A 115,391-nucleotide genomic window follows, 5' to 3' on the forward strand; every position below is an offset into this window, starting at 1 on the left:
TTTGCCTCCCATTCCCTTTCTCTACTCTAGTGATATCCATTTGGTTTTCATGAGATCCCCCCACCACACATATCTTTCTTTTCCTTTTTACTCTCTAGCTTCCACATATGAGAGAAAACACATGATCCTTGACTTTTTGAGATTGGTTTATTTCACTTAACATAATCTTCACAGTTCCATCCATTTTCATGCAAATGACTTAATTTCATTTTTTGTTTATTGCTGAATAAAACTCCATTGTGTATATGTATCACATTTTCTTTACCCATTCATCCACCTAGGCTGATTCCACAGTCTGGCTATTGTGAAATGTGCTGCTATTGACATGGGTATGAATTATCAGTGTAGTATGATGACTTTAATTCTTCAGGATAAATATTGAGGTGTGGTGTAGCTGGGTTGTATGGTGGTTCCATTCCTAGTCTTTTTAGGAACCTCCATACTGTTTTCCATAGTGGTTTTAGTACTTTATAACCTACCATAGTGTAAAGCTATTCCTTTTCTCCACATTCTTTCCAGCATTTATTATTGTTTGTATTCTTTTTTTTTTAATTTTTTATTGTTGGCTGTTCAAAACATTACATAGTTCTTGATATATCATATTTCACACTTTGATTCAAGTGGGTTATGAGCTCCCATTTTTACCCCATATACAGATTGCAGAATCACATCAGTTACACATCCACTGATTTACATATTGCCATACTCGTGTCTGTTGTGTTCTGCTGCCTTTCCTATCCTCTACTATCCCCCCTCCCCTCCCCTCCCCTCTCTCTGCCCCCTCTACTGACATTCATTTGTCCCCCTTGTATTTATTGTTTGTATTCTTGATGACCACCATTCTAACTGGAGTGATATGAAATCTCAGTGTAGTTTTGATTTGTATTTTCCTAATTGCTAAGGATGTTGAACATTTTTCATGTATTTGCTGAATACATGTATTTCATGTATTTTTTCTTCTTTCTTTCTTTTTTTTTTTGGGGGGGATGAGTGGGTACAGGGGATTGAACTCAGGGGCACTCAACCACTGGGCAACATCCCCAGCCCTAAGTTGTATTTTATTAGAAACAGGGTCTCACTGAGTTGCTTAGTGCCTTGCTATTGTTGAGGCTGGCTTTAAACTTGTAATCCTCCTGACTCAGCCTCCCAAGCCATTGGGATTCCACATGTGTGCCACAGAGCCTGGTGTATATATTTTTCTTTTGACTAGTATGTGTTTAATTCATTTGCTCATTTATTAATTAGGTTATTTGTTTTTCCGGTGTGAGGTATTTTTTTTTTGGTCACTTCTTTATGTATTTTGGATATTACTCTTCTGCCAGAAGAGTAGCTAGCAAAGATTTTCTCTCATTTTATAGGTTCTTTTTTTCACACTCTTAATTGCTACCTTTGCTGTGCAGAAGCTTTTTAAATTGATGTCATCCCATTTATTATGTCCTGAGCATTATGTCCTGAGCTTTAGGGGTGCTATTGAGAAAGCTGTTGCCTGTGCCTATATGCTAGAATGTATAGATTTCTTTAAAAATATATCCTGTAAACCAAAAAAGCTATTAATTAACTGGATTTATGGTACTCTAACATTTAGTGGACCTTTTAAAGAAATCTATACACTGAAGTGTATACATTTTCTTCTAGGAGTTGCATAGTTTCTGGTCTAAGGTCTTTGATCCATTTAAGTTGATTTTTTGTTCAGGGTAGGAGGTAAAGGTCTAGTTTCATTTTTTTCCATATGGATAATCAGTCTTCATAGTACCATTTATTTAAAAGACTGTCTTTTCTTCCATGTACGTTTTTGGTACCTTTGTCAAAGATTGAATGACTATGTCTATGTGGGTTTGTCTCTGTGTCTTCTATTCTGTTCCATTGGCTTATGTGTCTGTTTTTATGTCAGTATCATGCAATTTTGTTGCTATAGCTCTGTAATATAATTTGAATTCTGATATTATGATACCTCCATCTTTTTTTTTTCATCTTAGAATTGTTTTGGGATCTTGACTTGTTATATTTGAATATGCAGTGAAGATTGTTTTATTGTCTTATGTTCAGTTGGCATCACACTGTTGTTTGGTAACAATTATTTTAAGCAGAAAAAATTTACAAAAATTGCAGTAAACTGAATTATATGTGAAAGAACTCAAGCCAAAAACTAATGATATTCTGTGTCAGTGGATGATGCCTGAGGAGGTCTCTTGAAGGGAGAAAGTTCTTCAACTCGGCCTGGCAGATTTTTGACTTACACCATGGAAATAAATTTTAAGCTGCATCAAAAGAGACACAAGTGGAGACTTGTTGAGTAAAGCCAGGTTCATTCAGAAAAGCAAACAATAGCACAGGATACCGACTCAAAGGGAGGAGTAGTGTGGATACTGAAGAGGGAGACATGTTTTGGGGGTCTCAGGCTTCTTCTTTTGAAGGAAACCTTGCAAATGGTGACCATGACAATCATAAGGGGATGGCATCAGCCTGATGAGCTCAATTCCTTTGATTGTGCTGCACAGAGTAGGTCATGGTGGTCTGGTTCTTCGTAAAGTCTTCTGGTTAATGTTACTAGTTACTATATAGCACTTAGACTGTGCCTACATCATGGGTCTTTAACAATCTCTCTCTCTTTCTCTCTCAGCTTCTTTTAATCAGTCTAAAAATACATTCTTTAAACCCAAAAAAGCTACTAATTAGCTGGATTTATGGTACTCTAACATATTTGATCTTCTGGGGGTGAAGCCTAGGGCATTAATGGAGTTTTAGATTTAAAGTTACAATCCCACTTTCCTTCCCTGTTAGTCTCCTTTTAACCTATCCTTTTTTCCCCCCTGTACTACCTCATTATGTAAATTAGTTCATCTTATCAGAGAGACATGGGGAAGTTCAGTCTGATTTATTAACCTGAAAAAGGATAGTAGAATTCTAGAAATCTCGACTACTTACTAACATCTCTGATATCAGTTTCCTCATCTTTAAGATGAATAAGTAGCTTTAATAGTCTAACATCTATGATTTACCATTGTTAATAAATAACAAATGTTTATTGTTGTATTAGAAGTATTAAATCTAAAACGTGTTGGAAAAACCAGTGTTATTTCTAGAGTAAAAAAGTTGTGATGACAGAAGAACATGTCTGATGAGCTTACTAAGTGAGGTTGTGGGCCTTACTGATACTTCTCTACTAGAGTGGCAAGAGCTCAAGAGTTTTAGGTGGAGGCTTCGGGCTTCAGATTAGTAGAAGACCAGGGCCCTGAAGATGTGGCTCTTGAGCTATTTCTGGGACATTGTTCTCTGAAGCCACTTCACTTCACAGGATGGCTCAGTTGTATATAATCTGGATGCAACAGACTCTCCTGAGGAGTTTTGCTATGACACACATGTCTGGCCCTGCCTTTCCTACTACAGCAGTACCTGCACAGCCACCCACCCCCATGAGGAACTCAGCAGGGCTGGATTTGGCCATTTCCAAGGTCTTTTCACTTCTGAAATCTTTAGACTTATGGTTTAGCAACTATTGTATCTGTCCCTGCACAGGATCCCCCGACATATACTTTGTTATTTCCATATGTCATCTTCATTCTAACCTTTATCAGTAATAGGAAAGTATTTACCAGTACTACGAAAGTGTTTTTAAACTCTTTTATTGAAGGGCTTTGTAACAAAAAGGACAGTGCAGTGAATTACCATAAAATGAAGACACGTGTGCAACCACCAGTGCAGGTCAAGAAGGAGAACACAGCCAGCACCTGGAGTCAGGCAGAAGCAGTGATGGGGGAGGTTGAGTGCAGGGCTCCTGTGTGCTGGTCACATTCTACTTTTTTTGCAGAGGGAACTACTGGGGATTCAATTTAGGGACACACAACCACTGAGCCATATCCCCAGCCCTTTTTTTGGTATTTTATTTAGAGATGGGCTCTCCCTGAGTTGCTTATGCCTCGCTGTTGCTGAGGCTGGCTTTGAACTGGAGACCCTCCTGTCTCAGCCTCCGGGGCTTCTGGGATTACAGGTGTGTGTCACCACACCCGAACACATTCTACTTCTTGACCTGGACTGGTGGTTGCACACGTGTCTCACTCCATAGGTTGTTTTTGAAATGACACTGTACTTTCCTCTCTGTTGCTTTATCAGAGCATCAGTGCAGCTCAGATTTGTGTTCTAGTTGCACATATAGAGACTTAACCTTCTTCCCACTTTTTTTTTTTAGCTCTATGTACATCTTTATTAGAAAAGAAATTAACCATTACCATTAGTTACCACAGAATGAAATTAACAATCTTGCAATTCTAGAGACAAACTTCACAGTAAGGGAGTCTTATATTTCCAACTTCTGTGTGTGTGTGTGTTATTTAGGACAGTGTTTCTCAAAATTTGGCTCCTTTCAGACATACTCTTGGGATTTGTTGGGACATATAAGTTTTCTACGCTAATGTTTTAATCTTATATTTTAATTTTGCTGGAATCTAAATCCAATGATACACAGTTGTTCAGAGTGATCTGGAACCATCTTATCTAAGTGTTGCCACATGTTTGCCTCTTGCCCTGCTGCCTCTAGCCACATGACCCTGGTAACCACATGACCAACCCTGTGCTCAACTTTTCCTCACAGGTTCTCAAATTGGGTCCTCATGCCCTTTCAGAATTGTGGAATGTTTCCAATGAGATGTGTGAGATGGCAAGGTGAGAACAATGGCTCCACACAGTGACCCTGAAGGTTAGATGGGGTGGGTTAGGTTTGAAAAAACACACTCAAAATATCCGGGGATTTCATGATACAAATTGCATAAAGTCATATTCAGCAAAATAATTTCAGCTGATGGGAAATGGCAGGAAACCAATTGTAGATTCATCCTTGGAGCATCTGGATAAATATGGTTGAGAAACACTGGCTAGGAGGTAGAGGCAATGCTGGCACATACTCCTCACACTTCAGATAGAGCCCTAATATCCAGAGTATACAAAGAACTCAAAAAATTAGACAATAAGAGAACAAACAACCCAATCAACAAATGGGCCAAGGACCTGAACAGACACTTCTCAGAGGAGGACATACAGTCAATCAACAAGTACATGAAAAAATGCTCACCATCTCTAGCAGTCAGAGAAATGCAAATCAAAACCACCCTAAGATACCATCTCACTCCAGTAAGATTGGCAGCCATTATGAAGTCAAACAACAACAAGTGCTGGCGAGGATGTGGGGAAAAGGGTACACTTGTACATTGCTGGTGGGACTGCAAATTGGTGCAGCCAATTTGGAAAGCAGTATGGAGATTTCTTGGAAAGCTGGGAATGGAGCCACCATTTGACCCAGCTATTCCCCTTCTTGGTCTATTCCCTAAAGACCTAAAAAGAGCATGCTACAGGGATACTGCTACATCGATGTTCATAGCAGCACAATTCACAATAGCAAGACTGTGGAACCAACCTAGATGCCCTTCAATAGACGAATGGATAAAAAAAATGTGGCATTTATACACAATGGAGTATTACTCTGCATTAAAAAATGACAAAATCATAGAATTTGCAGGGAAATGGATGGCATTAGAGCAGATTATGCTAAGTGAAGCTAGCCAATCCCTAAAAAACAAATGCCAAATGTCTTCTTTGATATAAGGAGAGTAACTAAGATCAGAGTAGGGACAAAGAGCAGGAGAAGAAGATTAACATTAAACAGGGATGAGAGGTGGGAGGGAAAGGGAGAGAGAAGGGAAATTGCATGGAAATGGAAGGAGACCCTCAGGGTTATACAAAAGTACATACAAGAGGAAGTGAGGGGAAAGGGAAAAATAATACAAGGGGGAGAAATGAATGACAGTAGAGGGGGTAGAGAGAGAAGAGGGGAGGGGAGGGGAGGGGAGGGGGGATAGTAGAGGATAGGAAAGGCAGCAGAACACAACAGACACTAGTATGGCAATATGTAAATCAATGGATGTGTAACTGATGTGATTCTGCAATCTGTATTTGGGGTAAAAATGGGAGTTCATAACCCACTTGAATCAAAGTGTGAAATATGATATATCAAGAAATTTGTAATGTTTTGAACAACCAACAATAAAAAATTAAAAAAAAAAAAAAAGAAACACAAGCTAAAGAGAAAAAAAATTTTTTTGGATCAGTGAATACTAAACCAGAACTTGTCATGGTTTTCTGGAACCCAAAGGACCAATCTAGAAGAAAATCAGGATGTTCCATCAACCTTCTTGGCCCTGTGGTTAGGGACAAGTTGGTCCACTTTTTAATATGGAGGCAAATGAAGAAAAAGCCGTTTGTGCTAAAAAATCCCATCCACCAGGAAATGCTGTCCATCTTCGGTGCTGCCATCCAGCTCTATAGGAGGATATTGGTGTGGACATCTGCTCCACTGTAAATACTTCAGAGCTCCGATCTGCTTCAGCCGCGTCAGATTCCCCGCTCTCTTGCATAGTTATTAGATCACTGCATCCACCTATACAATCTTTACCAATAAAAACTCGAGGTACCGTTCTCACACCTGTGAGCTGTTGCAAATAATTTTATATTTCATTTGTGTCACCGGTGGCTGTGATATCGACAAATTCCAGAAGCCCTTGTTTGAAGGGCAGTTGACTGAGGATCTCCTGGATCTTTCTGCAATAGGAGCAGGTGGGCTTGATGAACACAACGACCTTCCCTGGCTGGATTTTGCCGTTCTCAAACTCCTGAGCCATGTGGACAGGTTGTAGTCTCCTGGGAGGAATCCTCAGTCACAGGTATTGCTCGGATTGTTAAGCCGCCTTCTTCCCACTTTTAATAAATGCTTAACTGTGAAATAATTTTTGTTCTACAAAAAGTTGCAAAGTATAGGAAAAAAGTTGCAACAGTATAGAAAATTTCTGTGTGATGGTTTCAGGTTCCAGTTCAGGAGATTATATTACATCTAGCTACCCTTCTTGAAGCAAATGCTTGCAGGAATAAGTGAGCTGGAATAAGTGGGATAGGAACCACTTAAGGCTGTGGTAATCTTGGCACATCATTTAGCACATCAGTGGTGTCCTTCCATATTGCTGCAATGAGTTTGGGGACAAAGCTTGATATTTTTATGTTTGAACTTTAAGGAACATATTTTTGTTTTTATGATATTTGATTAATGCATCATCTCACAGTGTAATATGTTTTCCTATTTATTATATGAATGTCTAGGTGAATAATTTTTTTCTGTTTTTGGTACAATCCAGTTTTTTATGTAATCATACCTTACTCACAGTACCCTGTATACATGATTCCTTATTACACAGGGAAAAAATATACATTTATACTTGATGCACAAAATATACCCACCAGAACAAAGAACACAAAGTTACTAATGCTAACTTTTAAAATAAGAATTTAATAATAATAGTATATATTTACATATATACTATTTTATTTATCCCCTATTGCATTGTAATTGCCTTTTTATATATACATTTTTATTTTGGTAAGAAACATAACAAAATAGATCTCCTTTTTAAATTAAGGAAGTTTGTAAAAGTATGTGCTCATTTCCTAAAAAAGTAGAAAGCAAAATGTTAATTTATAAATATTTACTTAAGAACAGGTATATATTCTTTTCAGTTTTATTTTTATATTTTCTTGGATGTCAGAATGAATCATGGGAACAAGTCAGTTTGATTTAAAATAAAAGAAACCACAGGGCCAAGTGAATTCTAGTTGCCATTTATACTCTAGTTACTCTTATCAGGCTGTAAAGCAAGAATGCAAGAAGACTGCTGGCATGGAAGGCTTCCTGGGGAGTTGGGAAGGAAGGCAGAATTGGGAGCAAAAGCTAGTAGTTTGGAGAGAGATGTTCAAAACGAAGTGCACACCTACCTCTTTCCTTGTCTTTGAAGCCATACTCCATGATCTTTAGGTTTGAATTTTACTAACATGTAAAGCATTAATAGATATTTGAAAAGTAGCATCTCTCGCTCATAAGATGTCTTTGGCCTACTCCAGTGCTTGCTCAATGGGCTTTAGAACAGAATTGTCTAGGTGGCAGGGAGGAAGCGTTCATTGTGTTCTGTGACAGCTGGGGCTGTCACCAAAACTGATGTACTGAGGGCTATTGCTGGTGCTTGAGCTGTCAGCAGAGCTGATGCTGAACTCCCTCCATGGTCCTGCCCTTTCTGGAAACCAGACCAGCTAGAAACGTTGTGGCAAGATGACAATATTCAGTGACTGAATGATTGTCCCCAATGTCAGTGAGGATCAGTGTCTTGGACTATAGGTCCTAAAGATGGCATTAACTTTGCAGAAATGTTTTTGTATTATCTATGGCTATTTTTTTTTTTTGCCCTTTGATAGCCAAGTAGTTGTGACAAAGACCATTATCACTCACAAAGACTAAATTATCTACTATATGTCCCTTTATATTTAGTTTGTACACCCCTACATTAAACCAAGGAGTTCTGCTCCCAATAGTTGGAATATTTAGGCCCATGAACCAAGCAATAGTGGTGTCTCTCCATATCATTTACATTAACTCACTTGTAGAATTTATGTTCCCATCTCTGCAGCTTTTGGCCCAGTTGGATTAAAGATTCTGAATCCTAAAGAGTAGAGGGAGAGATGGACCTACAAATGTAGTAAGCGTTCCATAGAGTCACATTGTGTCTGCTACTTGGCCACTTAGGAACTTTCACACAGTGGAAGAGCAGTGAAGAAAGGAGTTAAGTACTGGCTTTTCCTGTCATCTTGAAGGTTCTGGTTACTGCTGCATAATGGGCGGCGAATTCACAGAGGCAACTTGGTGTTTCCTTCAGCCCTCAGGACTCCAGTTTGCTTAGTAGAGCTGAAGTATTGGCCAAGAATGAGGAAAAGATAGTAGAAAAGAGAGGTAATAAATAGTGACCACAGCCTGTGAGGGGCAGTAGCAAAAACCAGTTAGTTTTTTAAAAAAAAAATATTTTCTCAGTTGTTGATGGAGGTGATATGAGGTGCTGAGAATTGAACTGAGCACCTCACACATGCTAGGCAAGTACTCTACCACTGAGCCACAACCCCAGCCACAGAAACCAGTTAATTTTATGAACCCTCTGGTATTTTGTTTTCTAGAAAATATAAATGACTTCTCAGTCAAATAGTCTAGAGTGGAATTCAGGTGGATGTAAGTGGTGTGATGGATGGGCTGAAGTGGGTGCTGTTGGTGCAGTCATATCTCCTCTGTGCTCCTCCATGTTTGGTTGCAGCTGTGGTGGACAGTTCCATATGAGCTGAGATAATTCAGACAGCATCTGTCCTCCAGCTGCACCACACCTCTCTCTACTTCTCTGCTCTTAGACCTGCTCCTAATCTGGAAGACACTTAGCTTTTATGCAAGCATAGCTGGAAGGTGCAGGGGTTAACACCCCATGAGCACCCACAACCAACAGGTATCAGGCCAAGGAGAAATGCCCCAAACTTACTGTTTTTCAGTGATTATGGGGGCATTCCTTTCTACTGTCAGAGAGGAATTCAGCCCCTGCTGCCTACAGAGACCAAGTCAACAGCATACCTGTGTATAGGTTTTCCTGACTCACTATGTTTTTTACTCCAGTTTCCTAATAAACCTCCCAGATAAGCTACCTATAACAAGTTCTTGTCTCGGCTCTTCTTTCAAATTATTATGTTATGGTTAGATATTAGGTATCCCTTAAAAGTTCATGTGTGATACAATGCAAGGGGGTTTAGAGGTAAAATGATTGGGTTATGAGAGTCTTAACCTAATCAGTGAATTAATTCCCTAATAAGGATTAACTGGGTGGTAAACCTAGGAATGTAGGGTGTGGCTTCAGTAGGTGGGTTAGTGGGGACTGTGTCTTTAGGGTATATATTTGTCTTTGGTGGGAAGAGAACTTTCTCTGTGCTTCCTGGTGCCATGTTCCCAGATGCTTTCCTCTGCCACACACTTGAGCCACGATGTTCTGCTTCACCTCAGGCCTCAAGGAATGGAGTCAGCCATCTATGAACTGAGACCTCTGAGACTGTGAGCCCCAAATAAACTTTTCCTCCTTCAAATTGTCTTGTCAAGTCTTTTGTTAACAGCAGTGAAAAAAGGTGACTAAAATGGAAACAGGTCCCAAGAAGTGGGGTTATTATTGTGACTATGTGGTTTGGAAGCTTTTTGGAATTTGTGGGAGAAATTTTGAAAAGTTTAGAGATGCAAGATGGAAAAGCTTTAGAATTTTGTAAGCAGAACTTGATGGGCAATTCTGGTGGGGGCTCAAAAGGCCAGAATGCTGATAGGACTCCAGACAGTAAAGACTGGACTCATGAGGTTTTAGAGGAAAAAGGGGAGTGTATTCTGTCAGTGGCCAGGCTGACGAAATGAGCTGGGTTCAGAGGAGTTGGCTGTACCAATAACTATGAAAACGGCTAAGAAACCACACAAGCACGGAAATACCTTTTTCTCAGTTGCTAGGGTCGGGGACTACTCTGAGACCTCAGATATCAGCTCCCATGCTGGAGGGCAAGGGGAGCAAGGGAGGCAAGAGGAAAGAGAGCAAGCACACCCCAAACCCCTCTATTTATTGGGGGGAAGGACATTCGATAGAAAGTTCCACCTAAATAAGTCAAGGGATTGGGTTTTGAAGGGTGGAGTCTTGCTTGGTGATGTCTGTGGTCAGCAGATTGATTGACATCTTAGTAAATCACTCCCATCTCAGGTGCTGTGTGGGATTACAGGCAGAGCAAGAGAAAAGGCACACTTGTGTGGCACAGCCCATTCAGCGTGCAACACCAGACCAGTTCCCTCATACTCTCAAATGCACATAGCTTGCACACACCGCCCTTGGAGGGCTCACAACAGTATTGGAAATTGAACTAGAGGCCATTCCTGTTACATTATGGCTAAGACATTGTCTACATTTTCTGCATGTACTGAGACTTTGAGGCTCAATTTATTTATTTTTTTCAACCAAGAGATTTTATTGGGGAACTGCCTGAAGGAAAAGAGAGGCAGAAAGCAGAGAGAGGAGAGGAGGAGGGCACAGAGAAAGAGAAAGAGGAGAGAGAGAAGAGGAAGCAGGCAGAGAAAGAAGAGGAAGAGGTAGAGAGAAAGAAAGGAAGAGGGCAGGTTTTAGCCAAGTTTATTGCGATAATCAGGAGCAGACAGCAAAGCAGAAGGATTTGAAAAACTTGCAGTTTGACCAAAAACCTGTGGGTAAAACTTGGGCTAAGAAAGCTGTAGCTTTCAAAGACATTAGAGCCACTGAGGACGTGCTAACAGCATATTGAGAGACAATAAGAAATAAGAAAGATGGCCTGTCAAGGGTACGAAAGTAAAAATTCCTTTGAAAAGAGACAACGTGGGAGCACCCTATCTGTAAGAGGTGGTGGTGGGGATGGTGGCTAGGAAGTTGTTTCACCATGCTCAGCTGAGGGGCACTCAGAGGCTGGCTGCAGCCAAGGTCCCTCGAGGCTTGATCTGGTGACAGACCTTGAGATCAACCACAGGTGCTGGTTCTGCAGGATTGCAGGGTGCTGAGGATATGGAGTCAAGGAGGCTTCCACCAAGATTTCAAAGGAAGGCCTTGGAGGCCAGGTAAAGCACATCAGGGTTGAAGTCCCTGTGGGGAGTCCCTGAAGATGTGGGAAGGAAGCTGAAACTGCAGGGGAGACCTCCAAGATTAAGAGATGCCAGTAATGTGGCAGTAATGTGGAATGTCTGCCGGTGTAAGCTGCAGGAATCAATTCTGTGCTCAAGCACAGACAAACCAAGAGAGAGGCCATGTGGGCTGCAACTGAGAAACTGATGTGACTCCATTTTTGAGAACCCAGCCTCTACCTCAGAGCAAAGCCTGTCTAAGGAAGGGGGCAAGACCCTTGTCTTTGGAAAAACCCACAAAGCGCTCCTAGGCACATACCCACCCTGCTGAGTTGTTTGAAAATAACTGGAGAGATCTGAGGCGCCAGGTGTCCCTAACTCAGTCAGGCTAGGTGAGGACACATAGAAACCCCTAGCAACCACCAATCAACATGAGACAGGAAAAAATACCTGGGATGCCAGATGACCCCCCCCCCCCAGTAGTTTATGGTGGTTGATAACATGTTGGGAAACCATGTAGTTCAACACGTACACCCCTTGTGGCTTAAACCAATCAGTTCAAATGAATCCCCCTCTTGTACTAACCAATCACCCTTACCCAACTTGTTCCCGCCAGTGAATGTACTAATCAATGTTAAGAGTTGTTGTTTGATTTTCCAGTGGTGTGAAGTGATTTGCTGTGTGATGTTGTGACGCACAGAGTATCCCCCCAAAACCTATAAAATCTCACTAAACAGAGGACCAGGACTCACTCCCTGGGACTGCTGCATTGTGAACGGTTATGAGTCCAGGCTCGAGCTTGCAATAAAGACTCTTGTGTGATTGCATCGGATTTGGCTCTTGGAGGTCTATTGGGGTCCCACGAATCTGGCATAACACAACCAGCAAAGCCACAGGGGCAAAGCTACGCAAGCCCTTTGGAGAGAATATCAGGATGCCATGTGCTCCAGATGCCAGACATAGAACTATCAGACTTGTTTGCACAGCTGGATTTCAGTCTTAATTTGGTCGAATCCCTTCTTTCTATGCCTCTCTTTTCCCCTCATGGAATGGAAATTTATAAATTGGATATATGTCAATTGCTTTTGATTTTTACAAAGGCTCACAGTGAGAATTTGCCTTGAGTTTCAAGGGAGACTTTGGACTTAGACTTTTGGGCAATCTTGGAACTATTGAGATTATAGGGACTCCTGAAAATGGACTAAATGTATTTTGCATTGTGAGATGAGCATGAACTTTTGGGAAGCAGGGATAGAATGTTATGGTTTAGATATTAGGTGCCCCCAAAAACCTCATGTGTGAGACAATGCAAGAAGGTTCACAGGTAAAATGATTAGATTATGAGAGTCTTAATATAATCAGTACTGAATTCCCTAATATGGATTAACTGGGTAGTAATTGAAAGCAGGTGGGGTATGGCAGGGAGAGGTTCATCATTGGGGGAACATGCTTTGGGGGTATATATTTGTCCTCGTGAAAGGAGAATTCTTTCTGCTTCCGGGTGACCATGTCCAGAGCCACTTTCCTCCATGACACTCTTTCGACTTGATATCTTGCCTTATCTGGAGCCCTGAGGAATAGAGTCAGCCCTCTATGGACAGAGACATCTGAAACCTTGAGCCCCCAAATAGATATTTCCTTCTCTAATTGTTCTTATCACATCTTTTGGGCACAGCAGTGAAAAAGCTGACTAAAACAGAACACAAATTGAAACACACACACTCCCGTTAAGGACAGAAACAAGCATGTCTCCTGTGAATGCCATTCCCAACAAGACACTATCTTTATGTATAGGAGAGATGGACAGGGCCTGGCATGGTGGCACATGCCTGTAATCCCAGTGGTTCGGTGGCTGAGGCAGGAGGATTGTGAGTTCAAAGTCAGCCTCAGCAAAAGTGAGTGCTAAGCAACTCAGTGAGACCCTGTCTCTAAGTAAAATACAAAATAAGGCTGGGGATGTGGCTCAGTGGTCGAGTATCCCTGAGTTCAATCCCTTACCAAAAAAAAAAAAAAAAGAGAGAGAGAGAAGGACAGGATGTTCTATAGATAACACAAAGAATCATCACAAATACAGAGCTAGTAAAGAAGTTCAACAAATGTGCCGGATGTAAGATTTTTTAAAAAATTAGTTATTTTCCGTTATAATGGTCATATCAAACTGAAAATATAATAAAAGACAAAGCATTTTCATCATAGCAAAACCACCATAAAATAGTAGTAAAATCATAGTGGCAACAAACATTCATATTTCTTAATGCATAATATATTTAAAAATTTAAGAAACAAAGTATATAAGGAAGGATCTGGATGAATGGAATACTATCACGTTTCTGATGTTATAAAGATGACAACTCTCTTCAAACCAATAAATTCAACACAATTCCACTTAAATTTCTGTAGAATATCTTTTTTTCTTTTCTTTTTTTTTTTTACTCCCAGGAACCAATCATACTTCTTTGAACATTTGTGTGGGAAAATACAGTTTATAAAAATAACAATTGATTTGGCAAAACAAAAGCATAGAAAAAACAAAGAGAGATCACCTGACTATATATAAAGATATATCACTTCACTTTTATGGCTCTATATAGAATGAAAATTAGTTCAAAACCAGACATATGTACAAGTGAATTTGAAGCTAGGCATGGTGGTATTCACCTGTAATCCCAGCTACATCAGAGGCTGAGATAGGATAATTGCAATTCAAGGCCAGAGCAGTGTAGTAAGACCTTTTCTCAAGAAGAAAAAAAAATGTGAGCTATGGGGAATGTAACTCAGTGGTAGAGTGCTGGCCTAGTATGTTCAACTTTTGTGTTTGATCCCTAGTATCTTAAAAAACAAAATTAAAGCAAAACAAGAAAATCCAGTGAATATGAACTGTATCAGTGATACCATGAACTAGTAAAAAAATGACTTTTTAAATAGAGTGTTGACAAAACTGGCTCATTATATGAAGAAAAATACCTATGGATTATGTTATACAAAGTCACTATTAACATATAGTCTATGTGAAAGTTTAATAAAGAAGAACATCAGGACCTTATGAAGATCTCTTTAAAACTCCCTAAAACCCAATATAACCAAAAAAAAAAAAAAATTGAAGGATTTGACTGTATGAAAATGAAGGCAACATTGTCAAACTTACCAAATAGAGGACAGGTATTAACAGTATCCAGGACTGATAAGGGATTAATACTGAAAGGATTAATAATAAAGCCATACAAGAGATTTTTACAATCAACAAAAATGACCTTGACTCAACTGATAAACAGACGATGAACAAAAACATCCTTGTTTACCATTAAACCAAAATATATAAGCATGTGAGTAGGCAATTTATAAAAAGGGGAACAAGAGCTTAACAACTGTATGAGGGGATGATCAACCTTATTAGGAATCAGAAATGCAAAGTAAAATGAAGTCTTACTTTAAGACCATTCCTTTAAGAGATGAGGAAGCTGGATCATACCGATGCTGCTGAAGGTGTGGTTAAAACTGGTATCCTCAAGCTCCTATTGGAATTAAAGACTGGGAAGTCACTCTATGGGCAGCCTGACAGATCTGGGGAAAAGTATCTATACACTGGGGTTCCAGCACTCCAAACCCTATTATATACCCACAGAGAAACTTGTGAAAGTCAACAAGGGAATTGTGTATGTACAAAAATGTTTAAGTGGAGGCATTAGAAGCAACTGTTCACTGCAGGTCTGGGTGAATAAAATATGATGGTGGCTTGCTAGGAATTACAACACAATCATCAGAATAACTTGGTAGAACAATGTAATGCAAAATACACCTTAATAATATAAGGGAGACATTATCTATACTAAAAATCCACTTATTTAAACATATATCCCAAATTATCAGAATTGGCTGATATGAGGGAAAAGACAAGAAATGGGTATAGTCTGGAAATGAAGAAGAAAATATAATAGACATGAACTGAATAAGATATCTAGTATTGGAGTTGATGTGAAAAACATACGGCACAACATACTTCAAAAATATACATTGTGGCTGGGGATATAGTTCATTAGTGGAGCATTGAGCATTGTTTTTTAATCTGTCTTTGATTTTATGTGGACATTCACATTCAAGGGTGGGACCTGATGTCCCCTTCTAGTCATTCCTACTTGGTGCCTAGTTTTTGTTTCAAGGTATTCTCTCCCATTTTCTATGTGTTAAAGTATTTTTGAAGGTCGAGGGGGTCAGTTTTTGTGCAGAGGTTGTCACTTTGGTGTGTTGTTTCAGCTATGGAGTCTCTACTACATGATCTCATAATGTACCAGTTGCTTCCCAGCCCCTTCGGGAAAAGGGAAAGCAAGGCAATAACAACAATGGTGGTGATCAACATACAGCATTAGAATAAATGTTTGGTGTCTACTGTGGCATGTACACTAATAACTACCACATAAAGAGGACTGGCAGGGTCAGTCAGCATTTAGCAACAGCAATAACAATCAGTGAACACGAACTAGATATTGCATTAAAGTATACAGCAGATGTCAACTGTGCCCTCCCTAGTAGGAATAACCAAAGCAACATGAAAGATGGGGGCATGAATTATATAAATTAAATCATTCTTAAAGGTAAAATTATAGCTCATTAAGAGAGAAGAAAATGGGATAGGAAGGAAAAAGAAAGTTTAAAATATTCAAAAACTGCATGACCAATGTGATTCTGCAACCTGTACACTCAGAAAAATGAGAAATTATACCCTATCTGATTCAAATGTATGATATGTCAAGATCATTGTACTGTCATGTGTAACTAATTAAAACAAATAAAAAAGAAAAAATATTCAAAAGCCAAACAGTTAATCAGGAAAGAGGTAATTAGAGATGTCTATAAAGAAGCAGTAAGAAATAGCAAAAAGAAGTAAAATAAACAATGAGAGACAGAGACAAGAAGCATATTTGGTTATTGCAGGAGGAAGAGAGAAGGAAGAATAAGAGAAATAAAAACAAGAACCAAAACAAACAACAAAAAGATAAATCAGAGCATAACAGCAACAGTCAAAAGTCAAAGCAAGGTGAAATAAAAGGTTTAGCAAAGAAAAAGAAGGAAAAAGTGATAAAAATGAAGAGAAAAAGGTATACATGAATATCAGCAAGCCAATCAGCAAACCTTAACACACATACACACGCACACTAGTACTCATACTTGATAGAAAAAGAAGAAAAAAATATCTTAGGGGCAGAGAATAGAGGAGGAAGGAGAAGGGATGGGAAAGTGGAATGAAATTGACCAAATTATGCTGTGTACAAAATATGAATATATCACTGTGAATTGCATCTTTATCTATAAAGCACTAATTTTAAAAAGTATGAATAAATAAAAGCCAAACCAGTAGAATAGAGGAAGGGGAACAGGGTGAGGGAAAGGGGAATTACTGGGGACCAAAGTGGAGCAAACTATATTTCATGCATGTAAGATATGTCAAAATGGACCCCAATACTATGTAGAACTGTAATGCACCAATAAAAGCATAAAAATGAAGAGATTATCTCTGCTGAGGTGGTCAAAACTGTTGACAAGAATGGATGTTCACTGCTTATGTCTCACTGTCCTTTCTGTTTCTTCTTGGGCTGTGTACTCCTTTTGAAGAGTGAGGATTGCAGGTTGTTAAACCCTTTTTCTGTGAGTTGCTTACGAAGTTGTCATCTGGAGTGGTATGAAAACTACAGAACACTAAAGAAAAAAATGGAAAAAGACTTCAGAAGATGGAAAGATCTTCCATGCTCTTGGATAGGCAAAATTAATATTGTCAAAATGGCCATACCACCCAAAGCACTATACAGATTCAATGCAATTTCAATTAAAATCCCAACATCATTCCATTTAGAAATAGAAAAAGCAATCAGGAAATTCATTTGAAAAAATAAGACACCCAGAATAGCCAAAGCAATCCTCAGGAAGAAGAGTGAAGCAGGAGGCATCACTATACCAGATCTTAAACCATAGTACAAAGGTATAGTAACAAAAATGGAATGGTATTGGCACCTAAATAGACATGTAGACCAATGTAGAGAATAGAAGATACAGAGATAAACCCACATAAATACAGTTATCTTATATTAGACAAAAGTACCTAAAACATACATTGGAGAAAAGATAGCCTCTTCAACAAATGGTGCTAGGAGAACTGGAAATCCATATGCAGCAAAATGAAAATAAACCCCCATCTCTCACCATGCATAAAACTCAACTCAAAGTGGATCAAGGACCTGGGTACTAGACCAGAAACCCTGCGCCTAAAAGAGGAAAAAGTAGGGGGCTTAAGTTGTGGCTCAGTGGTAGAACACTTGCCTAGCACGTGTGAGGCACTGGGTTTGATTCTCAGCACCACATATAAATAAATAAATAAAGGTCCATCAGCAACTAATAAAAATTTAAAAAAAATTAAATAAAAGTGGGCCCAAATCTTCATCACATTGGATTAGGCCCTGATTTCCTTAACAAGACTCCTAAAATACAAGAAATACAATCAAGAATTGATGAATGGGATGGAATCAAACTAGAAAGCTTCCTCTCAGCAAAATAAACAATCAACGAGGTGAAAAGAACCTACATTTTGGGAGCAAATTTTTGCCACGTGCACATCAGATGGAGCACTAATCTCCAGGATATATAAAGAACCCAAAAAACTTAACACCAAAAATCCAAACAACCCAATGGATAAATGGGCTAAAGAGCTGAACAGACACTCCTTAGAAGATGATATACAATTGATCAACATTTTTAATTAGTAATTAGAGAAATGCAAATCAAAACTATCCTAAGATTTTATCTCAATGCCAGTCAGAATGGCAGTTATCAAGAAAACAGAGAACAATAAATGTTGACAAGGATGTGGGGGCAAAGGCACACTCATGTATTGCTGGTGGGACTGCAAATTGGTGCAACCAATCTGGAAAGCAGTATGGGGAGTCCTTAGAAAACTTAGAATGGAACCACCATTTGACCCAGCTATCCCACTCCTTGGTCTATACCCAAAGGACTTAAATTCAGCATACTATAGTAAAACAGCCACATCAATGTTTATAGCAGCTCAATTCACAATAGCTAAACTGTGGAGCCAATCTAGATGCCCTTCAATAGATAAATGGATAAAGAAACTGTAATGGAATATCACTCAGCATTAAAAGAGAATAAATTTAAGGCATTTGCAAGTAAATGGATGGATTTGGAGAATATCATGCTAACTGAAGTAAGCCAATCTCCAAAAAATCAAAGGCTGAATGTTCTCTCTGATAAGTGGATGCTGATCCATAATTGGGGGGTGGGGAGAGCATGGGGAAAACAGAGGAACTTTGATGGGGCAAAGGGGAGGGCAGGATAAGGAGGGTGCATGGGGGCAGGAAAGATGGTGGAACAAGATGGACATCATTACCATATGTACCTATATGACTGCACATATGGTGTGATGCTACATCATTTACAACCAGAGAAATGAAAAGTTGTGCTGCAATTGGGGACAATGAATCAAAATATATTCTGCTGTCAAAAAAAGTATATGAAATATTTAGAGAAGAAGTAAAAGTTAATAAAACAACAACAAACAAACAGCTGGACAGTGTGCCGTGTTGCACACCTGCAATCCCAGCAGCTCTGGAGGCAGGAGGATCGAAAGTTCAAAGCCAGCCTCAGCAACTCAGTGAGGCCCTAAACAATTCAGTAAGACTATGTATGTCTCAAAATAAAGTAGAAAAAAAGGCCTGGGGGTGTGGCAAAGTGATTAAGTGCTCCTGAGTTCAATCTGCAGTACAAAAAAAAAAAAAAAAAAAAAAGAAAAGAAAAAAGAAAGAAAAGACAGCTTGTTCTTGGCAAGATAAGTTTTGCAATAAATCAATCTTTCAAGCTCAAGCTGAGTAATGTGCTTGTCATGACACTTCATTAAGTGTTTTCTTATTGAATTCTCATATAGTCATTAGCCCATCAGGAGCCTTAGGAGGTCAATTTTATTCCAAAGGTATTGAGAGTATAGTCAAAAACCCATTCCAGAGCTCTCTGTCCACAAAGCCTGTGCCATCAGCCTTGAGTTTCCATGGCTGCCTTCCCTGGTAAGTGTCTGTACTCAGGGACTAAATGGTTGGAGATTCCCCCAGGGAATATTACAGCCAAAGGTAGACAAGTCTACCAAGTGCCTTCGTTTTCTCATATGAAATGGGTTTGATGCTATCTTGAGTTAAAAAAAAAAAAAAATATATATATATATATATATATATATATATATATATATATATATATATATATAAGTTGTAGGTGGATACAATACCTTCATTTTATTTATTTACTTTTATGCGATGCTGAGGATGGAACCCAGCGCCTCACACATGTGAGGCAAGTGCTCCACCACTGAGCTACAACACAGCCCTATCTTGAGGTGTTTTGAGAGTAATAAATGAGATAATATATGGGTGAACAGGTAATTTTTCTGGCACAGAGAAGTGGCACAGAGTAGTGGTTATGAGATGATGAAAGATTTTGGAAATGATACTAGAGATTAAAGGTGTGCTTATGCTTTGAAGAAGCTAGAAAAAGGGGCATGAGAGAGTATAATCACTTTCATAAATTGGATAAATATCTTTCATTATTATTCAGTGTTTGCCTCCTAATACTATGAATTTTCTATATTTGTTTCTAAATCTAGTACTAAGTAAAGTACACACAGGATGGCAGATGAAAGTAACTATGGTAATTCTGAAAGTAATAATGTGTCCTTAATTAATACCCAAGATATTGAGGGTACGAGTAACAAAGAAAAACCTCTGCAAATATGCACATGTACTAATAAAAACTTAAAAATCATAAATATACATTTGAGAAGGATGGGCTTTAAGCTAGACAGAAAACTGCCTCAATAGCTCACACCTTATTTATTTATTTATTTATTTTTTTGGTACCAGGGATTGAAACTTATTGGTGCTTAACCACTGAGCTACATCCCCAGCCTTTTTTTTTTTTTTTTTTTTTGAGACATAGTCTTGCAAAGCTGCTTAGGCCTTTGCTAAGTTGCTGAGGCTGGCTTTGAACTTGTGATCCTCTTGCCTCACCCCGCCCAACACCCCCATCCCCTGCCCCCTGCCAGCCACTGGAATTACAAGTGTGTACCTCCATGCCCAGAAATAGCTTGCACTTTCAATACTTTACTTTATGTGAGGGTTCTCTGGAAAAAAAAGAAATAGAACTACTGTGTGAGCCACCAATCTCATTAGGTTCATACATGAAGGTAGTGAAATCAGCATATTAAAGAGACCTCTGTGTTCTTATTCTTACTGCAGTGCTATTCAGAGTAGCAAAGGTATAGAACCAACCTAGGTATTCAGAACTGATATCATACAATGGGGCAAGCTCTACCAGTTGAGGACCAATTATTCTTTAACACAAGAATTTTTGGAGGATATTTAAGATCCAAATCATTGCAATAGGTAAAATGAAATCAAGGTTTGACTCTTGGTCATATTCATTCCTGCCTATGTGACCTGAGCAGTTGACTTAAACTTTATGAACTTCATTAGCTATCCCATGAGATTGTTGACATAAATAAAAATAACTCAAATTCATAGAGTGGGGGTGGTGGTGACACTTAACAACTGTCCAATAATGGTGTTACTTCCTCTCTAACTGGGTTGCTACAAAACATCTACTGAAAATTTGAGCACTTTAACAACTACTATCTTGTGGTGCAATCTAGTGATTATAGGTGTAATATGCTACAATTCCGATGTTATGATTAGCTGATAAAATTCTTCAAGGGGAAGGGATATATTTGATGTTTCTTTTGGATACAATGCTATATCTTATCAGGTTATTAAGACTTATCCAATTCTGTAACAATTTTCAGATATCATAAAATGCACATTGAATCCTGTATTAAATTATTTGGGGATTAAATACCATTTAGTTATCTATCATACACTCTTCCCTCATCTAACATGCAGATAATTAAAATTATTAAAGGAAAGAAGTTGATAATAGTGATCCCAACATGTGCATGTTTGGCAGTTCATCTCAAGCAAACAATTAATAATAAATATACACAATACACACAACTTGTGTAATGTATCAGGAAAAGTATGAATGATTTTCAGTACTCTTAGTTTGGTTCCCTGTTACCTTTATAATCCTTTTAAAATAGGACAAGAACAGTCTTCTCCAAATGTTACATGATCTATCATTTCTTAAACTATTGGACTTAAGTTAAAGGTTTAGAATTCTAACACATTCACATTCATGGAAGAAATACTGGAGATGAAGACGATCAGGAGGTGACATCTCCTTCCAAAAAAAAGAACTCATATTGTCCCTCAAGGAAGGCTGTCTTCTCACCTCTCACCAAGAGGTGGACACAAGTCTAATATACTTGGCAGAACATTGTGATTTCAGAGCCAATTGATGGGACAAAGCTGATGTGAAAGAGGGATGTTTGAACTCTCCCCAAACTATTTAAACAACTAAGTTGATCGCTTTCAGTTAACGTGAAACCAAAATGCACCTTGGATGGATTGATTAATATAAAACCTTCTGTTTTTGTTTTTCCTATTGTGCGTAAGAACCCATGTATTGACTTTCTGTTTTGAAATTTTCAGTATCTGTCATCACTTTCTGAAAAAGGGAAGCAACAGATTCCCTTGGGGGCAGCACCACCTACTGGAAGCAATGCCTTCCAGCTGGGAACCATATTTATTCGAATAGCCCTTTAACTGGCAAACGTGAACTTTCTCTCCTTTGACAGGACCTGGGTTGTCTCAGATGTCTCTGATTGACAGTTGTACATAACTCTAGGACTCAGCGCACCTTGAGTTTCCATAGAAAGTCTGGTGGCCCTTTTTCAGAATACAGTGTTCAGCCTTAATTGGATCCAATTATAGCAATTTTAATTATAACCCAACCCTTTGCCAATTAGCCAATCACATAGATTGCAACCAACCCCAAGCTCCTCCAATCAGGGTAAAGGGCAGTACTGCCTTGGGATATAAGCAGACACACTAGCTACCCAGGGTCTGTTGTTTTCCCTTCTGGCACAAATAAAAACTTTTGCCTTGCCACTCACTCTCTTCTAAGCATGTGTTTGATTTTTTTTTTTTTTTTTTTTGTGTGTGTATGTGGTTCTTCGTTATTTCTAATACAACGACCTCTAGTTTTGGAGTTAGGTGATTTGTGTCAGTTTCAGGTTTGCTCCAACCCCCAAAATCTGCCTAAGGTGTACATGAGTATAAGTATTGGTGCCTTGAGATCTTGGATAGCTACTGACTCTCCGGAGTTTAAATTCTTTTTATTTTTAATCTAGAAAATGAGCATATCTAAGGCTTGTATGAAGCCGAATTAAACAAATGTCTGGGAAGACAGTGCACACTGTAAAATGCCTGGAAACGTTACCGCTACATCAATTTTTAGTGGACCTGCGCGGTTTGTGCGCATGTCCTCTGTCTGTCCCTCTCCCTCCCCTTTTCTCCCTCTTAATGCTGCTTCTCTCTTTGTTAACCATCCATGCACCTTCTGTTCACTTTTTCTATCTGTAAAAAAACGGGAGTTTTTGATTGTGCCTGTGCACTCAGTGACCCGGGTTCTCAAGTCCTGGTGTTTATTTTGGCATTTAAGGTTCCCGCCCTCCTCCTTCCTTCCGCTTTGCTCTCCGCAGGGCAGGGCTGGCCGCGCTGGGGTGGTGGTGATTGTGTCCCAGCCAGGGAAAGGCCGCAAGGCACTCTGGTTCCCTCACCCTCAGTCTCGCGGTGAGTGCCCCCCTCTAGGGTAGCGGGCGTGGTGGGCTCTTTCTGGTCTTGGGAAGGGCTCTGCCACGGCTGCGGGCCGTGTCCAGGGTCCGCACACACAGCGTCTCCAGAGCCCTGGAGGAAAGGAGAGCCCCGCACGCTACCAGCCCCGCTCGCCACCACTGAGGTAGGCTTGATGCTTGTGACTTGTAAAATGGAAAGTGAATCGAGCGATTGCTGATTCACGTGGAGGCTGTATTGGGACCTCTCCTTAAGCAAGAAAGAAGGCGCAACTCTAAGAGTTATTATGCTGGCTCTTGGAATAAGGAAAGGGGCCAGTTTTTATCATGTGTAGGGGTTTGCAGGGATGGGCTTTGTGGAGTTTAGGAATTTTCACTGGTTTTGGGCACAGTTTCAAAGGGTATTCCTTTCCTGTGCAAACAGTGGGGCCTGGAGGTTTGGAGCCCAGGGGCATTTATGTTCCTCCAATCTGGACCACAGCCTGTATAAACCTTGTGGTATGTGTGAGTCCTGGAAGCTGTTAAGAGAATACGCAGATCAGGTAGAAGAGAGCACAAGTTATGCTGAGTAACACGTTAAAGGTGCTGAGAGTTTCTTTGCCTTTAGCCTTTTGTGGCTTAAGGTTTCAATTTTGAACCAACAGCGGCCAAAGTTTTCATTCTTTTGTGTTGTTTATGCTTGGAGATATGTTGGTGAAGGCATACTGGCTTTAGTGCATCTGGGAATTGTTGCAATGCTGGGGATGGAACCCCAGCATCTAGCAAGTGCTACACCCCAACCGTGGATCTAGCTTTTGTGGTCCATAAGACTGAAGAAGTAGTTAGGGAAGAACACACAAACACACACCATGCTTTTAATGGCTAACAGGCTATGAGTTAATTGTCCTAGAGTTTTTTTTTTTTTTGGTGGTGGTGGTGGTGTGTGGGGTTTGTGAGACTGTCTCATTTCCTCCCTCAGAGTTTCTACTCCTTTATCTCTTAAGATGCACTGTTTTTTCTGGGGATTGCTGATTGTCTCAGGGAGACTCATAAAGGAGGTAACCTGGAAAGGAGGCAGGGGTGTTGGGGGAAAGCTCTTCAGGAATTGCACAGAACAGATGCCTGACATTATTGTTGAGAGGAGGCTCCTTCTTGGGGCCTGTTTGGAAGGTCCACAAGATTCCTCTCAATGCTTATATCAAGGACTGTTAATGCTCTGCCTCTGTGCACACACATCCTGAAACTGGAGCTCAAACTGTGTGTGATTAGGCTGAGTGAGGAAATTTGTGTGGCAGGAAAAGTGGGTAGGTATTGTGTGCACTATTGTTAGAAAATAGCACAGATAGCAAGATTATCGGTGAAAAACAGGAAAGTAAGTTTAACTAATGTAACTATACTGGAGACACAGAAGACCAATGTTTCCAGCCCTGTCTTGGGTACTGACATGAGTTTCTAGATTATATAGACAAGGTGACCAGAAATACATGTCATCTTGTTCACACTGTGGTCTGGTTGATCATTATCTCAGGATTGGTCCAGTTGTTCAATCCTTACCTTGTCTTAGGTATGAAAGTTGCTGTTGCCTGCTGGGGGAGTGTAGGTTCTACTCATTGCAAGACATTTATTAGTTAAATGTCTTGTTCCCAGAATCCAAGGTCACTGATCCAAAGAAAAGGGCACAGATGCAAACTGGAGGAACAGAGGCCAAGATTTTTATCCCTGCTTTTAGTTGCGTATTGGACACTTAAAGGTGGGAAAAAAAGAGTCTAAGTCCTTGTTCATTGGAAGACCTGGTATCTTCATTTGAAAGTGAGTATGAAATACAAATTGACAGTTCAGAGTTGTTTTTCAGAAAATGATGTGGAGGTGCAACTGATTACCATTCTGGAAGTGTGTTATGAGTGGCTCAGTGAAGGTAAAAACCTTGCCTGTCTCCAAATGTGTGAAGGCAGAATGAATATGGGATGGATAAAATTTTCCCAAGCTTAGTTGTTACTCCAAGTGGAGGAGAAATTTTGTTTATATTTTAAAGGTATTGATGAATATATTCTGGTTATATTAATTTAGAATGGTATTGAAAACTGGATACTAAGTGTGTTGCTTGAAGTTACTTTTGAGGTTCCTTAGTTCTGGGGATTGAATCCAGGATCTCAGATATGCTGAGTGAGCACTCTATCCCTGTGCTATACTCAGAGCAAATGTGTCTCTCCTGAGGCTGGTATTGCCTTCCGTTTCATACTATTAGTATAATTATTACTAAAGAGAACCTAACTGTAGTTGCCAATTTAGTTTCCATCTTTTATGGAAAATAGTTGACATTGGCAGGATTTAGGTTTTTTTGTTTTCATATAAAATAGTACACATGAGGATGTATTTATTAGGCTCTGTAAGAAACCAGGAAAATTCTATTAGCTTAGTAGTTTAATTAAACTATATTCTGGCTAATAAATGAATGCATGTACTGGGAAGATATTCAGAGATCCTATCTTTGAGATGTTTGAAGTACCCTGTGAATTACAAGGTTTTCCCCCCTTACTGTCACTTGGGAGCAAGTCTTATTCTAAAAATAAAGGTTTTAGGAAATATTTTTGATCCCCATTATTTTTAAATTTAATATTATTATTATTATTTTTTGCTTTGTGTAAACTCAGAATAGCCCTTAATATTCAGAACATTTGGGATATTCTTCCTTTATTTTAGTTAAAATTTTACTCTCTGCTGATTAAATTCACAGTTGTAAATGGGTTCAGTTGAATTTCAAATCCATATTTATGTTAGTCATATTAGCAATAATTTTATCGCCAGGCAGTGCTATTAACATCCTGTGAAAGAGGTCAGAGTATACCCCTCACTGTTCCACAAATATTCAGAGTCAAATTGGTAGGGGATTAGGTTTCATTCAAAGCCAGTTTTGAAGGAAGTCACAAAAAGCTTTTAGTGTTTGTTTCAGATCATCTTTCATAGTCTCTAGGGTGAGGAAAGATTAAGAGAAGACCTGGCAAAATGAGAAAAAGGCAGGAGATATAAATATGCAGATTGAGTCAGTCTGTGCTAGACTGTCCTGGGCAGGGAGCAGTCTCCACACTCCACTTCCTTGGTGTCCCCCAGGCCATGGGTAGGGGCAGCCCCTCAGCTTTTAGTCTCAGCATGAGGAAATTATTCTCAATTTTAGAGGAGACCCCAATTTTAGACTTTTTCAGATGCCCCTGTGTAGTTCACCCCTCAGTTCTTGTGGGGATTTGGGATCCATGTCATCTGGCTGGCAGTCTAGTTTTGAGTCAGTGTGTAGAACTTGAACATTAGGCAAAACAGTTGCTTATTCCTTCAGGACTCAAATTCTGAACTGTTTAATAGTTGTATTTATGGGAAGGGCCTTAGCATTAGTCTTTGTAAGAACTCTTTTTCATAAGTCCTTGGCTATATGTTTTTAGTGATGTTTGACAAATGACTCCATGGATTTCCCCACCTCTGAATGATTTCCTCTGAAGTTACTACTGGTTATTTGCCAACATGGGGACCTTGTTCTGTTCTTTCATCTAAGAAGTCCCATGTAAGTTAATGACACAGTTGGAGTCAACATCAGAAGACCTCCTTTTAGTCAATTTTAAGCAACAAATGGTTTTGGGAAAGATCAGCTTCTAGGTCAGAAACACACACACACACACACACACACACACTATTAATAAGAGCAAAGAAATGGGGTCTGTACAATAGATTTGAATTAACAAATACAATACCATTAGTTCTATCACTTTCATCCAATCAAAGAAATCAACTTGTCTGTAAAAATAGTCCTGTCAGATCTGCACTAGATGGTGCTTATCTGCTAGAGTCCTTCTTATGGAAATCAAGGTTAATCACCATCTGGGTAGAAAGTTTAACTCACATTCCATAACACATTTAGAATTTAGGTACATTTTACAGTACTGTTAAAATTTTGAACATACCCTACATGAGTTAATGTCATGACACAAATTAAGAACACACACACACTCAGAGGTACTTTGTATAACCTCAAAATGAAAACTTTACAACTGAAAAGAAATTTTAAATTATTTAGTGTTAGTATCATATCTTATATCAAAATCTTTAATGTTAGATCTGTCTTGAGATGGGAGATGAATAGAATAGAATTGCTTCTTATTAACTAGACACAGAGCTCATAATATCTAACATAATTATAAACAATGTATAAGATAATATTAATTAGAGTACTTAGCAAGTTAGCAAGACAACTTAGTGATGTCTATAATACGTAGACAATCATGATTTAATGGTATAAAACAAGTCTTCATCAAGTTCACATTGCTTTGAAAAATAGCAGTTATTTAAATCTAATGCTCATTAAGTCTGCGATTTGATAGGAGAGACATAGGTCAAACCAAAAAAAATATTTTAAGGTAAAATTTTAACTTAAAAAAATCTCATTTTTGTCCTATGTAAGTCATTAAAAATGGAGAAAATAAAAGATATTTAAAATAATACAAATCTGTAAGAAATAAAATGATGATGACATATTAGAAAGGTAGATCTACATTTACTATCAAAAGTATTAATGCTTTTAGTGAAAAAGGTTCTATAATATTTTATTGAAGCAAACTAGACTTTTGACATCAAACATAGCATAAGATACATTTAACAGCTCTTCAGAACATCTTAAGTCAGTCAAGCATCTTGCATATTAGAATACCATATAAATTCATTTTAACAGCTCTCTTTAGATTACCCAAGGACATACAAAGCATTGAACATTATATCTTAAATATCTAGAGACAATTATCCCAATTGGTTAAAAAGAAATAATTAAGCCGGGCGTGGTGGTGCATGCCTGTAATCCCAGCAGATCAGGAATTTGAGGCAGGAGGATTGAGAGTTCAAAGCCAGCCTCAGCAACATCGAGGCCCACTCAGCAACTCAGTGAGACTCTCTCTCTAAATAAAATACAAAATAGGGCTGGTAATGTGGCTCAATGGTTGAGTGTACCTGAGTTCAATCCCTGGTATTCCCCCCCCCCCCCCAAAAAAAAGAATTACCAGATTTTAAAGATATCCTTATAATTAACAAATTCAAATTACTTGTTTTACATTTATTAAAGTCATGTGAATCAAAAGACAGCTGTGATAACTTAGCAGGTTTTAAGTTATGTCTTACTTATCTATAACTAAATTTAGTACCATGAAAAGAATGTATAATCATGTAACTACATAGGTGCATACAAGAAAATTTTAAATCGTACATTTATCATTTACTAGTTTTAAATGTGAGACTTTTGATCTGATATAGGAAATAGTTTATAAGTCATAAATTTGCATGTTTAAAGTCGAGGCCAATATAATTATTGAGACATTTTCATCTGAATTTCATCTTACTAACTAGTAAGTACTCCAGAAGCAAATGGCTTTGTCCAAGCCCTAAACTGCTCCCTGGAGTCTCAGAAAGCTCTCAAGCCCAAATGGTGAATAGAGAAATGTCCCATTTAGGTACAAAGCTACACATGATTGAGGTAAAATCCTTAGTGTGCACTCTTATGGGACAACCCATAGTATGGCTTATAAACCACGGCCAATAATCTCATTTTCCTTACCAATAAAGCAATTTAGGGTGAGTTGTGGTGGCACAGGCCTCTAATACCAGTGGTTCATGAGGTCGAGGCAGAAAGATTGCAAGTTCATAGCTAGCCTCAGCAACTTAGTGAGGCCCTAATCAACTCAGTGAGTGCCTGTTTTTAACAAAAATATAAAAAGGGCTGGAGATGTGGCTTAGTGGTAGAGTGGTTGCCTATCATGTGTGACGTATTGGGTTCAGTCCTCAGGTCTACGTGAAAAACAAAATGAATAAATAAAAAAAATTAAAAGTTATAAAAAAAGGGAGGACTGGGGATGTGGCTCAGTGGTTAAGTGTCCCTGGATTCAATCCCTTGTACAAAAACAACCAAACAAAAAACCCTGGCATTTCAGGTAGTCAAGGCTGAGATAGGAAGGAAAGGGATAATCCCAGGGTTTAAATTTCTCCAGCAGCTGTGGCAGTTTTCCCTGAGAACCTTGCCAGAGGTTCAGCTAGGTATGAGCATTTGAGCCACTCCCTTCTCAGAGATGCTGCCAGCTTGAGTTATGTTTCTCAAGTGCAGGATATTTCCTCCTGGAATGGCTTGCCAAAAACTGTTGGTGAGGAAGGCTTCTAAAAGAGAAGTGAGAAAAAATTATCTCACAATATACATAACCCATGCTAGACAGGCCTGGGCAGGGGTCAGTCTTCAATCTTAGCTTCTTTGGCTTCCCCTAGGCTGGGGCGGGGTCAGCATTTCAACCTTTACTCTCAGTATGAGTAAGTTGCTGTCAAGTTTAGAAGGGCCCCCAACTTCAGTCTTTTTCATTGTTAGTCCTACTAGCAATGGTATGGTCCTTTGTATATAACGAGACACCATTGGCTTGAGACAATATGCTCATGGATTAGAGGGTCTCTCTCAATAATTATGAGCCCTCTGTGGTTTTATAGAGCACATGCACACACACACTCTCACACACATTTTGTATACTGGATTATGATGGAAAAAATCTATTTCTTACTACAGGTCTCATCAGAATTTTTGAGAAGTTGTGCTACTATTCACTTATGATTTTCTGTTCACAATGTTAGTGTCTGTGATTATGATTATTGAACTATAAACTGGTAGGAAAGAGGATATTGACCTTAATGTGGTAGATGTACATTAGAAACATATTAGACCCAGTGCTGTGTGGCTTCCAGTAAATTCTTAGAGTTTCAGCTAGACATCTGCCTGTTCCTCTTATTTGTCCCTGGACTTCTGGATTGTAAAATTCTCAAATAACCCCTCTCTCCTGCTGTTCATCTTCCCATAGTGCCGGTTTGGTAGTGCTGGCCTTGTGATGGAGAGGAGAAAGAGTGGTGGCTCTCCTGGGCCTCTGCCCACCTTGCTGTGGAAATGAGGATCCTCCTCCTGCTAGAGTTCTATTCTTCTCTACCTCCACTCTCACCTTCTTGTGGGAACAGAGAGAGTTCTGCATCTCTGCATCCTCAGGGGTGTAGCTGGGAATCCTGGTGCTACTTCTATTTTTATAGTTCTTGAGTGTTTTGTGTCTGGTGCTACACTATAGGACAACAGATATAAATAAGATGTTCAGGAGCTTTCATATGCGACAGAGGAGGGGTTAAGTACAGTGTTGCCATCTTGCCTCTTGGATTATTACAGTAGTCTTTTATATGGTCTCCTTCCTTCATCCCCACCCCAACCTAAATTATTATGATCCTTATAAGTGTAATTACATCACTCAGAACTTTCTGGTGCCTCCCAGTCTTATTTGGAGTCAAAGCTGAAGTCATTAAGGTGGTCAGTTGTGGGCTCTGCCTTAGCTGCCCTTCCTCTGAACTTATCCCCTGTCCTCTTGATTTCCGTCACTCTTTGGGCCCTCTGATGAACCCCTTGGCTGGTCTTTAGACTAGCACTTGGACTTGCACTGCTACTCCAGATGGCTACCCTCAGGTGACTCCTCAAAAGCCTCACTTGACAACTCTTTCCTGACTACCTGTACTCTTGATTTTTTTCCCATTTTATCGGAGTGGGGACATTTTTCATAAGTAACCTTACGACATTGAAATTAAGGACAACTTCCTTATAAGTTTTTCTGCATCCTTTTTTTCATAGTGAGAATAAAGTTGAAGTGCTGCCTGCTCCACACGGGATGTGGGGAGTTGGGGGAGTGCAACTGAAGATAAGAATGGAGATTGTCCCCTTTCTAGACTGGTCTAGCCCAAGCTAACTGAATCTACATATGCATATTTCCCACTTTTTGTCTCGTTTTGCTGCTTTTTTCTTTTAAAATCATTCTTCATCGTAAAGCCTCTAAAGATGGAAATTTTAAAACAAAAAGTTTTTTTCTATCTGCTTTCAAAGCTGACTTAGAATAAAACCAATTTTCCTGCCAGTTTGACCTCACATATTCGTGGAGGGTTTTAAGTGGTGAAGCCTAACCTCTTCCCTGCATCTATAATATTAACACTCCATAATAACCTCATGGATTTCAGAGACAACCTCATGGATGTTGTGTTGTTCATTCCTGTCCCTCCAGTGCCTGCCATATGGTGCAAGCACAGGATATTCTAAATTGATTTTACAGGTGAGAAGTAGATTTGGAAGATTTAACTAGGTAGCTTTCTTACAAGTCACATGCCCAGTAAACTTAAAGGATATAAGAAACTCAAACTCCATCCCTGGATTAGGCAGCAAAATCCCTAGATTATGAGCAGTTCAGGAAAGGAGCACCTCAGTGTCCTCTGGAGAACTGCTGGCCAAGTTACAGATGAGATTAAGAAAATTTGAGATGCAACACACATATAAACTGTGCTTGGTTTCAGTCCTTTTAATTATAATTGGACTATGTATTTTCTGAAGTTTTGGCTTTCTATTACAGATTAATTTTGGGAAGATTCTTGCACATTTTGTGGGAAAATAAAAGGAAAATAGAATAGTCATGGAATTTTGTGCTCATTGGCATCTATTTAAAGAGAGGACTTATGTTAAGTTGAAAAAGGGACAGAAAAAAAAAATAAAAAAAGGGACAGAAAGGAGACCAGCCATTATCACAGACTATGGTAGAAAGAGGTTTTTTCTTTTTCCTTCACCTTCTTTTTTTTTGTTTGTTTGTTTTTCTTTCTTTTTTTTTAGTACATTTTTAAAATTTCAAGTAAGTTTATTTTTAATAGATCAAAACATAAACGTTATACATATTAATGGGCTACAAGATGAGATTTCAATACATGTACACATTGTGTAATGTTTAGATCAGGTTAAACATGTTCGTTTCCTCTAACATTTATAATTTTTTGTTGAAAACATTTAAAATTTTAACTTTTTGAAGTACACAGTACATACTTTTTATCTATGGTCCCTGTGCTGTACTTTAGCAGGGAAGTGGTTTTTCTTTGAGAGGTGATGGCAATGATCCTGATGGTCTCACTCACATGACTATTTTCAAAAGTTGGAAAACTACACTTAAAGAGGGTGAATTTTACTGTTTACCATACTTTTTTACTGTTGTTGTGTTTCCAATGAAAAAGACAAAAACAGCAAAGATTATGCTAAACTGTGAGTAGAGGGCATGAATGCCCTACAAAAACACACTTTTATCTTCTTTGGTAATAAGTCATCAATTTATTTGAGTCATTAATTTCCCAAAGATCCTCTGCTGGAAGGATCAGGATGTGAGGAGAAGGTAGGGACCCTTCTAAGAGGGCCAATGTCAAGACTTAGCTCCTGGGCAGGCATGCTGCTTTTGACAACCTTTGCTGATCTCTGTAACCTCACTTTCTTACTGCCTCTGAAAACGAAATTCCAACTGCATGCATTTCCCAATATCTCTTTCATTTTATGGACTTTGCATCATTTACTACGTCAGTCTTTTCTAGAAAGAGTCTTTTCTAAAAAGGAGAAACCTTTTTCTATTTACTTGATTTGTTTCCTCTAGAAACTGTAGACACTCCTGCTACCTAGGTTTTGTGTTCCACCAGGAACGGAGCTGTGTCTCCACTCGGTTATTAAATGAATGTGAGGTAGTAGGAATTGAGGTGGGTAGGGTATTCATGCTGGAAGTGATGCAGAACTTTAATTTGGTGATGACAGAAATAAAAACAAGTTAGCCTTCTACTTTGAGAAGGGACATACTGCACTGACCACAGTGTCAGACTGGCTCCTAGGACAAAGGGAAGGAGTTAATTTCATTCATGTGAATAAAAGGACCCTAGTTGGTCTTTTCTGGAACTGTCTTGGCACCCATCCCATTCAGGTGGGCTCTAATTATAAGTCAGTCCTATGTTAATGTGGGTACTATGGACAATGACCAAGCAAACTTCATCTTAGTGCACCTACAATACTACATAAATTTCCCTTTTGGTGTATATTTAGAAACTTATGGCCATAATTCCTAACTTTATAATAATCTCAGGGGTTAGCCCCATCCATCTTTCCTTCTTGACATATTTTTTAATTGGCTCCCTTTGTTCCCACCCATTTATTTTCAGGGTTAGTACATCTGTTGTTTTCCTATATATCACTCAATTATTCATTTTTTAAAAAAAATTTTTTTAGCTGTTGATGGACCTTTATTTCATTCATTTATTTATATGTGGTGATGAGAATCGAACCCCAGTGCTTCACACATGCTAAGCAAGTGCTCTACCACTGAGCTACAACCCTAGCCCTTATTCATGCGTTTTAAAGGCAATTTAAATAAACCCCATGACTCTGCTATATTGTTGGTTTGCATTCCACTGCCCATTATGAATTACTAACTAACAGCTTTTGTGATAGATAACACTTTTGAGGTGTGGTTTACTATGATAATTGTTGCCTAGGTTACTCTTCAAGCACCTAATGGACACTTTTGCTGAAAACATTGACTCTATACTTGGGCCTGCGGATGTTCAATAGGTGACAGAATGAAATGAAACTGCTTGTTGTGTCTCTTCTTTGTCTCCTTAACCATTGGGTCAGATTCTCCTCAGCCCTGTATATAGACATGTTGATCATTTGTGAAATGTTTCTCCCCTAACCATGATATAGGGACATTATAGTTCCCATGTCAGGAGCTTCCAGATAGGAACCGTGCACGCCCCTTAGCCTTGAGTGATGAGAATATGGAGATGTGTCAAGCCTGTCACGGGCTGTGTGTGTGTGTGAACTATGAGCACTGAACTCACTTTGCCCCTCTTTTTGGGCGGGCCTGGCTCTGGTCTTTTCACTTGTTTTGCCTATGACCCCCACACAGCTCATGAGATGGGCATGGCTTCCCTGGATGTCAGTCAATCTGCTCTGGAACTAAAAAGGTGACTTGTGAGCAAAGCTGCTTCTTCTCCATTCTTTGGCCACTGAATAAAGCCTTTCTTTCTCCCAAACATTCATCTTTAGTTTTTCTGGGGGATGTGCTTCCAAATCTAGATTCAGTAACCCTACCAGAATTGAACATCCCCAGAGGAGTTTTAAAAGTGTACTCCTTAACAGGATTGCTAGTGACTTTTCGCTAGTGATTATAACAACTGTGGATTATCATGATTTCATGTTTCTCTCTGTATGAATCATTAAGGATAAAGTATGAAGAGATCTGAAGGATTGAAAAATAGTGGACAATATAATATGAATACTTTTATGATAACTAACATCTGCTAGCACCTTCAGTTTTAAAATGCTGATATGATTTTTTGAAATTTCAGTTTCTCAGTAAAGTCTAAAGCTGATGCTTTTGTAAATATGGTTCTTTTATTTACTTGTAGGAGATAGCTGAGGGCAAAGAGCAAGAGAAGGTGAAAATTCCTGCTCTATGAGCTGGGCTTGTAGGACATTTTAATGCTAAATTGTTGAAGTAGTACTCCAGATATCCACATACCTGGCTAGGGATATTTGGTTGCTTTATAGGAAAGCCCTGGAGGATTTCTGGAAGGGTTTATATGGGTTTACATTATTATTGAAGTAGTTCCTGTTTTCATTGGCTTCCCAGTGCTATTGGAGATTTTGAACACAAATGTATGAAACTAACTTCATGAATGATAATTCTTTTTTGTAAGCTATATAAATTCTGTTCATAGATCTTGTTAAATTTTGGGGGATTTACCGCATTTATTTTGCTTGAGGAAGAAGATTGAGTTTAGCTAATAATGGACAGTTTTACAAAAATAGAAGCATTTTCTTTTAGACTTTGCCACACTTCCATTTTTTATAAGTTTGTTTTTCCTAAACTGAAGCATATGGTACTTTTGTTACTGAGCCTGCAGAATAAGAATCAAGCAGGAACACTATATTGCCGTAACAATAGAGTTTTATTTTTATTCTCTGAAACCAGGGAAGCAGCAGGTGAGGACAAAATTCCCAGGCAGATTCCCTAAGAGAAGTGCACAGCTTTTATAGCATCTCTAGGGCAGGCAGGGACTTTGTCTTCTTTGTGTCATTACATGTAGGTGTGAAGTCTTAGTTGCACCTGAGCTTACCTTCATCATGGGTCTTCATGAGATGCTTATATCATTATCACCTTAGGTTTCTGCACCAGGATGTGATTTTTTACTATGCTAATTAAGTAAAGGTTCTCATAGGTTATTATAGTGAGTACTTGGTGTATGCTTTCCCCCTTGTAATCAATACAGCCCCAGCATTGCATTAGAGGAAGATTCATAAGTCTTCCTGTGTTTGATGGATAATTAACTTAATGTCTGTTTTTCTTAATCTTTTCTGTCATGATATGTTTGAGCTCATTTTCTTGAGGACTGACCTAACAGAAATTTCTCACTTCCCTAGTTTTATTTTTTTTTAGCACTTTCTTATTTTTGAAAGAAAGATTATACTATCATAACATTGTACTCTTTTGAAACCTAGAAAAGAATTTGTTATAAGATATGCCAAATGTATGTATCTTTTATGGCTTTACAAAATTGCTTTATTTATAAATAAACTGATAATGGGAAATACAATTTAAAATCATCACCTGCATCACCAATATGGTAGCCCCAGACATACATGGAAGTTGAATTGAAATCAAGTAATGTTAAAAATTTAATTTGTCTGTCACATTACCATTTCATGTACTAAGTATCTACTGAATGTATTTAGATAGTGAACAGAATATACTTTCCCTTATTTTCTTTCCCTATGTGTTACTGATGAAAGTAGAAAGATGCAAAACATTATATGAGCTGCTTTGGGCAATCTTTTTTGTAGACTTCTTTTTATAAATGTAGAATAATATTATTATAAGTAATTTGTTGTGTACTTTGTGGATAAAAGGAAATTGATAATTTTAACTTTGCAAGTTCCATGCCTCTAGCTGGTCCTGCCTAATCTCTACAGTTTCAGACTTAGCTCACAGACTCATTCCTTGGCCTTTTTTGTCTGTAGTGCAGGAAGAACATTTGCTTTCCCCTCTTGAGTGTCTATAGGCACGTGAATTTAACTAACAAAAACCAGTTTGGTTCTATGTTGTGGATTCCTCAATTCTTGTCTTCCTGAAAGAAAGATTCCAGTCAGGATATACAGCAAGAATAAGCAAGTACAAAGGGCTTATTTAATGAAATGAAAGTATACTTCAGAGGATGTAGAGTGGGCCATGCCGGAGAAGGGGGTTTGGCCTTTTTTCTTTTGCACTGTGGGTTTTTATAGGCTGCCACCCCCATGAATCCTCCAACCCATGAATTTTTTCTTTGGGATGGTTACAGTCATTTCCTGCCTTGACTCAGTGGGCTTCCATCAACTCTGCCATGTCAGAAATTTTCCTATTAGTACTTAAGGGAAAGCCATGGGGAGGTCAAAATCACAATATGAATAATATCACAGTGAATCAGGGACATCCAAAGGACACAGCCTCAGTGTTCCGCACATTCTCACCAGTTGGAAAGTCCCTTAATATGGTTCCATCCAGTTCTTTTTAGTTTTAAGGAGGTGGCATCTGGCTGTGAAGGAAATGGTTTATGAATAGGGTTCTCTGTCACCCAATGTAAAGTTCTGTCACTTAAGATGTAGTGAGCCCTATGCTTGCTCCTCCAACTCCTTGCACGTGTCTGCCTAACTATCTACTTTAATATGATTAGGAAGAAAACTTAGCCATAGATAAAAAAAAGTGAGACTCAAAGTAGCGTCTAGCCCATGTCCTGTGCAGGAGGTGGAATTTGGGTTTCCTCTGCTGCATTATGGGCTGGCTGCGAAATAAAGCTAAGAAAGCAAAGAAACCACAGGACACAGGAAGTAATTTTAGAAGATGGGGATAGGACGGCTCTCTGATCTTAGGGATCAAGCTTCCCCACTGGAAAGAGAGAGCAAGAGCCCGAGTTCTCTTTATTTACGGGGAAGCATCAAAGATTTTCCATGGAATGTTCTTTTGTCAAATGAGGTAGGAGGTGGGCTGTCCAGTTTCCAGTCTCCCTAGCCAAGCAAAGACAGAGGTCACATGCATTGCACAATTCATTGAGTGGGAGGAGCCACAAAATAGTTTGCAATGCCAAACCAAAATCTTCCTGGCTCAAATAATTTTTGGGTGGTGTCCCACAGTACTGTTTAGAATTTGGGGCCTATTTATCATCTTAATAATGAAGGGGTGCTGGGAGAAGGGCACTTATAGGAAAACAAATCATTTTGATACCGAAAGCTCTGGCCTTGTCCCTGATGCTGATCCAATAATATGGAAAAAGTTTTGAGAAAAAGGAAAAAAAAAATCCCTTTTGCTAGCAAAGAATACACAGTAGACTTCTATTTCAGAGGCTGTGATTCTAACTGCCAGGAGGAACAAGAGATACACAAAGGCTACCCTCCAGCTTTGCCCCATCAGGAGTCAAAATTCATTTGTAGCCTTGAGAGGTAGCTATTTCTTAGAACCTCCAGTGCCAAACCCTAAGACTGGATTCCTTCATTCCTGGTGGTCTGTGAGCCAACATACAGAATCTCAGCTTTGGATAGGAAGAAGGTTAATCTTACTTCCTCTGTGGTTAGGGAGGGACAGAGAAAAAAAGAGGAAGGGAAAAAAAAACACACCACTTTAAAAATAAATTGCAGTGGCAGAGCAGCATGCAACCGGCCCCTATTACGACTGTAAGATGAGTGGATCCTTAGGACAGTGGATATGAGACGTGATAGTTTTGTGAAGATGTCTGGTAAGAGTTACTCTTCCCTGATTACTCCTGAGGGGAGGGATTTATGGCAACTGAGTTCTTTGTGGAAGCTCTGCTTTTAGGCAAATCAAGGATTTTTGGATTTCGAGCACCTTAAACACAAAAGTTACTCCCAAACTTACCCTTCCTAGACTCGGGACTAAAGGCCGTCTGAGCTTCCCTAGGATGTATCTGATGAACTCTAGACCATGTGAAAATCTAGCTGTGTCCAAATGTCTAAAACTATTGAGAGTAAGAGAGGTGCAATTAGAATGTCTTACTGGAAGGAGGAAACTGGAAAAATAGGAGTGATAGGAAGTTGAGTTATTTACAATGAAAAGTTGGGACAATGCTTGACTGAAGGGAGCAGTTATGATCATTATTGGAGAGAAGGTGGAGGGTTGGAAAGTCACTGACAAAGAGCTTCCATATGGGTTTTAAATCACCACAATTGCCAAAGTGTGAAAATGTTAACATTGTGTGTGACAATTTAATCCACCAGTGCAGATCTGAAAACAGATCTATCAAACATGGGTCTGTATTGAAAGGTTCCAGAGAATTCTACCTCAAAATATTTCTCCTTGATATTTGGGTTTTGTGTGAGATAGGAATTTAGGGGATACAGAAAAAGAAAACTAGATTGAGTCTCAAAAGAGAAGCACCCATGAACTTTTGGAATGCAGGAGATACCCATGAGCCTTTGAGGTGCAGAAATTGCCCATGAACTCTTGCCACTCATGAGCTATCCAGACTGTGCACTTGGCCTGTGCTCTTGACCCATGTCCTTGCTTACACAAAATAACATTAGGGCCATATGCAAAGATAAGGGAATTGGTGCAAAGTTGTGTAACTGCTCCACCTCTAATCTCTCCCCTAGAAACTGTCCCTGTATGAATGGACCCCTGTTATAGCCAGAGATTGCTGCTTCTCTCTCTGGAGATGGCCTACATTCTCCTTTGAATGTGTGTTCCTTGCTTTATTCCATAAGCTTCTCACTTTTGAGAAAGCCCACATCGTTTCTTGAATGTGCCATGCTTCCTTTGTCTGTGTCTCTGACTGGCACATGCTGAAATTCTTTGCCATCCTGTAAGCCAAGAACCCTACTAGTCCTGAGTGGAGGTTACCTTTTTTGAAACTCCTTGAACCTCTGATGATATTTGAAGTTTAAGACAATTGAAAGCTCTTTTCCTTTCTCTGATTATTCTGCAAATATAGTATAAATTTAAACTTTTCTAAAGCATATTTACATTTATTTTATTTTTTTTTAATTTTTAATCTTTATTTATTCTTTTTAGTTACATTTGACAATAGAGTATATTTTGACATATTATATATATATGGAGTATAACTTTCCATTCATGTGGTTATACATGATGTGGAGTTATACTGGTCATGTATTCATATATGAACATAGGAAAGTTATGTCTGATTCATTCTACTGTCTTTTCTTTCTATTCCCATCTCCTCTCCCTTCCCTTTATTTCCCTTTGTCTAATCCAATGAACTTCTACCCCCCCCCCCCTTATTGTGTGTTATCATTCACATATCAGAGAGAACATTTGGCCTTTGGTTTTTTGGGATTGGTTTATTTCACTTAGCATCGAAGTCTCTAGTTCCATCCACTTATTGGCAAATGCCATAGTTTCTATTCTTCTTTATGGCTGAGTAATATTCCATTGCATATATATAGCACAGTTTCTTTATCCATTCATCTGTTGAAGGGCACTTAGGCTGGTTCCATAACTTAGCTATTGTAAATTGCTATAAACATGAATGTGACTGCATCACTGTAGTGTGCTGATTAAGTCCTTTGGGTATAGACTGAGGAGAAGGATAGCTGGTCAAATGGTGGTTCCATTCGAAGTGTTCTGAGGAATCTCCATACTGCTTTCCAGAGTTGTTGCACGAATTTGCAGTCCCATCAGCAATATATGAGTGTACCTTTTCTCCCATATCCTTGTCAATATTTATTATTACTTGTATTCTTAATATTTGCCATTCTGACTAGAGTGAGATGAAATTTCAGTGTAGTTTTAATTTGTATTTCTCTGATTATTATAGATGAACTAGTATCAAACTAAAAAGCTTCTTCACAGCAAAGAAAACAGTCAAGAAATGAGCAGAGGGCCTACAGAATGGGAGAAAATCTTTGCCCCCTGCACATCAAAGCATTAATCTTCAGGATATATAAAGAACTAAAAAAACTTAACACCCCTCCCTTCAAAAAAAAAAAAAAAAAACAATAAAAACAAATAACCTAATCAAGAAATGGGCTAAAGAACTGAACACACTTCACAGAAGAAGAAATACAAATAGTATATGAAATAGTATATGAAAAATACTCAGCATATTTACATTTATAAAGGAAGTTTCCATTTCTAACAGTGACTTCCCAAGACAGTCCTTACCTTACCATACATTTCCTCCTTCATCTTCCCCAAACTTGCTGCCAGAGACCCAAACTATATTCCTTTAGCGTAATTCCTATGTGTATGCAAAATTCCTATGTGACCGCACATGAAGTAAACTTTTTCTTTTCTTAACTGTTATCAGTTTTTTTTTTTCTTTTTTGAACCTCCAGCATGCAAACCTGTGCTCTACCACTGAACTGCACTGAATACACCTTCTCCTCAGTTTAATTTCCAGGAACTCAGCAGGAGAATTTAGAGGGAAAGGGGAAAGAATTTTGCTTTCCTAAAACAGCATTTAAGAAAACCTAAGAGCAACATTAATGCATAACAAAAACCCAGAGAGGGTGGAGAGGCTCACCATCCAAGAGCATCTTATTCATTATTCTTTGTTCAAATAAAAGTTTATCTCTTTGAGCCCTTGAATTTGATGTCCTTCCTGCCACCACCCAGACCCATGCCCCTTGTCCTAGCATGTCTGCCCAGATTTTTTTTTAATTTTTATTGTTGGTTGTTCAAAACATTACATAGTTCTTGATATATCATATTTCATACTTTGATTCAAGTGGGTTATGAACTCCCATTTTTACCCCATATACAGATTGCAGAATCACATCAGCTACACATCCATTGATTTACATATTGCCATACTAGTGTCTGTTGTATTCTGCCCAGATTTTTGATACTAGCTCCCTACTTGGTCCTCATTTCCACACTTGCCTAGCATTCTCCATAACTGATATCATGAGCATCTCCTGATTAAAAGGCCTCAAGCTTCTTACTGAGTGTATATATCTTCCGTGATCAAGTCTCTTCCAACTTGTTCAAAATATTTCTCCAGATGACAGTTGCAATCATATGAGGTCCTAGAGCACCTGAGTGGATTGACTTCAAAACTACTTACCAGCGGCCTTGAAGTACATAGTCAATCCTGGCTGCTTTAGGGTGGATCTGTCAAATGAAAGACAACATGGAAATGAAAACCAAATGCAAGGGATAAATTTTGGAATTTAAATTTACATTTTGTATTTCTCTTCCTTTCTATTTACAAGTTGAAGGAGCCACCTGACAGTGACTTGAGGCCCCTAACTCCTTGTCAGGATTACAATCTCTTGATTTTTTTTTTTTTTTTTTTTTTTTTTTTTTTGAGAGAGAGAGAGAGAGAGAGAGAGAGAGAGAGAATTTTTTAATATTTATTTTTCAGTTTTCGGCAGACACAGCATCTTTATTTTATTTTATGTGGTGCTGAAGATTGAACCCAGCACCCCGTACATGCCAGGTGAGCATGTTACTGCTTGAGCCACATCCCCAGTCCCACAATCTCTTGATTTTAACCTCAACCAATAATTTAAGGAGGTGCTTAAGCAGGAACCCAATGGCTCTGAGGCAGAATTCAACTCTCCCTAAACTAGAATCATCCCTAGGGAGGAAAAAGGTAAGGCCCTGAGCTCTTGGCCCGAGATGGCCCTCCTTTATTGCAACTAGTACATAGGTTTAACTGGTGTTAAGGTTTAGATATGAGGTCCCCCCAAAGCTCATGTGTTAGACAATGCAAGAAAGTTTAGAAGTGAAATGATCAGGTTATGAAAACCTTAATATAGTCAATGCATTAGTCCTCTTAAGTGGGTTAACTGGGTGGTAACTATAGGCAGGTTTAGTGTGGTGGGACGAGGTAGGTCACTGGGGGTATGGCTTTGGGATGTATATTTTGTTTCTGGTGAGCTGAGCTCTGTCTGCTTACTGATTGCAATATTTGCATCTGTAGCGGCTTTCCTCTCCTTACCCTTCTGTTGTGATGTTCTGCCTCATCTCTAGCCCAGAGCAATGGAGTTGGCCAGCTGTGGTCTGAGACCTCTGAAACTCTGAGCCTCAAACATTTCCTCCTTTCAATTCTTGTCTTTGTGTGTAGCTAAGAACTTAAGATCTACCTGGGTACTTTTTTTTTTTTTTTAAACCTATGTGTTATTTTCTTTGTATGATACCTGAAATTTGCACTCTGGTTAGAAAAGAGTGCACAATATGGTAGAAAGTAAAATGTAGAAAAAATGATGTTTCTAATGCAGATTATTGTTATTATTATAGGTATAGCAGGATATAGCGAAGGAAAAGGTCTAAACTTTTCAAAAATGTGAAAGTGTGACTTCACTGTTTAGAATGTGACAAGAGGGGAGGAGAGGGTGGTATATGTAAGTAGAACCTCAGGAAAGATGTGACAGGCCCATTTAAGATTAGAAAATTTCAAAGGAGCTCCAAGTTGTTTTTTTCCTCAGCCCCCAACTATTTCTTGCTAACTTGTTCTTTAGAGTATTTCCCCCATCCCAGCTTCCTACAGGCAGTTATCTTGTGCTGAGAATGGAAGCCCCAAGTGCCGCCAAAGCACTGACCTGGCACCAGTGTTACCAGATTCCTAAGTCTGGACAGATCACTGTCCTCTGTCACACTATGCCAGTCAGAGTATTAGAAGTGGTAAAGGGAAGGAAAAGAACTTTAATTACTATGACCATGCTGAGAAGAATACATGTAGGAATACAGAGACCAAACCAGTCTTTAAGGAGCTGAAGGAAATTTTGAGATTTGGTAGAAAATTGTTACAAGAATAGGGTTGGAGGCATGTGCAGCTGATGGGTTTGCGTAGCTGAAAGAGTAAGTCATCCTGGTCAGGCCGTGGTCTGGTTGTTCATTATCTCAGAATTGCTTCTGTGAAGCTCTGGAAAGGTCATAATCACTTGAGGAGGTGGTTTCATTTTTGTCATGAAATGATTACTCCTGCTTAGAGGGACAGTCTCAGTTTTATCATGGGGTAATTGTTCCTGCTTAGGGGGGCAGTCTCAGCACAGGGTGATTTGTTCTGGGAGTCTCACTGGTGCTTGAGGGATAGTCTCTGTCCCTTGTCACAGAAATTCTTGTAAACTAGGCCTGTTTTTCCTGAAATCTGAGGTAAATGTAGAAGGAAGTGACTCAGAGGAATCAAAGTTAAAGAGGCAAATAGATTTAGAAAGGGGCAAAATGGAGTTAGTAAGGGATAATAAATCTGGAATTATCAGTGTTTAGATGAATATTCCGAGTGATTAAAATGACTACTTGCAGAGCAGAGAAGGGACCTAACCCCAAATTCAAAACGATGAAGGAGACAGAGAGGAAGTGAAAGCAGAGGTGCCAAGTTTTTCTCTTGCTTTAGTTACATATTGGGTATCTGCATGCCCAAGGGAAGGATCCCTGCTTTTAGCCAAAGCAGCTTCTGATTCTCTGTTACCCTAGGAGGGTGCAGCCAAAGTTAGAGCACTGAGGTTGTCTTGTATCTCTTGGCTCCCACAGTCTCACTGAATGGATATGTGTCTATATCCTGGCTTTTTGTACCTATAAATTGTAATGCTTCTGTGAGATGAGTGAAGGCACATTAACTGTCTTTCCAGATTTGGTCAAACTGTCATTAAATTCATTTTTCCTTTTTGTAGGGTTTTCTCTTATAGCTGATGTAGGTAGATGACCAAATCCAGTCAGTCAGAACCCAAATTCAGGCCTCTATTCTGGCCACCAGTAACAACTCATCATCCATTTGGAAGGGCTTTTCAAGTTGGCTAAGACCCATCATCAACACAGCATGAGTAGGCTTCAGGGATTGGAAGGTGGGTTGCAAAGTTTTTTGGAGGCTTTTATCTAAGGACTCCAGGTCTTGGCAATGGGTCTGGGACACAGTGAGAAAATTTCAATTAGGATGAGCAGGAACTTTGGAAGCCAGCAAGCAACAAGAAGGTGGGCAGCTGATATCTGTCACATGGAAATCTAGATGTGATGGATATTCTTCTTTACATAAAAAGATTAGTCTAATCCAATGAGAGCTGTGTATGTGACCAGAAAGTTGTTACCACAGGAGAGATTACTGTTCATTTGAAAACAGTTATTACCTTTTTTGAGTCACCGAAACCCAGTGTACTGGATTAATTGGAGATTGGGGACTTTGAAGTTAGCATGATGCTGAGACATTGTATTTTCTTTATTTTTAGTTTTGTCTTAGATTAATGCATTGCCCTATATTAGTGAGAGAAATGGACTTTGTTTCTTTCTTTTCCTTTATGCATGTTTTTCTGGTTATATAGCATTTCAACTGGATGTTTTGCATTTGTTAGACCAATTTAATCACTTGTTACTTTTTTGACTGGAGAATTATAAAGGCCCTATATCTCTTTGAGGAAGATTCCTAGCCAGGAACTGAGCAGCTGCTCAGTATGTGAGTTATAAATTTAACCCAGTTACAGGGAGGGAAACTCTACACATGCTTCTAACACTGTTACTTTATTTATATAATTATTAGCCCACTGTTTTGCAACAGCATGGGTAATCGTTCTTGGGTATTTTAGTTCCAATTGTTGTCTTTTATTAATGGGAAACCTCAAAATGTCTAATTTACATCTTGAGTCAATGAGGTATTTAAAGTTAAGCAATTGTTAATTCCTTGCATCTTATCAGATCATAATGGAATGAAATCAGAAATTAATATGACAAAACCTACAGAAACTACATAAACACATGGAGATTGAACAATGCTCGTTTGAATGATGAATTTTTGATAGAAGAAATCAAGAAAGAAATTAAAAAAATTCTTAGACTCACATAAGACTAGTGATACAACATATCAGAACCTCTGGGACCTGATGAAGGCGGTTCTAAGAGGAAAGTTTATAGCTGTGAGTATGTATCTGAGAAATCAGAAACATTCCAAATAAATAGCTTAATGATGTATCTCAAGTCCCTGAACAAGAAAAACACACCAATTCCTAAACCAGTAGAAGAAAGGAAATAATTAAAATCAGAGCCAAATCAATAAACTTGAGAATGAAAAGAACAGTACAAAGGATTGGTGAAACAGAGATTTTTTTAAAAAATAACTATTTATTTATTTATTTTTATGTGGTGCTGAGGATTGAATCCAGGGCCCTACACGTGCAAGGCGAGTGCTCTACTGCTGAGCCATAACCTCAGCTCCCCCGAAACAGATTTTGTTCCTTGAAAAGTTAAACAAGATTGATAAGCTCTTAGCCAAACTAAACAAAAGGAAAAGAAAAAAGAAAAAAACAACCAAACAAAAAAACGAAATTAATAAAATTAGAGAGGAAAAAGGAGAAATCACCACAGACATCTCAGATCCAGCAGATCATATACTCTAAGAAATTGGAAATCCTAGGAGAAAGGGATACATTTCTAAACAAATAAAATGTGCCAAAACTGAATCAAGGAGACATAGAAAACCTAAACAGATCAATCAATAACTTGTAATAAGGTACAAGCTGTAATAAAATGTCTTCAAACAAAGAAAATCCCAGGACCAGATGAATTCTCAACTGAATCCTATGAAACCTTTAAAGAATAACTCCTCAAATTATTCCATGGAGTAGAAAGAGAAATAAAACCTCCAAATTCATTCTATGAAGCCAGTATCACACTTACACCAAACTAGATAAGGACACATCAAGAAAAAAACAACAACAAAAAACTACAGACCAATGTCCTAATGAACATAGATGCAAGAATTCTTAATAAAATATTAGCAAATTGTGTTCAACAACAGATTAAGAAGATTGCACACCATAACCAAGTTGTTTTTATTTCTCAGATGCAAGGATAGTTTAATATATGTAAATCAATAAATGTAATTCATCCCCACATAGATAAAAATAAGGACAAAATCACTTGTTAGCTCAATAAATGCAAAGAAGAGCTTTTACAAAATTCAGATCCATTCATGATAAATACATTGAAGAAGCTAGGGATAGAAGGAACCTGCCTCAACATATAAAGTTTACATATGAAAAACCCCAAACCAACCTCATAGTAAATGGGAAAGACTGAAAGCATTCCTTTAAAATTTGTGACAAGACACTGTCACCACTATATTTAATATAGTCCTAGAAATCTAGCCAGAGCAATTAGGCAAGAGAAGGAAATGAAAAGGATGAAAATAGGAAAGGAAGATATCAAATTATCACTGGTTGCAGATGATATGATTCTTTACCTGTAAGATCCAAAAAGCTCTACCAAAAGATGCTAGAGCTAATAAACAAATTCGGCAAAGTAGCAGGTTGCCAAATCAACACACAGAAGCCAATAGTTTTTCCGTATACCAGCAGTGAATCTGCTGAGAAATATGATTCCATTCACAATAGCCAAAAATTACATACATACATACCTAGAAGTAAATTGACAAAGGAGGTGAAAGACCTTTACAATGAAAACTGTAGAACATTGAAGAAAGAAATTGAAGAAGACATCAGAAGATGGAAAGACTTTCCATGTTCATGGATAGGCATAATAAATGTTGTTAAAATGGCCCTACTACCAAAATTCAGTGAAATCTCCATCAAAATACCAATGGCTTTTTTCATACAAAAGAGAAAAAAAGTCCTAAAATCCATTTGCAAGAATAAAAAACCTGGAATAGTTAAAGCAATTCTAAGGCAAAAGAGCAATGCTGGAGGCATCATAGTACCTGACTTCAAGTAATACTACAGAGCTATACTAAGAAGAACTGTATGGTCCTGTTATAAAGAGATACATAGATCAGTGGAGCAGAATAGAAGACACAGAGACAAACTCACACATCTACAGTTATCTGATCCTTCACAAAAGTGCCAAAAATGTTCATTGGAGAAAAGATAACCTTTTAAACAAATAGTGCTAGGAAAACTTGTTATCCTATGTAGAAGAAGAGAACTAGACCCTTTCTTTACCCTTCCCCAAAATCAACTCAAAATGGATCAAATACCTAGGAATTAGACCGGAAACTATGCATCTCCTCGAGGAAAATGTAGAGTCTACACTCCAGGCACAGAGAAGGACTTTCTCAACGGGACCCCTAAAACTAGGAAAGAATGTGAAGAGTATCCTAGTGGGATGGCATCAAATTAAAAAGGCTTCTGTACAGCAAAGGAAATGATTGGGAAGGTGAAGAGAGAACACACAGAATGGGAGAAAATCTGTGCTAGTTACTCTTCTGCCAGAGGATTATATCTAGAATATATAATGAACTCAAAGACCTCACACCAAAAAATCCAATAACCCAATTAATAAATGGGCAAATGAATTAAACAGACACTATTCAAAAGGAGAAACACAAATAGCCAAGAGTATATGAAAAAATATTCAACATCTTTAGCAATTAGGGAAATGCAAATCAAAACTACACCGAGATTTCATCTCACGTGAATCAGAATGTCAGTCATCAAGAATACAAACAATAAATGCTGGAGAGGATGTGGAGTAAAAGGGACACTTTTACACTGTTAATGGGATTGTAAATTAGTACGATCCTCATGGAAATCAATGTGGAGATTCCTCAAAACACTAGAAGTGGAACCAATATATGACCCAAATATCCCACTCTTGGTACCTAAAGAATTAAAGTAATTATATTACAGGTTTCCAGAGCTCCTCATTTTTTCTGACACAATACTCCAATTGTATCTCCCAGCTGAGATGCATACCCATTTATAGCAGTACAATTTTACAACAGCCAAACTATGCAACCAGTCTGGGTATCCATGAACAGATGAATGAATAAAGAGAATGTGGCATATATACACAATGGTTTTTTTTTTTCCTACCATAGAGAAAAATGAAATTGTCATTTGTAGGAAAATGGATCAAACTAGAGACCATTATGTTAAGCAAAATAAGTCAAATTTAGAAAGTCAAGAGTCATATGTTTTCTCTCAGATGTGGAAACTAGAGAGGAAAAAGGAAAAGAACGATGGGGCATATCTCATGAAAATCAAAAGGAAATTAGTAATGAGACCAAGGCATGGTAAGTGAGGAGGGAGGGAGGAAGTGGTTGGGAATGATGTTGGTCAAATTCCATTGTTATATGGTGTACATATATAAATATGTAACATTACATCCCATCATTATGTACAGCTACACTGCACCAATTAAAAAAAAATGCGGGGGTGGGAAGGAAAGCCATCACTAGATGTGTTCCTTGACCTTGAAATCAGAATGATGAGCCAAAATAAACCTCTTTTCTTTATAAGTATAAAACAGAAATAGAAACAAAAAATAGAAACTAACAAAGTCAAACAGTGTGTTCCATAGTTCTCTTAATATATCATAGGAGGTTGGAAAGATCCTCAGTGGTTGAACATGATGCGGGGTGGGGGGTGGCAGTAGAGGTGATTGCAGGTGTTGGAATTGGCGTGGGGAGATAGCTTACAGTGTTTTAAAAGTAAAGGTGCAAATTTCACGTATTACTGTGCCTCCTCTTTCATTCCTTCAGGAGAATGGAATTTTGGCTAATTATTACCATTCATTGTGTTCACAGATGAAAACTCAGCTATTTACCTTTAATATCCTATGTGCCAATATTTAAATGGTTTCTTTCTTTTTCAGTTTCCAAAATGAATAGAGAGTTCTAAATGCTAAATTGGGGGTATAAAAACAGCTGTTCAGAGATTACTTTTTTTTTTCCTCCTCAGATTAACTATGACATGCCTCTGTGTTTCTTGTCACTACAGGTTGTTAAATCTGTAGCTTAGTACTCTCAGTTTTGGAAAATACTTGGCCAGTGTATCTGTAAATATTGTTCCTGCCCCGTTTTTCCTCCTGTTCTTAGTTTCTGGACCCTTTCACCCTGTCCCATGTTTCTTAGGCTCTTTTATATAGTTCTATTCCTTTTCAATCAGGAGCTTTTCTCCCACTTTTTTCATTTACTTGTTCGTTCATTCCTTCCCTTCTTCCTTTCTTGTGCCAGGTTTTGAATTTATGCCTTGAGCTTGTGTTTGACCACTGAGCTATAATCCCAGTCCCCTTATTTTTCTTATAAGTGACAGGGTCTGGCCATGTTGCCCAGACTACCCAGGCTAGCCTGGAACTCAGTCATAGTGCCTGAACCTCTGGTTTAGCTGGGACTGTAGGGGCCCCCTTGTCCATAGCTTAAATTTTTAGTTTTGATTTTTTTTAAAGAGACTGGTTCTTCTGTGATAATCTAATTTTTCATTATATTCTTGAACATATTAATCAGTGGTTTTAATCCAGTTTGGATTATCTGTGGTCTGCATCTATGTTCTTGTTTTGGGAATTTTAAGTTCTGTTTTTGGGCATACTTGTTATGTTTTTTTTTTAAAATTGAAAAAATAATTGAGAGTGGATTTAACTTTCTTCTAGCAAAGTCTGAGCAGAGCACATTGATTGAGCCAAGGCTGGTTTCTTTTTAGTTTGTCCATATTCACAGGCTATAACACTTCTGATATCTCAGAATCTGGGGTTTCCAGGGCTCCTTATGTTTTCTGACACAAAACTCCAATTGTATCTCTCAGCTGAGATATTTGCTCAGATATATTAGGGGCTTTAGGAAGATACCTCTAGCAGTTTCTCTGCCTGGTTGTCCTGAGTGTTGTCCCATGAGTGTGTAGTCTGCACATGCCCATACCTGGAGAGGTGTCACGATCAGCAAAGGTGTGACTTATGCAGTCCAGCGGAAGAAATAAAGAATGTCCATGTGCTTCTGCCCTTTTCAATGCTGTATTCACTCAAATCCTCAATACAATTTCACTCTAGAGGTTCTTAATAAAAAAAAATGACAATCCTTAATGCTAGACACTGCAATAGACATAACCAATTCACAGCAAACAATTCTAGATTAATTCTAAACACTGCAAACACTCTTAATCATGACAGGCTCATGAAAGACATTCCCTCTGCATGTTAAGCTCAAGTGCCAGAACTAAGTCCAGCAAATGCACACTCGCTCAGACAATGGTGATCAGGTCAGGAACTGAGGCAGGTTTCCTGGGGTGGACCTGACAGCTGATTGAGGAGAGGGTCATACAGAGATACTGCATTTCTCACCCGGGTCAAGATGTAGCTGTAGAATCCCCCCAAAAACCAAATGCTGAATGTTTTCTCTGATATAAGGTGGCTTACTCATAGTGGGGTAAGGATGGGGAGCATGGGAGGAATAGAGGGGGCAGGAGATTAGCAAGGATGGTGGAATGTGATGGACATTATTATCCAAAGTACATGTATGAAGACACAAATTGGGTGTCAACATACTTTATATACAGAGATATGAAAAATTGTGGTATATATGTGTAAGAAGAATTGTAATGCATTCCATTGTCATTTAATTATTTTTTAAAAAATCAATTAAAAAAAGTATTTGTCCAAGTACAACTAAAAACCAAAATATTAAAAAAAAAAAAAGAAAGAAACTAGAACCAAAGGGTGTGTCACAGTGAGAACAGTTTCTATTCCATTTGAGAGCAGTGAGGAAGATGCAGAGGATCCGGCAAATGATGAGAAGAGTTGGGATGTCAGTCCAGGTCCTCATCAGGCTCTCCAGCGTGAGGGCATCATTGTCGGCTGACTGAATGTTATTCATTTGCCCCATTATTTATAGTAAAATTTGGGGGCTTCTGACTACATTAGCTACTGGATTTCTCAGTGACGTCATCCGCCCTGAGGTTAAATCATCTGGTCTGGTGGTCTCCACCCTGATTTTTTGCCTCTCACCCTTATTGGGATGAGGGTAACACTCTGAGTTTGTCAAGGTGGGGAGAAGTGACTTGTTTATGTCAGGGCTGTGCCTGATGACCCTTTTGGAAGGCTCTGTAGGTGTTCCTGGTGAGGCTATAGGTTTCAAAGTGGAGTTTTAAAATGGAGTTGCTTAGGCTAAGGCCTAAGGCCATCCTTACAAGAGGGAAGGTTATAGGGTGCTGGGACTGCCTAGTGCTGTTCTCTCCTTGCTAGGACTTTGGTTTCTCAAGTCCTGGTTGGTTTGTTTGCTCTCATTAGAAAACTCTTCACATAGCCACTTCTTATATTTTGTCCATTTTTATGTTTGTTCCCAGGAGGATGACTAGTTTGGAGCAGCTAGTTCACCATAGGCAGAGAGAAAGTTCTTAATGGATGCTTTTGGCTCTTAAATAGGAAAACTAGGTTTATTGCAGTTAGCATTTCAAACCTATTTTGCAAGCTCAGTTCAACATAATGTAAATCTTTTTCAGGGGCCTTTTATAAGTTGTTTAATAAAACATTTTAAGCTTCATTTGTAAACTTAGTATTCAGTTTTTGCTTTAAAATCTTGAGTTGCTTAAGTACTAGTATAATTTGCTTTAATTATTTTCATTCTTATGGCTTCTTAGAATTTAAATATGTTTGCCAACTAAGGAAATGATTAAGTCATTGCAAACAATTTTGGGGTCTACCTTCTGTGTTAGTCAGCTTTCCATTGCTGTGATAAAAGGCTGAGAAAATCAACTTAAAGAAGGAAAGGTTTATTTTGGCTCATGGCCAGCTGGCTCCATTGCTTTTAGGCCTGTTGTAAGGTAGAAACATCATGGTAGAAGGGAATGGAGGAGAAAATCTGTTCACCCCAAGGCAAACCAGAAGCAGGGAGAGAAAGTAAGGGAGGGACCAGTGATAAGATATATCCTCCGAAGCACAGCCTTAGTTCATGGCCTTTGGGGACATTTACTACCCAAATCATAATAGCTTCTTAGCTAATTATGTATAGCAACCAGAGATGTAAAGTCTGGGACTTTAATTAAGAGAAGTTTTTCCTGTCCCTGACTGGTTGGCTAAACCCCTTTTGGTCAAAACAGTATAATAATCTCTAAAAATTAAAGAAAAAAAGGGGGGGATATGCAAACGATCATGTCTCTGACCTTTGGTTGCATTATGGTATGCATTTCCACCTTTACCTGTGTTTTTCCTGCTTTATAAATATTGAGTAATTTTCATACTACTAACCCTTTACTTATTAGGAATTTATTTAACATTGAATTGGAGTGCAGCTAGCTGTACGAAGTGTGTCTTCCCTCATTGTAGGTTCTAAGGTTGTTCTTATCACAGTGTCATGGGCCATTCATTGAAAAGGAATCTACTCACTGGAGCACAGTTTTAAAACAGCTTGTTTTGATTGTTAACTTAATTTTTTTTTTTTTTTTTTTTTAATTTTTTATTGTGGGTTGTTCAAAACATTACAAATTTCTTGACATATCATATTCCACACTTTGATTCAAGTGGGTTATGAACTCCCACCTTCACCCCATACACAGATTGCAGAATCACATCAGTTACACATCCATTGATTTTTAATTGTTTTGTTATCTAATATTTACCATCTCCTTTATGTGGACAGTCAACTTACTACTGCATTTTTCTCTACAGAAAATCAGAAACTTTCCAGATGACTTCCAGTAATGACCAGATTTGGATCTCAATGTTACAAAGGAAACCCAGTGACCTGCCTTGGATGACCTCCAGTGACATGCAGACATTTTCTGAAGGGCCTGTGTTGAGTTTTCATAACATCTGCTATCGAGTAAAAGTGAAGAGTGGCTTTCTCCTTGGTCGGAAAACAGTTGAGAAAGAAATACTATCCAATGTCAAGTATGTGCTTGAAATTTTTAAAAGACCATTTTATTGGCCTACAATGAACTTCACAGGTTTGCCTATTACCAGTAAGCTACTGTGAGCCTTTGCATTCAAGTCTTTGTACATGTTGATACATGCTTTCATTCCTTTTGACTAAACTAGGACTGAAATGATTAAATCACTTATTAAGTATATGTTTAACTTTGAAAGGAACTGATGGAATTTGTAAAAATGGTTGTATCATGTTTTGAGAGATTGAGCAGTTTTTGTGTCATTTAGTTTTTTAAGTGTGGAGAGAAGGATCATGTCTATAGAATCCACTATCAGGTTTCTCTGTGAGTTTGCAAATGTTAGTCTTTATGTGTTTTTCTTTTCTAGAGAATAGAGCTTATATTTTTCCCCTGTGGGGACAGGAAGTGAATTTGGGTTTGCCCAGACAGCATGCCCTATGTGTCGTGTTTTTTTTTTTTTCTTTCTTTCTTTTGGTAAATTATTACTGATAGAACAAGCAAGTAACTTTTTTTCTGACTCTCCAAGGAAAGGAGTTGGGGAAGTAGTTATAAAAGGGTTATTTGACCCAGTGTGGTTGTGGATCCATATAAAGTCAGATGTGTTTTCAATCTTGGTGTCTTATATGCTATATCACTGCAGTCTTTCATGTTAGTTGCCTCCAACTTCCTTCAGAGGACAAGGAAATGACAAGTTGGGTACATATGTTTGTACGTGGGTGAAAGAGAAATGATCAAGATCTGAATTGACTGGGCTGAGGCCAAGAGCACCGTGCAGAACTGGAACTCTCCATGCTGCAATCTGCTGTTGTGCCTTCTTATCTCTTTCTTGTATTGGTTTGAAATCCTGACCAGAATAAGGAGAAGAATGGTAGATGCAAAGCTATCATCTTTTACTTCATGACTCACTAGAATTGTCTTGAGAAGTTGACACACATTTTGTGAAACATAATCAAGTACATATTGGTCCCTTCAGATTTTGCGCTAAAAGAGGTAGAATTGGAATATGTGCAGGTTTGAATAGATGTAAAGTGCATCCTGTGCGAGGGTGCATTAACTTTGCATATCTTCTCAAGCTAGTGGACTAGTAACTCACTACATTAAATGTCTCTTCTGCTCAAGGCTTCTCAATGTGTGTATTTCTGACTGAATAGTGTGAAAGAGAAGGTCATTGTCTTATGTTTTCCTAGGCTCATAAAAGTGCAATCAAATATTATGATTCTTTGAATTTTTATAGTTAAAAGAACAATAAGGATTGATATGCATGCTACTTATATTTATGATTTAGTTATGCCTGAGACTTTGGGATGGGAGAAGTGTTGCTCTCATTATCTTTTTTTTATTAATATTTGATAGCATCATCTGAACTCAAAATGGTAACTTTATTTCCCAAACTGTGAAGAATCTTGATTTTATTTAGTTTTTTCCCCCTTCCTTTTGTAAGAAGAAAATAAACAAAATTTTGTTCATGAGAATTCCAAAGATTTTCTTATTTTATGAAAATCCTTTATCTTATGTGCCGTTTATTTCCATAATGAGCACTTGAGCTTTCTCTCACCAGTGCTGAAAATCTATGGAAAAAAATATTAATTTCAGCAGATGTTGATATTCTATATTCATAAAGGAGATTCATTATATTCTTTGGGAAACTTAAAAATTAATAATTAAAAATTGAAATAATTTTGAACATGAACCTGCATGCACATAACCCTTTTACCAGAGTCCTTGACTATCCATACTGTACTATGTTTGCTCCTATTACTGTGTCTTTTTTGTATACATTGTCATAACTGGTTTTGGGGAATCATTTGAGAGCAGGCTGCCCACATGATGCTCTTTTATCCCTAGCTCCTCCTTCAGCATTACTTTCCAAAAAGTTGGTCTCTCACTTGTGTTTATCACTTAGTTTGGCAGCAGCCGAGAGGGGACATGTAGCTTCAGAAAGAAGGCAGGCAAGATCCTGAAGGCTGCCTGTCCCTGTGCTCCTCATATATGTGACTGACCACCTTATCATGCCTCTTCAGACTCATCCAGCCTGCTACTTTCTAGCTGTAACCCATTCCAGGTGATGTTAAATTGATCACCTTGTTGCGTTTCTGTCTGCCAAACTTCACCATAATGCTACCGTTTTCCTCTTTGTGCCTGATTATTATGAGGGTAGATGCTTTGACATTATTCAGCATCTTTTTATTCGTTAAACATACAAGCATCAGCTCCACTGATAACTCCTGTTTGATCAGCAGCCACTGTGATAGATGCCAAAGGGTGATTTTCCATTTTATCTTCTAATAGTTTGCATTCTAGGAAATAGCTTTATTCATGGTCTCTTCTTTCATTTACTGTATTGACTCATGGATTTCTATTTCTTTCAGTAGTATTCAGTAGTTATTGTTATACATGTTGATACTTCTAGTATTCCTTATTTGGTCAGTGGAACACCTTTCAAAATGAGTTCTTTTTGTCTCTCATTCTTTTAACTCATTTCCTAATTGTTTGAGGACTTCCTTGGCACAGTTTAGAAGTTTCAGATTCTAATGGGCATTTTGATGCTGGTCTGTAATCCCAGTCACTTAGGAGACAGAGGCAGGAGGATCACAAGTTTGGGGCCAGCTTGGCAACTTAGCTGTCTAAAAAGGGTTGGGGATGTAGTTTTGTGGTAGCATGCTTGTCTAGCATGTACAAGACGCTGGGTTCAATTCTTAGTACCCCATTTACTTCAAATAAAGAAGTTTCTGACTCACTGTGTGGTTATCCTGCTAGTACTGGAGTCAGCTGATGTTTATTCTTGTGGAGGATGTTTATTGCAAACCAACATCTGGGTGTTTTAGAGTGTTCATTGCTATTACACATCATTGTCCCCAGGCCTTCTCAATGAACATGGCTAGGGAATATATATATGTACATACACACATGCATGTGCATGCTCATGAATCTCTATTTTTGTTCAAGAGAAACAACAACAACAACTGCCTCTGTGTGCAGATGCATATGGATCTCATAGGAGGAGTGAGAGGAGCAGTGGGTGGCAGGCAGCTGTACCTGCAGCACCCTGAGAGTTGTCCATATCTACTTTTATAGCTTTCTATGTAGATTAAGGCTCATGACTTCTCATGAATGCAGCAATGACAATTCAATACTTTGGATTCTTTCTATAATTCCATATTTGTCAAATCTTCTCAAAAAAGTAAAAAACTGGCTGTTGTTATTTTTGTTATTCTTACTGATTTGCTAAGTCATTTTTAAAAATTCCCTAATATAAGCACCTTCCCAGCCTCCGCTTCTCTTTTCCTCTCAACCTCTTTGCAGCCTGTGTTCCTGGGTGCTGGTGGTTGCTGTCTGCCACCCAGATCTTTCATCATCTTCCTACTAAGAAAGGAAGGGGAAAGGTAAGTCTAATAGGATGACTGATACATTATGTGAACATAAATTCACAAGTGAGAATGTAACTAAGTTTCCTTTCCGGTCAGTACATACCTATTTTTGGTAAGCTATTTCCTACTTCTTTTTTAATTCATTGAATTTTTTTTTTTTTAATTTTTGTGGTACTGGGGATTGAACTCAGGGCCTTGCAGATGCTGGCGAGTGCTCTCTACCACTGAGCTACATTCCCCAGCCTTTTTTTTTGATTTGCTTTTGGTACAGGTATTCCGTTATGTTGCCTGTGCTGGCCTCAAATGTGATCCTCCTGCTTCAGCCTCCCAGAGAACTGGGATTACAGGTGTACACTGTCAAAGCTGGCTTGAATTTATTTTTTAACTCATACATAAAAATGTAAAACTTGCACATCTTAATTGGGTTATTTCCTACATCTTGAGTTGGGTGGTTTTTTTTTTTTTTTAAATATATGTAAGAAGATTTTGGTGTCTTCAGAGTAATTTCCATTTACAAAAATGAAGTCATTCATTTATTCAACAAATGTGGGTAAATGGCTACTGATATAGACAACTCCTCTGTTCTCATAAGTATTATAGACTTATTAATGGATATGGGCAATAAGAAATAGCTTTTGAGGGATGATAAATGGGTGAGGAAACCAAAAAATTTTGGAACATGTAGCAGAACAGGAGTCAGCAAACCTTTTCTACAAAGGGATAAATTGTAATTATTCTCTCTCTCTCTCTCTCTCTCTCCCTCATGTTACTGGGGACTGAATCTTGGGCCACTCTACCACTGAGTTACATCCCTAACTCTTTATTACTTTATATTTTGAGGCCAGGTCTCACTAAATTGCTTGAATTTCACTAAGTTTCCGAGGTTGGCCTTGAACTTGCCATCATCCTGCCTCAGCCTCCAGAGTTGCTGGGACTGCAGATGTGCGTGGCAATTTTATTTTCAACTTTCTGGGTCATATTTCAGTAGCAGATACTAGGTAGCTGGTAACAGAAAAGGTGCATCGAGCACTATAGATAGATATACCTTACAGTTTACCCAATCACTGGTATGTTTTTTCCCTTGGGAAGTGAAAAGACACAAAACAATAAGTGATGTCTTGTGTTCTGGCTTGTTCGAGCTTTATGGGGTTCTCACTGTCTTTAACGTTTTAGGGAGAGGTATCTCAGTTAATGAGCAAAGCAAAAAGTACATTTCACTTCAGCACCCACTGGCCACAGTGCATTTGTGACAGTTCAAGTGGTGAGTGCTGAGGTTCTCTTGGATATAAGCACTGTGGGGTAACTACATTGGGAAATTCATCACTGATGACAGTTGTGAAATCATAGCATTGACCTCTGTGGGAATCATTACCTGAGAACGCAGCTGTCAACTTGGAACTCTCACTGTTACTATTTTTCTCTGTTGAATACATCTTGACCTACTTACACATTCTCAGTGGGCTAGGCCAGGCTCTGTTTTCTCATACCTGTGCAACCCATGGTGGCTCTGCTGTATTTTTTCCCCCATTCCTACTCTATCTGAATATATACTACCCCGACTCATCCATTTTGTTTGAAACATACTGTTCTGGGACTGGACATGTTTAAAGATATCCCCTACTGGAGCAATGGCTCCAAATTCTAAATTGAGCATTTTCCAGTTGTTCATGCTGTGTGTTTCCTTTTCTAATCCATAAAACATTTTTGAAAATATTTTTTGTTGTCAATGGACCTTTATTTTATTTATTTATATATGGTGCTGAGAATCAAACCCAGTGCCTCACACATGCTAGGCAAGTGCTCTGCCATTGAGCCACCACCCCAGCCCCAGTAAAACATTTTTCTCGAGTTTTAATTGCTTGTCATGCTTTGTTATCTTCTGGAGTGCTTCATGCTAGCCTTTGGGTTTCTATCTAAGATACAGTGTTTTTTGGTCTGGTTAGATTTTAGTAATGAGACCACTGCTATTGATATTCTACGAATTAGTCATTAATTTATTGTGTAAAACTTGACTACATTGCAATTGAGGCTATTGAAGAATATTGGTGTTCAAACATTTCTCAGAAGCTGTTATGTACTTTACAGAGTATTAAGAGGAGTAAGTGGGGGGCTGGGGTTGTGGCTCAGTGGTAGAGTGCTTGCCTTGTACATGTGAGGCACTGGGTTTGATCCTCAGAACCACACAAAAAATAAATAAACAAAATACAGTTATTAAAAAAAAAGAATGAAAACCATGTCTTCATTAAAAAAAAAAAAAAAAAAGAGGAGTAAGTGGAACCGTGAGGCTTCAAGAGAATCTATTAGTTATTTCAAGAAACTTTTGTTGTTATTGTTGTTGGGGGTGCAACCCAGGGCTCCTGTGTGCTAAGCATTGGGTCTACTGTTGAGCTGTATCCTCAGGCTAATTTGAAGAAACTTTGATCATCAGATGTGCCACTTTCCAAAAGGAATAAGTGGTTTAGAAAACAAATGAAAGGAGATGAGAGGTGCCTGAGTCAGCTTTCTTATAGCTCTTGACTAGTGATTGACACCTTTTGTATACTAGACTTTTATTAATCGATAGTTATTTTTTTCCACTTTGACTTAGTTCTTGTTTTCTGTCTGCAATTTCATCAACCTTCCTTGAGTGTATTCGATGCAGACCTCAACTGAACTTTGTTTAAAGTGTAACGATATATTGATGTATGTTTTTGTGTTTCCAGTGGGATCATGAAACCTGGCCTCAATGCCATCATGGGACCCAGAGGTGGAGGCAAATCCTCGTGAGTATAATAAAGTATAAGCAAGTCTTTTCTGCACCGTTTCAGTGTGCTTTAAAAATCAGTTTATGGAGCAGATGTTGATTGAGACTTTGTGCATGTCCAGTCTAAGTGCTGGGGATTATATGTGGTCAGGCTACCTTGTGGCTTTATTCCAAGTAACAGGAAGTGTTATTGGGTCAACTTTATAAACACAGTATGATAATGTAATTGATATTCTATTGTTGGTCATATTATGAGCTAATGAGGAAGAAAAGAAAGGGATGATATGAAAGCAGGGAGATGGAGCTGAAGGTATAATTGAAGACATAAGTCTTAGAGAAAGTGTATTGCCTGGGTTGGATTCTCCAAGATCTGTCAGTCACAAGGGTCATTTGGAAGATATGTGCTGGATAAGCCAAGTTTGCCTTGATTTTATATTTTCTGGTTTTCTTGCAACTTATAATGAAAGGTAAGGTGAAAATTTAAATATATTCATATGTGTTGTATATATATATGTGTGTGTGTGTGCGCACATATATGTATATGCAAAATTTTAGATGAACTATAGACTTTGTGACTAGTTCATTGTCCAACTTGCAGAACATTTTAATTCAGAATAGCTGAGAGGTATGGCCTGTGTACAGGGAGAAAAAGACCCATAAAATGTCCTTTTATAGGTTGTTGGATGTCTTAGCCGCAAGGAAGGATCCACATGGATTATCTGGAGAAGTTTTGATAAATGGATCCCTTCGACCAGCCAGTTTCCCATGTCATTCAGGTTATGTGGCACAAGTAAGTGGGAAATTCAGATTTCCCCTATTTCTGTATGGACAAGAATCTTGGCTTGTAGTTTACCATGCTTCCAATTGAATATAGGACATGATCCAGGAACCACTTTTCTTTACACCAGCTTTTCATAATCTCCCATAAGATTGAGGGTGGAATTAAATGAAAAGACTGAGAGGACCTGGAATATGACCCCTGTAGGGTGCTGGTGTTGATTCTAGCTGTGGTATTATTTCCAAAATTGTCTACTCTTCTCCTTTTTTGCCCTTCCTGCAACTTTCTCCTTCCCCCCAGAAGATGCATTTGTTAAATCCTCATACAAAACAATTTGGAGGTATCTGGATATAGTGAGTATACCTACTCTTGCTCCATCTGGGTGTGCAGATAGGGATGAAATGCCTCCTTTAGGCTCTGCAGTTGTCTGTAGGTGGAAGCTCTGCAATTTGTGGAGCTGAAAGTTTACCATCAGCTGTAACTTTACCTTGACTTTGTTATTTTCATGGACTAAGTTACTTTTGCTGGAGGGATAGTCTTAGAAAAGACTCAGTATGTCTCATTAAAATACTGTTTGCCTTCAGGATGGTGTTGGGATGGGCACCCTGACAGTGAGAGAAAATTTACAGTTCGCAGCGGCTCTTCGGCTTCCAACAACTATGACAAATCACGAAAAAAATGAGAGGATCAACAAACTCATTCAAGATTTAGGTCTGAGTAAAGTGACCAATTTTAAGGTAAAATGACAAAGCCTGATAGAATCAGCCAGCAAAGAGGACCTCCCTATGTGGACAATGTGACCTTAAGCAGAAGTTTCCTAAGGTCTGTGAGGTCAAAAGTGGCTGCTTTCCGTAATGATGAGAAAAGTCAAGTTACATAATATGAAGGTGGAAATGAAGCTGGAGAAGCAATCTTAATGATGGTTGAATCCCAGGAATGCGCCATGCTCCTCACACGGCCTTTTCCATGTGGTCTTCTCACCCTTGTTGTTAATTCAGGGCTCTTTGACGTCTTTCCGCTAACTTTTCTTCTTCCTTTTTTTTATTATCCATTTAGTAGTTCTTCTCCCTCTTCCTCTCGGGTGACTTTGTTCTTATGCTTTTTTTTTTTTTTTTTATGGTGTATTTCTGGAATTGATAAGTGATAGGAATCCAAGGATTCTAGTTCTGTGGAGTTCATTTTTGGGGTAATTTGGCTTTGAAAATTATATTTGGTCACATTAGGATTTAGTTATAATTTGTGTAGTGACCAAGTTATTTTTCTATAGTCTTTTTTTTTTCCTTTGGCACTCCCTGTTATCACCTCTCCTTTGAGGCAATGAAGAATTAAGGGGCTGTACTCTCTGCTGCTTCCCCTGGTACCTGTTGATAGTATTTTATGTGAAGTGTACTTTGTTTGGAAGAAGAATCCTGGGATGCCACCATTTAGCACTTATTTTTGTTTTATGAATCATTGAGTTTTCTTTCCTTTGGCTCTTTATTTATTTGATTTTGCCTTCCCAGTAAGGTAGTCTTTTGCTATGTTCTTTAAGCAGGCACTGCTCAAAGTCACTTATTGGGGTTTTCAGGGAAAATATATTAAGGCAGTTATTGACTTGTTATAATTTATTTAATTTAATTGAAATAATTTTATTATGAATTTTTAAAATAACAGAAATGTAGAGAAAATAGACAATGTGATAATGCTATGATTGTCAGATCATATGGTAGTATACTTACTCATACTATTCACCTTGGTTTATCAGTTGTAAATACCACCTGCCATAATTACTTCAGCAATTTCATGCTGAGTATTTAAAATCATACGATGTTTCTTCCCAGAATACTTATTATACATCTATAAAACGACATTTCCTTACTTTACTACGATACCATTACCAACGAACAAAATAGACTGTATGCTCATATCATCACCTATGTCAAGCCCATATACATTCACCTTGTCTCCAAATATCTTTTGTAGTACCATTAACAGGACCCAGTCATGGGCCTTGGGTTGCATTTGATTATTATCCCTTTGGAGACTCTGAATTTCAGAATTGTTTTCTACTTCCTGTCTCCCCGAAACCTTCCTACTTCCCTCATCACACAAAATTATATAGACTGGTTGAAGACACTGAGTCAGTGGCCCTGTGGAATATACCACCTTCTAGATTTGTCTCAAAGAATAAATGAGGAATTGTGCAATGAGTTGGGGTGGACATACTGTCAATTTAGAAAGACTTGCAGTGATTGATGTGCTGATGTGCTGTGGTAGAAAGCACACTTTTTTGATTGTGAGTCTATTCTTTGTAAATCTACTTGGAGACTTTTGGAGGTCTCCAAAAGTCCACAGTGTTTGGGACATTGATAAAAGACTAATAATTACTAGAGAGACTTTCCTTGTTCCCCCCCTCTCTTTATTTCTTGTTTTATTGTATGATTCCACTATCAGGGACATTTCGTTTAGTGTTCCAGCTTACTTTGGCTAAACTTAAATATTTGACTTGATAAGAAAAATATGTATGTTTCTTACCATATGCTGGGGACTTAGCCGTTAAAATCACAGCCTTCATATCTGGTCCAGTCATCTAGAAGCTATGTCCTGAGCCTCATTTTACTCATCTGGTAAAAGAGAAACTGTCTCTTCTCTCAGATGTCTATTTATTTGTTACTCAGAATAATGAGGACAACAATATAAAGTGTCTCTAATAGGACTGGCACAGGTTAATCTACCAAATGGCAGTGACTGTGGTTGTTTCTGTAGATAATAACAATAACTTTGTGTTTTAGGCTGGAACCCAGTTTGTATCTAGAGGAGAAAGAAAAAGGACCAGCATAGCAATGGAGCTGATCACTGATCCTCCCATCTTGTTCCTGGATGAGCCCACAGCTGGTTTAGACTCCAGCACAGCAATTGCTATCCTTTTGCTCCTGAAAAGGTAAATGCTATGAGAATATTATTCTTTCATTTATTTTATATTTGGTCATTTCTGTATGCCAGATATTCCTACTGAGTATTTGGAAATGAACAGCAGAATTTCTTCCTTCCTGATTAGAGGGAAACAGCCAATGAACAAAGTAGTGTTATCAAGAATAAAAAAGCAATAGAAGAGGGAGGGACGGCAGTGGTGGAGTGGGGATCTTTTTCAAAGAGCTGGAAGACCACAGCATGTGATGCATGAGCTGGGAGTGAGTGAGTGAGACCTGCGGCAGCTGCAGTGGAGAGTTGTAGCTGGAAGGAGCAGCTTGTGGCCCTGAGGCAGAGCATGTCTAACGCATGTGGAGCACCAGAGAGTTTAGAGGGACAGAACCTGTGACCAGTGTGGGTGGAGGCTGGCTGCTGTACTGCCATAATGATACCACATGCTGGGGATTTAGCAAGAGAAATTCCTTTTTTCAGTTCTGGGGGCTGGCAGTTGAGATCAAACTGTCCACAGGTTGTCTGCTCAGAGGCCTTTCTCATTGGCTTGCAGATGGCCATCTTCTCCCTCTGTGTCTGTGAACTTATCTCTAAAATGGTCCCAGTCAGATGAGGATCCCCTTAATGACCTCATTTAAGGTTAGTGACCTCTTTGATGACTGTGTCTCCAGATGTAGCCACATTCTGAGGTACTGGAGGGTTAGGACGTCAACATATGAATTTTGGGGAGACCACAGCTCAACTCATCCCAGTTAGAATCCATGAGAGTTGGAGTTGGGCTGGTGGCAGGTTGCATAGGTCTCCTGGGCCATTGTAAGAAGCGTGGCTTTTCCTGTCCTTAGAGGAGGTGGGAAGCTTTGTGAGAGTTTTAGAGAAGAGCAGTGGCTGCTGTGGAGAACATTTGGCATTTGGAGAACACTTGGGCAAAGGTGAGTGTGAGGACACTAGAAGGAGCTGCTAAAGTAGGACAGCTTTGATTAGGAAGAGCCTGGTTTCTGGATCTGTTCTGAAAATGGAACCAACAGGATCCGCTCAGAAAGTGGACGTGGAGTGTGAGGATTGAGACAATAACTCCTAAAATTTGGGGCCTGAACAAATGGAAGAAATTAAAGAGATGCTTTTACTTTATCAAGGAAGAGAACATTGGAATTGAACAGTGTTTCATGCCAATATCCAGTTTCTCCAACGTCTCCCTACGCACCACAACTCCTGTTCTTGTGGCAGCAGCCAAACATGCCGTCGTTGACATTCTCTGGAAGGAAGAGGTTTCTCTCCTTTCCCATTTTGTGAAATGGGTAAAACCTGATGTTTTACACTATTTTAATGTTGAAATTAACCCAAATTTGAACAGTGGAAGTCTCTTCAATATGGCTTATGTGTTTTTATAATGTCTCCCTAACCATTCTTCAAGCATTTCTATTCTTCTCTTCTTCTTTCTTCTTTCCACCCCCCATCACCAATACCTTCTCATTCTCCTCTTCCTCCTCCTCCTCTTTCTCCTTTTTCTTTTTCTTTTTCTCATTCTCTTTTTCTTCTCCCCTTCTTCCTTCTTCTTTTAATGGGGATTGAACCTAGAGGTATTTTATTACTGAGCCACATCCCCAGTCCTTTTTATTTTTTTTTGTGTTGAGACAATCTTGCTAAAATGCTTAGGATCTCACTAAATTGCTGAGGCCGTCCTTGAACTTAAAATCCTTCTGCCTCAGCTTCTTGAGTTGCTGGGGTTATAGTCATGGACCACCATGCCCAGCTAAGCATTCCTCTTCTTTGAGGTCATTGTGATGTTTCTGTCTTGTCTTGTACTTTTCTTGTGTCTGCCATTTCTGCTCTTTTTTGTGTATTCGAAAACCAAGGTCTATTTTTAGAAACCAAGGTCTGTTTCTTTACTGTTACTGGTATTGGCATTGCCAATAAACCCTTGTAGGCAAACATCGGAAAACACATGTATGTGTATGTATGTTTATATTTGTATACTATGTAGAAAAAGTACTTCTATATTTTACTTAGAAAAATGTGGAATATAAATATTTTATGTGCATGTGCCTATATGTGTGTACACACATGCACATCTATATTTGAAAAGAAAGAACCCTGTAAAAATACATCTGTCACTGTTGCTGTTTCTGTTAGTGTGTACATATTAAAAATTTCACAATAATATTTGAATTCCAGTCTAAAATCTCCTTGTCATTTTGAGTCTTTGCCATCTTCATATTTATAAGTGATATCAGACAGGAGAGAGTGACTCCCATTTTCTCAATATATTCCTTTATTTACTCAAACAAGTAATTTAATTTTCTAATGCAACCAGACCTCCAATTGCTCTGCTGTTTACTTTGTCCTCCACCCATTTTGTAAACATTTCTGCCTCATTTTCTTTTCATGACAATTGTTTACTTTAGAATTAAAGGGAAACAAAAACATCAAGCTTTGGAATACATTGACTGAAATACAAGTATCTCACGTCTGAAATCTTGAAAAGTTACTCTGACTACTTAACTGAGGTAGATTTATGTTGGCAGTGCTTCAAGGAGTCCTCCATCCATCAAGAAATTACCTTCTAGTTTTGGTTACAGGCTCTCCAACCTCAGGTCATGCTATGAATAATACCAGTGCCTTTCCCCCTGGGTTAAAAGCCCTCAGACTTATTTCACACCCCCAAAGTTCTCCACTCGAGGGATGATCTGTAGTTAATTTGAAGGCTAGAGACAATTATCAGATAGATTAGTTGACAGAAGGGGCAAGGCGCTGCCCTGCTAATGATACCAACCTTGTCCCTTCTCCGATGTCTAATTATTAACAGACAGCCCTGAGTACTAATTGTCATCACTGCCATGCCATACATCCAATACTATTAAGTATTATAATTGTCATACTGGCTATAGACATGATTTTCATCAAAGAGGAAAAAAAATACATCTTGTGTATTTTATCACACTAGTCAATTTTTCACAGTCTAAGAGCTATTTATAATAATTACTGAAATGTATCATATCAAGTAAAACTTAAAGGATTTGTTTTCTAAAAGAAAAAAAAGTCCTATAAGCAGATTATTTATTATCATTAAGAGTTATATCCACTGGTCCTAAGCATATCATGACTCATCCAGTCATTAGGATAAAAGCTGACAGTCATATCCAAGGTAGCAGTTGGCCAACTCCTTCAATCCAAACACCAGTACCCTCTGGGTCCAGGGCTCTGCTAAGATAAATCAAACTCAAAATAGGGGTGTCTGACCAGTAATGAAATATTTGTTCACCTGTCTCAGGGTCCCAAATACTATAGGAATTTGAAGTATTTGTACTAAATGTCTTTTAATCTGTTGGGAGAGGAAAAAACAGAGAAGTGACCATTTATAGATGCTTGACAACAGTATTTTTAGAGTATGTTAAGGACAACTATTACCTTGTTAAATTGGAAACAAATATTTATTCTTAAACCTCTGGTGGATCCGTCAACTACTTATTTCCTTCTAGCATTTAGAGCCCTTCATTCCAAGACAGGAAGTGGCCTCTGCAGACCCCTTTTGGCCCACTTTTTAAGCTTCCAGACACACCACCTTCATGGCTTCCCCTCTCTATCAGTACCTTTCTCTTTGTGCCGCAGTCTGGCTGCAGCAAAATAACCGGGGGTGACGAACAACTTGTGTACATTGATACAGCAGGAGTGGGAGCCGTTTATTGTAGGACAACAGAGGTATTTATACATTCCACACAGCTTATCTTAATTAGCATAAACTAGATACATCAGTCAACCAATAAGAAATCTCCACACTTACTGGCTCGCTGGTGTTACTTCACAAACCACTCCCTCTGGCATTTTGCCAGGCGCCATCTTGACTTGTTTACAGACTCTAACATCTTTGTCTGTGGCCCATGCCCCTGTAAACGAGTTTCTATGCTAGAAGAGGAGAAACAGAAGAGTAGGAGTATGTGTATGGTTTAAACTTTTTAAGATTTCAGTTGCACATGCAAGTGGAGATGCCAAGTCATGGTATGCAGTTCAGGTCCCTTTATGGAACATACCCATGATATTTTTATTATCTATAACTCTGTTAGTAGTATTTGTTAGAGAATGATGAATTTATACCCAATACAGTAACTATTTTCTTTTAATGAGGGGCTGAGATGGAACTCAGGGCCTTGGAAACACCGGGCAAGCACTTCTCCATGGAGCCACACCCCAGCCTTTTGACTGTTTTCTTGTTTTGTAGTGCACAGAGAACTTGCTCCAGCAGAGAGCTCTTCCCAATCCTTCTCAAGCACTACTCTGTACTCAGGCTGCTTAAATATGCAGGTTCTGTTTCTCTAGAAATGAGATAAAGCCCCAGTTTCTGCACAGGAGATTCTAAGAGGAGTACTCATAATGATGCTGCTGGTCCTCAGACACACATTGGGTGTCAGGGCTCTTGGGTAATCCCACTTCCTGCTCTGAGTCCTTTATCAGCTCCCTCTTGCCTAGGAGCAAAGTTCTGGTTTCTGAGTGAGGGATGAGCCTCGGCCTGTTCTGTTCTTTCTGTACTGCCTTTTTTATCTTCCTCATCCAACACCCTCACATTCACTCTCTCTCTCTCTTCTCTCTCTCTCTCTCTCTCTCTCTCTCTCTCACACACACACACACACAAAGCTTAGTCCTGAACATTAAGCTTCTTACTGTACTTTCCCAATGAGATCTTTTTATTTCACACTTAGTTCACCTTGTTCTTACACGAGTGCTTTTCTCTTCTTAGCTCATCACTCCTGTTGGACCTTTCGATATTCTACTTAAATCATCTTTAGACTGGTTATAAGTCTCCCATTTTGATCACAAGGAAACTTAGTTAATTCTATTCTACATTATATTCAGATTATTGGTCTTGTGTCCTGATTCTCTTTGAGGCAGAACACATTTTGCTAGTGTATATTAGGTAGTTTTTAAATGCAATTAAAATTAATTAAAGGGATTTTTCTCATAAAATATTTTACTAAAAAATTTGAACATGGTTTTGGCCTTTTTTTCTCTTCCCATTAGTAATAACTCTCATGAAAAGGTAGTTAAGAACTATTTCTCCCATTGGATTGAACCAGAGATCAAATACAAGCCTTAGTAACTGTGACCTCTTGAAATAAGATTATCTCTAAAGCATTTCATATAGATATAAACATAGTAAGAATTTAGGAATATTAATTATATTATCAGAGCAGAAAAATGAAAACCAACCCTAAAGATATAGAAGACTTAAGCCATCAGTGAGAATTGGGTATACAACCATAGTTTGAATATTTAGTCCATAATTAATTCTCAAATATGGATGCTTTTAAAAAATATGAGCTCCCTGTACCCATTCTCAGAGATTCCACTTCAGTGTATGAGAAAACTTTGTAGGAATCTGCGTTGTCACTAAACATTCTAGTGGATTCACTAGAATGTTGATGCACCATTCTTTAAGAAGCCTTAGAGTGCCTGCACCGGTAATCCCAGTGGCTCAGGAGGCTGAGGCAGGAGGATCGCGGGTTCATTGCCAGCCTCAGCCTCAGTGAGACCCTGTACCAAAAAAAAAAAAAAAATACAAAATAGGGCTGGGGATGTGGTTCAGTTGCTCAGTGCCCCTTAGTTCAATCCCTGGTACCTAAAGAGAAAAAAAAAAAAACAACCTTAGTGTTCTCAATAAATGCATTGAATTTATGTTCCCTAAGTATCAAGTAGAAAATAGGAGATGAAAGGGGGAAGTTCATAATGAAAATTAAGGAAAACTGGGTGACAGCAGAAATAAAATATTTTACTAAGAAGTGCAAGAATCAGATATTTAATGGCTAATAGTTTTCCTTTTTAAACTTAGCATTTCTGAGCGAGGAAGAACAATCATCTTCACCATTCATCAGCCTCGCTATTCCATCTTCAAGCTGTTTGACAGCCTCACCTTATTGGCCTCAGGAAAACTCATGTACCACGGTCCTGCACAGGAGGCTCTGGAGTACTTCCAATCAGCAGGTATGGTTGACCTTTTCATGCACTAGATCCTTCCTTCACAGACTCCTGTGGAGAGCGGAGGTGTCAACAGGAGTGTTACTTGATCTCTGTACAGATGGACCTCAGGTTCCACCACTGCAAAGCATCTTCAGTTTGGTGCTAAATTTTGCTTCATTGTGCAGCACTTGCTTGTTCATATTAGAGTGTGCGTGTGTGAGTGTGTTTCTACTAGGCCTTTGTTCTGCTTCAAAATTATGATGTTCTTTCCCTGAAAGTTCTGTGCTTAACTGGTTGGACCGACAGCCAGTTATTCCATCAATTGAATATTTATGGAAAGGCCCAACATTATCTTCTTCTTGACCATATAGCAGATTGTGGTGTTTTTCAGCTTTCCCTCTGACATGTGATTATGCTCTGCCTTCATGAGGCTCAGGGATATGGTACTTTATTTCTAGTAAGATTAGATTGCAGATTTAGGCCCTGAATGAATTTGAGTGACCTGCAGTCATTAGAGCGGCTGGTTCTAAATCTGACTTTGATGCACCAAAATTTCTGAGATACCTGGATCTTTGTATTTCAGGTTGAATTATGTGATTTTTTTTAATGGCTTATAGATTTGGATATGATTATAGATGTTTCTTTATGGTCCCAAATGAAGTTTAAATATTCACTAGCTATTTTCTTAATTTTTATTTAATGTCTGTCATTTAAAAATGATCAAGTACTCATGACTGTGTGGAATCCAGAGTAGATGAACTTGAGAATCAGACCTCAGGCCAAGTTCAGATGATTGTGCCACAAGAAGTTGAAGTAAGAGCCCAGATGTGCTATGCTGGTCACCTTCTCTTGATAATGGTGCTTTGGAGATTTGTCATCTATGTGGAATTATGGCAGCTTGAGAGGTGATCATTTGGACCTCTGTATTTAAATGGCAAAGAAGCAGTCATTGCCGACATGTGTATTGCCATTACAGAATTTTCCAGGTGAACTTAAGCCCAGTGCACCCAGGCATTTAACACTTTTTTCCTTGGACCTAGCTTTAGATTTATGAAGAAGTCCTGATAAGCACCAGAGCATTTTAATAGTTCTTTGAGTTTCTTGATTTATGATGAGTAAGGACTAATATAAAATGTTCTGAAGAGACAAATTAGGGTAAAAAAGAGCAAGAGGATGAGGGAGAATTTGTTAGATTCTCTTAGCCTCACCTCCATCACCCTCTGGAGGTGATCTACTTTTCTTTCCGAGACCATCAGGTTGGTTTCTTTGGTTTTCTTTCATAGGTTACCAGTGTGAGCCCTACAACAATCCTGCATACTTCTTTCTGGATGTCATTAATAGAGACTCCTCTGCTATAGTGTTAAATAGAAAGGAAGAAGACTGTGAAGGTATGTGAGTCTCAGATTCACATGTTTTTGCCTCACTGATTTGTGCTGGTTCATTAAAAAATTGCTTTTGAATTTACACTAATGTTGTGTTCTGACACCAATCAACAGATAGGCTTCATTGTCCATGAGTGCTGTTTTTTTAATTTAACTTATTAATGTATATTTATATGGTACTGTGAGTTATAAAGTGAGTTTGCATTAAAAAGAAATATGCTTGTAGTTTTTATTACATTAAAAATAAGAAACTTGGCACTTTATGCATCTGCACATAGAAGAAAGCAAGGACTAGATTTTATATTAAGAATTATGGCTGTGGTACGATGTCTATTTTAAGAACAAGAGTCCCAATAGTTAGGACAATGTCAGTTTTCTATATCCATAAGATTATGGCAGAAGTCAGGTCAATTAGCTGTGCTTACTAATGTGTAAAGCAATGACAATCCTTGTGATTTTTCTATATTTAAGCTTTAGAGTTAAGGTGTTATCCAAAAACGAGTCACAGAAAAAACAGGTTAAATCGGCTGTTATCTTTTAATAATGCTTCTTTTCTTTATCTCTTTTATTCCAAAGCCAACAGAGCTGAACAGTTTTCCAAGAGAAAAAAGCCAGTCATAGACACATTAGCTGAATTTTATGCCAACTCCTTCTTCTACAGAAACACAGAAGCTAGATTACAGGAGCTCTCAGATTGTCAGAAGAGGAGCTCAGGCTTTAAGGAGATCACTCATGTCACCTCCTTCTGCCATCAGTTCAGATGGATTCTCTGGCGTGCGTTCAGAAACTATCTAGGTTTCCCCTCGGTCACTATTCCTCAGGTAACCTATCAGATCTTTGTGCTCTTTTATAGTAATGTGGGAACAATTTGGTTCTGATGTAGTCTCCATCAGGATTATGTGTATCTTCTACCCACCATTCCATTTATTTGTCATCTGCACTGCACTTTGGATATAGAAACAGTCAATAGAAAAAGCAAAACATTAGTTTTTACATATGGAAAGCTGTTTTTTGTTGTTTTGTTTGTTTTTGCACAACTGAGGATTGGACCTGTGGGTGTTCGACCACTGAGCTTCCTTTCCAGCCCTTTTTAAAAACTTTTTTATTTCAATACAGAATCTCACTAAGATACCAAGTCTAACGTTGAACTTGTGATCTTCCAGGCTCAACTTCCCTAGTTGCTGGGATTACAGGTGTGCACCACCAGAACTAACAAGGCTATTTACTATCTCATTACTTCTCTAAGCTAACATGAGATACAGTTCCGTTTTTCTTTTGGTTGGCTCTGGGTGTTAATTAATGTTAATTATCATTCTTTAAGGTTTTGTTTTTGTTGTTGTTATTCTTAATCCCTATGTCACACAAAACACTAGTTCTTCCAAACATTGGTCCATCATTTATATATCAGTTTTACTCATTGTTTTGGGGTTACTATTTTTATTATTAGTCACTGAGTCTCTGCTGAGTGCTGAAAGATGTTATGTGGTTTGTTCTAATGAAAGACTGCTGGCTACTTGTGTACTGTAATTTTCATGCATAAGTATTGTCACCTTCCAAATATATTTGAGCATCTACATTTCTTTTGAATTATACTATAAATTTTCCCAAATATTTTGATCCTTGAGATTTGGCATTTCTGTCCAAATGTGAACACTTTTGTGTCCTGTCAGTCAAGGGTCAAGTTTTCTTCTTTGAGAATAGATTTGATGTCATTTGGAGCGTGTTAGGTGTGTTAGATCGATCAACCTGAGTTAACCATTTTCAAACAGTGATGCAATATAGTGAGTTGACTCTTCTTTGTGATTTGGGCTTTACTTTGAATTACTTGCCTATAAATTGGTTTATAAATGTCTTATCCAAAATACATATGCATATATGGTAGTTAGTTGTGGGCAGGCCTGATCAAAGCATAGCTATTTGCAATGTACCTGAATTGTGTGAATTGTGCTTTGTTTTGGTTCTAGGCTTTTTTCGTTGTTTCTGTTGATGCAAAGCCACATCCCCAGCCCTTTTTATTTTTAAAATTTTGAGAAAGGGTCTCACTAAGTTGCTTAGGGCCTCATTAAGTTGCTGAGGCTGGCCTTAAACTTGTGATCCTCCTTCCTCTGCCTCCTGAGTCACTGGGATTACAGGCATGCACCACTATGCCCTGGTCCTGGGTGCAAACAGCAGGCACAGAGCTTCCAGATTGCATGTTAGCTTATTTGCCTCATCAGTGAACTCAGTTCCACAAAAGCAATTCTAGCAATATTCAGAGAATAATAAGGGTAGAAGCTTGTAGCTCCCTGAGATCTGCAGGACAACTATTGTTATGGTTCTTAAACACTGGAGTTTTAGCATAAGAATAGGCAAAACCTGATTGTTCAAGAGCCAGATGGTATATATTTTAGACTTTTCAGGCCAACATGGTCTTTGTCTCAGAGAGTCCACCTTATCATTTTAATGTGAGAGCAGCCATAGCAAATAAACATGGCTGTGTTCTGATAAAACTATATTCATGAACACTGAATATCTAGTAAATTTCATTATCAGAAAAATATTATTCTTTACCTTTTTTTTGGCAACAGTTTAAAAACATAAACACCATTCTAACTTTTGAGTAGAGCAAGAATAGGTGGCTGGCCCTATTATGGCCCCGACGCTTCAGTTTACTGACACTTGGCCTGATGTTTAAAACCTTCTATGTTTTTTTCCTTCTCTAAATTTTGAACATGGAATTGTGAAAATGTTTTCTGACTCTCTGTTGATAATACCTTGTATCTGTTCTTGATATATTCTTTTTAGCTTTGAAGTTTTCAAGATACATAGTAGGATATTTTGTTATCTTCAAACTTATATTTTTATAATTTCCCCAGGAATAATTACAATTGAAATTACTTGAATAAATTATATTATAATGTAACTTTTCATCCCTGTGACCAAAATACCTGACAAGAACAACTTAGAGAAGGAAAAGTTATTGTGGGCTTACAGTTTCAGAGGTTCAGTACATTTTCAGCCAATTCCATTACTTTGGGCCCAAGATGATGCAGCAATCATAGTGGGAGGGCATGGGTGAGGAAAGCTACTCAGCTGTTGGTGGCTGGGAAGTGGGGGGCAGGGGTGGAGTCAGGGACAAGAAATAATCCCAAGGGCATGCCTCCAGTGTCCTATTTCCTCCAGTCACTCTCACCTGCTATAAATTATTAATCCATCAATTTGATCAAGCCACCAATGAAGTCCCAGCTCTTATAAACTAATCATTTTACCTGTCACTATTCCTACATTGAGTAATATATGAGCCTTTGAGAAAACAGCACATATCCAAATTATAACAGTTACCCTTAAGCCTTTGCTAAGTGAGGCATCCTTTTGAGAGTTTTTGTCCTAAAAACAAAAGGGATGTTTGTCAAGTCTCCTTGGGAGCCATTCACACTGACTGAGTAGGTGAAGGTAGGTGAGGCTGGGCAGGGGGCTTGGGGTCGGGGTGGGGGGCTCAGGTGGGACATGTTGACTGTAGGCTTCAGTGGCTGAGGTTGAAGGATAAGCAGTGATGGAGGAGATGAAGGAGGTGGTAATGGAAGCACTTGGGTGCCCCCAGAGAGAGCTGGCTGAGTGCTTTGGTGACAGTGACAATACACTTTCTCATACAAATGGGGTCTTACCAGAGGTAAAGTGAAATGATCCTGCTCACCCTTCTTCCTTTTTTATACAAAATGTTAGAAATCGTGTGTATAGTTTTTAAATTTTATTACTTGTTAATTTTGTGGTGCTGGGGATGAAATCCATTGTCTTATGCAGGCTGGGCAAGCACTATACTCCTGAGCTACATTCCCAGCTGTAAACCCTCTTAAAGGATGAAACTATGCATGTTCATGGACAAAAAAGTTGAGAGTTCAGTTAAGTCGAAAATTTTAGCCACTTGGACTTTATTTTTTGCCTAAAAATGACTTCCCTAGCACATGCTTGACTTTACCCTGTATGGCATTGTGGGTAGAGAACCTCAACTGGCCCTAAACCAGGAGAGCCTTTTGGACCGAATCTTAATTTGTCCAATCATCTGCTCTTGTCTTATCAGTCCTCCCAAAACAACAAATACCTTAATTTTCAATTTAAGTTAGAAAGCAGTCTAATAAGTACAGTGTTTTATATTCTCCCAGGGATTTTGTCCATGCCATTTAAAGTGTTGCTCACAATAGAGAGATTTGATTATGTAACCACAATCTTGTAATAATAAATTATGTACAAAATTTTACCTTTAATTGAAATTCTTTCCTTTTTATTTTCATTTTTCTTTTTGGTAAGATGTTTGGCATAGCCATTCTGGGATTGATTGTAGGTGCCACATTCCTTGTGCTAAAAAATGATTGTACTGAAATCCAGAATAGGTAAGTAAATTTGAATCTCAATTTGAAAAAATACTGTTACTTTTTTCAAGCTTATGAATATGCTTTACATATTTGAATTTATGGTAAATAAATGTCATTGTTTTATTGTGGGTAGAAGGAGTTAGTGCATTGAAGAATGAATGGAAAAGATCATTTGTTTTACAGATATATATATATATATATATATATATATATATATATATATATATATACATATGTAATAGTAAAGTGTACAACTCATATTTATCCTTTTCACCATTCTTAAGTGGACAGTTGGGTGGTATCAAATATATTCATATTGTGTGACTACCAGGACCACCTGACTCCAGACCATTGTTTTCATCCTCCCAAATGGAATCCCCATGAATCAGCTACTACCAAAACTCACTTCTCTGCAGACTGTCTAACACCATTCTACTCTGCATTTCTGAATTTGACTACTACAGGAATCCTACATGCGTGGACTCTTGCAGTATTTGTCTTTTGGTGATGATTGGCCTATTCCCTTAGCATCTCCAAGTTGTACCGTGTGTTGGAATTTCTTTCCTTTTTAAGTCTAAATGATTGTCTATTATATCTATATATTCCATTTTGTTTATCTATTCATTGGTTCATGTAAATTTGGGTTACTTCTACCTTTTAGCTATTATGAATAATGTTGCTATAGGTTTATAAATATCTCTCTGAGTCCCTACTTTTAGTTCTTTGGGGGTAAATACTCAGAAGTAGAATGGCTGGGCCATATGGAAATTTTGTTATTCTTTTAAGGATCTGCATCCTGTCTTCCACTGGAGCTGCACCATTTTACATTCTAACCAGTAGTTAACAGGGGTTGCAGTTTCTCCATGTCCTTATCAAAAGTTGTTACTTTTTCCTTTGCTGAATAATAGGCATCTACCGGATCTCTGTTATAATGTCCTATAGCCATTTTAAAATTGAATTAATTCCTTTTGGGATATGGGATTTGCAAATATTTTCTCCCATTGTGTAGGCTATCTTTTTCTTGATAGTGCATTTGGTCCAGTGTTTATTTTTCTGTTACCTGTGAGCCAATTTCCTTTATGGTTTTTGATTCATTTGATTTCAGGGTATAAATAGGGTTGGCTGATAAGAGTCAGTGTTTCCCGTTTTATGGATAACATTTATCTTAGTGTTGTGATCATTACCTAGTTTAATCATAATATGTCCTTAAAAATCTCAGTTTAGGATGAGACATTTTATGTTCATAGCATAGGTGCTTAGCAACATCACAGACCTCAAGGTTCTCATCATAATTCATGTATGAGAACCACTGCTTGCTAGACATTGAATCCCATGCTTGACATTCACAGCCTCAAGTACCTCCCAACATCCAGAGGGGTACATGGTCCTATCCCCATTTTAATATTGAGGACAGTTGAGGAAGGTTATAGAAAATCTGTTTTGATGTCTATTAAAGGCTGATTATTTTTAAAAGAAAGAATAAGTGTCAAAGTCAATTCTCTTTTTTCTTTTCTCTCTTTCCTCTCTCACCTCTTCTCCTCTCTTTACTTCTCCCCTCCCCTCTCCTCCCTTCTCCTCTCCTCTCCTTTCTTCTTTCTCCTCCTCCTCCTCCTCTTCTTCTTCTTCTTCCTCCCTCTCCCTCCCTCCCCCTTCCTCCCTGGCACTAGCACTAGGGCCTAAGTCCTCAGGCACTCTACTATTGAGCTACATCCCAAGCACTTTTTATTTTTATTTTATTTTATTTTTATTTTGAGAAAGTTTCACTATGTTGGCCAGGCTGGCCTCAAACTTGTGATCCTCCAGCCTTGGCCTCCGCAGTAGGTGGGATTACAGAAGTATGCCACTGCACCTGGCTAAACATGGATTCCTCATGTAAGAAACATTTTTCATCTGTGTAGAATCAGATAATGTTATACTATACTATGATTATACAGAGATTTTCCTGAGTTATGCCATACTTCTACCATCCCTAGAGGCTTAGATCTCTGGGTTATTTCCAAACATGCTAATATTTGGTGTGTAGATTCCACTTCTTAATCCAACAGGACCTAGAGACTGTGCCCATATTATGTGTCTGGAAGCATTTGAGTAAAATATTAAGAAAGCTATCCTTAACTGAAAATAAAGACAAACTAAAAAGCCAAGCATTAAAGGTCTTAGTAAAAAAACTCCAGAGAATATAAGAGAGCTTTAGTAATTTCTTCAGATGTTTTCTGGAGAAATTGGACATTTTCCTTGTTTTAATTTGTATTTTTGCCTATATTAACTACCATTTTTTAAATAAAAAGTTGAATTATGTGAAAATGGCCTCTGTGTGTAGCTTTTCTAGTCTGTTCTGGGGTGATCTTTCATTGCTTCTTTTGATTAGAAAACGATGTTTCAATTTCATTTCTGGAATCAAGTTTTTAAAGCTTCCCTCAGGGGTGAATATCAGTGCCTAATCTTTTGAAATTGCAGGAGAGGCCAACCCTTTAATTCTTCTTTGGGATCAAGCACTGTCTTTGCATTTTCTCTCACCTGTGTAGCTGAGGAAATGGGTTTCAATCCTTTATGGAGTGTGAACTCCTTTAACTCCATAGCCGTATAGGCTTATGATAACAGATAAACGAATTAGAAAAAAAAAAAAAAGTTAAGGCGTTTTTAAAATAATTGGATCCAGTTGTCTCACTTCTGGGTATTAACATGAAAGATTTCAAATCAGTTTGTTGAAGAGATATCTGCGCTTCTATGTTCACTGAAGTACACTTCACAATAGCCAAGTTGTTGATTCCATCTAAGTGTCCATCCTCAGATAAATGAATAGGGAAAGTGAGATGTGTATACACAGTAGAGTACCGTTCAGCTCTAAGAAAGAAATTTTGTCATATTTGACAATATGGATGGAAGTGGACAACATTATGGTAAATAAATATGAGCTCTTAGAAGCAGAGAGTAGAAAGAATGGTGGTTGCCAGAGGCTGAGGGGAAGGCAGAAAGGGAGAAGGTGGTCAAGAGTGCAAAGTCTCAGGAGGAATAAGGGTTTTTTTTTTTTCTTTTGAGATTTTATTACACAATGTGATGAATATAGTAAATACTAATATATATCTCAAAACTGCTGAGAATTTATTTCAAAGGTTTTTACCATAAAAATGATGAATATTTGAAGTGGTAGATATTCCCTTAATTATCTTGTTTGATTATTTCACATTACGTTCATGAACCATAACTTCACTTTGTACCCATAAACATGCAAGTATAATTTGTCAACTTATCATTAATATTTTAAAACAAATCAGATAATTAAGTAGATAATACAGATATGGCTTACCACCTTGGAAAGAATTTGCACAGAATTCCATAAACATGAAAAAAATTTAATATAAAATAAATTATCCTATGTTTTAGAAGGAATTTTATAATCTCATATTTCAGAATCATTAACATCACTGTACTGTTAGATGTTACATAACATATTGAACTGAATCTTTGCCATGTCCCACATTTCTCAAATTAGCTTTTGACTTGATATTAGATTTATTCCTGGCCCAAAAGTTGTGTAGTTGATTTTCTGTTAGGCCTGGCTGATTGCCATTCAATTTAATCATTGTATAAACATTTACATTTAAAATAGCCTGTACACTTAGTTCTTTATTCTGTAGGTACTATGGAAAATTATTGTCAATGGACTCTTATTTTTCCCTTAAAGTACCTGTGATTCTTCACTTGCGTTACAATTTTTAAATGTTTTATTGCTTTTGTTATTTAAATGATGTGTCACATCATCTCTTTTTTTTTTCAAAAAGTTACAACTAACATCCTCCATATTAATTAAACTCTTTGGTTGTGACGTGCAGCTCATCCACGTTTGAAGTACATGCAGTTGCTTTTATGACATCTATGTATCTATCAAAGTGTAGATTAACTGAACACTTTCCTTTTTAAACCTCAATCATTTTTCTAAAGAAGCATTGAAAGACTTCCTTTTCACATAGATGCAAAAATTAATTGTTTTTCACGAATCAGGTTCAGTTTGATTTATTTTCTTTGGAAGCCTGGGTAGGAGGGTAGTTGTCCCGTGTCAAGGCTAACTGTCAAGGCTTTGCTGATGGTCAGGTGCTGGTGTCTGTAGTATAGAGCTGAGTGCGGGTTCCCTCCACTGTCTGGCATTTTCCTTCCCATGTCTTACTTTTTTCTTACTCCACTTGAAGACCAGATTAGCTAAGTGAATGTTTTAACACTTTGGGGCTTTATTGATCTTCCAAATATACATTAGAATGATACTGGTCATTTTCTTTTTTAATTGAAGGTGATACTATTTCTGTGACCTATGAATTAGCTCAGGTTGCCATGACTAAATGCTATAGATACGGTGGCTTAAACAATAGGGGTTTATTTTCCCTTAATTCTAGAGTGTGGAAATCTGAGCTCAGGGTTCCATTCCAGGAGGGTCAGTCTTTCCTGGCTTTCAGGTAGCAGCCTCACTCTGTACCCTCACAGTAGAGTATGCTATGATGTTTCTTCTTCTTATAAAGACTCTAATCATATCTTGGGATCTGTACTCTGATGACCTCATCTAACCTTAATATTTCCGAAGTCACCTACTTCCAAATACCCGCATATTGGGGGTTATTGCCTCCATATATCAATTTCAAAATGCAGTCATAGGAAGGTAAAAAATCAAGGGTATATGAAGTGTGCCACAAAAGGAAAGAGAGTTTTGTGGTGGCGTCAGCAGCAAATTGGAGGTGGGAAATAAAATGGGCAAAGAATGTGACATAGTTTAGTCCTCAGTAGATAGAGGAGTGGAAAGAGACAGAGGGCAGCCTCATAGCAAAAGGCAGGTTGGTTTTGTCTCTTCTGCTTTACGAAGATTCAGTTTACAGTCAGCTAAGACTATGAATTTCAAATAGGGCTATAATATGGAATTACAGGGGCACTATTGTGGAGATACAGAGATGCGGAGAGACCTTAAGGGTTCATGCTTCCCTTTTAGTTTTAACCAGAATAGTTCTGCAACCTGAAAGGAAAAAAAAATCTATTTAATGTTATGTCTTTTATGGAAACAGTTTGTGGGTAGAAAACTGAGCTAATGGCATTGACATGACTGCAATACTTTTGTTCCTGTTCTGTCCTGGCAGAGCCTGGGCACTCTACGTGCTGGTTGTCGTCCAGTGTTTAAGCAGTGTGACAGCTGGGGAGATCTTTGAGCTCCAGAAGAAAATTTTCAAGTGAGTTGGTCTCTGTTTCAGAAAGGGGCATCAGTATCTATTGGTCATACAGGTCACTTCTAGGATTGGGACAAGGATGTGATCTTGGAGATTTGCCATAAAATGTGTAGACTTACCATTCACAGTGTGAACTTTTGAGATATAGCTAGGAATTACCAATATTGACTGAGAAAATGCAGTCGTGTGAGGGTAAAAAATCAAGGGTGTGTAGAGTGTGCCACTGAAGGAAAGAGAGTTTTTTGTTAGCTATGACCAGCCAATCCCAGTCCTGCAAGAAAACAAGCAATAATCGAGGTGGAAAGTATTTTTATGTTTTTAAGAAATAATAGATCATTGTGACCCTTGCAAGAAAAGTTTGGTAGAGAGTAAGTGGTGGTGTCAGCAGCAAATTGGAGATGGGAAATAAAATTGGCAAAGAATGTGACTTAGTTTAGCCCTCTGTGGATGGAGGAGTGGAAAGAGCCAGAGGGCAGCCTTACAGTAAAAGGCAGGTTAGTTTTGTAGTTTCTGCTTTTCGAAGATGCAAGAGTTAGCCCATACGTACATGCCAAGGACAGGAATCTTCAGAGAACAAAGGAATGAGGACACTGGTGGAAGAATTTGAAATTATGGGAGAGAGACATCAGGCAGAGGAAAAATGAGGATTTGGTATCTGAAAGGGTGTATGTTGAAAGACATGATCGTTGAAGGAAGTCTTTTTTTAAAATTATTTTTGAAACAAGAGCAGCAGAAGTAAAAAGAATTTAGGAAATTGCACCTGCATTTGGGGGCCTTGGAAAATAATAAAGTCACCTTTTTCACAATCGGAAGTGGAGAGAAGAAAAGCCTCTTACTATTGAGTTTAGCCTCTCAAGTGCTGCTCTTCAGGCAAAGCCAGCCTCAGAGGAGAAGCAGGGTCTCTGAGGAGAGTGAGGAGATGCAGACTCTCTCCTTAGAGGGGTGATGTGGGCCAGAATGGGCAGCAGCAGGAGAAGTGCTAACATGAGAGAGGGTCACAGTAAGAGCCTCATGGAGCTGATACCCTGGGGAGGCTGCCCTGAGATAAAGAAGGGCATGGGGGGTCAGTCTGGAGCCTGTGGGCAGCTGCAGTGTCAGACTTGGTGGCAGCAGGAGTCTGCATAGCAGCATCTCATCTGGGCTGTGTGGTGTGTGTTTTTGTTCTGCAGACACGAGTACCTCAGTGGATACTACAGAGTGTTGCCTTATTTCCTTGGGGAACTGTTATCTGAATTAATACCCCGGAGGTTGTTTCCAACTATTATATTTACTTCTATACTATACCTCATGTTAGGTAAGTAGCAAGATGAAGAAGATGTGTCTTTAGTCTTGAATATGAGGTGATGCTCATTTCTCTCTCGAGCATGTTCATGGTTATTAAAACTACAAACCAAGCTGTATATAAGCTATGGAAATACATATAACCTCCCTGCATTCTGGTAAAATAAGTGTTCACTGATGGCATTGTTGTCAAGATTTTTCCCACCAATTTTTTTTTTTTTTTTTTACAAAAACTAGGAATTGAAACCAGAGTGAGAGCATGGTAGGCAAGTGCTATAACTACTCTGCTATATCCCCAGAAATTTTATTTTTGTTTTGTTTTGAGATGAGTCTTGATAAATTGCCCAGGCCTACTTTGAACTTGGGATCCTCCTGCATCAGCTTCCCAGACACCAGGGATTACCAGTATGCACCCCTGTGACTGGGCCAACCAAACTTCAAAACTATTTATAAAACTTCAATTTACTGCTCTCAGTATATATATAGAGAGAGAATAGATAAGCCAAGAATATCAACTAGTTTATAATTTCTTCCATGTTTGTGTATGACACACAGAGATGCTATGTGTCTTAAAATCCTGATCCCTGACACACAGAGTTGCTGTGTGTCATACACAAACATGAAAGAAATTATAAACTAGTTGATATTTTTGCCTTATCTATTCTCTATATCTTTATATGTCTCTATGTAGAGATAAAGTACAGAGAGGTAATATCTCTACTGTGTATAGGGATGTATTGAGAGGGATAAAAATATCAATATACACATATATTTTCTCCTTCTCCTCTCTAATCAGAGAAAGAAAGATGATAACTTTGGTGTTCATTTATGTAATAAAAATACTTATTTTGGCTGGGGATGTGGCTCAAGCGGTAGCGCGTTCGCCTGGCATGTGCGGGGCGCTGGGTTTGATCCTCAGCACCACATAAAAATAAAATAAAGATGTTGTGTCCACTGAAAACTAAAAAATAAATATTAAAAAATTCTCTCTCTCTCTAAAAAAATATTATTTGATGGGTGTAGATGGATTCCTTTGTGCATTAGACTCAGGTTTCACTTCAGATACTGCATCAGAATTTCTCTCTCTCTCTCTCTCACACACACACACACACACACACACACACACACAATATCTGTTTTTGACAACATACTGCAGGATAACAACCACTGATAGATCTTAAGCATTCAATTTTACAAATCAGGTTTGTCAGAAAGAATTAATCATGGAATCTAAACACCTAGATTTCTGATAAGTGTTCTTACAACTCTTCCCAAACTCTCAGGTGATATGACACAGAACATTATCTCATTGTAGTGTATAGAATACTTTAGGAAACTTAATTAGCCCCTTTCAATCAGAACTATGTGGTGGTTTGTTTCAAGGGTCTTAGGTTATGAGGATAACTTTCCTTCCCCCGGGTATTTTGAAAATGTTTTATTAGTGTATTATAGTTATACATAATTTTGGGGTTAATGCAGACATGATTATGCAAGCACGGAATTTAATTTGCTACAGTTCAGTCCCTAGTAGTCCTCTTTTCCTCCCACTATGGGATCTTAAAATCCTGATCCCTGTTTCTTCACTAATCATTTACAGAAAACAATGAACAATGTGGAGATGTCTGGGTACGTGAATATGCTGTTGAGGAGTTTCCTGTGACAGTAGAATTGTGACCATTTTTGTTGCCCATATCCCTCCATCTCAGCCACTTAGAAGTTGTTCATCATTACACATAGAGGAGCATGGATGTTACATGGAAAAGTGCTTTTGTAGTAAATGTAGAAAAGAAAACTATATGATAACTTTATGTGGTTACATGGAAGGAAATAATAATGATTGTTTGATAGTAGGTGACTTTTTTTATTCTGATATTAGTTTATCAGAATGTTGTAGTATTATTGGCAAAATAAATAATTTAAAATACAAGGTGACCTAGGAAGCTGGACTAACTCTTTCTTTTCCTTCTAAGGGTTGAAACTAGATATGGGGGCTTTCTTCATGTTGATGATTATTGTTTTGCTGGTGGCTTATGCCACCAGTACCATGGCAATGATCCTGGGAGCAGGGGAGAAGGCGATGGAAATAAAGACATTTCTTGTGACTGTCTATTTTGTGTTTATGATGGTGAGTGTGAACTGTACTGCTTTGAGAGGGAATCTCTTCCCTTGTTCTTTCCTGCTTCTTCACTTGTCCTTAAAACTTGCTTTTAGGATCCTGTGTGGGACTCCAATGTTTTCAGAGGCCACACAGTGGCTATTAGAGAATGTACCACTTTCCTCCTGGTCTTTATGCAATCTTTTTGCTTGAGTCCTAATTTTGTTAGAATTCTAACTTTTAACCAATCCTCACTAATGAGCTTTTAAAAATACCTCTGGGTGATGTATCATGAAACCTTGATAAATTGGAAACTCAAATCCCAGAAGAATTATGATTAGCCAATTCCCTCATAAAAAACAGATTCTGTGCCTGACCTTCATGCTGGTGTTAGAGAATTGCCAGGTCTGTAATCAGCAGAGATGGTTTGGTTTTTGGATTATGTATGCTTCAAGGCTAAAGTGAAGATCCATGAGGAGTTTGACAGTGTGTGGCATGGGAAGTCTAACTGGAGTGCCTCTTATATTTTGAAAAGAAGTATTGAAAGCACTAGAAATTCCAAAGTCCACAGTGCTGGGTTCCCTCCCTTGTGGGATCCTGAGGTTCTCTTATATCAAAATATTTCTACATCTTTTGGGATTTTTTAATGTTTACTTAATTCTAATCTTTTATGCTTTAAATTTTGCACTCAAAATGATGAATCAGCTGATAATTGCTACCAACCTTCTCCCTGTGACATGAACTAAACAGGAGTGCTCATCCTATTAATACACATGTCCATTCTGCTTCAGTAGGAGTTGTTTTTCAATGATACTTATTTAGCATAAGCTCTTGCTAAAGTTTAATTTATGAATTTGGCAACTACAATGTATATCATTGCAAAAGGGATCTTGTTATAGTTCCTATGCTGTTGTACAACAAACAAAATATCTTTCAATAAATGAACTTTTCTTTGATGTGATGCTTTGATTAATTATTATATAAAGAATTCCATATGGAATTTAAAAAAACCAATCATAAAACCATATTTCGCTCAGAGTTGCTAGTGTATACTAAGCACTTAGTTAGGTCCAGTCTAAACATATGCACACACACCCTAACATTGTCATTGTTCTGCGTATCCCAGTGCACCTCACACCAGTTAGGACAAGTGTTATGTGAACCTCATAGCTGTCTCTTGTTAGTCTCTAGCAGTCCTTTCTGGCATCTCCACTGTTATACTGCTTTCTGATAGCTTAAAATAGAGGTATTGACTGTGTTCTGCTGAATTCACATTATTAGTATTATTATTATTATTATTTTTGAGTTTTAGGGCTTTGGGGTATTTAAGCTGGCATTCTGAATCCCAAATTGTTCCTACAGGCATGGGTACAAAAAGCAAACCCTTGTAAATGACAACTCTTATTATTGTGTAGAAGTAGAGAGGAGCATGTGATGCTCAGGATTTTAGATGTCCAGGTTTATGAGGGGGACAGATAGTGGAGGTATAATTTGAGTAGTCTGTACCATCAGCTCTTCGTGTCCATGGGTTCCACATCCAAAGATTCAACCAACCATGGGGATTGGGGGGTGTTAAAACAAAATTTGCATCTGTACTGAAAATGGACACTTTTTCTTTTCTTGTCATTTGTCCCAAAACCATACAGTATAAATTTTTACTTGGTGGTTGACTTGTATTGTGTTGCAAAAGAAATATGGAAATGATTTTTTAAAAAATACAGAATTTGCGTATTTAAAGCATAAAGGATATACATAATTGTATCAAATATTATGCCATTTTCAAAATTAGAGATATAAGATTGTCAGATATTGGTATCTGTGGGTGGGAGTTGCTGGAGGCTCCTGTAACTAATCCCTGTCAGATACTAAGAGATGACCTTAGTTCTTAATCTTTATTGTATACAGTTGCAGAGTGATTTAAGGACAGAGTCTTGATAATAAACAATCTCCCCAAATAAGTGGAGTATACTATATAGATTAGAGGTACATTGTTCTTACTTTAACACCATAAACTGCCTTAAGCATGCAGAGGTATATACATGCATAGGACTAAAATCAGTATTTAGAAGTAAGTGGAAGAAATTTCAAGAAAGAGTAGGTCCTAGTAGAAATGTTTAGAAGATTGAAAAGTTCTTATATAGGGTCTTGTCTGGAGTCCTCATGACACTTGGTTTTGCTTTTTTTAGGTCATCTTGGGTATGACTCTGAATTTTGGCACCACAACACCTTGGCTCTCATGGCTTGAGTACTTGAGTATTCCTCATTATGGCTATATGGTAAGATGTCCACGTCTGCCATTGTGGCAGAGTTTCCAAAGTGGGAACAATCAAAATAAATCCTAATCATCTAATTTCCATGGGCATGAACTGTGAATCTCTTTCATCAAGGATTTGTCTTTTAGGGAGGTACCTGGATTTTCCCAATCACATCATTGTTTGAGGAAGAAGAAATCTGGGGGAAAATCTAGTTAATAGAAAAGGTTAACTAATTAATGAAAAATGTATTTTGTGTTAGTTCAATAAGGGAATCAATAAGAGGAAGGGAGACTGAAACACATTGTTTATACTGAAAGTGAAATTAAAAGAGAATCAGAAGACCATCTAATACCCAGAGCCATACTGGCAAGTTAATCAACTCCAAAGGAAGCTGTGTCTTAACACAGTATAACCAAATTTCTAACTCCCATAATTTCAACTAGTTTTTGATGAAAACAAACAAGAAAACATTGTTATTATAAGTTGACAATGTTCACTAAACACTGTTGTATCATTTTAATTATAGTTTTTATTAGGGTTGTAAAATTGAGAGAGAAGAAAGAAGTTTGGGCTATCTGGCCCAGGTCTCCCTTTTTTGCCAATGAAAAGCAATGTCCCAAACTTAGGCCTCTTGGTTACCAGGGAAAATATATCAGCTGCTGTGCTGTGACAAAGGCTGTGAATGTAAGACTTGGTTTATTTTTAGAAACAATAATGAAGATTAAACTTGAGGGCTTAATTGTGATAATTCTTTGGCAACTTTTAATTTTTGCAATAATAGGGATTTAACCTAGGGACCTGTGCATGCTGAGCAAGCACTCTGTCATTGAGCTATTTTCTCAGCCCCTTTTATTTTTTGAGACAGGATCTCCTTACCTTGAGTTGCCCAGGCTGACCTTGAACTTGCTATCCTCCTGCAATAGTCTCCCCACCAGGAGGGTTTATAGTACGAGGTTCTGTACCTGGCATCTGGAAACTTCTTGAAATGTAAAACTATTTATCTTGCCTTTCCCCTGCCCCTTATGATATAGGCTTTGCAACATAATGAATTTTTGGGACAAAACTTCTGTCCAGGACTCAGTACAACTGAAAGCAGTGGCTGTATCAGCTATGTGATGTAAGTTTCCATTCAATGTCATATGAGATTTCTTACCACTGTGATGAGATATAGAAAGTCCCCTGGGTTTAGAGCCCAAACTCAATGAATCTTTCTGAACGTAAGTCTTCTCACTCACAAAGCGAGATCTTGTACACTAGTGGATGTGAACATGCTGTACTTGTATTCCACTACAGTCTCAATGTTGTATTAAATGTGGAGAAATGTTTGTTTTCTCCCTATGGAAAATTTATTTTCATGTTTTGATTGTGAGTTTGAGTTCTTATTTTTCAGAATATTTGAATTTGAAATGGGTGCTTCAGTAGTTTATCAAGGGTTCCTAGTCTCTGAACTGAACAGATTGTATGTTGTCTGTGAGCCCAGCCCATGGACAGTAGTAAGAATTAATGAGGCAGTAATGGCATCAAGGGAGGGAACAGTGGCCCCAAGTCCAGGCTCTTCCCTTTGCTCACACATGTGGGAGACATCACGAAATCAAAGACAACTCAGTTGTGTGTGTGTGTGTATGTGTGTGTGTATGTGTATGTATATAAACTGACTTGGAATACTTTCTCTCCTTTAAAGGAAAAAAAAATCAGTAAATTGAGAAGAAAGTCTTATTTTCATACATTGTCATTAAAACAGAAATGCAGATTTTAATAAAATTGGAGGATCTTGCTTTAAAATTTTGATGATGCCTACCTGTTCAATGATTGTTGCTAATGGTTTAACTTTGATGCTTAAATTAATAAGAAAAACAGAATGCTGGAATACTAATACTCTCCTGGATTTTTCAAATAGTATAGAAATAATTCTATACCAACCAGAAAATCTGGGAAGAGGTGTTTTCTTTACTTGCCTGCTCTCTTTTATTTGATCAGGGTGTGGCACAAAATCAGTGCCAAGCTGCTGGTGAGAACAAAGTGGATGGGGGAAAATGGGACCAGATTAGGAGGAGCCACCAGAGGCTTCATGATCACATGGGCTCATCCTCACAAGAGGAAAGACAGAGCTCCTCTTACAACAAAGAGAAGCCATAGATATTTTTGTAACTGCCAAATTCTAAGAGATGGAACAATAGGCACGAGAATGGCAGCAAGCAATTATTGTGGCTGCAGCAGGTGTTTTTAGTATCCGGTGCTTTTCTACCTGGCAGAAATGCTGCATCCTGCTCTGCTCCAGCTAGAGTTCAGTTCTGATTCCTGGGCCTGCAGGTGACATCCTGGAGCTGAATATCTGTGATGTGCTCCATGGTCTTGATGCAACAGCTGACAGACATGACTTGCTGGAAAGTCTTGCTCCCATTTGGTCCTTGTTTTAGAATTCTTAGCCTGTGTAGTTTACTGTCTTGAGGGTAAGCAGAACTGTGGGGAGTTTGATCATCTTAGCAAGGGCCATAGGTGTCATCAGTTAAAGCTGAGGGTGACTCATAGAAGTTAGCTCTAATGGGGAAACTCTCAGTGAAAGTTTACCCTACAGAATATATCCTTTGAAGAGAGCAGCATTATAAATTTGTAAATGAAAGAATCAAAAGGCTAGAAACTTGCTTCACAGCATGTCTCTGTAGGCTTGGCCAAGTTTGTTAAGTCTACTCCCTTCCTCTTTCAAATGTGTATATCTATATTCCCTTGGATTGTTTTAAGATATAACTAAACTATTAGATCCAAGTTGCTTAGCACAGTATCTAGCAAAATTGTAAGCACTCAATGACTTTTAGCTATTATATAAGAAAGACTAACTCCTAATGATTTGGATAACCTATCAGTTTCTTTAGATACTAGGAATTTAATATATATATATATATATATATATATATATATATATTTTTTTTTTTTTTTTTTTTTTTTTTTTTTTTTTTTTTTGAATTTCAGATGTACCGGTGAAGAATTCTTGACAATCCAAGACATCGATCTCTCACCTTGGGGCTTGTGGAAGAATCTCCTGAGTTTGACTTGTATGATTTTTATTTTCCTCACAATTACCTACCTAAAACTAGTATTTCTCAAAAAATATTCTTAAATTCCCCTTTAATTTATTATGAGTGACCCTTACATTCAAAAGGAGCACCTGGGTTTATTTTAAATATCCGATGAAGACTTTCTATAGTTTTTTGATCAGCTGCCATCACACTGTTGTGTAGCAACAATTTTCAATATAAACATTTAGAAAAACCACAGCAAACTGTCTTATACAAGAGAGAACCCAAGCTGAAAGCTAACGATATGCATTACATATTAGCTCATCTCTACAGACAGTAACCAAGAAGAAGAAAATATAGGCTATTTTATTGACGTCAAAAAGGAAAATTGAACTCTAGAAATGCTTGTCAAGCTAGTAATATCTCTAGTATCAGTATTCTCATCTTCAAAGTGAATAAGCCGGTTGATAGTCCTCCAGTTTTAATAGGCTATGAATCTCTGATCTGCCATTGTTTAATAAGTAACACATATATGAATGCATAGTGGAAAGTATTAGATCTAAAATATATTAGAAAAACCAGTATTATTTCTAGGACAAGAAAAGTCATGATGACTGAAAAACATGTCTTTGATAAGCTTATTGAGGTTGGTGGAATTTACTGATACTTACATACTGGAGTTGTAAGAGCTCAAGAGTCTTGGCGCTTTGGGCTACAAGTGAAGTAGAGTATTAAAGTCTGTAAACAAGTCAAAATAACACCTGGCATTTTGCCAGGGGAATGTTAAAGTTCATAAACAAGTCTGGATAATACCTGGCAAAATGCCAGAGGGAGTGGTTTGAGAAGTAACAAAAGCGAGCCATTAAGTGTGGAGGTTCCTGATTGGTTGACTGATGTATCTAGTTTATGCTAATTAGATAAGCTGTGTGGAATGTATAAATACTGCTCCTGTCCTGCAATAAATGGCTCCTACTCCTGCTGTATCAATCTACACAAGTTCTTCTTCACCCCCCGGGTATTTTGCTGCAGCTGGACTGTGGAAGATGGTGGCCCGTATGGGGAGCCCCGGGACACTCGGGGTTAAGTGACGAAAAAAAGCTGCCCATCCCTAGATAGGACGGGAGCAAATCTGCTCGTCCCTAGACAGATAGGGCGAGAGGAAAAATGGCCATTTTGAGAAAATGGAGAAGATTGATACAGTATGTTTGTGTCTTGTTTTGTCTTGAAATGTTGTATTGTCTTTGTGATGAAAATATGGAAGGGGTAAAAAGTAAATTACTAAGGGAAGGAAGCACCCCAGTGGAACCAAGAATAATTAAGGCATGTGTTGATAAGAGCCCAAGAACTCTAGTCAGAAAGAAAAAGAAAGTTCAGAAGAAGAAGGATTATCAGGAAAAAAGTTGCAACAAAAGGCTATTACTAAATACTTTTCGTTACTGGAGGGTGCATGAAGCAGAGAGGCAGCTGCCGAGTGTGCAAGCCAGTCACAGCGCAGCAAGGATTTTCCAAGAGGCAGCGGCAACTGGCCCTTCCCCACCTCCTGGCCGGGGAACTGGCTCTTCCACTGCCGCGAGCCCAAATCTAGACCTGACCTGGAGGCACAGTCTCGCAGGCTCTGGCTCCCTGTGCCCAGTGGCAGTTTGAGTCCGGGACACTCCCCAGGGCCATCTGGGGCTGCCCAGGATGCTACAGCTGGCAGAAGATGCTACTGGCGTCCCTGATGTTTGGTCATTTCCAAGGCCAGTAACTACAATGGTTCTCCCACACCTGGAAGCTAATGAGTAATGAGCACTATTAAGGCTTATTTCAAATGTAAAAAACCTTGAGGTAATGTACTAAATTGTTCAGAAGGTTGTTTTCTTAGTAGAATGCTACAGGATTTTCTTTAGCCATCCGGAGTTCCTGCCTTCATCCCAGTGCCGATAAAGACGAAGGTGGAAGAATTTCCAGTGTTGCTGAAAACCGGACGAGACTTCGGCTGAGAAACAGATGAGACTTCGGATCAAGCTAGTTGCCTGCAGAACTTACCTGGACTGTGATTTAAGCTAGCTGCCTGCAGAACTTACCTGGACTGTGATTTAATCTATTGAGACACTACTTTACCTGGACTGAGACAACAAACTGTAATCTACAACAAATTGTAACTCGGTAACTTTGCAAATGGTGTCATTGCTGGTATAATTTTTCCAAGGGCTTCTTGCATGGAGCCATCAATGTGCTTGGTATTGTGGCATTTTGTATCCTCCCTTTTTGTTTGTAGCAGGTTATTTATGGTGTTTCTGTAAAAACCACTATGGTCGTTATTTAAATTAAACAAAAGGGGGAAATATTAAAGTCTGTAAACAAGTCAAAATAACACCTGGCATTTTGCCAGGGGAATGTTAAAGTTCATAAACAAGTCTGGATAATACCTGGCAAAATGCCAGAGGGAGTGGTTTGAGAAGTAACAAAAGCGAGCCATTAAGTGTGGAGGTTCCTGATTGGTTGACTGATGTATCTAGTTTATGCTAATTAGATAAGCTGTGTGGAATGTATAAATACTGCTCCTGTCCTGCAATAAATGGCTCCTACTCCTGCTGTATCAATCTACACAAGTTCTTCGTCACCCCCCGGTTATTTTGCTGCAGCCGGACTGCGGCAGTAGAGGGCCAAGGGTCTGCAGATGTGGCTCTTGTGCCATTTATGGGACATTCTGCTCTGAAGTCACTTCACTTCCTGGCGTGGTTCAGTGGTATATAATCTGGTTGTATCCAAATCTCCTGCAGAGCCTTGCTATGCTACACGTCCGGCCCTGCCTGGCCTACCACAGCAGCACCTGAAGAGACATCTCTCTGAAGAACTTGCCAGAGCTGGATTTTGCTATTTCCAACATCCTCTCAGCTCTGAAAATATTACACTTGGGGTTTAATAACTTGTGTATCTTTGGCTACACAAGGTTCCCCCACCACTTGTACACATTTATTTCCAGAAACGGCCTTTTCCAGGAATGAGGAAGGATTTACCAGTGTTATGGACGTGTTTTTGTACAGGAATATATAACCAGGCCTCATTCAGGATTCCCTATGTTCCCACTTCTTCAGTCCACAGAGAGAAACTTATATATCAGTATTTATTCACAAAGCGTGCCTTCCAAAACAACCAAAATCATTAATGCCTACTTTTTTTTTCTTCATTTTTTTATTGGTTGTTCAAAACATTACAAAACTCTTGACATATCATATTTCATACATTAGATTCAAGTGGGTTATGAACTCCCATTTTTACCCCAAATACAGATTGCAGACTTTTTCAATTAATAAGACTGTATACATATCTTTTTATATTTGTCCTCCCATTTTATTGTAAAATTGCCTTTTACTACTTTTTATTGTATTAAGAAACTCATGGTATAAATTCATTACAGGAATATTTTTGAAAGTGTAAGTTTATTTTCCGTAAGGTGAAGAACAAAACATTACTTCCTTAAAGTTTACTTAAGAATATGTGTCTATTCTTATGAATTTTGTTTATATTTTATGAGATATTTTATCATATTTAATATATAACGGAGGGGCCAGTTAATTTGGTTTAAAATAAAAGAAACCACAAGAATAAATGAATTCTAGTTGTTATTTATACTCCAGTTACTCTTGTCAGGCTATCAAGAAAGACTACAAGAAGACTGTGACCATGGAAGATTCCTTGGTATGTTGGGGGTGGGAGGGAGGAAGGGGAGAAACAGCTGGAAAGAGATGTGTGGAGAGAGATGTTGAAGAGGAAGTGCATATACCTTTGTGCCAGTCTTTGAAGCCGTCTTCATTGATTTTAAATTTGAATTTTATTAACATTTATAGCACCTATAGACTTGAAAAGTAACCCCACTCATTTATGAGATGTCTTTGTCCTACTCTAGTGCTTGTTCAATGGGATTTATGACAGAATGTCAAGGTGGCAGGAATAGAACTTTTGTTGGGTTCTGTGACAGCTCAGGCTCTCACCAAGGCTGATATACTGATGGCCACTACTGGTGCTTGAGCTATCAGTAGCAGGGGCTGACACTGAGTTCTCAGTATGGTCCTGTCCTTTTTTTGAGATCAGATTATCTGGCAGCTTGGTGGCAAGATGATTACATGTAATAACTGAATGATTTTTTTCTGACATATATGTAGACTACTGACTTGGGCAATAGATCCTTATGGAGGCATTACCTTTCTAGAAATGTTTTTGTTTTATATATGGCTACTTTGGCCCCTTGATGACAAAATATTTTGATAAATACCATTATAACCTACAAAACCTAAAATATTTATAATCCTTTTGTTTATATATGCTTGCAGACCTTTACCAACACAGTTTGTTCCCAATAGTTGGAATACTCAGGTCCATGAATCAAGCAATATTGCCCTCTCACAATATTGTTTCCATTAACTAATTTTTACAATTATGCTTTGTGTCTCCGAAGCTTTACGCCCTGCTGGATTAGAGGTCCTGAATCCTAAAGAGTCAGGGAATAAAGGAATACCTAGCACTGAAAATAAAGGAAAGGTTCTATAGGATCTGACCATGTCACTTAGTCACTTTGAGTTTTTCACACTACTAGAATAGCAGAACGGAGTTATAATTTTGGTCATCCCTGTCACCTGGCAGGTTCTGGTTGTCGCTACATAATGGGCAGAGAATTCATAGAGGAACTTGGAGTTTCCATGCTCCACATGCTGGTAGGGGCATGAGAGCCAAGACACTCAGCCCTTAGGTTTGAAAATTCGAATCACTATGCCAGGCAAACAGCTTAGTAGAGCTGAAGTACTGACAAAGAATGAAGACTTGGGCTGGGGAGGTGGCTCAAGCGGTAGCGCGCTCACCTGGCATGCGTGCGGCCTGGGTTTGATCCTAAGCACCACATACAAACAAAGATGTTGTATCCACCGAAAACTAAAAAATAAATATTACAAAATTCTCTCTCTCTCTCTCTCTCTCTCTCTCTCTCTCTCTCTCTCTCTCTCTCTCCTTAAAAAAAAATGAGGACCTTCTAGAAAGGATGGTATAGGAGAGAAGTAAAGAGTTATGACCAGAGTCTGTAACTAGTAGCAGCAGTGGAAACCAGCTAGTTCCATGAACCCTCTGTATTATTTTCTAGAGATTACAACTACTCTCCGAAATAGTACAGGAAGGACTTAAGATGATCATATGTGGGTCTGCATGGTGCAAGAGGTAGACTGAAGTGGGTGCTGTCACATCTCCTCTGTGCTCCTGCACTTTGGGTTGCATCTGTGGTGGGCAGTTCCATGTGGGCTGACCTCATGCTGACAGCATTCTTCCTCAAGCCTGCGCTACACCTCTCTCCACATTTCTGCTCTTAGGCCTTCTCTAAATCCGAAAGAATTTCAGCTCTTGTGTAAGTATAGCTGGAATTGCAGGCATTAACACCCCATGAGCAACCTTAACCAACAGGGATCAGTCCAGGAAAAAAAAGCCCCAGCTTCCTATTTTGCAGATGAAATTATGGGAGGCATTCCTTCCTGCTCAGAGAGAAGGAATCCAGTCCCTTTTGCTTACAGAGAAAATTTCAGCAGTGCACCTCTGTGAACGTCTAGAGCGTTCGGGTCCCTGGGTAAGGGTCGCGAAATAACCAGGACACAGGGGATGCAGAGCCAAGGCAGCAATCGCAACTGCATGCTGAGGTTTATTTGCAAGTTCCTTTTATACACTTCTTCTAACAAAGCAAGCAATTCTTTAATATCACGTTGTCCACATTGCCCAAATATCATGCCTCAGCGGATACACAGAGCTAGATTCAGATTGTTCCTTTTCATTTGATAAGTACCCTCCTAAAGTTCTTTGTAGACATCATCTAGTCCCCTGAGGATGCATTTGTTTCTTTAGAATGTACTGTTCCCAGGATAAGTATGCAGGAAGCTTCTTCCTCTTGGCCAAACCATGCAGAACTTGTGCCTTGCGATAAGGGGAAGAGAACGTTTCCTCCTCCTAACTGAGGTTTGCCTCAGCTGACCTAAATCACAGCCACAGCTCTTGCAAAAAGTCAGGCCTGAGGGAGCTAAACTCTGCACACTTAAACCCCAACAATTCCTTCCTTTTTCTTTTGTTTTTCTAAAACAGCTTTCCACAAAGTTAATATAGAGTTTTGAGATGGTCTTATGCACATGTAATATATAATTATAAACAGGATAATAACTAAGCATAACACTATTCCCACTCCTCCAGCCGTATGGGTAAGACTTTGAGCAATTCCTTTGGGATCTAATCCTTCTAACTGTTTTAAAAAACAATTCAGCTATTTGTGCAGCATCATCATGTTGAAACCCTTTTCCAAAAATTTCAAATATATCCTTTTGTAAAGAATCAATCATTAATTGAGCTGTATCATTACCATCGAGATAATTTTGTATGATACTCCATTCGTGTAAGCTTTGATTATATTGTACATTAGTTATACAGAAAGAAGTTGAATTCCAGTCACATTTTAATCTAATTTCTTGTTCTAAAGTGAGTATCTTTTTCCCTAACCAATTAACTGTCTGTTTTAAAATATCTATTTGAGTTTGAAGTCTAGAATCAATTTGAGTCTGGGATAGCCATAACTCATGCGAATCTTTATGCCATTCCTCAACAAAATGTTTTGTTTGTAAAGAAGTATGTAAAGCTATCCCTGAAACTGTAGCAACTGTAGTCACTGCAATAAGACTTAGAATTACAGCAACAACAACTCCCACAAACCGTTTAGTACGTTTTAACAAATGTCTAAAAAATTCCAGAACCAAAGTATTTACAGGATCTTGAGACCATGTTCTTTGTAAGTTTACAGGAAGCCAAATGTGAGAGCGCTGTTGTAACAGCACAATGGAATAACCAGAAGGAATAGAAACAGATGTATTAATACAGGTATACAATTTACAATTAAAGCATAAAATTCCCTCATCAAAAGTAACATTTCCAATTAAGAACAGGTATGGCATGGGCACACATGTGGTTATATTATATTCTTTAAATACAGTAAAATTATAAGAAGCAGCAGATTGACTAGTCCCAGAGAAAGAGCCATTAGACAAAATTACAGGTTTAGTTGCAGCAGCAATTTTCCATAAATGTGTTTGTAAATGATGAGGGTACTGCACTGAAGCCAAGCGTGGATCAGCAATTCCGCCATCACCCCAGGCCATCAATTTGTCGTTCCGAATGGTTTCATTCCATCTCTCTTTCGGCGGGATTCATTGCTGCCACCGGAACATCAAGCTCAGGATCTTGATTCCTCGGCTGGGGTAGTGGATAGGGTGCCCCCCCTTGGTGCCATTCTGATTGTGACGGGTCTGGATCCACCGCCCTGGGAGCCACTGCCGGTGTCCATTTTCTGTTGAAACATAAGCATAGCCCTTTCCTCTACAAAGTAAAATCCCTGGCTGCCATTCAGCATCTGCCGCAATTTTTATCCAAATTGGTTCATGAACTGTTTCTAAGGTTTTTTGCTCAAAATGTTGTTCTGCTCTTGTCAATATTTCTCCTTGTGGAAGATTAAGAAAATTTAAAATAAATAAGGCTTGATGTAACAATGCTTTAGGTTGATTTTGTAAATGTCTAAACAAGTGCATATTTAAATCTGTCATTTTCCTCCTTTTTAATTTTTTAATTTGTGTTTTAAGCGTAGCATGTACACGTTCTACTAAAGCTTGTCCTTGTGGATTATATTCTATTCCGGTTAGATGAACAATATCATATAATTTGCAAAAATCTTTAAAATTTTTACTAGTATAAGCCGGACCATTATCAGTTTTAATCATAGCGGGAATTCCCATAATAGCAAATGTTTCCACTAAGTGTTGAATAACATGATGGGTGGTTTCTCCAATTTGAGCCGTAGCCCACAAAAATTTAGAGTATGTGTCAATAGTAACATGAACACAAGAATAACGTCCAAACAAGGGAACATGTGTAACATCCATTTGCCATAATTCATTAGGTTGAATCCCTCTAGGATTTACTCCGGAAGGTACAATCCTAAGATGTAAAGGTCGACAAACTGGGCAATTTTTAATAATTTGTTTTGCTTGTTTATATGGAATCTTATATTTAATGTGTAAATGTCCGGCATTAGAATGAAACAGATTATGTTCTTCTTGAGGAGTTTTGAACATCACTAATTTGTCTACCTGAGCATTACCATATGTCAAAAATCCTGGTAATTTAGAGTGTGATCTAATATGATCTATAAATATGCGAGCATTACGAGCTTGTAAAAGTTTTTGTAAAGTAAGAAAAAGATTTTGTAGAGTAGGTTTATTAGAATAGGCTACTGCAGTAAATATATTTTTAACTACTCCCATCGTGTATGCAGAGTCAGTAAGAATGTTAATGTCTTGACTATCAAAATCATTTAAAACTTGAATGACTGCAAATAATTCATTTTGTTGAACAGATTGATAGTTTGTTATTTGAACCCAATATTGATTCTCTGTCCAATAAGCACTTTTAGTTTTTGATCCATCAGTAAATACAGTAACAACATTGTCTAAAGGATATTCACTAATAATATTATTGATTACAAATTGTTGACGTTTTAACATGTCCCATAATTTGCCCTTGGGGAAATGATAGGAAATACCTCCGGTATATTCAGCCAACGCTATTTGTAGCATTTTCATAAGCCAGCAAACGTAGTAATTGTTGCCTGGCAGCCTCTCCTACCATGGTTCGTTCAATTGTCAATTTTAATCTAGACAAAAATTCTACATAAGGTTCATTGGGTTTTTGTGAAACTTTTGTCCATGAGCCATAATGTTCTCCAGTAGGTCTAATTTTGTCCCAAGCTTCTAAAGCTATTTCCTTCAATTGCTCATGAATCTCAGGAGGAATATTAATTTGATGTTGAATGTCATCATACATACCAGTGCCAGATAACATAGGGTATCCTATGGCACGAATAACAGGGTTTTGACTGTTACCATTTTCTCTAGCCTTAGTGGCACATCCTTCTAAAAACCACATGTGCCATTGAAGATATTCAGGTTCCTGTAAAAGAGCACGGCCCACAATCTTCCAATCCTCAGGAGCAAAATTATTGTAATGAGTAGCAAAAGCATTAAGCAATGCTTTTACATAATGGGATTGAGGTCCGTACATTGTCACTGCCTTTTTTAATCTGCTAATATGATCAATATTAATCCCCTCATACCGAGGTGGCTGTGCCATTCCATTAGCTGGATCAGGCCTGATTATAGGAAAAGCAAAGAAAGGAGTTTCGTCCTCCTCATCAGAAGATTTTGAGTCCATTTCCTGGACAGCCTTTAAAGAAGCTGCCAAAAAAGGATTGGTGGCCGGAGGGGCAGAGGGCCTGGTTCCCGATAAGGGCTTAGGGTCTATTTTAGCTTCTAATTTATTAAGACGTCCCAGAACCTCCTCCATAACAAGTTTGAATTGCTCCGAAATGGAGCGATCATCAATCATCGTTTTTACTTTCGTTTTCTTTTCCGTAGCAGTACCAATTAAATCAGCAGAATTTTGTGAAGAATTATGAGTCAATTGTTGCGTATCTTTTATTACCTCTTCTTTTTCACTAATATCCAGAGGGAGATCTAGAATAGAGGGAGCTAACTCCTTTTGTAAGTTGCCAATTAATCTTTCTTCCTCCATAGCTTTAAACATTGTATATAAAATAGACCAGATAGACCAAAACCGAATTGGAATTTTTTCACCTTGCCTCATGGCCTTTTCAACATTGTGACGGACCCGTTTCCAATTATCTACATCCATAGATCCTTCCTCCGGGAACCAGGGATTCCATTCCCTGACCACCTTAAGACACATCTCTATATCAGAATGAGAAATACTAATACCATAGACAGCAAGTGAATGCCTAAGAATACGTAAAAAAGGAGAAGATGAAGATTGTCCTATCACCCTGTAATATAAAGAAAAATAACTTACCCTTCCTATCAATCCAGCAGGGTCCCTATTCCGGCGCCAATTGTGAACGTCTAGAGCGTTCGGGTCCCTGGGTAAGGGTCGCGAAATAACCAGGACATGGGATGCAGAGCCAAGGCAGCAATCGCAACTGCATGCTGAGGTTTATTTGCAAGTTCCTTTTATACACTTCTTCTAACAAAGCAAGCAATTCTTTAATATCACATTGCCCACATTGCCCAAATATCATGCCTCAGCGGATACACAGAGCTAGATTCAGATTGTTCCTTTTCATTTGATAAGTACCCTCCTAAAGTTCTTTGTAGACATCATCTAGTCCCCTGAGGATGCATTTGTTTCTTTAGAATGTACTGTTCCCAGGATAAGTATGCAGGAAGCTTCTTCCTCTTGGCCAAACCATGCAGAACTTGTGCCTTGCGATAAGGGGAAGAGAACGTTTCCTCCTCCTAACTGAGGTTTGCCTCAGCTGACCTAAATCACAGCCACAGCTCTTGCAAAAAGTCAGGCCTGAGGGAGCTAAACTCTGCACACTTAAACCCCAACACACCTCTGTATCAGCATTCTTCTTTTCCTGCCTTACTATGTTTCCTACTCCAGTTTCCCAGTATTGCCTCTTAAATAAAGTACACGAACCAAGTCTTTGTCTTAGCTCTTCTTTCTGGGGAAAGCAAACCAAAGTACTCTCCCAGTAAGGCAGAAACAAGTATTTCTTCTGTGACTGCTGTTCACTCATAAAATGCTGTCCTTTTTTACAGAGGAGATATGCTACAGATAATCTGAGGAATCCACACAAATTCAGAGCTAGTAAATAAGTTCAACAAATGTGCTGGATATAAGATTAAGTTATTAAAGAATGAGTGATTTTCCTTTGTAATAGCAATATACAACTGGAAACATAATGGAAGACAAGATTATGTTTATTATAGAAACAAACCATTAAATAGTAGTGAAAAATCATTGTGGTAAAAACAAACAAACAAACAAACAAAACATTGAGTGCTGGGGTTGTGGCTCAGTGGTAGAGTGCTTGCCTCGCATGCATGAGGCACTGGGTTTGATCCTGTAAGGGTCCGGCGAAGCGTCGGAGGAAGAGACCACCAAGAGACTGACTCATGCAATTGCAGAAGGGGATTTATTGGGGATCCATTCCAGCGCGCTGGGGCTCCGTGCTCACTCAAGAAGGGAGAGCAGCCCAGAACCCCGAGCAGGGGCTGAGCACTGCTTAAGTACACTTTTTGGGGAGGGCGGAGGCTTTGCATACATCAGGACAAATCATCATGAGGCGCGGGAAAATCAAACAACAATTCCTAAACCTGATTAGCACATTCATTGGCAGGAACAGGTCAGGCAGGGGTGATTGGTCACTCCTAAGCGGGGTACACATTCAAACTGATTGGTTCAGGCCCTGCGATGCCTACATGCCAAGTCACACAGGGCCCTAGGTTATTAAACAACCAGATGGTCAGGGGGAATATTTACTGGGCAGTTCCTGTATTGTCCTAACAGCTACAGGAATTTCAGGTTTTGCTTTTAGCATAGGAACTTAACAATACCTGGTCCTTTACTTTTTAACTCAGGCCTTGCAGCTTAGAAACTTTACAATGCCCAGTCTTTTACATTTTAACTCAGGCTTTGCAGTTTAGAAGCAGCTTAGAAACTTTACCCTTTCAATCCTCAGCACCACAGAAAATAAATAAATAAAGACATCATGTCCATTTACAACTAAAAAATATTTTTTTAAAAATTGATATTAATGAGTACATGAGATTATTAAGAAATTTTAAGAAATAGTAAAAGGACCTAAATGAAGATCTGAGTAAATGGAGACTCTGTTTTTGATGTAAAAATGTCAGTTTTTCCCAAACCAATAAATCCAACATAATGCAAATTGAATTTCAGTGGCATTTGTCTCCTCTTTTCCTTTAGGAGCCCTTAAACCTTTTTCTAACATGTGTATAGAAAAACGGTTCATAAGCGTACCTTGAGTGAGTTAGCAAATAAAAACAAAAATGAAGAGAAGCATTGCCTTCCTACAATGAACATATTTTGCTTTAGACCTGGTACTAAAAATTGTCATGCAGAAAGAGTCATATATGTATATAAAAGTCAAAAGAATTCAAAACCAGACACATATATGTGTGAATCTGAACTATATCAATGATACTATGACCTAATAAAGAAAAATGACTTAACAGAGAATTTTGACACTGGCTCATTGTATGGTGAAAAATACCCATGGACCTTATATCCCACAGAGTCACTCTTATCCTGAATTAAATGTGAACGATAAAAACCATAAGTTTAATGAATAAGAATTTGGATATCTTGCAGATGTCTCTTTTCAGCTCCCCAAACCCAATAAGGCAAAACATTAGTGGATTTTTACTATGTGGCAATGAAGGAAACATTGGCAGTTTATCAAATGGATGAGAGATATTAACAGTGTCCAAAACATTAGTGCTAATATGATGCAAGAAACTTAGACACACAGGTGACTTTGATCCAATTGACAAAAAGGCAGTGAACAAAAACATGCTTGTTTCCCATTAGCTCAAAATATATGATTTTAACAGTTTGAGTAGGCAGTTTTCAAAATGCAAACTCAGGTGCTTAACAACCATATAAGGGACTGTTCAACCCTTTTAGGAATCAGAAAGGCAAAATAAAATGAGTCTCTCGTTGGCACCATTCCTCTAACAGATGAGGAAGCTGGAAGGCACCAGTGCTGCTGAGGGTGTGGCTAGCCCTGGAGTCCTTGTGTGTGTGCTGAGATTGTAGACAGGGCAGTCACTCTAGAGGGCAGCCTGAGAGTTCTGGGAAAAAGTCTTTATATACTGGAGTTCTAGCACTCAACACCTATTATATGCCCACAGAGGAAGCCATGAAAAGTCAACAAGGGAATGATGTATGCACAAAGATTTTTAAATGGAGGCATTAGAGACAACTGTTCACTGTAAACTTCCTGTTAAAAATAATGCAAGTGAGAAGAAAACCAATCACATTTTTCAAAGCACAGTCATTTGTTGCTTAACAAAAGGGTAGTGTCTGAGAAACACATCATTAGGTGCTTTCACGGTAGTGTGAACATCATAGTGTGCACTTTCTCAGCCCGAGATGCTACAGCCTATCACACACCTAGGCTGTGTGGCTATCCCTAGGTTACACATATTACAACATGCTACTGAATATTGTAGGCATTTGTAGCACAATAATATTTTTGTATCTAAATATATATAAACACAGAAAAGATACAGGGAAAATAGGGCATAGGGGATAATAATGGTACATCTGTACAGGGCACTTCCCATCAATGGAGCTCACAGGGCCAGGAATTGCTCTGGGCAAGTCAATGAGTGATGAGCAGATGTGAAGGAGCCCCAGGACATCAGTGAGCACTGCTGTAGGCTTTGTAAACACAGTGCACTTAGGCTACACAGAATCTGTAGGGAAAGATATTTTTCTTTCTTCAATAATAAATTAATAGCTTATTGTGGCATTTTTACTTCATAAACTGAAAATTTTTGATAACTTGACTCTTGTAAAAACATTCACTTAAAGCCCAAACTTACTGTGCAGCTCTGCAAAAAGTTTCTTTATTTATCTCTCTGAACTTTACTGTTATTTGAGATTGGGCTGCTGTGTCACTCTGTTTTGCTGTCTCTGCCACACAGTGCTTTTTGTGTAACATAAATCTCTTTTCTGACTTTTTTGAAATTTCTTTATTTTGGGGGTTCAGCTGGACTTCTATATGTGTAGTAGGAACATTTTTTTTTTTCTTGGAATTTGTTGACCTTTTAAAATCTGTGAACAATCACTTTTGATGATTTTGGGGAAAACTTTATGTTTTTGTCACTTAATATGAACTATAACTTTGTAACTAATTTTATATGCAGACATCATATGTTCTAATAATATATAATCTTATATTAATCTACTCTAGCAATTAGCAAAATTAAGATCTCATGGCAGCTTTATGATACAATATGAAGTAAAAAGTCAGTAAAAAGTGTGCACATGTGTTTGAAGTATTTAAATATATATGTATGCTAAAGACTGTTAGAAGAATTTTCAGTAAATATTTAGTTTTCATTTGGCAATATCAGTATCTTTTATTGGCCTTTCAAATTTGAAATTGTTCAGAAACACATTCCTTGTGTTCATTCAACAGACTTATTTGTTTGTTCTGTTAGTAGAATGGATAGGGAATTACTACCATTCACCCAGAGTAGCTTTCCACACAAAGTCCTATTCCTTAGGTGGGTTAAATCTGAATTGTGTTCTACACTGTTTGCCAGAATCAACAAATATCTATGGCCAGCCGGCTTGATATCACGTCCTTTACTGACACTTAAACCTTCCTGTCCTTCCCACTCTGCTGTTCCCATTGCCTCCACCTCCCAAATTAGCCATCTGCCCTGCCTGGAATGCTTGTCTGGAGCTGTGCTTCTGAGGGACCTAAAAATAAGACACTGTGCATGGCAGCCCTGTGTATAAAGGTAAATGGCTACCCAGGATGTTTGTATGTTTCTAATAAACATGGAAATGTGTCAATTGTGTTGTTTGTGGACATAGAAAGAGAAGGTGTCTTTTTCACACTCTAATCCTTTACTAAAAGTCTTCTGATAAAAGACAAATGACTCAACAGTTTCCACTTGGAAAATAGAAATTCTTACATCTACTATTCTATCATCTTTCTTAAAAAGTAAAGTGTTCAGTTCTGCACAACTATGAAATTCTTGAGACTCAGAAGTGTAACATCTTAATTTATTCTGTCTTATAGACTTAATTTATTCTGTCATACAGATGGGAAAATGATAGTGAACAGGTGGAGACTGTATTCTCCATGACTAAAGAAGAAAAATGTATTGAACTTCAGGATAAAAAGAAATAATTTGGCAAAATTTTGCAAGTGAAGTAAAATATAGTATAGTAAGTATCATGAAGACTTTCTAGTGACCATAATCATCATATGGCACATGGTCAATACATAGAGATGCCACAAAAAGATTACATTTTAAATTGAATTTTTTTTTTTTACATTTACCAATGTGGTGGTACATATACTAAATGTGTACACTGTATACCACTGGAATGCAAACTTTAGTGCCAAGGAATCAAGAACTTTGTGAAAATGCATTTATAAGAAATTAAAGTAGAGATGAAGCCATGGAGTGAGATGTTAAAGAAACTTAGTATTACTATTTCACTTCTAATATAAGCTAAGATGGAAAGGCCCATGTGCTCCCCTTTGCAGTAGAGATAATTGTGGACATATGTTACCAATTAAATGAACCACTTGTCAATGTTTAAGGACAGCATTTGAAGAGGGAAACTTTCTTCTATTGGTTATTCAACAACTCTGTGTGTTCTCTTGCTTGTCCCATTAGCTCCCACTCTGTCACTTTAGTGAACAGTTTTTTAAACATAACATTCTTATTTGTATTGAGAAATAGATTTCCCTCAGAAATTTAAGGAGACCCTCCACTAATGATAACAACTGCTACTAACTCAAATTTGGATAATATTTTCTGAGGATGGGTGAACTTCCAACACCTAAGTGTCCTTTTCATTAAATTTAACTTCATTTGAATTATAAAGTGTAGTTTTGAAGTACCTGATCATAATTTTTGAGAACTATATTCTTCAAGTAGTACAAACCAAAACTTTTTAGTTTTTTAATACTTTATTAATTTCAAAACTTTCTTAATATCTTGCTTAACATAAACATATTTGCTGAGATAAAACTTTTGAGTGCATATTAAAAAAGAAGTAGTCAGTTGGTCCTAGTAGATAAGTTATATCATTAAAATTAGATGCAAATGAATTGAGATACATGGGAAAGAGAAAATGCAGAAGTTTTACTACTAAGCAAATTACTGAAAAAGGAAAACTTAATGACAATGTAAGAATCCATCTGATTTTCTCAACTATGGTTAGAAACACCATTTTATCTTATACTTCATCTTTGTTTGCTTTCTCAGCTCATTTCAAACAAGTATTAATATTATATAAAATTAAGATATACACTTAATCCTGCAAGAATAACAAGTAAATATAGTACCTAAGACTAATCTGCATAATTTATATAAATTCTAGAATAATGACTACATACACATTTTGTGGTTTGGAGCTCTTTTCTACTTGATTTTTAAAAAACATTCACCCTAGGAAAATAGTCCTTTCTTTTTAAAATTTTTTTTTTAGTTGTAGTTGGACACAATATCTTTATTTATTTTTATTTGGTGCTGAGGATCTATCCCAGTGCCTCACATGTTTGAGGCGGGTGCTCTACCAATGAGCTATAGCCCCAGCCCAAATTGTCCTTTCTTAAAAGAAAACCATGTATTGAGCTCGCGAGTTACTCCTGAAGGGAAAGGCAGGCTCTAGTTCCCTTCACACATTGGAAAATGGCAATACAGATTTTGTGGTTAGAAGTGAACCTCAGAAGCTCTCTGACAGGTCCCATCTAGCTTTAAAAGGCGACTTCGTCATCAACTGAGAAGATGCAGGAAAAATGGCAATTGAGCATACCACTCAGTATGTAAGGGTCCGGCGAAGCGTTGGAGGAAGAGACCACCAAGAGACTACTCATGCAATTGGCAGAAGGGGATTTATTGATCCAGCATGCTGGGGCTCCATGCCCACTCAAGGAGGGAGAACAGCCCAGAGCCCAGAGCAGGGGTTGAACAATGCTTAAGTACACTTTTTGGGGAGGGCGGGGGCTTTGCATACATCACAGTCTCCTTTAACAAATCACCTTACACCCGGGAAAATCAAACAACAACTCCTAGACTTGATTAGTACATTCATTGGCGGGAACAGGTCAGGCTGGAGTGATAGGTCATTCCTAAGGAGGGGGTTACATTTAAACTGGTTGGTTTAGGCCCTGAGGTGTGTACGTGCTGGACTGCACAGGATCTTAGGCTATAAATCAACTAAATGGCCAGTAGGGCATTGTCTTAACTGCCTCAGGAATTTAACCCATGCTTTGCAGTTTAGAAGCAGGTTTACAATGCCTGGTCCTTTACATTTTAACTCAGGCCTTGCAGCTTAGAAACTTTACCCTTTCAAGTACACTTTTCAAGGTTTTTTATTTTGTTTGTTTGTTGTTTTTTCCCTGAACTCAATATTCATATCTAGATTTCCATATGAGAAAAAGAAAAAAAACTTTGATCCACCAGTAAAATTTATATAAAGTTTATATAAAATAAATAATGTTCAGAAGATAACAATGAGCCACAAAGAGGAGCATGATATGTTAATATGAGTGTAATATGTTAATATGAGTGTAATATGTTAATCAGAGTGTATAAATAGTATAATTGTTATGGTGATTGGGACAACTGCCTTCTTGTCCCTCAGGAACACAAACACCAACCACCATTATATTGTATGGAAAAATGAAGGTCAGGACACCAAGACCTGGAAGCAACACTTTATGAGTAGCCATAGCCCTGAGGGGTAATTCCCAAAGTCTGAGCCCCAAGTACAGCAGGCTTTGACTTTTATACATAAGCAAGTTTGGTGTGTATCAAGGCAAGGGAGTTGGTGCAATTCTGTTGGAGGGTGTATTCTATATTACTTATATGGATACAAACACTCTGCTTGTCAGTAGCCTAGGAACTCAGCTCAGACAGTTTAGGGACTTTTACTGCACTAAGCCTAAAGGGGGGTTGTTCTGTCCCCAATACTTTGTTTCCTGCTTCTCCTACAGTGGTTATCTTCTTACAGATACTTATTGGCTGCTACAAACCTCTATGGTTAAATGTCAGTAAGTGAAGCTGCTATGTGTCAGCTTGCAAAACCACAGCCTGTCAGCTCTTAAACTGCTAAAGTTTCCATTCTCTTCTACCACAATGCATGGATATTAGTGCTCCAGTTTTCACCTCCACTTTCTGCACCCTCTGTGGACTGGGAGGAGGAAGGGCAGGATCCTCTGGGACAAGGTTGACCATTGAGTCCCGCAGGTGTGCCTAGACGGTGACTTATCTGGGAAGCTGCATCATCAGATTCCCAGCGCTCCAGCTCTTCCTACCCAGCTGCTCCCTGTGGATTTCACTGTCACAACCCAGTCTTTTATCCTAATAAGGGAAATGAAACCAAGGTGTTGTTGGTGGGGTTATGCATACTCTGGCACATAGTAATTTTCTTAGGACATTCAGGGGCCAAATAATCTATTAGAGCAAATAACAGTAATTCTCAGTCCCTGGAATAATTGTTCACTTAATTATACCCTCCATTAAAGGCAGGGCCAGTGTGTGGGGTACTGAGTGACACCTCCAGATTCTCATTTGATCTGTGGTTATAGAGGTAGACAAGCATCTTAGGGGAAGGATTTTAAAATATGTCTACCCTGATGTTTTATAGAATCAAAGAGTGAATATGTTTCAAAGGAAAACAATTTGAAAGTGATGGTGAATATAAACAATGGTATGAATAGAGAACAATTTATTTTTCTCTTCTTCAATACTTCAACTAGAACACTGTATCACCAATGTATATTTTAAAAATATTTTTAGTTGTTAATGGACCATTTATTTTATTTTATTTATACGTGGTACTGAGAATCAAACCCAGTGCCTCACACATGGTAGGCAAGTGCTCTACTACTGAGCCACAACCCCAGCTTACCAACATATATTTTTATCTATAAAACACTTGTTCACCCATCAGGTATTTTCCAGCCCATGACCACTGACCTTGGCCTCCCCATCTAGCAGTCTCCCAAGCATATTGTTGAACTTGGACACCATTCTGCCAGTGGAGTGCTCCATGCAGCCCACACATCTCACTCACTGCAGTAAATTTCAGTCAAGAGGGCCAAAGCCACTGTGTCATTGTCATTTCAGCCTATTTAGCTTTCAAAATGGAAAGGCTATTTTTCCTTAAACAATATAATGACATGAACTGTCACATTTTTTTTTCTCCTTTTGCAATGCTAGAAGGACACCCAGAGCCTCAGACATGCTGAATGAGCACTTTGCCATTGAGCTCTTTCTCACCTCAAAACAACACATTTACATCATCTTGAGGTCTGGAGATAAAAGTTCACACACTTCTACTGGGAGTTCTAACTGCAGCAATTTTCCTGCCAGTTATCTTAAAAATATAAGCTTATCTCCTTATTCAGATGTTCTAATTTTAGAAATTTTGTTTGGTACTAGGGATTGAATCTAGGGACACCTCACCATTGAGTCACATCTCCAGTCCTTTTCATTTTTAGTTTTGAGGCAAGCTCTCACTAAGTTGCTTAGGGCCTCACTAAGTTGCTGAGGCTGGCCTTGAACTTGTGATCCTCCTGCTTTAGCCTCCAGGATTATGAGCATGTGCCACCACACCTTGCCAAATTTAGAAATTTTTCTAACAAACACTTTTGTGTGTATAAATATTGGTTGCACAGGTATTCACTAGAATGCTGCTTATTAATAGTGTATCCTTGACAAATGGCTACATTAAACAATCCATAGAATATTGCTTAAATAAGCTGTTGTTCATCTATGCAATGGAATTCTAAGAAGAGACCAGAAAGTATTTTGTTACAGAACATTTAATAAAATAGAATTTTGTTCATAATAAATTAAATGAAGCAGCTATAAAACACTGTACTGTGTTATTATCCACTATTTTGAAAAGAATAAAAGTGTATAAGTGCCTTAAAAAGTGAATCAGAGACCACTTCTGGAATGGCAGCACAAGAGCTCTGTAGATTCTCTGTCTGGTGAAACAACTATAAGTGTTAAAAATTACTTCTGACAACTCAAACAATTAAATGCTTTAGAAATTGTATTGCTTAAAGTCTGCCCTCTAACATTACTTAGTACAGAAATGTTTTGAAAAATTATTTCCAGATTTGTTGCCTCCTACTTCCTTAAATACTGCAATTCCTTTGTAACTTTGCTTATTATTAATACTCTAGGAATGTGGGGGTCCAGGAGTTACCTTGATTTATATGAACCGTGTGATGTCACATAGCTGTCATAGATGTGGGATGCAGTTCTAACAGCAACAGGGTCCATTGGTTCCATGCCATATGTATTCTGTAGGATTTTTATTTTACATGAAAACTCTTTCTGAAGCATACATGTATGTGACTTGAGAGGCAGGGGCAGAGTGGATTAGAGGGTTAGTGTAAAGATTAAATAAGTTTAATCTAACACATAGTAGCTTCTAAAGCATAAGCCATTATCATTAGAATTATTATGAGTGCTGTTGCTATGTCATTCAAAACATGTCCCATGTAGTTCTTTTTTATGCCTAATGTTCTCTCACACCCACTATATTTTATTAACTAATAACAGTGATTTGATAGTGACTTGATATAAATGCTTTGCAAATGCTGTGTTGGTTAGTTTTTCATCACTGTGACCAAAATAAAATACCTGACAAGAAAAACATAGAGGCGAAAAGATTTATTGTGCTTCATGGTTTCAGAAGTCCTAGTTCATGGTCAGCTGACTATTGCAGAAATGTCATGCAAGTGCCTGGCTGAGGAAATCCACTCAGCTCATGGCAGCTACAGAGCAGACACAGAGCTGGGCGGGGGGGGGGGGGGTGCAAAGAGGGAGGCCAGGGAAAGATAACATGTATGCTGTTGCTTCAAATAATAGGCCTTTATTGAGTATCTGTGAAACACAGACTCCAGGAAAGGGAGGAAAAATTATTTAGGGGCAAATTATTCAGGGATAATTAGGTTTTACCTACTGAATGAATGAGAGACTGTCTGTATCTTTATGTACTACAAAATATATATTCTGCCAGGCGCAGTGGCGTACACCTGTAATCCCAGCGGCTTGGGAGGCTGAGGCAGGAGGATGGCAAGTTCAAAGACAGTCTCAGTAAAAGCAAGGTGATAAGCAACTCAGTGAGACCCTGTCTCTACATAAAATACAAAAAAGGGTGGAGATGTGGCTCAGTTGTTGAGTGCCCCTGAGTTGAATCCCCAGTACCCACCCACTACTCCCAAAATCTCTATGTATTTTTCTCAACCGGATTATATGTGTTTTCAGTGCATGGTTTGTATTTCTTTATGCTCTTCATGTTGCTTAGTAAAATTATGTGAAACTAATAAAAGTCTTAGGCTTGCTGGTTGATTAACATTCCATTTAAAAATTACACATAATTTTAGGTGGTATAATACCAGGAGAATAGAGGGAAACATAGAGGGGCAAGAAATCCTTTGTGAGAGGAGGCCTTGGAAAGTTATTCCTTCATATCAAAATTATAGAAGATATGGATTCCAAAGGGCACAAAAAAACCCTGCAAATAAACACATGTATTAATATAAACTTAAAAATCATAAACATACATTTGAGAAGGATGGACTTTAAACCAGACAGAAAATTGAGATTAATTACGTGGCAATTATCTTAAAAAACAAAAATAGAACTCCTAAATGGGCAGCATTCTCACTACTAGAAATATATACAAAAAAAAAAATGAAAATCAGAACACTAAAGAGAACTCTGCACGCCTGTGGATATTGTAGCACTATTCACAGTGGCTAAGATAAGGAATCAACTAGTGTCCATTAACTGACGTTCCTTATTGCTTGTGTCACCTGAGCAGGTTTGGTGGCTTAAACAATATGATCCTCAGTTTCTTCCTCAGTAAGATGGAATACTTAACTACACCACAGTACTTTTTGGTGTGTAAATAGTAATAACTATTCATATAGTACAAGGTGGACCCTTAACAAATATATAATAGCAGTGCTTCTTCTTTCCTAAGTGGTCTGCTATAGCACATTTATTAGAAACATCAGCACTTTAACATGTACCGTCTTATGCTGGAATCAAATGATCATAGATTCAATGTACTATATAATTCCTATAATTAACTGATAAAAAGCTTCAAGGGCTATGTTTTCTTCAATGAATATTAATGGCACCTTTGTCTAATATGAGGTAACTCTATGTATGTGGATTTGTCTCTATTTCTTCTATTCTGTACCATTGGTCTGTTTGGGTGTCAATATCATGCCATTTTTTTTTCCACTATTGCTCTGTAGTATAGTTCAAGGTCTGGTGTTGTGATGCCTCTTGCTTCACTCTTCTTGCTAAGGATTGCTTTGGCTATTCTGGGTCTCTAATTTTTCCAAATGAATTTCATGATTGCTTTTTCTAGTTCTATGAAGAATATCATTGGGATTTTAATAGGAATTGCATTAAATATATATAATACTTTTGGTAGCATAACTATTTTTATACTGTATTAGTTCTGCCTGTCCAAGAGCATGGGAGGTCTTTCCATCTTCTAAAGTCCTCTTTAATTTCTTTCTTTAGTGTTCTGTAGTTTTCATTGTAGGAGTAATTCACCTCTTTTGTTAGGTTGATTCCCAAGTACTTTTTTTTTAAGGCTATTGTGAATGGGGTAGTATTTCTAATTTCTCTTTCAGTGGATTCATCACTGATGTATAGGAACACATTTGATTTATGGGTGTTGATTTTATATCTTGCTACTTTGCTGAATTCAACAAATGGTGCTGGGAAAACTAGAAATCCATATGTAGCAAAATGAAATTAAATCACTCTTGTCCTGCACAAAAGTCAACTCAAAGTGGATCAAAGACTTAGGCACTAGAACAGAGACCTTGCACCTAATACACGAAAAGGTAGGTCCAAATCTCCACCATGTCAGTTTAGGAACTGACTTCCTTAACAATACTCCTAAATCGCAAGAAATAAAATCAAGAATCAATAAATGAGACGGATTCAAACTAAAAATCTTCTTTTGAGCAAAGGAAACAATTTCTGTAATGTGAAGAGCCTACAGAATAGAAGAAAATATTTACCACCTGCAGGTACCTCCAGGACACATACAGAACTCAAAAACCTTAACATTAAACCCCTTGCCCCCCAAATAATCAAATCAATAAATGGTCTAAGGAAATGAACACACACGTCACAGAAGAAGATATACAACCAATTAAAAAATATATATATAAAAAAGTGTTTAACATTTCTAGCAAAGATTTCATCTTACTCCAGTCAGAATGGCAATTATCAAGCATACAAGTAACAATAAATGTTGGCAAGGATGTGGGGAAAAAGATACACTCATACATTGTTGGTGGGACTGCAAACTGGTGAAAACATGGAAAGCAGTAAGGAAATTGCTCAGAAAATTTCAAATGACCCCGCTATCCCACTCCTCAGTTTATACCTGAAAAACTTAAAATCAGTGTAGTATAGTGACATGGCCACTTCAGTGTTTATGGCAGCTCATTTCACAATAGCTAAACTATGGAACCAACCTAGATGCCCTTCAACAGATGAATGGATAAAAGAAAATTAAAGTGATTTAATTTCATTGTATATATATGAACAATGGAATATAACTCAGCCTTAAAAAAGAATGAAATCATGGCATTTACACATAAATGGATTGAACTGGAAAATATTATGCTAAATGAAATAAGCCAATCCCCAAAAACCAAAGGCCAAATGTTTGATATGCGGATGCTAATTCACATTAAGGAGGTGGGGCTTAGGGACTAATAGAGGTACTTTGATAGGCAGAGAAAAGTGAAGAAAGGGGAGGGGTATAGGGATAGGAAGGATAGTAGAATGAATTGAACATTAATACCCTATGTGCATGTATGACTACAGGACCTATGTAACTCTAAATCATGTACAACCAGAAGAATGTTATACTCCATTTATGTATGATGTGTCAAAATGCATTCTACTGTCATGTATAACTAATCAGAAAACATTTTTTAAAAAGCTTTAAGGGGGAGAAATATATCTTACATTTTTTTTTTTTTTTTGCTATACGGCTGAAAATCCAGCAGTTTATTAATACTTACCTGATTCCTAAAGTACATACTAAACCCTTTATTAAATTATTTGGGGATTAAATACCATTTAATAAATTCTCTATCACTTAGCCCTCTTTCCCCCTTAAAACATGTGGATAATTAAAATTACTAAGACAAATGAGTTGGCAGTAGTCATCCACACTTGTTGTGTTTAGCAGTTCATCTTAAGCCAACAATTAACATCCACAATACTCACTACACGTGTACTGATCAGAGAAAGAGGAATGGCTCCCTCACCAGTCGTCCTTGAACCAAAGTACCAAGAACAGTCTTCCTCAAGTGTTACATGACCTGTCACATCTCAAACTATATTTGATCTGAGTTAAAGATTTAAAATTCTAACCCTTTAACATTCATGGAATGTGAATGAAACTGAATAAGATGTGACGTCTCCCTCCAAAAGAGAAACTCATAGTGTTCCCAGGGAACACACTGCCTGCTCAACTCTACCAAGGGGTGGACACAGAATGCAGAGTCCTTCTGTGGATCTGAAGCCATTTGAGTGAACAAAGTTGACATGAAAGTGTAAGGTTGAGGCTCCAAAGCCAACTAAACAATTCAGTTGATTACTTTCAACTAACATAAACTTAGAATATACTTTGGGTGGATTGATTACTATACACCATTCTGGGGTTTTAGCCTGTTGGTTTGTTTTTAAAGGGATTTTTAAAAATTTAAATTATTTAAACATTTTGACTTGTAAATATAGTATAGATACAGGTAAATATGTAAATCAAAGTGCTTTGGGCACTGATTTAAAAATGGATCTTTCTTATTTTCCTATTGTGCTTAAGAACCAATATACTGACTTTTGGTTTTGAAATTCTCAGAATCTGGCTTTTGTTGCTTCAGCGAAAGGGAAGCAACAGACTTCCTTGGTGTGCAGCAGGTTCTCCAGCATTTTTCCAGTTTTGAAGAATGATTATTGTTAACAGAGATTTTACCAGCAAACAGGAGCTCAGTGCTCTCTTGTACCATGTCTGGGTATCCCAGATGGCTTTGAGTGACAGTTTTGTGCACTCTAGGAGTCAGTTACATCCTTAGTTCGAGGGGATGGCAATTCAACTGCCCCTCAATGACCCCTGGATTTGGAATCAGATGATTCGGCTCAGAGTTTGTTTACCCCAACCTGAATATCTGCCTCTGGGGTTCATGATTGTGGTTCTTGGTGTCTTGGGATACTGGACAGCTATTAACTCTCCTAAGATTGAATTCTGTTTTCTAGAAAATGAACATAATAATGACAGTTTTTGTGAAGCCCAATAATAGAAAAGTATGTTAAGACGGCTGCACACTGTAAAATGCCATGGAAATGTAACAGTTACAGTTGTGTCTCTTCTTCATTCAGTCCACACCCCCCCCCCCCCACACACACACACAGCTGCTTCTGTGTGAATCACACATCAATAGGTCCACTTTTCTTATTTGTAAAAAAAACAACAACAGTGTTTTTAGTTTGTCCCTGCATGCTCTCTGTGACTGGGTTCTCAGTTCTTGATGTTTACTATGATCGTCCTGGCTGCAATCGTCTTGTCTTCTTCCTTCCGCCCGCCCAGACTGGGTAAAAGGTTGGGGAGCAGACCGGTCGGGGAGACGCCACCAGCGTCCTGACCCTGCAGGTGAGGTCGGAGCCTAATCCAGCTCGCAGCCCTCAGCCCTGAGTGCAGCCTGCACAGGCGCTGTCCGCGGTGAGTGCTCGAGGTGGGAGGGGTGTGTGTGTGTGTGTGAAGGGTCTGCAGACCGCGTCCCCAGAGCACCAGAGGGAAGGGGAAACTGTCAGCCCTCTCCCCTGGGTAGGCATGATGTCTGAGGAGGAAAGTGAATGCATCCAGCGCCCAAACCTAGGGAAACTGTATTGAGCCTCTGCTAGAGCCAAAACGGAGAGACAGCTCTGACCAACAGTGCTAGGCTGGCTCTTGGATCAGCAGCAACAACAAAAAGGGTAAAGTTTTTATTCATGTGTCAGGGTTGCAGGGGTGGGCTTTATAGAGTCTAAAAATTCTCCCTTATTTTGGGCACAGTTTCAAAAGATTTTTTTTATTCTTTTTTTTTATTTATATATGATGGCGGAATGTATTACAATTCTTATTACACATATAGAGCACAATTTTTTATATTTGCACATGCTCGGCCTTGGGGTGGGAACTTTTGCAGTCCTCTTTATTGGACTCACTCATGTATAAACATCCTTACCCAGGGTAAGTGAGCTGCTGTCTCTGCTAAGACACGATAGGAAGAAATCATGAATCTCCAGAGGACCACTTTAAAGGTCCCAGGAATTTGCTTTTAGCCATTTGTGGGATGTCCCAACAGTTTTAATATTGAAAGCTCAGTCCTTGTCTCTGTTGCCAATCCAATAATGAGGAAAGAGTTTTGAAAAATGGAGAAACTGAGACTGCTGTCCCAGAGGCTGGGATTCTCCCTGCCAGAGGTAAAACCAGGCTTTTAAAAGAGGAACAAGGGCTGGGATCCAAATATTACCAGCAGCTAAAAAGAGTGTTCAGTGCAGTCCTTGAGAGAGTCATTGTTCCAGTTTATTAGTGTTTCCACTTCTCATTTTTAGTTTATTTATGTGGGAAGTGATATTTTTTTTTCAGATACAGGACAGGATAGCTTATTAGGGGATTGGAACAGTCTTAGTCCTTGCTTAGTCTCTTTACTTTTAAGGAGGGAGAGATGAGGAAGAAGAAGAAAAGAAAAGAAAGACATGTCTGGTTTAAAACAACCCACTGGAAGTTGGGCAGCAAAGTTTGTTCTCAAAGAATAAATTGGACTCTTGTTCATTTCCCCACTGTCAACTTCTGGCAATGGTTTATATCCTGATGTTGGGATTCACATGACTACATTTTTGAGAGTCTGAAAAGCTCACTTAAAGAGGGGGGAGTTTTACTGTTTATAATTCTGTTTACTGTTGTCATGTTTGTAATAAACATATTAATTAAAATGTAAGGATATTCCTATATAGAAGTATATCCTGCATTGAAACAGAAGAATCATATTTTCTGTGATCTTGAACTGTTAATATATTGAGTTCTTAGGTAGTATTGTTTGGAATTTGTCTTTATCTTTAAAAAATAAATATTATCTGCAGGTCTAAATATTCTCTAATGAAGCTAAATATTCTCTATTTGTGCTTATTTTTTCTAAATTTTACATGTGGTTTAGTACTCCTACTGTTACCAAAAACAAACAAACAAACAAAACAAAACAAAACAAAAACCAAAAGGAATCTTTTAATTTCACTTGCTTTTAAGTTAACTTAAAAATCACTAATTTTGGAGGTCACACAGGTGGGCAATAATTATTAGTTTCCCACTAGCTTTGCTGTAAATAACTCCTCTGATATTTGGGTTGTAATGATAATGGTTGCCTGATTTACTCTTCAGGAACCTTCAGGTCATTTTCCTGAAAATACTGACTGTTCCCTTGTACCCCTGATAGGTGCCTAGAGTGAGATGAAAATGTTTTGCATCTTTGTCTTCCTGTCTATCTCCTCTTTGTTACCTTGACCTTTGCAACAGGTTCTACCCAGCTCTGAGCGTAGATATGTTGATCATTTTAAGAAATATTTTGCACAATAATAAAATATGGAGTTACCATGGCATAGGCTAGCCTAGTCTTTCTCTTTCCCTACTCCAGGGATGAGAGTGCCTACCACCCACCAAATACAGAAACTCCAGATCCTGAAAGGAGTGACAAGAGGTAG

General features: G+C 38.2%; 1 protein-coding gene and 1 pseudogene across 6 annotated transcripts; one reads left to right on the plus strand and one right to left on the minus strand.

The window, feature by feature from the left end:
- Positions 1-6,253: 6,253 nt before the first annotated feature.
- Positions 6,254-6,668, minus strand: LOC114085453 (glutaredoxin-1 pseudogene; annotated as a pseudogene).
- Positions 6,669-23,136: 16,468 nt separating this feature from the next.
- On the plus strand, positions 23,137-91,549 carry LOC114085504 (broad substrate specificity ATP-binding cassette transporter ABCG2-like). Of its 6 annotated transcripts, none has more exons than XM_027926670.2 (16): positions 23,140-23,404; positions 52,421-52,642; positions 58,709-58,768; positions 59,425-59,539; positions 60,112-60,264; positions 62,299-62,447; positions 68,247-68,398; positions 69,658-69,762; positions 70,333-70,577; positions 74,041-74,123; positions 79,223-79,312; positions 80,479-80,603; positions 82,561-82,715; positions 84,872-84,961; positions 85,972-86,057; positions 87,908-91,549. In XM_027926670.2, exons 2-16 carry the CDS (start codon positions 52,440-52,442, stop codon positions 88,053-88,055), a joined length of 1,959 nt encoding a protein of 652 aa, XP_027782471.2. In that variant the 5' UTR covers positions 23,140-23,404; positions 52,421-52,439; the 3' UTR covers positions 88,056-91,549. The 6 variants fall into 6 exon arrangements, with proteins under 6 accessions (XP_027782473.2, XP_027782471.2, XP_027782472.2 ...); XM_027926671.2 differs by having other exon boundaries at positions 23,144-23,238; XM_071614553.1 differs by lacking the exon at positions 23,140-23,404 and adding an exon at positions 24,908-25,025.
- Positions 91,550-115,391: the final 23,842 nt, after the last annotated feature.

This window comes from Marmota flaviventris, chromosome 7 (assembly GCF_047511675.1).
Source record: "Marmota flaviventris isolate mMarFla1 chromosome 7, mMarFla1.hap1, whole genome shotgun sequence".
Classification (NCBI taxonomy): Eukaryota; Metazoa; Chordata; class Mammalia; order Rodentia; family Sciuridae; genus Marmota; species Marmota flaviventris.

Excerpts from the sequence above, each read along its gene's own strand:
- LOC114085504 (XM_027926670.2), top strand. The coding sequence starts at position 52,440 with ATGACTTCCAGTAATGACCAGATTTGGATCTCAATGTTACAAAGGAAA. Across the intron at positions 62,448-68,246 it reads ATCCTTTTGCTCCTGAAAAG|CATTTCTGAGCGAGGAAGAA; the intron begins GTAAATGCTATG and ends TTTTAAACTTAG. Across the intron at positions 80,604-82,560 it reads TATACTATACCTCATGTTAG|GGTTGAAACTAGATATGGGG; the intron begins GTAAGTAGCAAG and ends TTTCCTTCTAAG.